The 144,179-nt window shown below is 37.9% G+C and overlaps 4 protein-coding genes across 7 annotated transcripts; all 4 read left to right on the forward strand.

Moving 5' to 3' along the window:
• The first annotated feature begins 2,020 nt into the window (after positions 1 to 2,020).
• Positions 2,021 to 63,327, forward strand: lingo2b (leucine rich repeat and Ig domain containing 2b). 4 transcript variants are annotated; one of them, XM_022684923.2, is made up of 11 exons: positions 2,022 to 2,620; positions 46,914 to 47,003; positions 47,776 to 48,047; positions 51,461 to 51,508; positions 51,626 to 51,673; positions 51,958 to 52,118; positions 52,479 to 52,575; positions 52,863 to 53,219; positions 54,163 to 54,307; positions 54,731 to 54,855; positions 57,296 to 60,305. In XM_022684923.2, the coding sequence occupies exons 3-11, from the start codon at positions 47,784 to 47,786 to the stop codon at positions 57,620 to 57,622; spliced, it is 1,572 nt and encodes a 523-aa protein (XP_022540644.2). In that variant the 5' UTR covers positions 2,022 to 2,620; positions 46,914 to 47,003; positions 47,776 to 47,783; the 3' UTR covers positions 57,623 to 60,305. The 4 variants fall into 4 exon arrangements, with proteins under 4 accessions (XP_007238050.3, XP_049337555.1, XP_022540644.2 ...); XM_007237988.4 differs by lacking the exon at positions 46,914 to 47,003 and having other exon boundaries at positions 2,021 to 2,620; XM_049481598.1 differs by lacking the exons at positions 46,914 to 47,003; positions 51,626 to 51,673 and having other exon boundaries at positions 2,021 to 2,620.
• A 10,528-nt stretch (positions 63,328 to 73,855) lies between these two features.
• On the forward strand, positions 73,856 to 86,964 carry c9orf72 (C9orf72-SMCR8 complex subunit). The gene is made up of 10 exons (XM_007237987.4): positions 73,856 to 74,171; positions 75,592 to 76,159; positions 79,484 to 79,579; positions 79,685 to 79,749; positions 79,936 to 80,008; positions 80,128 to 80,244; positions 81,227 to 81,462; positions 83,851 to 83,908; positions 84,086 to 84,195; positions 86,602 to 86,964. Exons 2-10 carry the CDS (start codon positions 75,713 to 75,715, stop codon positions 86,786 to 86,788), a joined length of 1,389 nt encoding a protein of 462 aa, XP_007238049.3. The 5' UTR covers positions 73,856 to 74,171; positions 75,592 to 75,712; the 3' UTR covers positions 86,789 to 86,964.
• A 1,246-nt stretch (positions 86,965 to 88,210) lies between these two features.
• LOC103041526 (phospholipase A and acyltransferase 4-like) lies at positions 88,211 to 92,996 on the forward strand. The gene is made up of 4 exons (XM_007237985.4): positions 88,211 to 88,287; positions 91,193 to 91,292; positions 92,274 to 92,542; positions 92,880 to 92,996. The coding sequence occupies exons 1-4, from the start codon at positions 88,273 to 88,275 to the stop codon at positions 92,994 to 92,996; spliced, it is 501 nt and encodes a 166-aa protein (XP_007238047.3). The 5' UTR covers positions 88,211 to 88,272.
• Positions 92,997 to 96,028: 3,032 nt separating this feature from the next.
• Positions 96,029 to 99,532, forward strand: LOC103047652 (phospholipase A and acyltransferase 4). The gene is made up of 4 exons (XM_022684990.2): positions 96,029 to 96,043; positions 98,188 to 98,287; positions 98,698 to 98,966; positions 99,325 to 99,532. Exons 1-4 carry the CDS (start codon positions 96,029 to 96,031, stop codon positions 99,445 to 99,447), a joined length of 507 nt encoding a protein of 168 aa, XP_022540711.1. The 3' UTR covers positions 99,448 to 99,532.
• Positions 99,533 to 144,179: the final 44,647 nt, after the last annotated feature.

A 144,179-nucleotide genomic window follows, 5' to 3' on the forward strand; every position in this document is an offset into this window, starting at 1 on the left:
TTTAACACGGCCTTATTGCTCCTGATAGGTCCTTTCTGTTAGTGTCGCAGCACTGGGGCTTGAAAGTGTTGGAGTGCATGTTGCGTCAGGGCTGGAGATGGTGTTGTAGTCCTTGTAATCTGAGAGAAGGAGGCAGCTTTAGGGCGTTTGGCTGCAGCTATTTTAATCTTAAGGCTGGAGCATTAAGTCAGTGCACTGAGGCAAACGCTGGAGCCGTGGAGAGGCATTCCCTCAGGGCTGCCCAAAAACACTAATAACACTGAAGAAAAAAGAGCACAACATGTGAATTACACACAGAGGGAAATTGTGTGTTAGTTTGTGTGTGTGTGTATGTCTGTGTGACAGAAAGAGAGAGGATTCCTGTTTGAATGTTGTTGTCTGTGCCTGTCTGTGTGTTTGAGTGAGTGCGTGCATTTAAGGGCCTCATTTAACTCTATTCTCCCAAGGTAACTGACAGTATTCACTGCATTGTGTGTGTGTGTGTGTGTGTGTGTGGTGGGGGGAATTCACATTTGTATTCACATTTGCATTCAGTTTTTCTTATTCTGTCTGTGCAAGAGTGTGTGTGTTTATGCATATGGGCTCCATTTGTCTGTAGAACCATATATATGTATATACATATATATATATATATATATATATATATATATATATATGTATATATATATATATATATATATATATATACATATATATATATATATATATATATATATGTGTGTGTATGCGTGTGTGTGTGTGTGCAAGTGTTATTAGAGCTTTCCTGTTAGTCTCCCCTTTCTGTCATTCACCCTACTTTCCTTCATGGCTGAATATCTCCATGACGACCCAGTCTCTTTCTCTCTCTCTCTCTCTCTCTCTCTTTCTGACCATCTCTCTCTCCCCACTCTCTCTGTCTCATCTTTATGTCTCTCTCACACTCATGCTCATCTTTCTCTCTCTCCTCTCACCATCTTTCTCTCTCTCTGTAATGTCTTTTTTCTCTCACTCTTTTTTGTCTTAAACTCTTATATCTCTGTATCTGTTTTTTTCTTTTTTCTTTCTCCTATCCATTTTCCTGTCTTCCTCTTACTCTCTTATCTCTCTCTCTTATCCCACGTCTCACACTTCTTTCCTCTCTCTGTCTTATACTCTCTCTCACCTTCTCTCTCTCACTCTTTCCTTCTTTCTCCTTTTTTTTCTTTGTCTCTGTTTCTTATCTTTCTTTCTATTGTCTGTCCTTATCATGATCTTTCTCTTTTAATGCCTCTCTCTCTCTCTCAATCTCTCAATTTTATATTGTTTTTTATCTCTCCTCACTGTTTCTCTCTCAATTTGTTTCTCTCTATATCTCTTTCTCTTTTTATGTCTCCTCACCATCTTTCTCTTTCTTTCTCTCTTATTCTCTTTCTCTTTTATCTCTAAAATATTTTAACACAATTTGGTTATAATAAAGTGTTGTTAAAAGTCAAAAGTCTTTTATCTTTTAACATCTCTCTCTCTCTCTCTTTCCCTTTTTCTCTCTCAATGTCTTTGTTTTTTTTCTCTTCACCATCTTTCTCTCTCAATCTCATTTATCTTTCCTCACATCTCTCACTTGTTCTCTCTCTTCATCTCTCTCTGTCTCTCCCTATTTTATATTGTTTTTTATCTCTCCTCACTGTCTCTCTTTCAATTTCTTTCTCTCTCTATGTCTTTCCTATTTTATCTCTCCTTACCATCTCTTTCTCCCTTTTTCTCTCAATATCTTTCTCTTTTTTATTTCTCCTCACTCTCACTTTCTCAGTTTCTTTCTCTCTCTATCTCTTTCCTTTTTATCTCTCCTTATCATCTCTTTCTCCCTCTTTCTCTCTCAATCTCTTTTTCTTTTTATCTCTCCTCACCATCTCTCTCCCCCTTTTTCACTCTAAATCTTTCTTTATTACTCCTCACCATCTCTTTTTTGCTCTCTCTCTCTCTCTCTCTGTCTCTTTCTCTCTCTCTTGCAAGTGTGCGTCATATACAGGAAAAGTGTCTTATTCCCCTGTGGAACTCAATCTACCCCCTACACCCCCCCACACACACTCACCTGCAGAATCATAGCTCCTCTCTGCTCATCACCCTCTGTGTTTGGCAAAACGTCCGACACTCTCTCTCGCTCACACACACACACACACACAAGAGCACGTCACACTTTCTGAGTAAGTGTGCGCTTCAGAGCAACGGGCAGAGAGAAAGAGAGAGAGATACAGAGGGAGGGGGAACTAGAGAGACAGAGAAACAGAGAAAAAGCTACAGAGGGAGACAGAAAGAAAGATATAGAGAAAGAGATAGAAAGAGAGACTTACAGAAAGAGAGGAGGATAGGGAAAGAGAGAGAGATATAGAAGTAGAGCAAGAAAGAGAGAGATACAGAGGACGATACATATATAGATAGATAGAAAAAGAGTCAGTGAGTAAGAGAGAGAGAGAGAGAGTGAGGGAGGGGATAAAGTCTTATTGTTCTCGAGCAGCGTGTATTGGAGGTGTGGCATCTTCCGGGCGTTGTCGTGGAGACGGAAGGCTGCCCGGGCACTGTTCTCTCGCTCTCTCTCTCTCTGAGCTGATCACCAAGACACTGATCGTGGGGAGGCTGATCCTTATGGCAAGATCCGCAGCCACAGGTAACCAGCACACACACACACACTCTCACACACACACACAGACAAGACACACACCTTATCGAAACACCACATCATGTTCAGATTGAGCAGACAGCAGTGTGATCAGTGTTTTTAAGTGATTTGGTGCGGAGTGAAAAAGATGCAGAAAGTGTATGTCTCTGTGCTTTTGTCTGTGTGTGTGTGTGTGTGTGTGTGTGTGTGTGTGTGTGATAAAGATAGTGGGTGCACTAAAGCGACTGTATGTGTGTGGCAGGTACAGGAGCAGATCAGAGGTGTGTGTGTGTGTGTGTGTTGTGAGTCATAAAGGGGGATGTGGTGATGTATTCTGCCTGTGGCTTCAGAGAGAGAGAGATGCAGCAGATTCCCACAGCGCACCCAGTCCTCTCCTGCTGCGCTCTGAGAAATAGCAAAGTAGGAAGAGTGTGTCCGTCGGTGTGTGTGTTTGTGTGTTTGTGTGTGTGTGTGTGTTTCAGCATGTATTTTGATGTATACATATGAGAGCATAAAGAGAACAAGAGAATTACAGTCTTGAAAGTGTAGATATTGTTGTATTATAAGGCAATGTAAACTCTCTGTGACTCTTTGAGTGTGTGTGTGCGGAGGGGGGGGGGGGGGGTCTGATATATAGTAATATATGTAAAAGAATTAAAGAATTGACAAAATGAAAATATGAATGATGGTTCACTAGGCAGATGTATCTGTGTGTGTCCAGTATCTTTCACTCTCTTTCTCTCGGTCTTTCACTGCTATATGGCTTTTTTCACGCATTTTATATTTCGAATATATACAGTATATGATCACATATATGTAGTTTATATTTCATATAGATTACATAAATATATTGATTTTCTAAGTTTGAAAAAGTGAATACTTTCTTTATAGAAAACTCACATTGTTGCACATGCCAGATGCTACAGCTGCTAAACAGTAATTATGTATATATGTATAAGTGTATTAAAATTTAAAATTATACATTTTTATACTTAGAAAATCACAAATAAATGTAATTTTACATATATTCAAAATATAAAAATTCACAAAAATACATGCATTTATATGTGTATATTTATATACAGTTACACATATAATACGTTTTACATAGAATCACATCCTCTATAGAAATATATTTTGATTGTGTCAAAAATATATTTTGATTTTAGCGCCGAGTGGTCCAGCGGTCTAAAGCGCTGCCACTATGAGCAGGAGGTCGCCGGTTCGAACCCCAGCTCATGCAGCTTTGCCATCAAGCTGCCGGCGTTAGAGGGAGCAAAATTGGCCCTGCTCCCTCTGGGTGGGTAGATGGCGCTCTTTCCCCACATCACTCCTATGGTGATGTCTGCAGCACAGGGCGTCTGTGAGCTGATGTACCGGAGCCGAGCCGCTGTGCTTTCCTCCAAGCGCGCTGGCTGCTCTGCAATGCTGCATCGGCAGCAGCTCGAAAAGAAGCGGTGGCTGACTTCACATGTATCGGAGGAAGCATGTGTTAGTCTTCACCCTCCTGGTGTGTTGAGGTATCACTAGTGATAGGGGGAGTCCTAATGAATGGGTTGGGTAATTGGCCGTGTAAATTGGGGAGAAAATGGGAAAAATTAGAAATAAAATTAAAAAAAAATATATATATATATTTTGATTTTCACTGTTTTTTATTTTATTTTATTTGTATTTTGTTTCTTATTTTATAATATCAATTGTATTCATATAAATGCACCACATTAAATAATGAATTGATTAATAGAAACACTCCTATATTATGTGGAATAAAATATTTTTATATTAACTTTCAATATAATAATATGTCCATTTTTTTAAATGGTAGCTTTTATAATTTGATCAAAGCAGCCTTTTTACATTTTGTGAATATGCTGATAAAAATGACCATTGAATATCCTACAGAATCGCTTGACACTTATACTGTTTTCCATACATGGAATTTTTTCATAGCTAAGCATTAACATTCTTTTTTACATTTTTGACATTCGTTTTTTCCCTGAAAGACTGTGGCATCATCGAGGGATCAAACATGATGTGGCCAGCAGTTAGACTGTTGCTCCACCTGTGGTCTAAAATAAGCTTTAATTGTCTAAATATTCTGAAGATGAGCATGTAAACTAACCTGTCAGACTCAAACTTCTCAAACACATACACAGTCAGCAACTAAACATACTGTAATAATGCATAATTGTGTGCTATTTCAGACTATATGTCATTGGCTATATTCAATATTCAACAATTGAATTGAGTTAGACCCAGGCCAGCTTCACAGGAGAAGAACAAAAACCTTCCAGTGGTCATTTTCAAGTAATCTTACAGCTTTTCTGTTTGTCTGTTCATCACGACATTCTGACACGTTGTAAGAAATAACTGCCAGGTTGACGTTAAATCAAAGAGTGAAAAACGACACAAGGGTTTTTCATGACAGATACTCTGTATATATGTGCGCATGTGTGAAAGAGTGTGTCTAAGTGTGTCACCAGCAAGTGTGTCATGGACTGACCTGATAGTTCCTTCACCTGCCGCGTGCGACAGTTAGATGTCAGTGTTGATATGGCTATTTTGGCCGGCTCGCTCTCAGCGTGAGCGATAGAGGCAGCACAAGCCGTCTCCTCTGAAGCTCAACCTTCCTCTCTCTCACTGGTGGACCAGAGGTGGCGGGACAGTGATGGATGCTGTTCCTCTGTAAAGAGCAAAAAGTCAGCTTTTCAGGAGGATGAGGGGGACAGCTCTGCTCTGTCAGAGAGGAGAGGAGATAAAGTGCGTGAAGAAGCCCCTGTGACTCCGCGGGCTCAGTCAGAAACGGAGGCTGGAGACTGAATGAGTAAATGCATTAGAGAATGAATGAGTGTGTAAGCATATTATTCACCCCAGCTCAATTCCTGGTAATGAAGGTGTGTGGGCCGACCTCGCTTATTCGTTTTAAACCTTTATAGGGTGAGTTATGAGCACAGCAGTTCGCCCAGATGTAAGAGAGATAGAGAGAGAGAGAGAGAGAGAGAGAGAGAAGAGAAGGAAAAGGGCAGAAAGGGGCAGAGAGACTGACAGGAGAAGAAGATGGGAATGTAGATATATAGATTTTAGATATATGTGAGTTATTATGGTAAGTCAAGCTGGGTAATGTTTCCCACAGCATAGTATTAAAGTCAGGTCGAGGTCAAGTAATTGGACAGTGACATAATTCTGCCTCTGCAAACCACAACTACAGATTTGAAATAAATTAATTAGGAATTAGAGCATTTTTTTCATAATCGCTCCATTCTTACAGACTAAAAAAGGAATTGGATGAACTAGCAGTTATAAATACAAGCATTATTGCTAATTATTGGGTGCAGATTATATGCAGTGATTGGCAGCTTGAATTCTGGAACTATTGAGTTTACACTATTGAGCTGTATTGCCATCCATTTAATGCAGCCACTTTCTGTTACTGCCTGTTTTTCTGCCCCTTTCTGTCTTCTTTCTTCAGTTCTGTCTTCAGGAAGCTAAAAAAAATGCCTTGGGTTGCTTTTGTTGTACATTTTGGATCATTATCCGTTTTCCCTACGATGCACTATTCACCCTTCTACTTCTATCAGCAATCACCTCATCAATAAACCCCAGTGACCCAGTTCTGTTGGCAGCAATACATTCTAATTCCATTCCACATTCTAACACTCCCTCCACCATGTTTGATAGATGAGATGGTGTGCTTCAGATTATGAGCTCTTCCTTCCCAATCATTCTGGTACAAATTAATTTTTGTTAATATCTGTCTGGTTACGCAGGTTACGCAGGCTTGCTTTATTTTTATTTTGTAGCATTGCCATGTTTTTTTTTTTTTGATTGGTTGTTGCTGATACCCATGTGTCAAAACGTGACTCTTATTTTATTTTCAGCCTTAATGTGACACAAATCTGATTTTTTTTTATTTTCAGGGCTTGGATATGGACGTCACATTCTTTCATATCACATTTGAACCGATTTTGACATGTGGTCCTTGATCGGATACAAATTAGACTTGTGGGCATGTGTCATGATTGTAAACAGTTAGATCAAGTTTTCTGCCTTTTTGTCTATACACATGTTTGTAATTAGTGCTGTTGTCATTAATAATCACCAGTGTAACACCTAACAGATTACACATTACAAATCCTGTTGTTTCTGTTTAATATTGTTACGATTTCTTTCATATCAAACAACAGAACATTATTTAAGGGGAGTTGGATTTTGGTGGGAAGTCAGTATTTGACACAACACCAGCAGATTGTCAAACAACAGAGGCTAGATGCATTAACATATTAATGTACTGTTTCAGAGACAGATTTGTTCAGATTTGTTATGAATGTGAACCTCATGATTTAACAAATCTGATTTTAAAATTAATTTTAAAAGAATCCAAATGAATAAATGGAGCACTTGAGTAGGACCAAAATACAGAACCACACATTTTGTGAGGCATAGCCTTGTTACCTCCAAGTTACATGAATCTGGCAGTTTGTGTCAGGCCACAAGAACACAGCATGTCTTCAACACATCATTTAATTAGAACTTTTTTCATTTTAACGCTGCATGTGCTAAATAAGATAACACCTCGGCTGTGTTAAAAGTATCACAGAATGTGTTGTTCCTTAACTAGACGCACGAAGGTGTTAAAAATAAAAGAATAAATTAACTCTATAGGTTTTATGGTTAATACTGGCCATCTTTGCTGTAGTTCATGTTGATTATGATTTTATACTGTAGGCCCCAATTGTAGCCATAAAATGTGTCATTACGTTACAATGGCTTGAGAACATTTTATACACAAATCTGTACGACTATAATGTGTTTTGAATATTGTGGGGCATTAATCATTATGTGCTATCATGCATCTTTATGTGTCATTTAGCAGAAACACATATGGTATCATACATATGATTAGTGATGGAACAAAACCCTGTATCTGCATAAGGAGAAGTAGAAAACATCCCTTACTCCTTATTTAAGTTAGATTTAATTATGTAATCTTTTTTTTCTGTTGAAATAAAAAATTTATTAGGCCTGTCAGGATCACCATTTTTTTCTGGATGATATATTGTCCCAGTATAATATATATATAATATATAATATGCCCCTTTTTGTTCGTCGTTTTCAGACCATTTAATTTCCGTGATATTATGATCATATATTTTCAATATATTCAGACACCGGAATTAGAATATACTGTATTGATGTTTAAATATCTAAAATAAATAAACATAAATTTAATAAAACCACTGTTTTAAACAAGGTTGACATAATGTTGACATTCACATTATTAAATGCTTCATGTTAAATAAACACAATGACCAATATTGAGGTCAACAAAACTTATTGAGTTTTTGTACATATCGTAGCTGTCTATCTCCAGAATTGCAGTAGAAGCAAAATGTTAACTTTTAATAGAAGTTGACGTATAACAAGAGTTTATTTCAAGTTATTATAAAGCATTTCTGTTTGGTCTATTCTTCCAAATTTATTTGCATAGTCTGCAAAGCACCTATAGGAAACATACAATGAAGAAAACTAAAAACAGACAAAAATAGAGATGCATGTTTTTCATGGGTCAGCGACGATGTATCGTTTTTGCTTGTGATTATTATCGATATGTTGTGTCAAATATCAATATTTTTTTATTTAAATAGGTGCTCTAAACTTCCTTTAGACTCGTCTCCACCCCCCAAATTTGACTCGTTAAACTTCTTGCTTCATTACGCCACATAGAGGGCGCTAATCGAATGAATAGGGTTAATCTTCACTAATAAATTGACACCAATAAATACATCATTTAGGAGTATTTTATCCTGTTCAGGAACACAGGTGCCGAGAAGTATCATAGAGAAGTATCTTGAGATATATTGAGTATTGCAGAATCACAGTATTATGAGACCATCATTTTTTGTGGACAACCTAATATATTGTACAATAAGTTAATGACATACGGTAATTATTGTAATAATTGTATCTTCAAAAGGAGAAGGAGGAAAAACATTCATGATTTGAAATCTAAGTGAATGTAACATGATTATCTGTTTGTCACATGCTGTGCATTTGTCCGTTTGTCAGTACTGTAGGGCAGTGGTTGGTGATGTAAGATTGGTTTAAGTCTTCTGGACGGTTCAGATCTTCTGAAAAGATTCATCTTGGATTTCTTGGATTTGCTTCTGATGAGAAAAGCTGTGTACGTGTTGAGAGAGTGGGACATAAAAGCGCTACATGTGAGCACACATGGATGTGTGAAAGTGTGAGACAGCCCGTGAAAGAGAAGTCATTGTTCCTTGTTTAGAAAAAAAAAAGCGTGTTTTCAAGAAGGCTCTCTTCTAAAGCTCTCATCAACACAGCTCACTCTTAGAGGCTCAGTCTGTTTGAGAAGGTCTTGGATCTGAGAGGTAAGCTCATTGGTGTATCAATCAAATCTGAGCTTCACTAAGACCAGTCTGCTGGCAGCTAATGTGGCTTTAATGTTTATGGCCAAAGCGCTTTAATGGATAATCAATCAATAATGTCATGTAGGCGGTAACAGCATTGCCAATCATTTCTTCAGCGCTATTATAGTGTCTTATCACTGAGGAGATGAAGAGGTGCACTCTCTATTCTCTAATCAGCACATTTTTAGCTCTGGGTACAGAGATTTTTTTTAGCTGTAAAATACTTTGAATCTTTTTACTTGCCGAGTATTATGTTCTGGATATTGGAGAGTACTCAGCATGGTTGCTGTATTAAAGAAAGCCCAGTCCTTTGATACAACTTTAAAAGAGTGGAAAAAAAATAAAATAAAAAGTCTACCCTGCTCAAGACCAGCTTTTATATCCATGTTTGGTTGATGGTCAATGTGGTTGAAAAGCTAAAATAGACTAAAGCAACTCCTGTTAGTAACCTTCTGATTGATCAGCTCTTGACCAGCATTGTGTATGTTTCTTTTGATGGCAGTGTTTTGCCATAAAAATTCAGCACCCCTGCCAGAAAAAGCATGCCCTCTTGAGAGCGTGCACACACGTCTTCTTGGCTTTATCTTTACTTAGAAAAGGCAAATACCCAAGATACTGTTCTAAACTTCACTGACTCGTTAGAAATTATGAAAAAGGAACATATCACCTGCAGCCTCTTCTGAGAGGGGGTGATTTTCCTGGCGGGGGTGCTGAATTTTGCACCATAGTGGTGCTGAAATTTGCACCCCCGCTGTAAAAACCACCCTCTCAGCAGTGCATACGTCTTCTTGAAAAAAAAAAAACCGCAGAGATAATTGCTTTAACTTTACTTAGAAGTATGCTGTTGAGAGAGGCGTGCATTTCCTTTCAGGGGCACAGCACGTGTTATTCCGCTTGGTGAATACTGTTGATTATGCTCTTTGAACAAATTGGTTTTGCGGTTAACCAACTTGGTTTTGCTGGACATGTGCTTTGATCAGCCTGGTCAAGCAAGCTTGGTCATACTGGTTGTTTATGCAGAGTCAGGTTGAGCATTATCCAATCTGGTTAATAGCTAAGCTGATCAACCAGCTGATTAACCATATTAACTAGCCAGGCTGGGGGGTTTCCAGCAGGGTTGCTATCAGCTAGCTGCCTCAAAATGCTAAATGTTTGCTGCAGATACAGTTTTGGATGACTGTTGACTCCGGAAAAGATGCTATTATCTTACAGGGCTAAGTGTGGTCCAAAATGATGTCCATCATGGGCTTAATTTGGACCAAAAGAGACAGACCAAACACAGCCCAATGTTTAACAACTCTTTTTGAGCTAAATAAAGTCCGTGACGGGTCTACCAAATTTAGACGTCTGGTGCTTGGGGTTTAATAGCTATTTTCAAGGGCGTATCCATTTTTGTTATGTGTCTTGTGTCTGGTAGCTAGCAAAAAACAGGTAGCTTATCTGACTATTGATTTGGATTTGCTGATCATGTTGTCCTGTTTCCAGTGCCAGACTGCACGGTTCTCTTCTATTTTTGTGTCTGTGTGTGTTCTGGTACTGAAAGGCCAGTGTTTGTATAGCACAGTTGGGTAGTTCCAGCTCAAAGACACTTTTTAAACCTTGGAACTGTCAGAAAAGTTTAGCAGGACACAACAGGACACCACCCCTTCGGAACAAAGAGTTTTGAAGAACCGTGTTGTGTATCGTTATTTAGGGGTTGCATGATTCATATTTTTTACAAGTCGTCTATATTCAAAAAAGCAGTCAACTAAGTGCCTAGTCACTTTCTGTAGCTGTCTGTATCAGATTCAAAACCCTGACTCTGGCCTGCAGTGCCAGAAACAAACAACACCCTTTATACTTGAGTTTTTATGCTGTAAAATACTTTAAATCTTTTTACTTGCCAAGTATTAAGTGGTATCAAAGGCACAGGAGAGCTCTGGATATTGAAGAGTACTCAGCATGGTTGCTGTATTACAGAAAGCCCAGTCCTTTCATACAACTTTGAAAGAGTGGAAAAAATAAAATAATAGTCTACCCTGCTCAAGACGAAAGAAAGCTTTTAAATCCATGCTTGGTAGGTGGTTAATGTAGTTGACCCTGACTCTGGCCTACAATGCCAAGATGGACCAGTCCTTTTATACTTGATGGCAATGATCAAAGCCAGATCCTTACCAGGAACTCTTTGAGCTTCTGGAACAGCTCAGCTTGACCCGCCATCATCCAGACTGTTCTCTATCCTGCACCAAGGTAGTGGAACAAACTTCCACTGGGTGACTGAACAGAAAAGTCACTTGCTCTCTCTTTAAACGTCAACTAAACTCCCAAATTAAAGACCCAAATTAGCACTTTCCTGCTAAGTATCCATACAGTACTTAGCAGTATCAAGCTTAATGTATCTAATAATTCTAACCTCTACAAACTAGCAAAGGATATAGCAAAGCACTTTTGTAAGTCGCTCTGGATAAGAGCATCTGCTCAATGCCTTAAATGTAAAATGTAGTCATAACTTCCATACAAATCCTGCAGCGAAATAAACCTTGAGAGGTCGCAATTCTTAGCTCTTTTCTTGTTAGTGCCGTTTAATGCTGATTGACAACAGCAACGAATGTGTCAAATCGCATTTCAAGTAACAGCTAAACACGGGCCCTAAATTAAACTTCCACATTCAGTGCTTCTTCGGCTATGAGGAAAATAAATAAATCAGCAAAGTAGTTCTGCCCAGGACCTTATCTCTCACAGCAGATATTTAAACATGGAACAAAAGTGATTGGAATGTCGTCAAATTCCATTCAATTATCTTCGTTCTGCAGTGAACAAAAATACAACTTTCAGTTTACTTTACAGCATCATCACTGCTCTGTAGTGCACAATGTTCATATATCAGTAGTAGGGGTGTCACGATTCTCTAAATCCTCGAATCGATTTCATTTTCGATTTGAGGGTCACGATTCGATTCGATTCTCGATTTTCTTGTTTTTTTTTCTTGTTATTATTTTATGCCTCATAAAATTTAAATAATATATTTATTATTATTATTATTATAAATATTATTATTATTATTTATTAAGATATATATGGTAATGCCATCTAGTGACTTTTTTTGGTAGCAACAGTGTGCACTATTAAAACAAGCAGTTTATCAGAGCTGTGTGTGGATGGCTGGTGAAACTGCTCACTTACATGAAGCTGCAGTTCTTCATCCAACCACTAGTCGGAGCTGCAGCAGCACAAGCCCCGCTCTCTTCACTCAGTCACTACTTCAGTACAGCCCAGCCACGGGCTACAGGGCTCAGCCAGTCCGTTTTTACTGTTTCTGTAAACAAATAAAGGTTTTAACCCCACTAACCGGATAATACAGCTCACTACAGTTCATCTTTCAGCCCAAGCAGCTAACAGCAGCAGGTTAGAACAGCCGACACGGAGTCACTGCTCGGATTACATTATAAACAGGTCAGTTAGCGCGCTGCTAACCTCAGGATGTTTATAACTACGGAGTTTAGTGGACACACCACGGCCGCCAGGTAAGTCTTTTAAAGGCTACTGAAGACTTACTGTGTTTACTTTATCTGAGAGAAAGATGTTTTTTTAATTCAATGGAAAGCAACAGGTGTAGTCAATTATAAGTTTAAGATTTTTAATCCACCTCACTGTGATCTATAGTCAGTGTTCTCAAGTCACACTGACACACGCTCTCACCTGCGCGCACCCACCCCTCCGTTAGATACAGATACAAAACCTGCGCGCCCAACCCCCGCCCCCCCTCCCCCGTTGGACAGATAAAAAACAGTGATCACACTCCCGCCGACACTCAAAACTTGAGAGCCCTGTCTATATTTCTATAAATCCGTTTTCAGTTTCTCCTCCGTGGTTGAAAGGCAGCTGTCTCTCACACAGCAGAACTGAGGGCGGGGCTGCGCTCATGCAGCGGCTCTCTATTTAAATGAATAGGATGCGCTGTGTTGGTGCCGCGCCATTTGCGTAGCGCGCTGCGCTATTTGCGTAGCGCGCGCGGGAGGGATCGTCGATCCTCTTTTTGACTTCGATACTCGAGACCATGACCTCATTTCGATTCGATTTCGATAAAATATCGAGATTGTGACACCCCTAATCAGTAGTGAGTGAGACTTTATGAGTTTTTATCTCTGTGGAAATACTTGTAACGCAGGGTGATAGTAGTCTTGGGGAGGTTGGCTCAAAAACTGAATTGATGCTGTTTTTATTTCTTCTGAGTAATCGATTAGTTTATAAGAAAGATGTCAAAAGTATTTACATTCATTGCTCAGGTAGAAGAATAGATACTAAGCTGAAGTATCAGAAGTGTAAAAGTACTGGTTTCAAAACTACTTAAAGTGTAAAAGTAAAAGTAATGTAAGGAAAAAAATGGCATTGAGAACAAAAGCTTAGGCCACATCATAGAAGCCTATAGTGCACTAAAACACATTTTTCTAAAAGTCATAACGACTATAATGTTAAAATTGCACTAGGCTCCCTGGTTCTCCTGCATATATGCCCACGGAAAATGAATGTTTTTTAGTATAATTTAAATATATTAAAGAAGCTTAGTTGGACATTTCGAGAGCTCATTTTCTTGAGTCTCGGCTACAGATAACCTTCATTCTAGACTACATACGTCTGCTATGTTCTTGCTGGAGTGTGGGGGGTGTGACGTGTGCAGGTGTGTTGGTTCGCGTATAAACCAATAGGGTGTCAGAATGATATATGTTTATACTTCTCTACATCCAACCACAATCAAATTCACTCTGGATCTGGATGGAGAAATTTATCTGGATATCTTTTTTTGAATAATGAAATGAAAGCCGAAATGAAATAGGAGTAGAAAGTACAGAAAATTGTATGAAAATGTAAAAAGTAGAAGTAAAAGTCGTTAAAAAAATAAGTGAAGACCACATTTGTGCAAGACAAGTGCCACTGCAGCCCCTTCAACTCCCCACTAGGGGTGGGTGATATAGCCCTAAATTAATATCACGATATTTTATGGAATTTTCGCAATAACGATATCCTTGGCGATATGATAAAACACTGAATAAAAAAAAAAACACTTTCAAGAATGCACTACTGCAACAAAATGAAAATTTTAGTTGTATTATTGCATATGATATATATGGAACACCCCTAACTGAGATATTAAAATTACAAGAATTTAATCAGATTTGTAACAGAGATCAATGATCCAGAATGTCATGATAATAATAATGCACTCCAAATATCTCTATATATCCAGGATTTAAGTAAAATAAATGATAATGGACAGATATAATCTGTCTCTAGTAGCTATATAATGGGAAATGAGAACAGTGTGAATTTTTATTTTGATAAAAACAGTAAAAAAGTAGCACCCTGGTGATAATTACATGGGGGGTGATATGGAACGATATTTCAGAGTAAAATATTGTTCACCATATTTAAAAATGTAGGCGATATTATTGCGTACAATACGATATGGCACAACTCTACTCCCCACCCTACCTGGGATAAAAAAAAAAAGACTGCATGCTTTGCAATGTTTGTTTATGATTTTATTTAATCAGGCACCACTTTCTTAGATATGGCCAAATAATAGATCATGATAATTAGATATAAATGAAGATTATATATAGAAGAAATATAACCTAAACTATTTCCCTGTGCTCCCCAGCATCCTATTGATCCCCCCAGTTTGAGAACCGCTGGTCTATGCAACCCCTATCATTAACATAATAAAACAGAGACTGCTTTTTAAAATTTCCTCAAGTACATCAAAATCCTTGGCCTAATTTATTAGCACAATCCAGTATCAAATCAAAGCATCAAAATACAAATGAACGGCAGTGCAGACTTGTTGTTGAACCCAATCAAAGAAAAAACAAAGAAATTGGTATTCGCTCTTTGCTATTCACCTTTTTAGTTAATTGTGTCCTAGTCCATATATCAATGAAACGGCGGCCACAAACACAGAGTAATGACCCTGGAGGGTTTATTAAGTACCAGCCTGAGCTCCTTCAGCCAAGCTAATAAGTCTGACGGTGGAACTGATTGGCATTTGATAGCAGAAATACAGCTATAAGTCTAGGCTATTCTCCAAATTACACGCAGCGCCGGCAGACATGGGATTGTACCTGTCAGCGTGCTTTCAGGGGCTTGTGTTTGGCATGAGCAGGGGAAGCTAGGTGAAAGGTTTTAAACACGATGCCTCTGCCTAACTCTAGTCAGCTGTCAAATTAAACAGCTCAAATAAAAATGCTGCTCGGGGGTTAGGACAACTTTGTTGTGAACGTTCAGAGATATTCAAATATTTATCTGTGTAAAAAATGACCTTTACAAAACAGAGCCTAACTATAAGCTATGTGACTCTGGAGACACCACGTTTTTCTCCTTAACACAGAGTACTGCACATGTACGTGTACGTGTTCTTATTAAAATACTTGGATACCTTCTATCCTATGTCAAGCCACCAGCAGAAACCTGCAAGTGACCTCAAATTTGATAAGTTTGTCATATCTTTTTTATAATCAAAAACATATTTTCTTATCTGTGAATTATACACAAGATTAAGCCATTAGTGTTGGCCAATGACCTGGAAAAGGAGATTCATGAATTGGACTGTTCTAACTCTTTGCTTTTGATGCCAGTCAGCCTTCACCATGACACGAAAATAAGCATGCCTATACTTGCTTTTAGCTCAACTCAACTAAAAAAAAGTTTTTTAAGCACTAATTAAAGCTGCCTTCCACTTGCATTGGAAAAAAAAAAAACATACGTTTACTAGAACAATCCCCCCCCATTTGTGATCAAGTGTGTGCCATCATCATTGACATTTAGGACCAAATTTAAAGCAACAGTCTATAAGTTTCATGGATTTGGGGATTTAGAGATCTCTCTGGTAAGAATTTGCAATTGCATGTAGAAGCAAGTGAATATGGAAGAGTACTTTCAATGGATGGGTTAAATCCATTAAACCTATCCATTTCTATATGCAATAATCAGTGTTAGAAACAATTAAATTTGAATTATTGCTGCCAACCCCTTAAAAATAATAAATGTATTAAACACAACAATATTCTGTGACTGAATCATGAAACAAATCATGATTAAATTTTTTTTAAATGTTGATACCTAACTGTATTTTTAGAGGGGGACAGTAATAGTGGTGTAGTGTGATTTATACCTTGTAGACTAAATCCTTTTTATTTTTTTACGTCATTATAATATACTCAGGGTAGTTTTGGTGCCTTTTTTTCTAAAATAGAATATTGCAATGTGCTGATGAGTTACTGAGTTTAACTAAAAAAGTTTTAATGGAGAAAATAAATGGTAGTGTAGCTCCATATTCCACTCTCAACAGCCTGAAAAGAGGAAACGTGCCATCAGCCATGTTTGTTTGTGTGTGCTTGTCCATGTGAGAGACAAGTAAGTGAGAGACAGAAAAAGAGAGAGAGCATAAACTTCGGCATAGATAAAAAAGTAATCTACCTTCTGTACTCAACAGTAAGCAGTGCTGTGTTATATCACTAAATAAAGCTGCCAATGCATCACAAGGCTATCAATTTTTGTATTGGTTAACAAGCTAATGTTAATGTTAATGACAGCCCTAATTAATATATTATAAACAGCTCTGGAAAAAAATAAGAGACCAATTCAGTTTTTTGCAGTTTCTCTGATTTGCTGTTTATAGGTATATGTTTGAGTAAAATGAGCATTGTTCTTTTATTCTATAAACCACGGACAAAATACTGTCATTTAGAGCATTTATTAGCAGAAAATGAGAAATGGCTGAAATAACAAAAAAAGATACAAAGCTTTCAGACCTCAAATAATGCAAAAAAAAGTTCATATTTATAAAGTTCAGAAATCAATATTTAGTGGAATAACCCTGGTTTTTAATCACAGTTTTCATGCATCTTGGCATGTTCTTCTCCACCAGTCTTACACACTGCTTTTGGATAACTTTATGCCACTCCTGGTGCAAACATTCAAGCAGTTCAGCTTGGTTTGATGGTCTGTGATCATCCATCTTGATTATATTCCAGTGGGGTTCAATTTGGTAAAATCAATGAAACTCATAATTTTTAAGTGGCTTTTGTTTTTTTTTCAGATATGTAAATATATGTATTTAGGTTGTTTTGTTAGATTACTTAATTTGACCTAATTGTACTACTTCTGTCACTTTGACAAAGCAGATAACATTCCCCGTTCTCGAGCGCCGCTCTTCTCTGTCACATGGCATCACGGCTGGGTAAGAAGGCGAAACCTTTAGAGTGTGATCTGACTGAGCATGTGTTGCTGCCTTTTTAATTAGACTCCTTTTCAAAGTACAGACGGCACGCGTCCAGCTCTGCTGGCCCCGGTGGCGCCCAGGAGCTTCCTGGCTGTCCTCAGGGGGGAGGGCTTGAGCAGCAGCAGGCCTTTTAACAAAATTTATTCGCAGGTTCAGCACTATGATTCATCTTTTTAATGGCTAGTTTCAAGACTCTTTATTACTTTCTGATATTTCCCCTCTGAAACTTCTTCTTCTTCTTTTTCTTTTTTTCTTTTTTTACCCACGGCTGTCCGTGCCAGCGCCCCTGTGGTCACGAATAAAATGAATGGGGCTCTATGAATGGGCCTCCATGGTTCAGCAGGCCCAGTAACCTTATTTCTGCATGCAGTGCACACTTCCTCGCTGCCTCAGAGCACGCGAGGAGTTGAGTGTAATCATTAGTGTATTTGTTACGGTGACCGCTGCTTCTTTGCACGGCTCTGCGCAGGCGTACGAGTGCAGGTATTTGTTATTCCTGCTGCCTTGTTAGTTTGTTTGGGAACAAACCGCTCTCCGAAGAGTCGAGGCCCGATAACTGTCCCACTCGCAATCTGCATTGTGAGCATGAATTAGCATACATCAGCCGAGCCGACTGAATATGTATGTGCGGATGTGTGCGGGTCTGTCTGTCTATCAGGGCCGATGTGTGTGTGTGTACGCATAAGCGTGTGAATTTGTGGCTCTAGCCGTTCGGGATCCATTTGCTCGAGCTTCTATTAAACTACTTAGCGGTGGCTCAGCCAAAGCACTTACACCGTGTGCCAGAAACGTCTCCCAGCATTTAAAAGCTTTATTTATTTAGCTTGGACAGGAAAGCTCCAGTGCGAAATTTCACTGAACATTCTCTGAACTATTGGTCCTGAAATGCTGAAGCATTATAAACCAAATTCCTCCCTCTTTTCTTCTTCTTTTTTTGTTCATTATACAGCCTTTTTGCTGATTTTTAATATTTTAATTCCACTGCTTTAATGTTAGCTATTACTTATTCATGCAGCCATTAAGTAACATGAAATTTTGATATTAGTTAGTACTGGTGTAGAATTGGTCATATTAGCATTTCTTTCACTTGCTTATTATACTTTTTTTTTATCAACATTATATAGTTTTAGTGCCCTTTTCCTACATGCAAATGCCTTTATATTTATATGTTTCATATAATGTTTCATATGTTTCATATAATGTTTATATTCATGTTTATGAATCTTTCCAGAGTAAAAATTCTGATCTAGGATCGGTTTATACAGTATCAGGGATTTGACAAAAGTCTGGCACCTTGATTTAGCCAATCAGATCAGGAAGTCTCCACCCCACCATGCAATGTGAAAACAATTACAGTTTCACACTGTTATATAACATATTCTATTCTTGTTCCTCCTTTAGGTCCATTAAGCACTGACACAATCTCTCTCACAGTCATTTCTGTATGCAACTTTTTATCACTGAAAATCAAACACCCGAAATGTATTCCCCATTATAATAGCATTTATTAAATTTTTGAGCTAAACCAGTTATAAAGTGTAAAAAAAAATACATGTTATGCCTACCTGTTTTCTGTGTCATATTTTGCTCTTTAAAGACTGAACCATCACATAAATGCCAGAAATAAAACTATGAATCATTACAAATGGACTAATTTGGCCTGATCTGGCTATATATAAAAAAAGAAAAAGCAACACTTTGCAAGTTTTGTATCCCCAACCAGACAACAAGAGAAGGAAAAACCTTCAATTGCATTAAGTCAATGTAAAAACGTTTTATTCCAAGTCATTTTGAAGCATTTTTATTGATCCATTCATCATGAACTATTTATGATGTAAAGAACAACTGCCAGATTCACATTTAGTCAAAAGGTAAAAAAAAAATGTAAAAACAGAGATACAGAGTTTTTTTTGTTTGACAGTAATGATATATGACTTTTATTATATTTCAAATTGCACACATCCTGATTTTATGGCTCTCTGCAGGGTTTTTATTTACCCCTTATGCTCAGTGACTTTTATCATACCCTAAGAATGACTACTGGGTAAATACGTGCAAAGCAAAGCACACTGGTTATGCTGCTCCTTTATTATAATAGTGATAACAGTTGTTTCGAGGATTTTAAGATGTTAAGTTAATGCAACTAAAATATTCACTATGCACAATTGTTAAAAGCCTTAAATTAAAGTATTGTTTTTTTAATTATATCAAAAACAAGATAAAAAGCTGCTTTCAACCAACCATTTGGATGATTGCAACACTCACTCTTTAGCAAAAAATACTTTTTATCCTTATTTAAATAAACATGATGTTTCCACCCGTTTTTAAATCCCTGATAAGATGTTTAATTCCTAACTATAGAAATATGTCTGTATTTTTTTTTTTTTTTGGTACATGAATAATCCATTAGGGGGCTGAAAACCTGTATCTGATTGCTTGATTGGTTGGTTGGTTGATTGCTTGATTTAAAGAATGATTGATAGGTTATTGTATTTATTATGCATAGTTGTTATTGTTTATATATAATTTAATCTAATTATCTAAGCACATTATTTTATTATCAGTCTAAATGTGTAAAAGTCTCAAAAAGTCAAATGGATATTAAATATTATAAACTTGGCTTTAAAGTGTGATATCATTTTTGTTCAAGTAGAAACATTGCTTTGTATTTTTCAAATAATAAGGTTTTGGCCATTTTTGCTCTTTTTTTGATCAAACAGATAAGATTTGACATGAGATAAGAATCCTTACACTTAATAAATATGGTCTCAGATTCATAATAATAAAAGAAAAATCAGATCATTTCATGGTCACACAAGCTAAAAGTAGAAGTGTTTGTGTGAGACTGAGCTAAACTAATGTTTGGCTTCTGGAGTGTGAACATATTTATGTTTTTTATTTTAATAACACTTTATAAAAAATGTTGAGGCAACACTTCAAAAGCCTCTCTAGCCTTTTCTAATATGGAAAAATATGGAGATTGTCTCATTTACTTTAACAGTACAACAACCAGCCGTCGCACACACACTTCCACAGCGCTAGCACACATGTATAATTCTTTAGTTAATATGATTATTAGCTGCAGGGCTGCAGCAGGTGTGTGTTTTATCTGTGTGTGATGTGTCGCACATGTACAGTGTCACTGAGCTTCCTTCATCAGGAGTTTCAAAGGCGAATTTCGCTGGTGTCTGGAGCCTGTGCCAAAGCCACTTTAGGCCCATAATAGTAATGCACTGTGTGGCAGCCAATCCCAACTGCCCTTAACAGCACGGCCTCGCTCAAAGGCTGCTGTCATCTTAAGTTAATGCCCTCAATATGCCGAATAGGGGGAAAGGGAATGCCTCGCCAGGAGGCCTGTGTTATTGCTCTGTGTGAAAGAAGAAAAACAATGAGCAGAAACAGGAAAACAGCAGCGACTGGTGTGAACATGTGATCCATTACAGCACGACATACATCTGTTTCATAGATCTTGTTGTTTATTACTAGTATTAGAGGCAAATAAAGTCAAATCCATTGAAATGTAATGTGTATACCATGAGTATAGATACCATAAGTATGTATCATAAGGTACCCTGGCACTTTGCAAAGCCATAATTGTTATTTTACATAAAAAAGACATCATATAGCATTATTAGTAGGAATGCGCTGTATATTTGGCAATCACGAATATTTGGCAACCATCAATGACGAGAAATAGCATTTGTGAGTTCAGCCAAGTGATTGAAAAGACCAAATAACTCATAACAAACAATGATTTTATGTCCTTTTTCAGTATTTCAATGTAGATTTTTTTAAGTACCAGCAACAGCAATTCTGCTAAGCTAAGCTTTTTTGAGCTAACTTAACTTTAGCATCTGCTTCTTTAACAAAAGTCTGGCTAATTTTTTATGATAAGAATAGCAGTATTTTTCACACTATAAGGTGCACTATCAATAAAAGTCTATTTTCTATTTTCATACATAAGGCGCGTTTCATGGTGTTGGAATGTTTCCTTCTTATTCAATAATTGGGGTAAGTAAAGCACTTCTGTTTATTTATAGTAAGCTTAGATTTCCAGATTTCCACTAAAGCTGGAGCGTTAGCATTAGCAGCAAACTGCTAGCGGTAATGCTAACACTTCTCCAGCTGTGCTAGTCGGGGTAAGCAGCAGGCTACAGGCCGATAATACTCACCTAGGGAAAATTAAAGGATTTTAAGTATGCCTTATAGTGCAAAAAATATGGTTAATTTATTACTAGAATATTAGTACTAAAATAAATTCATTATTAGAACAGCACAGATAAGGTAAATATATTGTGATTTGGGGTTTGTCTGCTGGGATATTAACAAGTATAAATAATCAATAAATATTTCTAAATGGTTGTTTTGTAATTCATTTTACTTTGATTAAAACATATTTAGGCTTTTTCATGTATTAATGGTGAAAAAAGTGGCAAAATATATGAAAAACCTGTGAAGAAAAGTGTTCAGTATTGTTTTTTTTTTGTCCTGTTTTGGTTTTGGCTTTAAAAAAAAAAACATTTTGGTACGTCCCTAATTATAACAGGAACATTATTTTTTTATTTTGAAAAAAGTATTTTTTTTAGGTCTCTTGAAATCAAATTGTGGTTTCAGATTTCCTCAGCCATGGCCTTTTTTAATTACATTTCATCACCCTCAAATTGCATCATGCACAGCTCATCTGGTTTGTCCAGATATATGTAGAGCTAGCATTCCGCTCTTCTGTTAAAAGGGTTTTGTATTTTAATATAATTCGACAGTTTGGTTTGGAGGTCTAGGATGCGAGGGAGAGGGAAAGCTTATGAGAACAGTGAAGATGGGAAGTAAATTAGTAGGAAAAAGTCTGAGGTGTATGACAGATCTGTACAGAGATCGTACTCAACAATGAAAGGCACTGAAGTTCATAAAGGAGGCACTACAGCCTTTGAACTCACAATCTGAACAGCTTCCATCAGCTGGATGATATAGAGTGATATAAGAGAGCTAGAGCTATAAGAAACTATAGGAGATACTAATTTTTTACTAATGAAGTGGACAATTTTGTGGGAATATGTGTTGTTGTTAGGTGTATATCATGTGTGAAGTGTGTTTTTCATGTGTAGGTGTTTGCACGTCGTAGGTGTTATAATGCCATAAGTGATCAAAGATGAATTTCCACATTGTGCAGAATAACCTTTATTCTATACTCTATTCTATTCTATTGCATTGCATTCTATTATATTCTTTAAAGTAGCATTACGTAACAAATAGAAACAAATACAAATAGACACCAACACACCTAAAATATTATTAATAACATAATTATTGTTATTTTCTTCTCTGTCCTAAGAAATCTTAGGGGTGTGATCATAATATTATGCCTTGCAAACTGTAAACTCATAATCATTTTTTACCTAACATTAAACACAACATCAAAAATTACAAATACTTAGTTTAATGTACGATCTTCCAAAAATTCATCCAAAACATTGTGCTAATTATTGTATCGTAATAAATTGATAACTGATAAAGTGATATGTATCTTATTAAATTTCTTGTCAATAGACCGTTTTCTTTTCCCTGATTTTTACATCAAGCAGCTGCTCTTTAAGTTATGTAAATATTCAGTGACTCATGGACTAAAAATGTAAATATTCAGGGACTAGATGTGTACCAAAACTACCGTATTTTTCGGGCTATAAGGCGCACTTAAAATACTTATTTTTTCCCAAAAATCGTCATTGCGCCTTATAATGCAGTGCGCCTTGTGTATGGATTTTGCTTGTGTTTACTGACCTCGATTTTTATGTGGTACACGGCGCTCTGTTGTGCAGAATTCCTCACCCACGCCAGAAAAAGATCCCCCTCTTGGGCTAGCGCGCGGCTACCTTTGACTGCCGTACTGCCTCTCGGCTGTGGCTCAGGGTAGCTAGTTTCCACTGTAGCTCCGTGGCCAGAACAAGGTGCCGGTAAACTTTCCTTTCCACCCGTTCTGGGGTAATAGCACAAACTGTTTCTTTTTAGCGCCCACTTCTAAGTAAAGTTAACCTCTTAACACGCGCTGGCCCACCGGCGGGCCAGAAATATTTAATATTTCATAACTGGCTGTGTTTCTGAATAGTTATGAACAGTTACAGGTTCAATATAGACATCCAATATACCATTTTAAAGCTTAGAATCTCTGCTTTTGAGCTATTTAGCCTATTTAGCGGAATATCCTTTCAGAAAATAAACATTTAGGGCGAAATATGCCTTGGTTATGATTTTAATAATTCATAACTCATATTTGCGTTTATCGTTCGTCCATATTTCATCGAATGCGGTCATGTCATACACCATTCGAACCGTCTGGCTCTCCGGATTCCAGAACTGTGCTTTTACTGTAGGATGTATGTTTCATGAATTAGAGCTGCGTCAGAGCGCATGTTTCCAGTAATAAAAGGCTCTCCTTTTGTCCTGGGGTTAACCTCCGGTCACTGCCGCCACCCCCCGAACACACACCCGCGCTCAGCCACAGGTCCTACCTTCAAAACGCGTCCAGACTAAAGAGAATCCATCAATCCAGTCTCCTGTAATCCACAGTTATATCCAAACAGCGCTGGAAATCACTTCATCCAGAAATGAAACTTATCCAATCTTTATCTCTGTTTTAAAACCGTTTTATTCACCGAATTCGGCACAACACGCTATTATAGTCAGAAGCCTCGCGGAGTAATGCGGTACTTGCTGTGCTTCAACATAATATTATGGTCTGTCGGAGCGTTGCGGCTACCGTTGTCAGGAGCGTCGCGGAGTAATACGTACTTGCTGTGCTTCAACATAATATTATGGTCTGTCGGAGCGTTGCGGCTACCGTTGTCAGGAGCGTCGCGGAGTAATACGTACTTGCTGTGCTTCAACATAATATTATGGTCTGTCGGAGCGTTGCGGCTACCGTTGTCAGGAGCGTCGCGGAGTAATACGTACTTGCTGTGCTTCAACATAATATTATGGTCTGTCGGAGTGTTGAGGCTACCGTTGTCAGGAGCGTCGCGGAGTAATACTTACTTGCTGTGCTTGTTGATTTATTGCTCAGAGATCTTGTTATTTTTCACAGATATTGTGAAGGATTTATTGCTCAGAGTTATTGTTACTGATATAAATAAAGTTTCATTTAGTGCGCCTTATAATCCAGTGCGCCTTGTGTATGGACTAACACTAAAAATAGACCGTTCACTCATCGTGCGCCTTATAATACGGTGCGCCTTATAGTCCGAAAAATACGGTACATAGAATGAAATCTGTTTACTCAAACTTTAAAAGTTAAACTCTGAGGAACCACCAGTGGTTTCTGTTTTCCCCCCACTGGTAAAACTTAGGGAACAACTCATACTGTTTGCATTGCTTTGCATGTAGTTACTGAATAGTAATACATAGTCTGTAATAGTCAGGGAGCATAAGGGGTTAAATCACTAACATACAAAACAGGTTCTTTAAGTACACTTTCTCCAAAACCTTTCCTCAGTTATCAAAAATAAATATGTGTTTTAATTTTTTTTGGTATGCACAGATTGCAAATCTGCCAAAAATTCCTTACATTGCACAGTTAGCCTTATGCTGCCATTCTGACAACATTGCTATTCAACACACACAGCTCCTGCCACTGTAGTGAAGTACAGAGATTTACACACTAACAGGTTCAATCAATCACACATAGTACTGGAGGTGCTGTCAATCAGTGACAAAACCGCAATAAGTCTGAATAGAATGGAACATGTTGATTATTCTGGTGAGAAATGAAACAGAGAAATCCGGAGAAGTGCAGGTCACAGGTGCAGAAGCGAAGACATAGGTCAAGAAAAGAAAGAAAAATAGTAAGAAGAAAATAAAAAAGCAAGAGCAGTGAGTTTAAAGATGAGGTACATACTAGGACTGTGTGTTAACAAGAAACTGGCTATACGATACGTATTATGATATAGCAGGTACAATAAAATATATTGTTAATAAAATAATATATTGAGATTTTTTGGGGGGGTTGGGGGGTCTGTAAAAACACATCATTTATATAAAATCTGAATAAAAGAAAAGTTCAAAACTGTCTGATAACGATCTCGAGTGGTTTTAGGGGGGGAGCCACTGTACACCTGTCCAAAATCCACAAAAACACAAAAATCAGAGCAAAGACTGCAAAATACCTGCAAAAATTTACCATTATCAGCCGGTTATGCACTGTAACTGAAGCTCTCCATGTATTACTCTGCCACATAAGGTAACCCAGCAATGATACAGCGCTTACCTGCCAAACAGCAGGTAATCATAAACAGCAGATCATATTTTCTCATCCTCTTTAACTCAAAATCTTTTAAAAACAGCAATAATCTAACTGTTGTATAGTTGTAATAATACACTCGAGGTTCATGCTATAATGTGTAATATTGGCACTGTTGTGCTGCGGTCATAGACACAAGGCCGCAGGCCAAATTCCGTAGATCAGCACAGCAATGCCAATATTACATGTTATAGCATGAACCTCGAGTGTCAAGGCTTAGACAGTACTCAGACATGTGCAGATGCAGAAAACTGTGATTTATTTTACAGCATAGAAACAATGGGTAGTCAAAATACAGAAAATGTTCAACAGGGGCGAACAGCAGCCAGAGAGATAACACGTACCAAAAAACGAGAGACAGTTCTGAGCTCATACATGGCAAGGCAATAGTGAAGAGCAGGCAAAAATCAGCAACGGTATAAACAGTCGAGGTAATACACAAAAATCCAAAATCACAGGTTAGGAAAAAATCAGAGTCGTGAATAAACAATCCAGGGGTCATACACAAAAGGAAACACAGGCAATAATAGAAGCGCTTTGTAAAGTGGTAACCCAAACAATAGGTGTGCGTGTGAACGGGCTATTTATACTGTGAAAAAATAGTATTCCGGACTTCCAGGGGGTGTACTGAGATCAGGTGGATGTGTGATGTCAGCGTGTGGTGCTTTCTGGGTAGTGTAGTTCGGAGACTGGAGATCGCAGGGGGCTGCCATGGAAACCAGGATGATCAGAAAGAAAAACAATTCAAATTCACCTTATTTGTTTAACATTTTTCACAACGGGTGTCAGTAAGCAGCTTTACAGCAGGGCCAAGTCTCTTTTGAGCATGCCAATGGCAACCACAACAAAATTCTATTAGAGCCAGAGGAACTCGAATTTTCAGAAGGAAAAGCCATCTGCCTAAGATAGTGGGAACTGGCACCCAGGTTTTTTACTCACCTGTACACTTGTACTCTTGTAATGTGGCAATAAATCTGATGTGATTTGAATAAACAATGGATGACAGTAAATACAAGAAAATAAATTTTACTATGAGACAGAAGTAAAGTAATATGTAAAAAAATGGTGAATTGAAATAACATAAGATCTAATGTGATTAAAGTGACAGAATGAGAATGGAAGTGCAGGACATATTCTCATTACACTACATATACTCATACTCATAATGCAACCTCTGTATCTATTTTTGTAAAACTGACAGAACTAGTGCATAGATAATTACATATGATGGAAAATGTTCCACATGATCAGGAGACTGACACGGTTGTCATGGTTTGACTGAAACTGATGAAGTCACTTGACCTACCATTTCTTCAGGCTGAACAGGGTTTTGGTACTTTTTATCCCAAAAACAAATTAGAAATAATTTCAGAAATAGGAATGAGCCAAACATACAGTAAAGCATGTTGGGTCTGATTGTGTTGCTGTGTTCCAGTCCGAGCACTGGAACCCTGGAAGAGAGGAGAAAAAGAGACGAAAAACCTTTTTTCACCAATGTGGAACTAGTTCCGTTATGGATCACACACCTGATTTTGACCCATTCTGCACATTTCTAACAAACAAAATAGATACTGGAAGCCAAAATGTTTGTTGCCATTTGGAACCAAGGAATAGCTGTTTTTTCATCATGAACTGTTGTGGACCTTAGAATAGAGCAATGGAAGAGCCAAAAGTTGATCTATTCTTACAGGTAATCTATTTACTCCACCATCTTCTCACTTCCGTTTTCTGTGGTTGGGCAACGTCTGAGATGTTCCACCTCGATTCCACTAAAACTTGTGCAAATTCAGGCTTGTTCCCTAAAAAACACCAAAGTTCTTATATGCCTGAATGGAATCAATTCCAGAACCAGAGTTCTTTTGGTTGAAAAGAGAGAACTAATAGAGAACTATGTATGGTGGATGTTGATGATGAGGGGGAGACTGGCATTGTTGTCAAAGTTCGGATTGGGTAAATGGTGTCATCTGACCCCCTCTATCCACAGGCTGAACTGTGCCTCACACTCATGGGCAGTTTGGACAGTTCTCAAATGTGGGAAAGCTACTAGCTCTTTTGAAAACAACTTGTTTGAAAGGTATGAAAAGTTGTTAAACCTAGAAATTAAAAAATATATTTTTTGACTTCAGAGATTTTCTATTACATAATATATTGGTTTGCAGAGCACAGTAAAGCACCACACCAGTGAGTACACTCAGAAGGTACACACAGTGATGCAGTGAGAACATGTGCGCAGGGCCCCGGGGAGCAGTGAGGTTTAAGGGCCTTGCTCAATGGCCCAACATAGGTGGCCTGTCAAAGCTGAGAATCGGCCCAACGACCTTGTAGTATTGTGTTAGCTGAGGAATCGAAAAGTGCTTGAAGTCATGAAGAGTCTGTGTACGTCATCGCAGGATGCGAGTTGTCCATGTTTCTGTTTTAAACAATGCTTTTAAATGTATTCTAGTTTAATTTGCCTTTTCTTTTCTTTCCTCTCCCTGTCTTCTTTATTTCTCCTTCTTGTATGTGTGTACAGATAGGAAGGCTGGATTGGGCATTATTATACATCTTCACTCCCTGTTGTACACAAATATGTTTTATTTATTGTAACAAAACAATTGTCCGTCTATCATGAATGGATGTCAGGGGTAGCTGCAATTAAAAAAAATCTTGTAAATTACCAAAAATTTGAATTGTATATACCACTGGATATACAGCTCTGAAAAAAAATAAGAGACCACCATTTTGCTATTTATAGGTATATTTTGAGTAAAATGGACATTGTGGTTTTATTTTATAACATTTCTTCCAAATTCCAAATATTTTTTTTTTTATGTGGACTCTTATTTCTTTTCAGAGCTGTATTTGGATGTATACTGTTCACTCATAACATTAAAACCATTGGCAGGTATGTGATTAACATTGATTATCTTGTTACAGTGACACCTGTCACGGGGTCGGATCTATATATTTGGCAGCAAGTAAACAGTCAGGTATTTAACTTGATGTGTTGAAAGGTGGAAAAAGCAATCCTAAGATCTACGCCACTTTGACACAAGCCATATTGTGATGGTTATTCATTGAGGCAAGCACATCCATGGCATCAGGCAGGCATTGTAGACAGTACCTACCACAAATGCTCCACCCAAGGACAACCGCTGAACCAGCAACAGGGTCATGAATGCCCAAGGCTCACTGATGTTCACAGTCTGATCTGATTGCACAGACACTAGTGCTGGCTGTGTCTTATGGACTCCATGCCTTGATGGGTCAGTGTGGATATAGTGTCACAAGGGGGGCTAGGCAGACATAGGCAGGTGGTTTGAATGTTGTGGCTGTGTGTGGGAGTGGGAGTGGACGGATGTGTGTGTTGAAAGTGTCTGGATGAGGTGAGGGTTACTGCCGGTCTGTCGAGTTTCGCCTGCAGGGTTAATTAGCATTGCAGAGTTGCTGTCTGGAGGCAGCCGTCGGCTCATCAAATCCTGCCTTTGTGTCTCTGTCTATGTCTCTCTGTCCTCTCAGTCTCGCTCCGTCTTTCTCTGTATGTGAGCACTGTTTGACTGGAGGCATAGTCTGTGCGTGCAGCGCAGAAAACAACAAGAAAGCACAAATCTGAACAGGAGAGACCCCCTCCCCACCCTCCCACCCACTCCCACTGGTGTACGACGAAAGGGAAGAGCAAACCTGTTGGCCAAACATCAGTGTGTGACTGCACACACATTAGTGTTATTAGCTGATGGAGCAGGCAGGTGGAGAGATGACTGGATCAGAGAGTCTGATTTTTGGACTTTTGTTCGCTGTCTAATTTTAGAAGAATTCAAGACACATTTATTTTTTTCTCTTTCTCCTTTGTTCTGTTTCTTATGTTAATATCTTTGAGTGTCTTAAATAATTCACCTTCTGCCTCCACTTCTGCCTTCTACTACCCACCCTGAGCACTTTATTAGAATGACACTACTAATAATAGGGCCCTTTTTTGCTCTTAAAACAGCTTTTTATCTCAGAGATTCTGGAAACGCTGAATTTTCTGGTTCATGCTGACATGATTGCATCACTCATTTCCTGCAGATTTTTCATGAGCACGTTCATGCTGTGAATCTCCTGTTCTACAACATCCCAAATGTATTCTACTGGTTTCAGACCTGGCAACAGGGAATATCACTGGATAACACTGAACTTATTATCATGTTCATGAAACCAGTTGGAGCAGATGTTCACTGTCCAACATGGTGCATGAAGATGGTGGAATTTGCTGTTTAAAGATGAGTAAATTGAGATCATGGTTGGTTACATACATTCAGTGGCGATTTTAGGGTCTAATGGAAAAACCAGTGCCTAAACCAGCATTCATCACCACAAATTTATAAATGTGACACAAGCAGTTATTACATAACAAATTTACAGCTTTCTGTATCATTAAACCACCAGGCCCATTTTCATCCTCTATCATTTTATCTGCTCCACTCAGCAATCTCTTGTATTTTTCTTATCTAACTCTTCTTCTTTCCTATTTTTTCCACTTGATTGATTTTCACTACTTATCCCTCTGTTTTCCTCTGTTGGCAAGATGGCGGCACAAGCGACCAAAGAAACTCACATATTTAAGAATTTTTCCTTGTGTAGTTTCAATGTTTTATGGCCATTTTGTTCATAACCAGCATAAAATAAATTTGCTAGAGTTCGTCTCAGTAGCTAGTGAGCTAGCTTACTTTTCCGTTCCACCCTAAATAGTGCAACAGACAGCAGAGGCTGCATCATTTAAGGTGCAACAGATTCAGTTAAATAAAAGCAAATAAAAGCTGAAAAAAATCCCCATCACAGATTAATTAAAAAATAGATAAAAATAATTCAATCTGCCCAAAGACATACAATGACCTAAAGCTAACTAGTTAAGCAGCAGCTAGGTTGCTGAACTTTCTTCACTGCTGTGGCTATATCTTTATCAGGTGCATAAAGGGTACCTTTACACAAAACAATTGAAAACAAGAAGTAAAGGGGAGCAAAAGAGAAATGGGATTGAGCCCGAGCTCCTCCCTACTGTCATTACAAACTTTGCACATTTCCATTTCCACACATCACGTTTGGCATTCAGGCAATGATTGATGGGTTTTAACAGCCCCAAATTGAGCCCACAAAACAATCTTTACATTAAGACAAAAATTGCTTAAATAAGGAGGATCTTCACTTTTATTAGAGGTCCCTTATCTAGTGCTCAGTGAGTGTATATCTATCTCCCTGCCTTTTTATTTTTCAGTAATATTTTAAAACATCCCACCTGCTTTACATGTTGTTAGCTTAGGCTGCCGGCATTTGCTCAGCCTAATGAATGATGAATGGTTGACTTATTAAAGCCCAAGGATGTCCTTTAGGTCTAAATTACAGGGGAAATAATCAAAGTCAACACAGACAACCTACACCCACCAATATAAAGTAAGCCTACGAATGAAGCTGCGCTGCTGGATTAGTAATGAACGCGTCAGAAAGAAGTAGAGAATGAGTAAGGCAGAGAGATGCTGCCGCTGCCGCTACTAATCTGTAATGACAAATGTGAAAATTGCTAGCGAGCCCACAGCAACTTCCAGAAGCCAAAAAATGTAGCGCTAGGCTGCTCAAAAAAATCGTGAAGTCATCCTGACTGAGGATTTAAGTTCCTTCTGTGCAAACTGATGCATGTTTATATATGTATGTAAGTTTTGGATTTTATGTCAGTGTGTGTCAGTGTGTGTGTCTGCATGTGATTGTTAGTGTTTTTAATCCTTGTGATATGAAGAGCAGATGCTGACAGTCTGAACAAGCAGCACACTGAATTTAGGCATTAGCAGCTGAGCCCTGATTCCCAACTAAAGCTCATTAAAACGCTACCAAGTCTTATTAAGCCATTATCAAGCACTGCCAGAGACACACACTTACATACACACTAAAATACATGAATTACCATCACAACATTAACACCCAGAACTCCCAGAGGAAACAATGCACACTGTCTGCCTGTATCACTTTCCTCCATCTGTCCATTCGTCAATCTATATTTCTGTCTATATATTTTTTTTCCAAGAAGGATTAGCTTGTATTTAAATCAACACTGTTAGTGTTAAAGTGATAATTAAACAGTAAGAGCTTTGATTTAACACTGGCAGATTTACTGTATATATATATTATTTTCAGTCTGTTATGTGTGAATGGCATTAGAAGCCCCCTGTCCCCAGTCCCCAGAGGCTCTGTCTCAAATCACTCCCTCTTCTCTATGTAGTGCACTTTGTGTGTCATAAAATAGCAGCACATCTACCTAAACAGTGCATGATATATCTAACCAAGAGCCATTTCTTTTTAACAATAGGTTAGATAATTCTATATTTATTATTTAATTGCTTAAAGTTGTGCACTATGTAGGGAACATGGAGCGATTAGCAACAATGCTAATAGTCTTTCTGCAAAAGAGTTAACACTGCAGGTTAGTCTTAGCAATAAGCTAAAAGCTCTTTTTATTTTTCTGTCTTTTTATCTGTCTTTCTCCCTACGAATATGCATATAATGTACATGCATATATATATATATATATATCCTACATTTTTTTGTACGTTTTATTTATTTACCTTTTTAACCATTAAAAGTATTATATTTTCTGATATAACTCATAACATTATCAGGATGCTGATTTAAAGCAATAGCAATAATCAGTAGAGATCCAGACAGTTTTTTTTTTTTTTTAACTGTGTGGTACGTCACGTCCTCTGAATATGCCCACTGCCATTTCCTCAGTCCCAGCACGCAAACAATGTACTGCAGCCATGGAAACTAGCAAGCTGGCTATTTTTCTGCTGAACAGGTAATCACTGAGCTTCTGTAAGGTTGCTAATTAAAGCTGGTTTTGATATGTATCTGATAAGCTGCAGAGTAAAACTTGTCGTTGCTTGTCAGTCTTGCAAACCGCGTGAGTTTCATGTCTAGGGAGGAGTAGGAGGGGCAGAAAACTCTAACCACTGTTTGTAAATTGGGACTCTGGTAGCCATTTCACACATTTGCTTGCACTTTTAACTGATTTATTTGAAAACCTTGCTTTAATCTTTGTTACTGTCCTTTTTTAATATTATACATGTAAATGATGTCAGTCTGGATTGGCTGCTCGTTACCATAGCTCATTAAAAAAGAAGGCCGGGCTGAAACAATCTGTATAACATCACTCACTTTCTTTCACTCTCTCGTTCCCTCTTTCTCTGTCTTTTTCTCTCTTTCTAAGGAGACTGAGTCATTAGAGCAGACACCCTCGTTTTCTCCTTTTGTAGAATAGGAGGCCTGATAGCCGACACCCACACACATTCAGTATTGCTAAAGCTTTCAATAACATCACAGAGAACACAACGTTTTATTATTAGACCATTCACAGGACGGCTCACCTGATCTCTGGGGATGTACGGAACGTACAGAGACAGAGGGCTTGACTGACAGGTGGGTGGTTGCCATGGGTACGCAGCACCACAGGGTTTCTGTCTGGTGTGTGTATAGGAGAGTGTGTATTTGTGTGTGTGTGTGTGTGTGTGGTGAGGGACGCACGAGGTAGGAAGTGAATGTGTAATAACACAGAGATCAATAGCCAGAGTCAATAGCGCTCCAGTGGGCTGGATCAGGCTCCCATAGAGATCCTACAGCAGCCTGTCAGAAAGCATTACAGCCCGAGCACATGGGGCTCCAGCGTGCCAGCGCAACTTTGGGACGTCTGTACCAAATGATCACCAAATGTAGTTCAGGATGTATCTCTGAATTAAACATGATGTGCAAAGACCCGGCAGGATCAAGGTCACGCCTGTGTGTGTGTACCCGTCACGCTCGCACTCTCAATAAACACACACCCGGCATACGTTATTAATGTATATGCACGCTCTCGACTCTCGCGCTCTTTGCTCGTACTTTCTGTGCTCTAACTGCACACAAAGACACGGGTGCGCACGCATACCGACACATGCGCGCACATTACACCCTGTGGGAGACGGGTGTTTGGCTCTCTGCGACTGTGGTGGTTTCACTCAATGAAAAATGGATGAGCCTAAAATTAGATCAACTAAAATTAGACAAAGTAAGAAAAACCACAAGCTTCAAAAAACCCAGCTCTTAGTAAGCGAGACTCTCTGTCACAGAGAGCAGCAATAAACACAGAGATAGAGATAGAGAGCATAGGGAGAGGTATCTCAACACCCATCTGCAGCGAGATGAAGAAAAAACCTCCAATTTACCTTCTAAAGCTCGGCACGGAACACAGAGACACTTTAGATTGACACTTCTGTCTGTGTTTGACATCTCTGTTGGGAAGATCTTAAGACAGAGATAGTAGGAGTGCTGGAATAGGTACATTCACGCAGTGCTGTGCACAATGTTCAATTGTACAATTGGTAGGCAAGGGTTTTATACCTGTCTTTTAACCCCTTGAACTGAAATATATCAATCTATCTATTTGTATAACCCATACAATTACATAACTACCTTCTAGTCTTACCAGTTTGTTTCATAATAACTGAACAATCAAAAAAGATAAGACAGTGTGCAAACAGCTATTAAAATACATCACAGTGTTTGTCACTTTTACATTTACATTTGCTTTAATTTTTCTTTCATCGCAGACAGAACAAACTCGATATATTTTATGTTTCTAGACAACATCATTTCATTTGTTATGATAGATTAATTCCTGCGTTTCAGTCCTGCAATACATTCCAATGCAAGTTGATATGAGTGCAATCCAGGGCAAGTAAAGGAGAAAGCAAAACAGCTAAATAAAAATAAGATTTAAAACAAGCCACTATAATCATGATTTGGTTCAAAAGGATTATCCACAAAACATGCTGGGCCCAATCTAACACCCTGCACAAAGTGCGTCCTGATGCTCATTGCTATCTTACACCCTGTGAACAGTCTATTTTCACGCTTTTCGCTTGTGCCGTTTACATAGCAACAGAGTGGCCTGGAATTTCTGGTGTGTTTCTATCTTGCCAGCAGAAAACACAGGTGCACCACTTATAGATTTAAACCCTGGCAGTAGTCAACAGCCAGATGTTCATTGCTATCTTGGCAGCGCAGGTGCGCCGTGGGTATTCACTGTGCGAACACGGCTCGCCTGTAGATCGCTTAAATAGGTCCCACTCTCTTATTTGAGGAGCAAAGAGGAGCAGAGCATTTCCAGTTTGTTAACAAATGCATGAAAAACATATTAAACTGTTGACAGTCCTTTTTATGTTATGAGTTATGGAATTGTTGTGTCATTTACAGTATGGGATTTTATTATGTAAATATCCACAGTCATCTACAGTTCTCTTTTTATTACAATTATAACAGAAAAAGCATGAATGAGCTGTTAATTAATTTAATAGATGTAATGATAGACACTAATAACAATATACAGAACTGGGTCTGGGCTCTTATGGGTTAGGGAAATACATGGTATATGTATATCATCGACTTGTGGCATTAGGTACTCAGATAGGATTGTGGCGAAAAGCTAGATTGGGACATATTCTCCCCATAAAAATGAAGATTTTTTTGAATGGAAATCAAATAAGTGAAGAGCAGCTGTGATCTGACCTTTACACAGTTGTGTAAATTTACTTGGCCTAAAAATAATGGGTGCATATCACTCCATCTGTCCTCTATTAAGGAACTTCCAGTGAGATGAAGAAAAGCCCTAAGAGTTTGCTCTTTAAAACTCCAGCAGGGCACAGAGAGGAGCTTTGGATTGACACCTCTGTCAGTGTTTGACGACTCTGTGGAGAGCTATTGATAGTGGGGTATAGGAGATTTTCGGAGCTGTGGAATATGTGAAAATGGGTTTGTGTGTGTGTGTGTGTGTATGAGAGAGATAAAACGAGAGAGGACCTAGGTATTCTTGATATAATGGAGCTGATTTCAGCTCGGTCTGAGTGTGCCATGTATGATGATTTATTGATCACCTTCAGCGTCTAAAACGCCTCTTCTTGATCCAGTCGACTTTGAGCTGAATTACATCACTGCTCATTCGCTCTCCAGCTGAGGCTACTGTCGTCAGAGCGGCCTTAAGCTTCCAGTGGATTGAATTGAATTATTAACTCATTAAAACTTAATAAACTCCTCCGGTGAGGAGGGCCCATCTCATCCCTCCACCCCTCCACCCCCCCTAACTTCAGACATGCTCTCTCAGTCTTCGTTTTGACACAGGCTCTGGCAGGCGGGTTTTAGACGCGCAGCAGGCGAAGCTGAACTGTGTGAAGCCTAACCAATGCTATTCTCTCTCTGTCTCTCACAAACTCACACGCATTCGCTCACACACACATTCACAAGGCCAATCTCACTCTCCCTGAGAAGCCGATACGGTGACAAATGCCGAGGCATCCGCTGATATTGATTTGAAAGGAAAGCCCACTACTGCGCTTACTAATCGCTCCGAGTTGTCGAATGGAGCGACCTGGAGAGCTAGCCAAGTTCACGTCGGAGCACATTGTCTACTCTCTGGATTTAAGATGTGAAACAGCCTCCACAGGCCGTGCTGGCTGTCTGAACATCTCTCCGTCGTAAAAGGCCCATTTTAAATGGACTGCTGGTATCTATTACCTGTACTGGGTTAATGCACATAGTGCCCCCTACCAGAAGAACTGCGCACACAGCCCACACCTACTTATTCATTGGCACATTTAATTTTTATAGCCCAGACAGATGAAACGTAGCACTTATAACAGGCCAAGGTCTGTTAGTGACCCACTTTAGATCCCCACTTTTATAACTACATGACTTACATATTAGTTGCATATGTAAGCATATGGGGTTCCAGTTGGTTCAGTGGACTAAGGCACTGCCACTATGATCGGGAGATCGCTGGTTTGAATCACGGTCATGCTGCTTGCTATCAGCTGCCGGAGCCCCGAGAGAGCACAATTGGTCTTGCTTTTTCTGGGTGGGTAGATGGATTGGTGAATGGGTGATCGTTACCTACATTACTCCGAAGGGTGATGTTGCTCAGCACAAGGTGTCTGTGAGCTGATGTATCGGAACCGAGTCTCTTTGCTTTTCTCCAAGCGCCTTGGCTACTTGGCAATAAGCAATCAGCAGCAGTTCGAAAAGAGGTGGAGATTGGCTTTACACATGTAGGAGATGTAGTACTATAGATGTACTAGTCTGCATGCTCCCTGTGTTGTGGCATCACTAGTGATGGGGATATATAGCTGGCTAGCAACTGAATGGGTGGGACAATTGGTCAGATAAATTGGGTATTTTGTTGAAATAAGATTTAGTTTTATTGGTGATTTATTATTTCTTTTTACTGACATTCCACATTTGCTATTCCTCTTAAAAGCTGTGGGTCTCACACCTAGCAGTGAAGGTGTTTCTATTTCTCCTACACCTGTGTCTACTGATGATCTCCCAGGTCCGGACTCCATAGCCCAGAATGCATCACACACTGCCATCACTTCCCAGAACACACCTCACACCTCAGTCACCTGAATATTGATTTCACCTGTTCACTTTACTATGTATACTCACCGCAGAGTATTAGACTGGTTCCGTTCGCCCTTACAAAGAGGTTGCTTGCTGTTTTTTTTTTTTTTGGCCATTTTTATATACTGCCCTCCTATGTTATTGACCTATACTGTCTCCCCATTCTTGGTATGTTGTTTGCCCTTTGAATTTGTTTTCTGGTTTTGGGCTTTCCTGTTTGTGACTGATTTTGGATTGCCAATGTTTCATAAAGCCTTTTTATTGTATCCAAGCTTTTATTGTATCAAATGTGGATCCGATTTCTACCAAAGTTGCTTGTCTGTTTGCATGGACACTTTTAGCTAGACAGCATTGGTCACGATATTTCTTCTTACAGTGCATTGTGTTGGACTGTTGCTGTGATCCATCCCTGATTATGTAACAGAAAGGACTAATCTCAAATTAATGATAATTTAAATTACTCCAACCTCAGAAACAAAGTACTATTAATAATTAAATGACACTCATACATCCATGCCATAACATTAAAAGCATTAACTAATGAGAAATTAGCATGTTTATTGTAGTTGATGTTAGCAGTAGGTAAATAAGAATGTGTAAGAACTTGAGTGACTTTGCCTATAGTCAGCATGTCATGGCAAAACAACAAAACAGCTTGTCATTATTTCTGGAATGCTGTAGTCAGTACCTACAAAAAGTTTCTTCAAAAAAGGACAGCTGGTAAACCAGTGTCATGAACAGGGTCATGAGCACTCAAGGCTCACAGATACACCTGCACAGAAAACTTGCCAGTGTTAAATCAACACTGATGGTGTCAGATTAACTTTGTGAGTGTTAAACTATAACATGTAAGGTGTTAGTTTAGCACTAACAGTGGGGGGTGGGGGGAGTAAAGGAGTAGCTCTTTCTCCTCCATTGACATTCACAGCTGAAGTGCCCTTGAGCAGGGTACCTAACCCACAATTGCTCCCCAGGCGCTTAGGTGGCTGGCAACTGCTTTAGGTGAGTTTTCTCACTGCCCCAATTTACTAAAGTCTGTGTGTGTGTGAGGGTGTGTTCACTGTAGGGCTGACGGCAAATAATCGATTAATCGTTGGTCGACCAAAAAAATAACTAGTCGACCAAATTCCATTGGTCGATTGGTCGCAGGAAAAAAAGCTGCTCTTGTCAAAGCACTTCTGGGACTTTTAATTTCAACGGCGTGACAAAGGAAGACGTGACACGAATTTGCCGTTGGTGATTTGTTTGACAAGGACAGAAGGCATTCTGGCCATGTCTGGAAGGAGCTCTAAAATATGGGATCACTACATAACTGACAAAATAGCTGACACTGGACATGCGACCTGTGAATATCGTCAGTGGTGAGGGATTTAAAAATCTAATTTAATGCCTCGAGCCCGGATACAGCCTGCCAGGACGTGAAACAGTGATGCTTGCTTTTAAGAGCAAATACAGCACAACAAAACAAACACTTCAGGACGAGATCGAAAACTGTAAAGCACTCAGCTCCACAACGGATATATGGATATCTAACCAGATGGAAAGTTACATGACTGTCACCGCGCATTTTATTTCTGATAACTGGTGACTGCATTCATTCGTGCTGGAAACTAAAGAGTTGGGAGTGAGCCACACAGCTGCTAACATAGCAGAGCGACTCAGTAATGGCAGTTTAGAATCCCCGCTGAAAAAAGGGTCGCTCTCGTACACGGCAATGCCGCGAACATGGTGCTGTGCGCCGATCAGTTATCTCGTAACCCGTCCTGGGGTAAGTTCGTTGCAGGGCACACATTAGATTGTTGTTTTTGTCCATTCTTTTGTTTTGTTTATATATAATTTTTTCCTTTCAATTTGGTTTGTTTAATTTAATCCCCAAACGCGTGTTTGTTTTTCCGTTTTTTTCAGTATTACAAGTCTTAGTCATTTTCTTTGGTTGTGTGGTGAATTTCGTTTTTTTTTTTTTTTTTATTCGTTAGATTATATTTTTGTCAACATTTTGGGTTTATTTTCGTTTGTTATTTTTCTAATAATAATAGTAAATACATAATTGATTTTCTTTTGTTATTTTTTTACGGGGCGAATAACAAAATGTAATGCAATAGTTACTTTTACTGCTAATAGTTATAGTGGAGTAACTCCGTTAGTAAGTTATGGACTTTTTTGGAGGAGTAACTAGTAACTATAACAAATCACTTTTTTAAAGTAAGGTGCCCAACACTGGTGGTAAATTAGCATAGACGCGGCAACCAGGCATTAAAGATAAAACTTCACAGATGTGTATCCCGGTCAAAATATATATTTTTTATTTTTTTATGGGGGGGTTGTGGGGGGATAGTGTTGGGGGTCGATTAGTCGATTAGTTGGAGTAAATGACGGCCACTGGTCGACCAACAAAATCCTTGGTCGTGGACAGCCTTAGTTCACTGTCACAGATTAAATTCAGAGGTTGTGAAATAAGTGTGAATAGTAACACAGTGTCCCATGACTTTTGCCATCTCCCATAAAAGCTAATGGATGCTGCTCTGACCAGCAGGATGCATGTGGATCCTGCTGAATTGTTTGTGGATCTGTTCTAACGGACAGTTCTATTAGGACACTGCACTGTCCACGATGAGTGGTAATGTCTTTTATGACTCAATTAATCTGGCACCCACTATCAAGCCACGTTCGATCTCTGACAATTCAGTTTGTCTGCCATGTTTAACCATACTCACAAGATAATACCTCACAACTTAGACTTAAGTTTGTACATTCTGAAGTAATATCTCACAATTAGTTTACATACCTTATTTTTAGCACTATAAGGCACACTTTAAATACTTTAATTTTTCCAAAAATTGTCAGTGCGACTTATAATCCAGTGCGCCCAAAAGTGCAGCATTAAACAGGAGTTTCAGTTTAGTTCTTTAGGAGTATTAGCATTATCTGCTAAGCGCTAGCTTTTTGGCCAATTAGATGTAAGTATTATTGGCCAGTGATCTGTGCGTTTACCATGAACCGCTAGCTAATATCTCTTGGGTTTACCGGAACACGCAGGCTTCCTTGATGTAGCTCTGTCGGGCTGATAACATTTATAACAACAAGTTGTCTTTCACTATGAGCAGAAAGGATGGTTCTACATACTACTTAAAAAGTACCTTTTTAGACTAGACTCCACTAGCAATACTAACAGCAGTAGTGTAACCCTTTTTTACGATTATCTGTAAATATTTAAAAAATATTTTTCATGTGAAAAACAATCTAAAGAAATATTTAAGCATTAGGATTGTTGTTTTTGTGGCCATGGTTCTACTGTATATTGAATTATGACTCTCGAAGAATTTAAGATTTTTTAATGCATTGCCACAAGCATGCTGGCCAGTGTTCAGCCTCACTCACAAGATAGCACCTCACAACTTATACAGGTGTGGCCATTTCCAAGTTGCCCCCTGAGGTAAAACTTCAATTGGTATACAACTATCCTCTGATTTTGGCCTGTGCACAGTATGTACTAGTGTTGTTGTGACCAATACTGATCCTTTGGTTTCAGTGGTACCTGTTGTAGGGTGTTGAGGGGTATATTGAATTATTAATTTCATTCACTCTCAAAGTTTTTTAAGTAGTTACTCAAAAGTCATAAGTCTAGACATTTACCCGCCTGAAGAAATCTACAGAGAAAAATCACATAGCCACAGTTAGTGAGATTCTTTCAGTCAGCAGTTCAGTTCATTTAGCTAGCGTTAGCTCTCCACATTGCTTAGCTGAGGGTCAAGATAGTCCTTAATTAAACTGACATCTTGTATCCCTTAAGTTACGAGTGTCACATTAAGTTAACATGTCAAGAGCACTTCAAACACAATAATTAATGTAGCTCACTGGACAAAAAAGTTGCATGTGTCATTTTTTTCTTTATAATTCTTCCGCTTGCCCTAAAAACGGCGCCATTCCTGCCAGGTTTAAGGATTACACTGGTCTCTTGAGAGAGTCCCTGTTCATTTTAGCCCACTCTTCTGCTAACTGGGAGCACATAAGTGGAGGAGCAGGCTAAAATGGACAGATTCTCAGGAGACTGGTGAAATCCTTATTCCTGACAGGACTGAAGCAGGTTTTTAAGGCAAGGCTGATGCATTACCAAGTAATAATGAAGAAATGATGTATGGGTCTATTTTTGTCCGGGCAGCTCATGCACATTGTTATCTGATTTACACTGACATGTGAAAAGTCATGGAATAGCAGTATGTAAAATGATCATGAATTGTAACCTTAGGGGACTGCTTGGGAATATCCATACCTGTATAATGTGTGAGGCATTATCTTGTAAATGAGGTTAAACACTGTGTCTAACGTGCTCATGACAAGGTGACATGAATTAGCATAGTTTGAATGAGCTCTATAAGTGGTAGCCAGAAGAAAGGACGATTCCTTTTTTAAAGCTGCAGAAGTGCATATGTTTAGCATTCCTCGATCCACAGAGTCATGTGTGTAAAATAAATATTTTATAGAAGATGTTATGATCGTGACCAGCACATCCACATTTAATACAAGAGGCCCCACATGCATACAGCTCTGGAAAAAATTAAGAAACCACTTCAGTTTCTGAATCAGTTTTTCTAAATTGGCTGTTAATAGGTACATGTTTAAGTACAATGAATATTGTTGTTTTATTCTATAAACTACGAACAACATTTCTCCCAAATTCCAAATAAAAGTATTGTCATTTAAAGCATTTATTTGCAGAAAATGAGAAATGGCTAAAATAACAAAAAAGATGCAGAGCTTTTAGACCTCAAAATGTCACATATTAGCCTGTGTCTGTCCTGTGTTTTTCCCTCTTTTGGTTTTCTGTGCTCCTGCCCTGTTTTCCTGTCTTGTGTTTCCAGCCATGTGCTTTTTTGAGCACATGGCATTGTTTTGTTATTGTTCTGTCTCCGCCCTAGCCCCGCCCTAGCCCTGCCCAAGCCATTAGTGTTGTCACCTTGTGTCTCATTTGTAACTCTGCCCCCTCATTACTTCCACAGGTGTCCCTAGTGTGTGCCTGTGTATAAATACCTCATGTGATCCATTGTTCTCTGTCGCACTTTTTGTTTGACCGTGTCCTGTTAATCTTTCCAGATCGTGTTTTAATGTTTTGTTTAGCCTCAGACCTGTTCTGTTTTTTTGTCTTCAGTTTTCCAGGTTTGCTTTATGTAGTTAGTTTCTTTGTTATTTTGGCCTGTTTATTTCAGTCTTTTAGTTTATCTTCTGGTGTATAGTGTTTGTTTCAGTAACCTTTTTCTTTATAGTTCTTTCTTAGTGTTTTGTTAGTTTATTTTGTAAATATGGAGAATAAACTTGACTTGCGCTTACATCCTGCCTCCTCCATGTTACACAAATAATGCAAAGAAAACAAGTTCATATTTACGAAGTTTTAAGAGTTCAGAAATCAGTATTTGGTGGAATAACCCTGGTTTTTAATCACAGTTTTCATGCATCTTGGCATGTTCTCCTCCACCAGTCTTACACGCTGCTTTTGGATAACTTTTTGTTTTTGGATAACTTTTTGTTGGTAACTATTTTAATAACGCAGGCACAAGTCATGAAAATCATCAGGGTTGATAGGGTGTAAGATAGAGATAAGCATCACAACGTGCCTTGAAAAGGATATAAGGTCCCTCTAAGGGACCTCTGTATGTTGTGTTCTTTTTTATTTTGATCAGATCAGCTTATATTTTGTGTGTTATATATCTGCTTTTGCATGAGCACTCACTAGAAAAGTGATCAGCAATGTGTCCTTGGAAGTAAAAATATGCTTGGCTAAAAATGATTCTGATTGTGATTCAAAGGGTTTTACGGACCAATGGATTCTTACAGTTTACAGAGTCTCACACTCGTCTTAATGTATAATAAAGTGTATATTACTCCATTTATCACTGATTAAATGGTGCGGAGTGAATAGCCTATAATGCATTCAATACCATTCCAGAGCGCGGGGGCTGATAAATTATACTAATATTGCAAAACTGATACAATATGCTGAGATAGGCTTCGGCCTACTGTGTTGGTTGGCCTGTATTTCAGCCCTAGATCCTCCTCATAGATTTTTGCAGCCTTACACAATGGCGCTGGATTGCACTCACTCACAGATAAGTGCCTCATTCTTTAATCACTGTTATGATCACTGAGGTCTGCCGTTCCTCTTTATGGCCATTCAGAAGCAATAAAGCGAGTGTAACGCTGCTCAAGTCCTCCAAGCGAATGCAGCGCTCAGCAAAACGGGTCTATTTTTGAGGCGTTAAACATTAGCTGTCACACTGAAATTTCCTGTGGCATGCCCGAATTGGCTCACGCTGGGACTGCGCTGGGAAGAAATTTCAAAAGTCGTAACCGATCATACAGGAGGCGTGTTTCTTTCAGCCTGTAATTAAAGAGAGACGTGAAGAAAAACACTTGGAATCTTTGGGTGTTATTGGGGCTTACTGAGTGTAAAAAAAAAATGGGGAGGTGATTAAGAGCAGCATTGATGTAGGAATTACCCCCTAAGATAGGAATAGAGTGAGAGGCAAGTGAATAGCGCCCTTCAGAAATGGCAAGGCTGTGTGTGTGCGCATGTGTGATGCTGTGTGCATGTGTGTGTCTGTGTGTGTGTGTGTGTGTGTGTGTGTGTGTGTGTGTGTGTGTGTGTGTGTGTGTGCGTGTGAAGATGCTAGGAGAGGGTGAGGCTGAGAGGTGAGAGATTCCATGCTCCTCACCAGGGAGCTTCAGAGCCTGCCGTGAGGCTTTTGATATGGGGGGAAAGTCATACATTTTTAATGGCATTAATGAACGACCCTGTAGTTTCAGCTTCAGTGGATCCAAGCGCATGATCTGAAGAGCCGGCGGAAAAAACACTTAGCCTTTTCCTTTCATTTCTACTGGAAGATGAATTGATCATCATAAGTACACTACACCACAGGGTTGCTGCTGTCAACGAGGCCAGTTTAAATGGGTGCCATCAGTGGCAGAATGCATGTCTGAGTGTGTGTGTGTGTGTGTTTGTGGGGCGAATCGTAGGGACCTGTGGAATGCCTGCGCATCACTTTTATTGGACGCACTCCGATCAGCAAAGCAGGACTAGTGCCGAGGGAGCGTGGGGTTTCCATGGTAATCACATGTTTGAAGAGGTTGGCCTGAAAGGAGGGCTTGCGTGGGTGTGAATGTGTGTGTTTGTGTCTGTGTGTCTGTGTGTGTGTGTTACAATCAATACAGCAAAGGGTTCATCTTTGTCAAGAGCAGGAGATATCTTGGTTAAGATGTATAGGGTGATGGATGAGTGTGTGTGTGTGTGTGCGTGTGTGTGTGTGTGGGTTAAGGAATGTGTCTATTCCTGAGTGGATTTATGTGATGCTGTTTTTTCACACATTAAAATGCTGTACTAAACGCTTTATTTGTGGTATTATTAGATTTTTTGAACCAGTTTACCAGACCCAGAGTCTTAGTCTAGAATCCACTTCCAATGGATTCTTAAACTAAATTCCAGCTTTGCAATTTAGTTTAAGATTACGAGTAATCCATATCTAGATAACTGAGCCTTAATGTTCTGTTTTGCTAAATGTACTAAAACAAGGGGTAAAGCTATGGAATGAATAATATCATAATAATATCAGAGCATCATGTTCTAGGTATATTATGGCCCAGATCCACTGCAGACCACACTGGTGGTGCTATTGGCAAGTCATTAAAGTGCTCTTGAATCTGAAGTAGGGTGGTTGGCCTTAGGCCAGAAGCACACCCCCATTCAAGTAGACAAATGTAAATGACCACACCTGAAATTGGCACTTAGCCTTCTCTAATTGCATATGGTTGGCATTTAGCATTCTCCTCAAAGTGCGGCTCCTCCCATTTTGGCAGCATCATATGTGATAAGGAGAACTGGGCTACATGGAGGGGCAAAAATAATTTATATTAGAATGTATATTTGTACTTTATATATTTTTTTCCTTAACCCAGTTTTCTCCCTAAGACAATTAAATCATCCACTCAGTAGAACTCACCTATCAGCTACAATGCTTTTGACACTGAAAGGATAAGAACAAGCACATGCCTCCTCAAATACATATGAAGTAATTACCTTTTTTTCAAACCGCCGCTACTGCAGCATCCATACCTAGTCAGCGTACATAACCCAGATGAGACCCACGTTTAACCCTTTCTCCTGGTTCCATCGATGACCCTGATGTTGTCTTTCACTTTCAACAGCCATATGTGAGGCCCATGGAACATGCAGTCCATGGACAAAACATTCTGGTTCCTAGTTGGGCTGCACCTTCAGGCCCCACATGAAAATGTTATCTGGGTAGGCAGCCAACACAGTCAGAGGCACGTGCCGGATCCACAGCTCTAAAACCTCAGCCAACAGATGCCTGTGCCAGCCAGCGTCACAATGGAAGTGATGAGCATGGCTCACTCAGGCTCCAGCTGCTGGATACCATGCAGCATGATCTGTGATTTGAAGTTGCGATCCACGGACCACAGTGTCAGCATCTTAGGTTGTTTTCCCACCAGCACTATTTAGTCCGATTAAAACAGACCCTGGTTAGCTTGCACCGTTGGTGTGGTTCAGTACAGGCAGGTGTAAATAAAATGTCTCTATCTGGACATTAAGTAAATTTGGAGAGGTTTGTTTGTGGTGAGAACATGATCCAACCTTGATCTGACCAAACTATTAAATATACTTCTCATGTTTGAGCTAAACAGCTGTTCAGGTGCAGTTTATTCTGATTTATTATTCAGATTATTCAGATAATCACTACAGCTATGAACTAATGATGTCTCTGCTGCTATTCCATACTAAGCATAACACTAAAGTGTAAAAGCAACTTCACATTGGGACACATGACCCTCTTACTCAGAGGTTTGTGGTTTACTGGGGCGCAGTGTGTTTATTTTTTTGCCTGTGTGAAAATAAAACAAGGGAGAAAATGCATTAACTCCAATTTATTAACTGATTCAGACCAGAGAAACAAACTATAGATGTAAAAGAAATCTTAGTCCATTGAACTGCTGGGTGACTATCAAGAGGTACCAAGAAAGGGATTAGGCCTAGTCCTAGACTATATTTTCCTTTCAACTGAAAATATCCATTGAAAATGTTGTGTAGTCTAGGACTAGGCTTAATCCCTGTCTTTGAACCTGCCCCAATATGTGTCTATGAGCTTGCTTTGATATTCTTGTAATAGCAACGGTAGTAACAAACATTATTATATTTAATTATGTGTGTTAAGCACACATTATTAAACTGTGTGTTGTTTGCATTTTGCTTTTGTGTACCAGTGTAGGTTTTGTTTCTGGCCTAACCTAAGCCGTGTTCACACCTGGCAGAAACATTGGTCTTGAATTTAAAAAGAGTTTGTTCCTTTGTGAATTCTTAACCTGTGTTCTAGGTAGACCAGGAACTGCTACATTAGAGTAATCAAGAGTAAACAATTCTGTAAATGTAGGCATAGATTGATATCACTAATTAAGGCTATACCACATATATCACATAGTCTTCCAAAAGTATTCCCTCATAATATATTCACTGAATATGTTTTATGCGGTGGCTCATACTAGGTTGCTCAATACTTCTAACATTTTACCACATTTTTTTGTCCTAGAGGTGAATTTGATTAAGTTGACTTTTACTAAGCTCTGATGCATCCAGATCCCATTCAGTTTCAATGACAGTCAGACACTGACTGGCACAGCATAGCAACCACTGCCACTGTAATGTGGGTGATTACTTGTGGGCAATGCAGATTACTTGTAATATGTTTAGACAGGGTTGTAAACAAAGCGAGACTGTGAAAGGTAATCCTGCTAGGGATTTCTAGTCATTTGGAGCATGGATTAAAAAAAAAAACACACACACTGAGACTCTGTTGTTTTTATTTCAACATGCCTATAAAATATTTCTGTTTCATACAGTCACGCGTGATACCCCCTACCTTTGGTTTGGATCTCCCACCAACAACCAATAGAAGAATCGTAATTTATAGCCTACCTGTGGGCCTACACGTAAGCTACTATATCTACATTATTTACCCTACACATCACTATACTTTTATTCTGGTGGTTTAGATTTGTTTTGTCAGTGACCCATATTTATCTTTTAAGTGTGAAAGCATAACTGCTCTAAGAGGACCTTCGCTTTCCAAATCGATAATCCTGCCAGAGGTGAAAATGTGTTTTACACTTAAGAGTGGTTTTCAATTCTGTCTTTCTTTCCACTTCTGTTTTTTCCCCTCCTTTTAGTCACTACTGTTAAAAAACAGGTAGATAATGTGTTGTTATATTTATTAGTATTTTTTTTATTTGACACATATGTAGGGCATAGGTAACTACAGTAGTGCTCCTACTACTCTTTAGTTAGATGACTGATAATCTCACAGCTAACAATGTCAAGATAACAAAGCACTTCCTAGCCTGCAAGTCTCTCAAAAAAGGCCTGATTTTTATATTATTGTTGGCAATGATGTCACTACACTAGCTCAACTACATAAACACTGTTGCCTCAGGTAGCTAGTGAACAGAATCAGGCTAGTGAGAAATAAAGTATATTACAACAATTGGTTTTAAGGTGGAACATTGTGTGACTACACCATCTTAAAAAGGTAAAGCTAGCTAACTAGCAAATGTTAGCTAAGGAGTTAATTCCAATAGGAAGTGTCAGCTAGACAGCACAGTTAACACAGGGTATCTAACACTGAAACATATTCACACATTCGAGGCTAGCATTAGCTTCCATTCACCTAATAGCAGATGATGCTCTCTATTTGCTTTCTTACAGCTTTTCAAATGGAAGAAGCCCCCAAAATACTGGTGACCCTGCTACTAGATGGCAGGGAGATATGCAAGAAGATACATCATCTCAACAGTGCTGCAGAAATAATCGATGGCTGCAAGCACTTATTACCTTGTACTGCCGAATTTCATAGAATTCTAAAATTCAATCCTGATTTTAACGAATATATCGACACAGACCTTAACGACAGTGTCCAAAGCTTTGACAAGTTTCAAGTTTTGTTCAACTCAATCACGCCAAGTGGAACACTGCAGTGGGTATGTATGATTTAGTTCCTTAGTGTTGTTTTGATCAATGAGGACTGTACATTCACAAAAGAGGTGCATGCATCTATAAGCATAAGAAATATGGAGCAGCAGTGATAGCAAAACACCTTAACCTAGAGATCCCTGTATGGGCAGGATGTTTTAAAAAACTGGCATAAAGATTTCTTAATGTAAGCAGATATCTTAATATAATATATGCGCGCATCATATCAAGCAATACATATTTCTATTTTGTTTGCTAGTTAGTCCTTTCACATTTTTTTGTGAATGTGAGCTCCTCATTAGAGAACATGAGCTCCATTAGTTTACATATGCATGTGCTCCACCTTTTTTATACTACAAACTCTTTAAACTTAATAGGCTCATCCTTAATCGATTATGTTAATATTCTCAAGATCATGAAATACCTATGGTTTGTTATACAATTATTTATGACAAATTGGTCATAGTTTTATTTGGCTGAAGCCAGTGGTGTAATTTGGCTTTATTTATTTCGTTTAATTTAATTGGCTTATTAGTTTCTCTTTTCTTTTTTTTTTTGTATGTTTGTTTCAATATCCTCCTAAAACATCCTGTTAAAATGTATTATTTCTACTTGTACTCATAAATGTAAATTCTTAATTAAATCATTGACCACTCTTCTTGACTGCTGCTCAGTAACAGCGGGTGTAAAATGTCTGCATTTCTTATCTTTTGTTTACACCAAAAAACCCGGTAACATTAATCATAAAATCCTGGACATGTGCCAGCTGTACATGTCCCTAAATGGTTAATGCTGGAGCTTCTCAATTTCCTTTGTTGCCTTTTTTCATCTGATTACCACAGCATTAGCACAAGGCTAATTTCCTGTAGCACTCATATAGGATTACCTAGATCAGTGGTTCTCAATCTGATCCTTGGGGACTCCCAGACAGTTCAGATGTTTGCTGCAACCTAACTTGTAAAACATTGGGACTCAGCAAAAATGTGGGCCACCAAGGGGGGTCCCCAAGGACTGGTTTGACAACCAGTGGCCTATATAATGGTAGCCCCATTTCATGATATTTATTCTAAGCTCTAGCGTGGACTTTAACACGAACATACTAAAACTTGTGCCATGCAGGAAACATATTCGTTCATTAATATGTATATGTACGAGAACTTATAACAAGCAGAGTGACTAGTAACCAGTCTTTGGCTGAAATACAGTAACAGGACGCACCTTTTTATTTATTGTCTTTGAAGTTAATACTGAAATCATCCAGACAATGAGGGAAACATTACAAATCATGTAGTGACATTAAAAGTGTTAAACAAACCAAAATACTTTTGGTAAAACATTTAGGTGGCTCTTATCTGGAAAGCTGTTAACCTGTCGTCTCTGTGCAGCAGGGGTAACTCTTGGTCTTCCTTTCCTGAGGTGACCCTGATAAGGGCCAGTTTCATCATAATGTTTTTGATGGTCTTGGTGACTGCGCTTAAGGATAAGTTTTAGATTTTTTTGTTTTTCAGATCGACTTACCTTCATTTTTTTAAGTATTTTCTTTCTTTACTTAGTTGAGTGGTTCTTGCCATAATATGGATTAGAACATTACTCTAATAATAGAGCTATGCACTGTAAACAAATTCTGCCTCTTAACAACTTTACAACTGATGTTCTCAAACACATTAAGAGACAAGAAATTCAAGTAAGTTCAGCACAGCTATAAGGAGAAAGCCATTCCTGGTGACTCTACCTTATAAATCTGACTAAAGAAATCTAAGCTAAGCAATAGGAGCCTACTTTGAAGAATCTAAATTATGAACTATTAAACATATTCTGGTTTGTTTAACACTTTTTTTTGTTTAGTTACAAAATTAATATTTTTTTTCTTCATAGTTTGGATTATTTTAGTAGTAATCTACTGTGTAGAACAGGTTTAAATAAAGAAAAACACTGAATGTAAGGTGTGTCCAAACTTTTGACTGGTAATGTATGAGTTAGAGTTCTAGCATATTGATATGTTTTATTATTACGGACATGCTTGCTGGTTATGCTGTAAGTGGAGGATGGTCTACAGTATTGCAGTGCTTGTTGGGAAGCCACTTTTTTGCATTATTAAGCCAAATAATAGAACTAAATCTTTATTTAAATGATTTTTTTTATTTAAAATATGTTTTTAAAACATATTCAAAAGCAATGTGACCTTTAGTTTTGAGCATTTTGGCCTTTTCTTATTCATAGCGAGCAGAATGAGGGCTTGGAATAATGTCTGGAAATAACTACACAGTTATTAAAACGCCTGAGCAAATCTAATAATAATAATAATCATCATTTTAACACTAAAAACACAGAACAGCATAAATAATTAACACCATGTCAGATTTTTGACTGCTGTGAAAGTTCAGTTATGCTTTCAAACACAGTCAACAGACAACCGCCAGTGAATGATTCAGCTCACAGCAGGTTAGCACTCGCTAGCCAGAATGCTAGCATCTCCCTGCTCTGAACTGGTTTGCTGTGTAAAAACGTCGATACACTGCTGAGTTTTCATGGATTTTTGTAATGTAACATATTCTTCTCCTTTACAAACATAAAGACAAATCCTCCCTCACAGACCAGGAAAATTATTTATTAGCGCTTTTAGCCGATTAGCCTCATTCACTCCATTCAGTAAAGAGGCCACTCGGGAGTGCTCTGTATTGTTTGTATTCATTTCTTGGTAGAAGGTCAGGCTTCTTATAAACTGACCCTGCTGTTGACTAATGAGAGCAGAATAAATACATTCCAGTAAAAGAGGAGATTAGGTGTATACCAGTAACAGAAAGCTTACTGACAGCGTCTTGTCTGTCTCACATTATTTTTAAAAAGCTCCTTTGGAAGTCAGCATTCCAAAATACTTAAGGGACGTAATTAAGCAACAGAAAACACCAGCGCTGAAGTGCGTTACCTCGTATATGATTGTGTCTCTGATTTCGCAGCAGTGAGTGGAGCAGGTCTCATAGAGCTGATGGATTAGAAACTAGTCCACTGTGCAAGAAAATGAAGGAGGTTGAAATAAAACTGTAATGAGAAACATTACAATCATCAAGGGATTTACACAGAACTCATTATGTACTTACAATCTTGTTTGTTATTATTAGCATTTGTCACTCATGTTCTACTACTTGTTTTTCCTACATGTAGAGTCCTGCCTTACATAAATCTGCTTATATGGGCTTGTAAAAGTTTAATCCTCTATGGCAAATAACGCCACTGGCTAAAGCTTTTATCTTTTTGCACTAATTAAACTTAACAATAAGAAATCAATGTTACATGAATATTACATAGATTTTTTATTATTTCCCAAATTAAAGTGTTTGATAAGGTTCTCCCATTTAGAACAGCAGTGCAGTATAATGATTATTGTGTATTGTGTATGTACTGATATTATTTTCTTTTCAAGGCTGGGCAGCTTAATACAGATGCCGCTGGTCCGAGTAACCAAATAAAGGTATTTGATATTATTTGATATTAGTTTAATTAGTGTAATTGATAGGCATTACAGTAGACATCACAATCAACAGTTCTCACTTTTAATGACAATGAATGACATTGTTTTCTCATAAAGGTTGGGCCACTCAATAGAGATGTAGCTGGTTCAAATAATCAACAGCAGGTATGTTTTTAGAAGATGTGCTGGTATTAAATTGAATTGGTAAATTTAATAGAATCATTTTTGTATCAGAATCAGTCAAACAAAACATTTAATTTCCTGTAGTATATAACGGAACATTTCTAATTTAAAAGCACAGAAGAGAAAATAACACTGCAATATAAATCTTGATAAACATGTTTTCTTTGTTCTGCTTAAGACCTAAGAATATATTCACTTTGACATAAGGAGAAAAGGCTTTTGATGGTTTAATACATGTGCGTGTTGTGTATTTATTGGTTCCTCAGCATGGTCAAGGTCCAGTTAATGCAGACAGACTGAGAGCGCTCATTCAGATCAAAGGACCGAGCATACTGGCTGATTATGAAGCTTCAGGAACGCTGTCTGAGACATCACGAAAACTTCTGGTGAAGATTGGTGTCGGTGACCTGGTGGAGCAGAGAGGATTGTGAGTTGCTGTGTTTTTCCATTTATAACTAGATCCATTTTCACAGCTTCAGTCGTTTATATGATAAAAATGTCTTGTATAAAAAAATGACACCAGTGAAACAATAATCATAATAGTCACAATATCAAATATAGCAATATGGAAAAATATTCTGACTAGATGTATTACCAGGATAAAATATCCTTAGTTTTAATCCTTAATTTTGACTAGTCATATGTTCCATACTCTCCATATCTTTTTACTTATATTTTTTACTAGTTACAGATATTTATAATTACTTTTTAATGAACTGTAGTTGTACAAATTTGTAGTAATACATTTCTACTGCATGAGGACTAAACCCTTTAATTTTGCTTTCAGTTACCCGTCAAATGAGGAAAAACTGATGTTAGCAAAGAATGTAGTAACATTGTTCCCATCACTGAAGATTAAGATGGGAGAAGAGAATGAAGGATTTGTAAGTAGCATTTATTTTACATTCAACAAGATTTTAATTTCAACTGACTATATTATTAAATAGTTTCTCATAGCTAAAGCTGGCTAACATGCCTTTTTTGAGGGGAGCTTATTGCATCTGTTCATAAATATATAAACGAACAGAACTGCCAATCTGCAGGAAAGGTCATTGTGTCATTTAGAGGCCACCCATCAATTCCCATTGCTGCTCATAGCTTCATGATTCATAATGGCAGTTGGAAAAAAAAACTACAATTACAATAACGCTGGTGTTTCCCCCTGATTCAGGAGCACTTCTTCGACCCAGTTTCCCACAGTGGATTTATTGAAATTAAACTGAGAAATCTACGAAGAAGCCTTCACGATAGTCAGCGACGCTACCGCCGCAAGCGGACCGTGCCCAGCAATACATCGTTCCATCCAGTTTCCACCCCCCTGCAAACACCTGCAGAAGAGGAAGAGGAGTCCACGGTGGAGTGGATGACAGCAATGAAAAGGATGAAGCCATCTCACGAGAACTTCTCAACCATCAAACTGGGCATGGAGAAAACATTTGACAGCCGCAGGTTCTGGATTGTAAACAGCTCGCCGACAGCGGAAGAGATTTTTCAGCAATACCCTCATTTTATAGACATGCCATACTTGGTAAGTACATACATGATCATGACTGCCTGTAGCAAAACTGACTGTGTTTAGTTAAGTGCAATTTTGTATGGGGGTGGTCAATATAAAACAATATCTAACATTGTATAGTATTTTTGCTATAAACAATGCAATAACAATATTTTGTGTATATGGCAAAACACTGAAAAATGTTTGATTCATTTTAAGAATAAACTATTGCAACAACTAACATTCAGTAGAAACAAAAAAATCTGTACACTCTAGGGGTGGGAGAAATTAGAGCTATAATTTATCTGCTCTCGCTGTACGCTTTGTTTGACAGATACTGTGAGGGTGGTCACACTTGTACTATGCACAATTCTGTATATGGATGACTTCCAGTATATGGATGTTTCTTTTAAAACAATGCACTGCACATCATTTGTAGAAACATAATAAAGTAATGTGTATATATAGCTATTGTCAATTAAAGCTATGATCTGTGCTATTATTTTTTGAGTTAACCTGAGAACCCCTGAGAAAAGTTCTATCTATTGTCTATCTATAGAAAATCTGTACACTCTAGGGGTGGGAGAAATTTTCAGTTCTGAAACAACACTCGTTCGTAGATCCCAAAAATGAATAATACTCTTAAAGCATCACAGTATATAGACTATAGTTTTCACACTATGGATTTTTTTATTGATTAAAAAATTAGTTATTAGATTTGTTATCATGTACTGTATGACATGGTACACCCCAAGTTCTGTATAATCATAAATGTTCCTTATTGTGCCTTGCGAACAAAAACAGTAATGCAAACAATGCCCATTAATATTCAGTGTAAATAACAAAACAAACAGCAAACCAATATTTTTACAAAATGGACTTTTTTTTATTTATAACAATATTATCATGTATGATACAATTTGGCACACCCATAGTAAAATCATAATGCACTTCTCTGTTTTGCTTGTTTTCTTAGCTTGACATTGAATTTGAGAAAATGTATCCGGGGAAGGCTGATCTGTTCCTTCAAAAATGGGAAGGAAGTATTGTTCCAAAATTACTGAAGATGGCCACAATGAAAGACAATCCCACTTTCCTGCCCTCCACCGCTGAGAGTGATGGTAGGCTATATTTCATTAGCATAACACACAGCAATCTTTCACGTCTCTATTTATTTTGGTTGTAATCTGTGTTGTGGTAAATTTTATAACATTACACAACTTTTCATATAATTGATGACCGTATATGTGATGTGGGGGTGTGTTTCTGGGGGGTTGTTTCTGTGAGGCAGTTAAATGACTAGAGAAAGCACTGTAATGAATTTCTGTGTAGCACTCTGTTGCTCTTTTAGACCTCATATGCTGTGGGTCTCTGTGGGTCTGAAGGTCTGATATGCTGTAAAGCAGTGGTTCTCAGTTTTGCTTCTGGAGTGTAACTGCCCTGTCTGCTGTAATGCTATCCCCACTCTAACACACCCAGTTAACCTCAGGATGAGCTGGTTAATTAGTTCATAAAAGCCATTTATTTTTGTGTTTGTTTTACAGGGCCATGCTTCAGAGCTCTTCAGATGCTCACGTATCTTTTGCCTCCTACTGCGTCTGGAAGGGGAAAAGGCTGGACTAAATGCAGTGTGAAATCAGCCATATCTTATATCTTGGACATTAAGCCGGTAGGGAGGTTTTTAGTGTCTATTATGTGTGTGTGTGTGTGTGTGTGTGTGTGTGCGTGTCCATGTGTGTGTGTGCATTTCTGTGTGTGTGTGTGTGTGTGTGTGTGTGTGTGTGTGTGTGTGGAGTTCAATTACATAGTAGTGTATTAGTTTTTGCTTTGGGGGCTCTAAGCAAAATGCACTGATCAACCCCATATTAAATCACCCCAAAACCATATTATCAAAAGTTGCAGTAACTACCAGACAGGGAGCTAACATAAATATTACCCAAATATTTTGTTGCTAGCATACCTGTTACTAATCAACACTATTTGTACAAGAAACATTCTTTTTTTCCAATGTAAATCATCACATTTCTCTCCTTTCTTTTCTGGCTTCATAATTGCTGAAGTTTTATATTTTACCAACTGCAGGAATCACTAACCTGGCTAGTGGGAGGAGCCTCCTTGAGGGGGATTCTGATAACAGTGTCTTTGCACTTTTCTGCACTGACTTTCCCAGAATTAAAGGGGGCTTACACAGTTTGACATTGCATTCAATTCATAACCAGTCATTGTTTTTGGGGCCCCAGGCCTGCTTGGGGCCCTAAGCAATTAATAGGTTTGCTGGCCTTGTTGCAACAGGCCTGCCAAAACAACACAATCTCAGCACAAAATATACATTAACATAGTTTTCTCTTTGGTGAGCCCTTAAGCCAAACACTTACTGCATAATTTGTCAACTCACGCTAAAAGATTAAATTGTTCATCATGTGCCGCCAAAAGCTATAATTTATCTGCTCGAGCTGTACGATTGTTTGACAGATACTGTGAGGGTGGTCACAATTCTGCACAATTCTGTATTTGGATGATTTCCAATAAAGCTGTTTCTTTCAAAACAGTGCACTGCACATGGAACATTATAAAGTGATGTGTATGTATAGCTATTGCCAGTTAATGATATGACCTGAGAATCACTGTGAAAAGTTCTGTCTATTGTCTGTCTATAAAAGAGTTCAGTAACACTGAGATAAATAACTAAAAAGAACATCAATTTATCAGTCTACTCATGCTTTAGTCAAGCTCAGTAACACTAAGCTAAATAAGATTTTGTCATTTTTATTCAGTGTGTAAGTATTTAAAAAATGTATTTAAAAAATGTAAAAAGTAACTGTACTCAGGAAAGAACATGTTTTACATGTAACATTGACTGAATACAAAGTCTTGTATTTCCATTACATCCCCATCTTATCTAGTTCTCTTCTGATACTAAGCCACATAGTAGGATAACAGTATCTGTAGGTATGGGGAAATTTAATATAAACGTTTTTTATACCAATCAGAGACAGAATTGAAACCTTTTTACAATAAAAAAAATTGGCAAAACGTTTTGCACAAACAAAAATGGAACTATTCACAGATTGAAATAGGGTCCAATCTAAGATACATTTACAATTCTCTTTGCTTACAATATTATTCCTGCTTGCTAAAAACAAGTAATGAATATACCTGAAATTAGTGCCCATCGGATTTATAATAATGCTGCTGGTTCCACTTCATTCAGTCTGTCTATAAAACAATAATCTATCTTGTATATCATCGCTGTCCAATGAAAAACACTTGTCTCCAAAACAAAAGCAACTTTACAGGAGACCTTGTAAACTTTCAATAGAAGTCAATGTAAACAGAGTTTATTTCAGATCATTTTGAAGAGTTTCTATTGGTCTATTCATCAAGAAATTTTGGGACAGTGTAAGGGACATTTTGTCTGTTCAAATTATGTAGTAAACTAAAAATCGACAAAAATGTCCTATGAAAAAAGTGTTTTTCATAGGACACCGAAGATATTACATTTGGAAATTGCGAAATGCAAGGTGTGACAGGAACAGCAAAATTTTATATGTATTTTGTGAAATTGTTAAGACCTTTAAGAAATTGATTTAAGGCATTCTTTTTAGACTTCTTAATAATAATCGGACACCCCTAAACTTAAGTTATTGAATACAACTCTTTGAAACAATTTACCTACATGTTAATGTCCGTCCCACAATATGATGGACCACTGAGCAATATTACATACTATAAACTACCCTCAGATACACTCATACAAACACCAGCATCAAAAAGCAAACATCTTTCTACCTTAAAACACATAAAACGCATCATAAGACAGATCTCAGGGAGGACAACTTAAAAACAGGCACGGCTTGTTGGAGAAGAGCCAGAACAGAAAAAAAAGAGGCGCTCTTTGGAGTTTGGATTGATTTTTTTTTTTACCTTTTTCATAATAGATTATGAGGTTCCTGCCTCCCTTAAGATTCAAATTCTCCAAGGGAGTTAAGTATTTCTCTGGCTCCTTCATAATCTGAAACTTTAAACCCACTTTAAAAACCTATAATCCATCTCCGAAATGCAATTTGATGTGAATTTATATTGGGTTTTTTTGTTGTTGTTTTTTTCAGCCTGGATCAAGCGGTTCCAGACACCTGGATCCTGACAGAGCGGTGAAAAATCAGCAACCTCACCTCCTGTGTTTAGGCGACCCCAGCACTACAGCTCAGTACATCATCGTGGCAGAGAACAACAAAGTTGCCATTCCTCTTGAAGATAATAGTTTGACGTGCGCCATTGACAAACTGTTTAAAATGTATTGTGTTTGTAACCTGGCGTATCCTGCACAACTCACATCAGTCTTTAATTTCTTTGAGCATATTTATGATATGCCTATCTCTGGTGGGAAGAGATGCAAAGTGGTGGAGCTTATTGCAAGGATCCAAGCTATGCTATGAGACATACTGCTACATTTCAAAAGTATTGAAGCAAGGGTTTGTTATGACAGAACCTGTCATGCTTAGTCATCCTACGTAGGTTAGGTTATACTTTATTGATCTGCATTCAGGGGAAGTGGGGCAGTCATTTTGTTGTCGTACTGTGCCCAGCATAGAAGCAGCACAGCATGGCCAGGTTAGGTTTCTTGACTAAGGGCGTGACTTAATAAATATACCCAGAGAGTATTTGGTATTTTTAAACCCATGACTGGTGTATTTTGCTTACGACTAGGCTAAATGCCATTCTTTACTTAGTGTTATTGAGGATTTATGTCTTAACTCTGTGCACAACATCTGAAACATGGTTCAATTTAAATGCGTTTTATCTGTGAAGAAATATCTCACTCTAGTGCACTTTAATAAATGGTAACAGAATGGTATGCTTTTCCTCCGGTACAGTCAGTTTGGATCTCTTTGTTCAAGTATTGTTGATTTTCTAAGTGAAAATAGCCTTTTCTCTGCATCATAGAGCACAATCACCTAGATATGCACTGAAGTAAACATTTTTTTACATTTTTGGTAGAAACCCAAACCAAACTAAATGAAAATAAATACCGAACACACAACTTTTCTACACCTTTTTGTCATGACTGAATGATTAAAATCCCAATGTATTTTGTCTTTCTTTTTAACGAAAAAACAAACCAACAAAGCTTAATACCTTAGCAGTGTAATTTTCATCCAGAATTTATTTGAGAAGTGCAATTCCAGCAATAAATGTACCTCAGCAGTGCTATTCGAGTCACATGTGTCTTGTTACAAAGGAATGCAGCCAGTTTTTTTGTAAACAAACAAATGCTATGGCTAAGTTACCTCGGTTAGTGTTACTATCCTAGCCCTGTACAGCTGTTATCTTTCATCTGAAAAAACAGCCAGTTTGTATAAGGGTACAAAACTATTTATTACACTTTTTTTTACCTTGTATTTATGTAAATAACGCTCAACAGTTAACTTGCCTGGCAAATATTTTCAGTTGCCAAATATTCTGTGCTTCCCTGCATTTTCAATTTATTTGCTGAAATAAACAGAATTGCTTTAAGTATATAAAAGTAAGCAAACAAGCAATAATTTCTGCAGCAACTTGTCAATTTTAATGAATTAAAAGAAAGACGGATATAAAGTTTATCCCAGGTAAATGGAAACATATGCAAAAATGTTCTGACTGATTTTTACTTACAAAATCAACAAAAACACACAAAAAACACTGACCAGGGGTGCCCAAATGTTTGCATTTGTTTGTATAGTACCTGGAGAATCAGCAACAATCTAAATCCGAGTGTCTCAATAAAGTAAATGTACAGTGTATTGTGTTGCCTTTTTGCCTTTCCTCTTTGGAAATTCCTTAATAAAACAGTGGAGAGGAGCACTGGAGATGTTGCTCTTCTCCTAGGTGAAAGATGTACAATATTATTTGCCACAAATTCACTACCAGTATAGTCTACTGTAGTTACAGCTACACTATATGTGCAAACGTTTGTGGACACCCCTAATAATAAATGCATTCAGCCACTGTAAATACACCCAGTGCTGCCACACACACATTGTGGAGTCCCTGTAAGAAATACTTCCAATAGATTAGGACTCTCTGGAACAATTATAATGGATCCTTTTGGCACAATGCCTAGTGAGAGGCATAGGCCAGAGGGTACACATCCTCCCAGTATTTAGCTGTGGAGCAGTGGAACTGTATTCAGTGAAAATGATGGAGATCTGTCCAGTTCTTTTGGGATGAGTTGGAGATAAGGTGATACGTGGTGTTGGTGATAATTGTTCAACATCCTTGACCTCGCTAACACTCTTGTGGCTGAATCAGGCAATCAGAACCTCACAGTAATGCTCCAGTCTAGTAAAAGAGCTGATCCAGGCCAGTAGACACAGTTACTCCAACAAAAGCAGAATAAAATCCTTCTAATACCCTTGATTTCAGAAGAAGCACTGAGCAGCTGTCCCAATACATTTGTCCATATGGTGTAGGTAAATAACTGCAAGATTATAAACATACTCAAGATTATTTAAATAGATACGCCTCTGATCCAAAACTTCATTTACTGACTTGTGTACAGTGTTCAAAATTAAATAAGGACAAGCTGGTGTGTATTATATTAATTTTTCTCAGAATAGATTAGCCTAATCAAATCAAATTCAGAGCATGTTCACTTGGAAATGAGGTAATCTACTGCAAACATAATTATCCTGTATTTTCCATTTGGCTGGGTCTTGAAAAATGCTATCTGTTAGTTAAAAATATGAATGTATTTGGCTGTGATACTGGCACTATAAATGTGGCTCATCTAGTTGGTTTTAGTGAAATTATAAGAAATATTTTATACACAGCGCTATGGATGTGACACTTTCTTACAGTATTTGGCTTAAAATATATTGCTTTAAACCATGACTTTATGTTAAGAAGTCCATTTTTTTCTATGAATCTATTTAAGTATTTAAATTGTTATTTTGTTTGTAGTAGAACAGATATCAGACCACTTGTTTACAGAACTGTTCAACTATTAATGAATAAATTATGAATATTGATGTTTGTATTTTGTAATGTCACTTTTGCAAAAAACAATGAAGTGAACTTGTAATAATAAACTGAAATTGTTTACACAAATTTTTCGAGTGTGCCTGTTTTTTAAATGATGCTGCTATGTTGCCTCTACATCACCGGAATTTAGCATATATCTCACACAGCCTGAATAATTAGAGCATCGCTATGTGTTAACAATCTAATCACATGGTCTGTTTAAAATAACACATCGATGGTGTTAAAAGTAATACAAAATGTGTTATCTTCAACTGGACGCGCCGGCGTGTCAGAAATAACACATTATGTGTTGCTTTTAACACAACTGTGTCGAGAGTGTTGGCACGACTAATTATGTCTTCATTTCTGTTTTTCTCCTTCCATCTCTACACCCCTCCCCTCTTGCAGGTGGTCATGCTGTTCTCTTTGTTCTCCTGCGCCGTGGGGTTGTCCCTCCTGCCGCTAGTGCTGTTTCCGTGCCCCGCCCAGGCCTGCCCCGCCCGCTGTGAGTGCTCTGTGCCAACGCGCTCTGTCTTGTGCCACCGTAAACGTCTGGCTCAAGTACCCGAGGGTATCCCTATTGAGACAAGGCTGCTGGACCTGAGCAAGAATCGTCTTCGTATCGTTACTCCACAGAACTTCTCCTCCTTGCTTATGCTGGAAGAGCTGGACTTGAGTAACAACCTACTGTCATCTGTAGAACCTGGCAGCTTCAGGGCACAGCCCCGTCTCCGCACACTGCGTCTGCGTGCCAACCAACTGACCTTGCTGCCCCGGGGTGCCCTGGCCGGCCTGGGTGAGCTGACCCTTCTAGACGTGAGCCAGAACCGGCTAGTCATCCTGCTTGACTACGGCTTTGAGGAACAGCGGCGGCTGCGAGTGTTGGAACTAGCCGATAATGAGTTGGTGTTCATCGCACCACGGGCCTTTAGTGGCCTGCCAGCCCTGCGTTCACTCACTCTGCAGCGCTGTAATTTGAGTGCTGTGCCTGGCCATGCCCTAGCCCACCTGCATGGCTTGACCAACCTGCGTCTAAGAGAGTTGGACATTGCTGAGTTGCCTCCACATGCCTTCAAAGGCCTGGGGCGTCTGCGCAACCTGGAAATAGATAGATGGCCAGCGCTGGAAGGGGTGCCTGGACCAGCCTTGCAAGGGCTGAACCTCAGCTCACTCTATATCACTCATACAAACCTGTCAGTGGCACCGGCACTGAGCCACCTACCCTACTTGACCCACCTGAACCTGTCATACAGCCGTCTGAGGGTGCTACCGTCCGGGTGGCTACGTGGAATGGATCGGCTGGAGGTGGTGCGTGTGCGCCAGGCACAGCTAGAGAGGGTGGAGCCTCAGGCATTACAAGGTGCCCTTTCATTGCGCCTACTCGATCTCTGTCAAAACCGCTTGAAAACTCTGGAACGATCTGTCCTACCCACCTCATTGGTTGTGCAAAGCCTCCTGATTGGTCAGAACCCTTTGGTGTGCGACTGTCGCCTACACTGGTTGCTACAAAGGACTCCACCCCTTCTCTATGGTGAGGTAGAGCCTCAGTGCAGTGCCCCCACAACACTGGCTGGCAAATCCTTCAGTGAGGTAGTGAAGCCACGCTTCTTTCAATATGTTGTTTGCACCAAACCCAGGGTTATCTCCATGTCTACATACCCAGCCCAGGCTGAGGAGGGCCAGAGAGCCTGGCTGTACTGTAGCTCAGACGGAACTCCTCGCCCATCTATCTCCTGGCTAACGCCTCACAGGCGCTACATTACCACCAAGAGCACCGGCCGGGTGGTCGTACATGTCAACGGCTCACTGGAGTTCAAGATGGCTGAGCCCCAGGACAGCGGCATTTATATTTGTGTGGCATCCAACCCTGCAGGCAATGCTACGCTATCAATATCAATGGCTGTCAAAAGCCTGGGCATCAGGGATGGAGCGCTCTATGCCAACCGCAGCTTCCTCTTTGACCCAGATTATAACAGCTCACAGATCAATGGCACGGAGCGCTACACCATCCGGATGGTGCTGGACTTCACCACCATCCTTGTCTCTACAGCGATGGGCTGCCTCAGCTTTTTAGGTGTAGTTCTCTTCTGCTTCTTGCTGTTGTTCGCCTGGAGTCGAGGAAAAGGCAAGCACAGAGGCAGTGTAGATATCCAGTATGTTCCTCGCAAGAGGAAAGGAGCCAACAGCGAGCTGACTGAGACCAGCGGCCCCAGAAGGGTCAACATGAAGATGATCTAAGAGCTAGCAGGTTCTAAAAAAAAATAAAAAAAAATAGAAGGCTGGAGAAAGTTACCAATGACAATGATCTGTTGATTGTCAAACAACAAAAGTGTGAGCGCAAGAGAGAAAGAGAGAGAGAGAGACTTGTGACAGTGATACTGTAGCTAGTAGAGGTTGGGAAGTTGAGCAGCACAACATTTTGGTTGGAGTTGTGTGCTTCAGTGTGAATGTGCGTATGCGTGTATGTATAGAACTATACCATATGAGTTCATGGGGCATGTATGTGTGCCTGTATTAAAGGATGTATTCAATTGTGAGAGTTTACAGATGCTATCCCAACAGAATCACGTATCCAAAAAACGTATTTGTGCGTCTTCTGCGATGCTTTGTCTGTGGACAGCATTACTTGGACAGTGCAGACGTGTGCAGGGGTCAAGTCCTTGTATAAAGCTCATATTTGTGAGGGGATAAAAGAGTGTTCTATTTATATACCTACATATATTTTAAGTTCCATTATTATTATAATTAACCTTCAAATCGCTGCAAAAACTCAAGTTGTCTTCCCCAACAAGCAAAGTATCTACTGGAAAAAGCCTCAGCAGTGCTGTGTTGTGAAGTGTTTGGTTTTCGCTCGAATCGCTGTTCTCTCCTGGGAGATCCTCTAGTTAACAGAGCCTCTGGGGGGAAGCAGAGAGTCGTCTGCCATTTCGTCGTGAAGATGTGAAAAATGTGAGGGTCTATTTGACATGGTGGGTACCGGGGGCTGTGTTTGTGACTCAGTGGAAATCTGTGAAAATGTTTTTTTTTTTTTTTGGGAGTTATTTTTTTTTTGATGTTCTGTCAAATGCTGCTCAAATGTTTTTACATAATAAATATCTTGGTATATTTTCCAAAGAAAATAAATATAAACCATAGAGCTTGATTGTTGTCAACATTACATTGCAGAATCTGATTCTTGTCATTGGTGTTTAATAGTCTAGTCTAATTCAAACCACTAAGATCAGACTAACTCTGATAAACCTTCAGATATAAATTGAGGTACAGGTTTAAGAAAGAAAGATAAAACCTTGTTACTTTTTTAACGGAAGTAAACATAAAAAAAATATTTTAAGCATGGAGCTTTGGAGCATTTCTATTGGTCTGTTCATCAGTATAATGAAGAGTAAAAAAAGTTGCTTTGTTTAAATTATGTACTAAACTAAAAATAGACAAAAATGGAGATACATACTTGTTTTACTTTGCACAATGACGCTATGCTGCATTCCATTTACCTGTAATGGTGGAACTGGAAATGACATCACGCCCAAATTATCTGCATTGCAATTGAACATTAACATTATTTTACTTAAATTTTACTGCCACACTTTTCTAAAAACAGTTATTTAAAGACTTTGGGGTTTACCACAACTAGTTCAACAGTTATTTCCCAGTGTTTTATAGCAAATCCATTCAAAATATGCCCTGCTCTTTGTATTCCAGGTTTACATTTGTTTGCATTGTCCCAGGTTTGCATTGTTAGGTAAAAAATGATTATGGGGCATTTTGCAAATGCAAACACCATGAAAACATGTTCACATATAGACAAACCAAACTCATGTGTATATGTCTGATTTGATGCACCACAAATAGACAGAAATGCAAATAAAACCAGAAAATTCTACTACTTTTGCTACTGTTGATGTGTAGTGCAGCCATCATGGATTCCAGACTCAGGGTTGAAAGGCTAGTTCTAATTTAAAATATTCTACCTGGAAATAGGAAATTCAAACATTTGAGATCAAATGGAATGCAGTATTACCTCGTACCTGTGCTAATGGTCTATATTATCCTTATCTTTAACACTTCAAAGACTACCATCAGGCCACTGTTGACCTGGCAAGTATTTGAGTTATGGACCACGCTAACCGCAGCACACAGTGGCATGTTGGGCTGAAATGAGTATATAGCAGGCTTTTTTTGAGTTTTTACACACCTCAAATGTTACTGCTGAGTTAAAAACCAAAAAATATCCAGCCAGCAGTGGTCCTGCTGTCAGAAACTGACCCCCAAGGAAGGGCTAGATGATGACTAATGTGCATGGAAAATGTCACGACTGGCTCAACGCCATACCAAATAAAAGAGAGCACACAGTGAGTTGTCTATTGAATCTTCTTTAATAAATGAGTCAAATGACGCAAACATGAATAAGTCATTAAGGTGGGCTAGACAAGTTTAAAAAAAGAAAACACACAGGCTGAGAAGGGCAGCATGTCATCAAGATATATTTCTTTCAGAATAAGAGTAGGAAAGGGAGGATTGGTTGGGTTTTTCATGGGTGATTTCATGAACTGAAATGTCTACTAAACCTGGCAGGTAAGGATAGAGATATAAGTACTTGCTGTTTGTTTGGGCAAGTGTTCGTGTAGACAACCGGCCGCACATACAGGTAGTCTTTCTTCAACACTTTACATTACATTGATGCTACTAAGGCTATGTTCACATTACCAGGCTGAAGTGACTCAAATTAGAATTTTTGGTCAATGTGGATTAGATCCCATTTTTTCATGGCTGTGTGAACATGCCAAATCAGATTTTTTTCAAACCAGATTTGAATCACTTTCGTGGTCCTAAATCGCATAGATATCCAATCCATGGACATGCGACATGTGAACAGTCAAATCAGAATTCATGTTTTAATCCATAGTATGGCAAGAACTACTCAACAAAGTAAGGAAAATACTTGATATATAAAAATAATTGAAGGTCAGTCAATACGCAAAAATTTCAAGAACTTTGAAAGCATCCTCAAGTGCAGTCACAAGAACCATCAAGAACATTATGATGGAACTGGCTCTGCCCCAGGAAAGGAAGACCAATATTTGCCTTTGTTGCACAGTATGAGTTAATCAGAGTTACCACCCTAAATGCTTTACAGAATATTTTGGTTTGTTTGACACTTTTAACAGTTTATTAGATTATTGTGTTCCTTTTATAGTCTGGATGATTTTAGTATTAATTTTCAATGTATGAAGGTTTTATCTACAACCCCTAAAGTGTACAAGCCACATGTTGTGTAGTTTACACCCCTGCCCTTCAAACAGCCTGAGACTGAGCAAACTTGGTTTGCATAGCATAATGGTTTGCTATGAATAGATCCAATAAATACCACAGTTTTGTAACAAGTGAATAAATTACTGAACAAACAACAACAATTAACAATGACTGCAACAAAATGTTCCATCCAATACTGATTCTGGGCCCTATTTTATCAATCCATAGGTGAGCTGGAGTTTCAGTGTGTAAACATCAGAGGATAAATCAGTCAGGGCGCACCTGTGTTTTCTGTTGCCAAGAAATTTACCTGAACACACCTTTACATCCAGAGCACCACACCCATCGTCATAGATATATTCACAAGCAATGTTGCTTTTCAAACGAAGCAGGTGAAAGGCGTGAAAATAGACTGCTGGTAGCACTGAGCAATGTGACATCATGACTGAAGGAGATGTTCAAACCCAAGTTCATTACAGTTTGTTGCTAATGCAATGCTTCTGTAGTGCAGAGGTGAGCTTGGTTTCAGATCCCGGGGGTGCCATACGCTGTCCTTGGCCAGGTGTCCATGTGAGTACAACTGGCCCTCCTCTCCTCGGAGCAAAGGATGACAGGGGTCTCTCTCCCTTTTGATGTAGGCAGTGTACATATGGCATATGCTTCACCACACAGACAAAGTCAGACAGGTCCCTGTCCTCCTACAAGCTCACTGATGGTCAGTGATTCGAAAAGCTGCACAGAGCAAAGTAATGAGGCAACAGTGACTGAAGAAGGAGAAGTCACTGTGTGCAAAAAAGAGTGAAAAGCGGCTGAAATAATTCACAGAAATTGACAGAATTATAAAGATTGCAAAGAGTAAGCAGTTTATACAACCAGCAGAGTTTTTCTTGCTCACAGTAATTTTAGCCCTTTCACTGCTGTGACTCCTGAGTACTGGGTACTGTACTGTACGTGTGTGTAGGTGTATCACTTGGATGCGTCATCCACACAACAATGTATGTGGTGCCTGGAGTGTCCGCAGTGTGACCTTGCTGCGTTCTGTCAGTATGAGTTGAGGGCGAAAGCCCGAGCGGGCGTAGCTTTTTCTGTGTGAATGAGTCTCCCTCAGAGACACAGCGCGGCATGAACTGATGCATGAGCTTAGCCTTCAGCTGGACCCGAGGAACCGCCTGCCGACAGAGAAACGCAGACAGACAGACAGAGAGACAGAGAGACAGATATGGTCTGAGGGGAGCTAACAAATAGCTCTAATGAGAGGGCTTGATGAACAATCTTGAGAGGGAAGCATGAAGCAATCAAGCGGTTATTTATAAAGCCATGTGATACATGGCTCGGTACGTGTCATCTAGGGTGAAGAGCTCATCATTCACCAAGGTTACAAGACAGACCCTCCAACTCAGCTGGTGTAAACCTGCTGCACTTCAGAGGATACACACTTACCCCATGCTTTATTAGAAACACCTACCCTGTACTTCTAATAACTGACCATTTTATGAGGTTCACTTACCTTATAGGTCATTATGTAGGTGTCCAGACTGTAGCCCATCTGTTGTCATGCACCGTTTGTCAGCTATCCTCAGCCTCATTCATCACTGGCCAGTTTTTCAACAGATGAGTAGCTCTGACCAGGTATTTTTTCAGGGATGTACAATGTTTTGACCATATCCAGTGACACTGCTAGTGTTGTTATTGTGGGTGTATTTCAGTGGTTTAGTACATACACACAAAACACATTTCCTGATATATCAGAAATTAAGAGTGGCTAAAAACATGTCTTATGTTAATATATAATATTGGAGGTCTTAAATTCATGCTTCAGATGTGTGAAAATAAACAAAAAAACATTCAGTTCAAAAGTAACATACCTGAATTTTTGGACTATTAGGCACACCTAAAATTGTTTCATTTTCCTGAAAATTGTCAATGCGCCTCATAATCCAGTGCGCCTTTTGTAAAAGTTCTACCTGTCTGGTTGTAAGGAGCAGTAAAGCTACTCTGATTAATTACTGGGTAGTACTATGCTGCTACCAGGGCCTGGGTAGTTCTGCTAACTGCAGCTGGCTAGCACTGCTAACCAGTGTTGGGTAGCGCTGCTAACCAGGGTTGGCTAACACTGCTACCCACAGCTGGCTTTGGTTATGTCACTTTTGGACAAAATACTGGAAACCTAAGCTTACTGTAAATAAACAGACGTACTTTACTCACCCAAATAAACTGTTTTCAGCTTCCCCATTAGAAAAGAAACATGGCAACACCCTCGCTCACATCGATGTAGGCGTCCTTACTAGTCTAAAAAAATACGGGAAATAAAAAAAACTACAATACAAACATTGTCAAAATATACATAGACACCAATAAATGTAGGAAAAGCACAGCTAACTATGTCATAACTACAGCTTAACCCTGCCCCCTGTCCATCTGGATGTATTCAAAGTAAAATAGGTTTTTTCTCTCCAGCTCCTTTTCTGAACATTTTTTCATCCACACAGCAAATTTGGCTCTAAAATTGTTTTTATTTATTATATTGTGAACATGCTAGCCTAGCATGGGGAGCTAATGCCTCATAAAGTTGATCATAAGCAAAAAAAAAAAAAAAACATGCCAGTTGCTTCCAGAAGCATCAAGATGCCTCTCCAAACATGAGTCATATTTTCATAACATTTCAGTGTCACACAGACAATAAAAGCCTTTTTTTTTGTTTAGTAAAAATGTAAGCAGGACTGGTATGTTTCACAACTTCCAAGGAAGTTCCACATTTCAGCTATTAATGAAATAATATGGTTTCAGGTTTAGAGTCTCCTTAAGCTCAGACTCTCCAAGTGCTTCAGTCTCTGTAAGTGACTTTTTTTTTCCTAAAGCAGTTGTCAATTCAGTACACACACACAACGACACAACCCCTGAAACACCATTAATCTTTTTACAGTGGCATTCATATCTGTGGCTTTTGACTGGCTTCATTTATTTAATAGATTAGCCCTGATCTGATGCTAATTAGATAGAGCATTTGCTTTGCTAAAGCCAGATACGAAGCAAAATGTGTGTGAGCATGAATGCTCCAAAATAATAAAAAATATGAGAGCGGAACTCTTGACGAAAAGGATTTCTGAGATAATGTGATTATTTTTATGTCACAACAATTTACATCAGCTAGCCCACCAGTTAGTCCCTCTAGCCAAGATGCACAGTTAGCATCAGACTGTCCGCTAGAGTGACCATAAGTCTGGATATGTCCTTTTTTTGTACTTTAATAAATGCGTCCGGTCAGGATTTGGGATATAGTACTGATTTAATGTCAAGAGGTGGAAGAAACATTCCTAACTTTAAATGAAAGTCAGTGTAAAAAGATTTTATTCCAAGTCATTATGCTTTCAAAACTAGTTAAAGTATAAAAGTTGAAGTAATGTAATGGTAAAAAAAATGACAAAAGCTTAGGCCGCACCACAGGAGTCTATAATGCACTAACCCTCCCTCCCCAAAATATATTTTTCTAAAAGCCATAATGACTATAATGTTCTATTAAAATTGTAAATGTTAATGTTAATAGGAGTAACAAGCGTATATTTAAAATATAAGGAGTAGAAAGAACAGATAATTGTGTGAAAATGTAAGGCGTAGAAATAAAAAGAAATAAAAGAAAAAGAAATAAAAATTATTTAACTGAAGTATAGGTAACCAAATTGTCTGCTTAAGTAAAGTAACAGTAAGTATTTTAGCATTGTTACTCGACACATCAGCAGATAAACAATCATAATATTCAGTATACAATTACACTTGTACAATACTTTACATGTACAATATTAATATGTACAGTATTGACATGTATTTACAGTAATTGAATACATTTTTAAACAAATTTGCCACATTTGACAACAGCTAAATAATTTCCATAACACTGATTTTGAGTGATTTCAAACTAAAAGTTAATAAGTGCAATGTTAAGAAGTTAGCTAATGTGAAAAGGTCAAAATGCTCAATGTCAGAGTTAATCTTAAACTGCTATCACATTCTGGATTTATTAAAAAGTAACACAGATACAGATACAGTACAGTATAGATATAGTACAGATTGATAGACCACTCTGAACACTGTTTTTGTGTTGTTCGTGGATGTGTATAATACGGTGGCCGAGAAAGCCCAACGCAGTGCAAATTGAAAAGCGCTGCAAAAGCACAAAACACATCCATCAAAATTACAACACAGGCGCAGCAAATAGAAAAACGCGCTGCAAATAGAAAAACGCACTGCAAATAGAAAAACGCGCTGCAAATAGAACCACAACACAACGGAAGTGAGTCACAACACAACGGAATTTTCCCGGGGGACCTTAAAAGATACTGTACCAGCTAAGCTGCGTCTTCAGTAACGTCTCGGACTTCACTATGTGTACAAAGGACAATAAGTGGCAAACAAGGCGTTTTGTGAAGCAGAACTTTTAATAATATGCACACAACCGTGGTAATCACAGGTAATAAACATAACTTACTTTTCAGAAGCTTGCCACTTACTGTCCTTTGTATACAGTGGGTACAGCATCTTTTAAGGTCCCCCGGGAAAATTCCGTTGTGTTGTGACTCACTTCCGTTGTGTTGTGGTTCTATTTGCAGCGCGTTTTTCTATTTGCAGCGCGTTTTTCTATTTGCAGCGCGTTTTTCTATTTGCAGCGCGTTTTTCTATTTGCAGCGCCTGTGTTGTAATTTTGATGGATGTGTTTTGTGCTTTTGCAGCGCTTTTCAATTTGCACTGCACTGGGCTTTCTCGGCCACCGTAGTATAATGCCCTTTGAAGAGGAGATTTAGCTGTTCTTTTGCTCTACAGTAGTTGTATGGATTTCAAGACACAGAGGACTTACAACCACCTGTTGTCCAGGGGCCAACAAGCAGAATGAATTGCCACTGTATTGTTTCAGGCCTTTCTGTCGCTATGCTGTAAGAGATCCAAAGCCTAAATATTGGCAAACACAAGCTGTTATTAAGACCAACCACTGGTTGAAATATTATTTGTCACTTCAGGGATAAAGTCATGCTCTTCAATTAAAAGAGTCAATCATCTTGCTGGTTATGCTGTGAGTTGAGGAGGGTCAGTTTGCAAGTGTTGGATCCCCCCTGCTCAAGCGCAGTCGCTACACAAAGTCAAAGTTTTAATGTGTTTGTGTTTTTCGTCAGATATATATATATATATTTTAATATGTAGTTTATTTGATAATTAGACCTACGGTTTACAGAATTTTGTCCTTTCGAGTTTAAAGAAATGGAAGGGTGTTCTTTAATGACCGGATATTACTGCCCAGTGGCACTGCAAAGATGGCTGCTGAGTAAACTGACTTGCCTATTAAGACTTTATGAAGGCCAACAGCATGTACTCAAATTGCATATTGCCACAGATGGGCTACACCCAGGTGGACCTACAAGGAAATATTTCTAATACATTAAAACAGACAGTAATAAACTGTCTCTAACCAGCCCTATGGGAATCATCCTGATGTTCTAAGAGAAAGCTTTCCACCCCCTTCAGCATTCTGACATTTCGGCAGGCTTATGCTAATTACTGAGGTGTGGTTCAGCACTTGACTCTCTTTCGTCTGAGATCACTGTGTACCGAGAACAAAGGAAGTTCGGTTTCAGCCTGACACCCAGCGTTCGCCAGCGCTGCCCATCAGCCTGCCAAATAAGAAAAGGAGGAACAAAGAGTGCTGGAGGATCAACATGTCACCAGCTGAACCCCAGTCATAAATCTCACAGCTTTTCTCATATCTTCTAAAGCCATCTGATACATAGTCAGTCTCTATGCAGTCCCAGACTACAGACGGCTTGCGTCGCTCTCTGCTGCAGATCTGCTCACCAGGTTTGCGCTGGGATGCCTGTGCTTGTGTCCCAGGCTGACTTTGTTGAAATGAATGCATTGCTTTTAGCCTTGGTGAACTAATGCGCTAGTCACGTTGTATATGTGGTGTAAACAGGCCGTCGGCATCAGGCATTAGGAGGGCCGATACAGAAATAATAGCCCCCTCGTTCCCCTGTGAGAAAGGGTGGTAGGGGCGCATGCATCTCCACTCTTCCACACCAGCGAATGCTAAAAGGATGAGAAGGGTGGAGGGAAATCACTCAGGCAGACATAATGGCTCTCAGTAAACATGACAACGGCTAATCAGTGCAATGAGTCCTGATCAAGGAGGGCATGTATGTGAGGGAATGTATAGCCACAAGACATCAATCCATCTCAATAAGGTTTAGTGGAGACAACTCTATAAGTGAAGGAGGCTCTAGTACCCTGTGCAAAGTCTACTAAAGGGGTGAAGAGTTTACCTAATTCACAGCTCTGTAATTCTCAAAAATATTGAATGGAGTAACGTGATTGCATAGAACAAAGTTCCACTGCCCCACAAATCAATGCTAGGGGCTGTATTGCCCTCTAACATATGTCTGGTATTAGATATAAGTTTTTATTTATCTGCTCCAGAGAGTCCTATGTGCATTTTCACATGTGTGTTAACTTACAGTTCATAGATTGGTTAGACGAGGGGTCCACAAACATTTGGACATACAGCTAGTAACACACACACACACACACACACACAACAGCCAGGCTGAACATTTTTACAGTAAAGATCACCCAACTCTTGGGTGCTGTTGCAGTGTATTTTTGTGTGTTTCTCACACACACACTGAGATTAAGCAATCTGAAGGGAACGCCCATTAAAACAGACAACCAATAGAGCGGGATGCTTCTATGTGGTGCTGTCTAGTAACCTGGCCATTAGATACATGGAAACGGTTGCTAGGCGCTGCCTAAAAGTGTTGCTAACGGTGCTGCACACTATTGTTACCATGACAACTCGAATGCATCTACCTCTTTCTCTGTCAGCCTGTTAAGAGTCACGAAGGAGGAAATCGTCTGAGCAGTGAAGACCCACATCACACAAAATGACCTGTCACACACCAACTCAAACACGCTGGATCAGGCAATTTAGATTTAACATAATCAGCAGTCACCTGAGCTGCCGTGACCATCATCTAAAATCCCATAGGCAGTTTTGTGTGATAGAGTAAGAGGCTAAGACATCTTCAATAAATTACACCATCAGGGTCACTTTTTTAAATAATGTACGCAGTTACATTTACTCATCGGGATACTTAGCATGCAACATTACTTGGTTAGCTTGGGCATAGAGTACTAAACAATATCAGAGACAGAAAAGACTACAACATCCATGAAAATTCTGTCTTAAAAAGAAAGGTTAGCTTACTGATAGAGACCCTTATTCACCCTCCACACTAATACCAGTAGGGTGAGGTGCACTCCACCAGTGGTAGTGCCAGAAATAAACTAAAATAAACACAAATATAAACATAAACACATACAGTAATCCCTTATAGCAGCTGAGCTTACTGGGAGCTCCCTGACCACCCGATCCCTAAGCCCTCCCCATTAAGCTTAGCACTACCACAATATTTAATGCTATTACATTAAATTATTGCATGATTCTTCTAACTTAGCTTGCCATATTCTGATGATGTTAATTTGCTGTTAACACAGCATTCAAAGAAGTAAACTGCACTAACATGTTAAATCACAGATTTTTTTTGTTTAGTTAAGTTTACTGGATGTCCTTAGAACATTTTTAGTTTAATGTTATTAAACATTCTGGCAAATGTTTGGATGTTACTATTAGTATTAGTCTTCATCTAGCTTGGGATGTTATGTGAGAAATTATTATGAATATTATCAAACCATTTTAAAAACGTTTGTGGAACATTATTTCTATATCATTATTACAGGCAAATCTGGAACCTTCCTGGAACCTTTTTCCAGAGTGTTCTCTGATAGTTGGGCAAGATTTGTATTGTCTCTGTCTAAAACAGAGAAAATATCTGGAATTAGCATTTGTACGAGTACAATATCTGAAAATTAAGTTTTTTGCTAGTAAAATGTTACTATACCTATTTAGAAAATCCTCTAAGTTTCCACTTATCTTAGTTTTTCTAGTTCATTTTTTTAGTATTATTCTCTTGAATTTCTTGTATATAAAGATTTAATTCTTTAATCTTATAAATAATGTGTACATTTTCCTGATACTTCTGCTCTGCCCTCTGTGCTGCTGTAACATTGCAAATGTTGGATTAATAAAGGCTTATCTTTTCTGACCTTAACTGTAGATATTAAACATTTCACAGCTGTTCTCCTAAATGAGAGTTTCTACTAGTAAAAACTGCAGTACAGAGATTCTAAATATGAATTTGACTGCTAAGGACTGTAAGTCTGGTGTAATTTTGGACTAAAACAGCTTCAGGCATATGTTTCTGCTGTGAGCTGAATGGGAATCAAAATAAGAAAACAGCCCCATCTAGTGCCAAACCGAATCACCTACAGCCCCATCCACCCTCAGCTACAGACTCCGAGTACTGTGAACGACTGACTGTACAGATGGGCAGGCCTGCGTATGACACATGTACAGCCCCACACATAGAGCTGTACAATCAGTTCACAGTATTTAGCTATGGATTCGTGCTGAAAGTTAAGTTTATTTGCTTCACACCTCACTTCTAACCTAAAAGAAAAAACAGATATAAAAACAGACATGCCTGAAGAGGGCAGTGTCTTACCAACCGCCCACTTCAACAACACACTCAACAACAACAGCAGCTCTTCTTCTCAGCTGTACACAGAGACAGAAATCACAGCAGGAACAGCAGCAGCAGGTCGAGATGACTTATTCCTGTATAGATCGCTTATTAACCGGTAAGACGCTCATATTAAGAATATGTGACACTACAGTAATATGCATAACTTCTGTTTATTGTGACCAGGAGCTAAATAGTTTAACAGTAGCTAACAGAACCCGGTAACTGTTAAGTGTGAAGGCGAGCGGAGGAACCGGTTACATGAACGTTAAAGCTATTGTTGTAGTTCATGAAGTCCATGAACAAGTTTCACGGGATTTTTTTTAGCGTGTGTAATAATATTAGTAAGCTGGACCTCTTTTTAATAATGTTTAGCTCTTGCCTTTCCCTCGACTCTGCGCTAAACTGAGCTGTCAGTCTGTCAGAACGTTGTAAACGAAGAGCTAACCTAGGCTAGGCTAGCTAACGCGAGTTAGCTAACAAGGGTAGTAACTGTATGTAACGCTATTTAGCTACCGTTAATTATAACGCTACCGTGTTTGTTTTGATGTTTATTAGCTAAGCTAACGCTAAATATAGTTTTTTTGCCATTGACATTTTACATAACAGTGCCCAGTTCTGACAGGAGGCAAAGCAGCACTAGCTATCTGTAAAGGGGAATTCCACCTGTTTCTCAAAATGTCTGGAAAAAGGTTTACATAGCTGGAGGAAAAGAGGAAAACAGCAATTATGAGTAGGAGTGAAGCAAATACCAGTACCTTCTTTCAGTGCTGAAAAGGTGAAGTGAAACATTAAGTACAATAAAATACCGGATACTGAGATGAGTATCTGAAAGTAGGCCATTATACTATATACTAATTTTTCTAACATTAACACCCCACAAGAAGAAACACACACCTAATACCAGCACAGTCTGGAACAATCTAAATCCTGTTTTTACTGCTTGGTATAAGGGCTGTAACTTATGAGTATTTTATTCGACTAATCTGCCAATTATATGCTTGATTATTCGATTAGTCATTTTTATAATTCATTTTTTTGTCACGCCCCTCATTTGTACCACCTACTCATGAGGAAAGCTAAACATTTAGGCCCCAAGACCAATTATGCACTACATTTTGAAACATCATTGGCCAACTAAGCATGAGAAGAGGCCAATCAGGATGCTTAGGATTTGTCACTTTGTTTATATGTTTCTTCCTCTATCACACTTTTTTTTCTGTCACACATTAACAACATGTCGGCAATGAAATTCCATGTCAACAATTTTTTTTTAGAATCGATGTTGTCGATTATGCCGACTAATTGTTGCAGCCCTTGATGCCACCAGATATATCATGCCTCATGCAATTATGGCTTTGTAATTGCATGATTTTTGATGTGTTTTAAACTAACTGTCCTATTAAGGCTTAATGGATGCCATTGTCATGATATTTTAGGTTGAAGTTCATACAACATTGTATAAAAATGGTTGTACTATATTGTACTCATCATCTGTGTGATAGTGAACTGTTTAATATCTAATTTAATTCACACAGGTTTCTTTATGGGCAGCTAAACGACACGACCACGTAGATCTTATGATTACCTCAGGACTGGATCTGACACCTGCGCTGTAAAAGAGAGCTGCTGGAAAGTGAACAGAGCATCTGAGACACCATGTCTGCTGCCTGCCCGCCTCAGTCTCCAGCCGTGGCTAAAACAGAGGTGGCGATGGAGGGATGGTGCCCTCTGCTTGCAGCCACCTTTGCCTACTGGGACAACATCCTGGGGCCTCGTGTCCGGCACATCTGGGCTCCCAAAGGTCAGGGGTCAATGTTGCTTAGTGATGGTGAGGTGACTTTCCTGGCCAACCACACGCTAAATGGCGAGATCCTGCGGAGTGCAGAGAGCGGTGCTGTGGATGTTAAGTTCTTTGTCTTGGCAGAGAAGGGAGTGATCATCGTATCGCTGATCTTCGACGGAGAACTGAAAGGTGACAAAAACACCTGCGCCCTGTCCATCATTCTGCCCCAGTCCGAGCTGAACTTCTACCTGCCCCTGCACAGCGTGTGTGTGGAGAGGCTGAAGCACATTGTTCGCAAAGGACGCATCTGCATGCAGAAGGTTTGTAGTCTCATCCATTCCCAACTTTCATACTTAAGCCCAGAGAATGGCCTTACCTCTCCCCTCATCACACAGCATAATTCTGGCTAACACAGACACCTGGAGGGTAGTTCTTCATGTGTAATCAGCTGTCCAGTGCACTCCTCATTTATTTTTTGGTCGGTACAAATACACAATAAACTCTGTGTTAAACTGGATCATAGTTGCTTTGGTTAATCTTAGCAGCAAACATAGCGGAGCTCTTACAGGTACTGTAATTTGTCTCATTCCATAATTTTTTAATAATTGTTGTGGCCTCCAGTATAAATGAATGCCATGTGAGACGTTTTTTTTGTCAGAGATTAAGCCTTAGTTATAAAGATATAGCACTATAGTGCTAGGTAAAGTTATCCCTCAAACTTAAGGTCAGACTCTTAGCGTCGCTCAGCCGTGGGTTGAGCAGCTTTGCTGGCCTGCAGTGGTCATCCAAACTATGAAGAAAAACATGGAATTATTTAGTAAACAAAAAAGTCTTTAACAAATAAAAATATGGGGGCTTTTTTGGGGACTTTTTCAGCTTTATGAGGTAGAGTCACTTGGAATGGCTTTCAGTTAATAACTGTGCTCAAAAGTAAATTACTTGAATTTATTGTCTTCTTAATGTTTTTGAGAGCTGTGTTGTGTTGTGAAAAGGTAGAGTTGGTATACAGTGAATAACCCTTTTTTGAGTAATATTCAAACCTATATTATGGTAAAAAACTACTAAAACTTTGAAAGCATTTTCAAGTGCAGTCACAAAGACCATCATAAACATTGATGATGAAATGATGAAACTGGCAGAGGAGTTACCTCTGTTGTACAGGATAAGTTCATCAGATAGATATGAGCCACCTAAAAGTTCCACAGAGAGTTTTTTTTTTTTTTTTACACTTTTAACACTTTAATATTACTACATGATTCCTTGTGTGTTCTTAATAGTCTGGATGACTTCAGTATTAATTTCACATTGAATGAGAACTTGTGTCCAAACTTTTGACTGTTGCAGTACATGATCCACACTTTTACTGTTTTAAACTTATTGGACAAACTGTGTATCCATTGGGAGAATTTGTTTTTCTTTAGATTTCAAAAAGAGTATTTTAAGTGTGAAAACCTCTAAATAATCTTGTATTTGCATAGTTGCTGAACTCAGTACACTATTCCCCTGTAATTGTCTCTGTATTTTACTCTCACACTTCTCTAGAACATTCTGGATGCTCATATCAGAATCACTGACAATTCCTCATGGGAATGATGCAACGATTGATTTCCTACAGGGGATTATTTCTGAAGTTCCTGTCACCATTTTCACTGCTCATGCGTTTTCATTTTGTGCAATATAATTGGATTATGTGTTACGAAATTACATGCATAATGTCAGGCACACAGTGATGGAATTTCATCAGGTTTTATTTTCCCCCATAGCCAGGCACTTTAATTAGTTAGCCGTTTTAGAAACTGCCACATGAATTCTCTCTTCTATATACACTGCCTGGCCAAAAAAAAAGTTGCCACCTGGATTTAACCAAACAAATGATCTGGCGTTGCTGCAGTTGTCAGGTCTAGGTTCAGCAACAGTATGTGCTGAATGAATGTGGTCAGCTGACTACATGAATATACTGAATATAGACCAGGTTATTCCATCAATGGATTTTTTCTTCCCTGATGGCACGGCCATATTCCAAGATGACAGTGTCAGGATTCATGGGGCTGGATAGTGAAAGAGTGATCCAGGAAGCATGAGTTCATCATTTTCACACATGGATTATTCACCACAGAGTTCAGACTTTTAGAATCTTTGGGATGTGCTGGAAAAGGCTTTGCAACGGTCAGATTCTACCGTAATCAATGCAAGATCTTGGTGAAAAATTAATGCAACACTAGATTGAACTGAAATTGAACTTTTTTTTGGCCAGTCAGTGTAGGTTGTTATATTTTATTAACAATCAGGAAGTATGGGCCTTATTTAATGGGGCTGCACAATACATTGTTTAAAAATTGCATTATGTACGTATGCATCTTATTTTTATGCTAAATGTCATGCCATTTTTTTTGTTCAACGAGCGAAGCACTTTGTAATTCTGTAATTACAGACTGTAGTTCTTCTGTTTCTCTGCATATTTTAATTCTTCAATGGTCAGGACCCCATTGGGTCACCACAAAGCAGGCACTATATGGGTAGTGCGTCATTTTCAACACTGTAGTGACACTGGCAGGGTGGTGGTGTTTGAGGTGTTAGTGTGTGTTGTGCTGGTATGAGTCGATCAGACACAGCAGTGCTGCTGGAGTTTTTAAACACTGTGTTCACTCTATTAGACACTTCTTCCAAGCTGAACCACCTTGTAGCTGTAAAGTCAAAGACATAAGCTTATCTGTTGCAGTAGTTTGTGTTTGTTATTCTCTAGTCCTTTATCAGTGACCGCAGGATTAAATACAATATTTCAGAGGAAAATTGTGCTAAGAAATTTCTTCAATCCTAATTTCAGATTTGTGTTTTTTTTATGCTCCTATAATAATTAAGGCTTTTGTGCTTAGCAGGGCTGGGTATCTTTGAAATATTTCTATACCTTTTTCAAATTGTGACCAAAAAATACGATAAAAAGTGATAATTATTTTCATACAACATATTTCTTTAACAGACAACATGAAGGATCTCATTCTCATACTGTCACTATGAGAGGCTACCATCTTTTTAGATCTTGTTGGAACAAACAAACCATGAGCATTTTGTTTGTGGTGCTTCTCTATTAAGAACTAAAACAGCAGCCTTACTCAAGTGCAGTGCTTCGACCATAAATGTTTCCCCTAAGCATATTGCTGGATGCATTTTAGTTTTTAAGAGATGCATTTCGTTTTAAGAAACATAAGCATTAGATTGGCAAAATTAAAATATATTTATATTAGTAATGTCATTCACTTCAATGTTAATTATAACCATGATTTAATTTTTAAGGCTGCTGTTTCCCTGTATTTCTGGAAGAGGGACAGTAATAATAGTGTAGTGTCATTTACATCTGGCAGACTATCACTTTTTTTTTTACTATATTTTAATATCTCAGGAGAGAGAGAAAGAGAGGGAGCAAGTGAGCGAAAGACAATAAGAAAAAAAGGAAACTGTGAGAATCATAATTAGATACCGTGTAGATGGGTTTTTAGAATACATTTCCTCTAAAGAATGGTAAGTGATTAAGGCCCATTGTCTACAGTGTTTTAAAAATGCATTATAGTGTCTTTTGAAGTTAAGTACAGACCTCTTAGAATTCTAATTTGGCTTCTTTATTGTATATGTGTATATTTGTATTGCAGGGTTACAGCATTATCGCTATGTTAACATCTGAGATTGTGCCCATCATGGAGCTTTTGTCATCTATGAAGACACATAGTGTTCCAGAAGAAGTTGATGTGAGTCTTTCTTCTGTAATAAACTCTGTTTTTCCCCATTTCTTTTTTTATTTTTATTTTGACAAAACAATCATTTTTTTCCTATGTATTCTTCTTTTACGACAGATCAAAGACACATTGTTGAATGATGATGACATTGGAGACAGCTGTCATGAGGACTTCCTGCACAAGTAAGTGCTGAGAGCTATGATACTATGAGATGTAAAGATAACATACGAAAGTGCAGGGCTATGTCCAACGGCTTTATTTCAGTGTGTGTGTGTGTGTGTGTGTGTGTGTGTGTGTGTGTGTGTGTGTGTGTAAGATGCACTGTAAATAGAACTGGCCTCCAGCTGTTTTTTTGTTCTATGTTTCAGAGCCATCAGCTCTCATCTGCAGACCTGCGGCTGCTCCATTGTTGTTGGCAGCAACCCAGAGAAAGTCAACAAGGTCCACACACACACACACACATATGCTCAGAATGATCATCATCCCACAGTTACTGTATGTTTACATGTTAATAGGTTTACAAACAGTAGGTTCATAAGTGGAATTGCTTTGTGTTGTAGATTGTCCTCACGCTGAGTCTGTTCCTCACTCCCACTGAGAGGAAGTGCTCTCGACTGTGCCGAGCGGATGGCTCCTTCAAGTACGACACTGGCCTCTTTGTTCAGGGGCTGCTTAAGGTACATTACCAAATTCACAGCAGCACCTTAAAATATCATAACGCATGGACACACTGTAAATCAATATTAGCAGGTTCAACCTAGAAACTTAAGTTCACCTACTGCTTTACTGTTTACTTTAATTCATGATTCAATGTCTAGTTTTGCTTTGAACTCCTCTACAAGTTGAATTGACTTAACAATACATGTTGATTTACCTCAAGTTCTTTACATTCTATTTATTGAATACCGTTATTTGCTTTATCATAGTTATTTAAGACAATAAAAAGTTAATTGCTCTTTAAAAGGTTATCATTGCTAGTTCAAATCCCAGTCATGCAGCTTGACATCAGCTGCCAGAGCCCTGAGAGAGCACAATTGGCCTTGCTCTCTCTGGATGGGTAGATGGCGCTCTTTCCGCTCATCGCTCCTAGGGTAATGTTAATCAGTGCAAGGCGTCTGTGAGCTGATGTATCGGAACCGAGTAACTGCGCTTTCTTACGAGTGCGCTGTTATGCTACTCGGTAATGCTGAATCAGCAGCAGTTTGAAAGGAGGCATGTGCTAGTCTTCACCCTTCTTGTGTTGTGGCATCACTAATGATGGGGGATATACAGTTGAGTAACAGCTGAATAGGTGAAACAATCAGCCTAGCAAAATTGAGAAAATAATTAGGAGAAATAAATCTTTAAAAAATTGCATTTGTAGTCTATTACATTATTGGCATACCAGTGGTATAAAATTGTCTTAAAATGACAATCATTTTGATGCATTTAATTCTGCAACAATATGTTATCCAAACAAAAACTATTAACCTGATATGATGCCCACAGAGCTGTAATGTGTGCAGTTTGTTCGAATGCAAATTTTCACAGGTGAGAAGCAGCAGCAGCAGTGAGCTGACTAGAGGCGATCATCCATCAACCTTAGTTGGTGCTAGTTTGTCCTTTTCAGTTTGGTGTGTCTGAGCCCTGAGAGGATCTGTGTGCTCTTTTATCACACAGGACTCCACAGGAAGCTTCGTTCTGCCCTACCGGCAGGTGCTTTACTCCCCATATCCAACTACTCACATAGACGTGGACATTAACACAGTGAAGCAGATGCCGCCGTGCCACGAGCACATGTACCACCAGCGCCGCTACATGAGGTCTGAGCTCAGCGCGCTGTGGAAAGCCGCCAGCGAGGACAACATTAGCCCTGACAACCTCATCAACTCCCAAGACTCCTTCACCCCTGACCTGTAAGACCTGTGATCACCTCCTTCTGCCATCATCCACACATAATCAGACAATTCTTTGCCCATCGAATTTTTGCCCAGCTGTTATGAGGTCAAATAGTAGCGGCCCAAATATTTTTTTGGGCTCTAATGCCTTATGAAAGTTGTATTAATGAAGAGCAGCAAGAGAAATAAATTCGTCAGTACAGCCTCCAGCCAAGCTGTTGCATTCTTTAATAAGGATAAAAGCAACTGGCCCACTGCCAGGGAAAATGATAATTACATGCAAAAATGTTCTTTGGTTTCAATCAATGCAGACTGCTGTTGCTTTGTAAGCATTATAAAGAGATATAATACTGATATACACCCACATACCACATACTACGTTTTTCAAACCCTTTCAGAGGCTTACCAGAGCTGCTCTTTAGTCTCCTACTGTATGACTAATTCTGTGGCTTAAAATCTTAAAGTTGCTAAGCTACTCATTTACCATGGCCTACATATAATAGTCACATTCACCCACAATGACTCACCTGTTCACTGTGAAAGTAATGCACAGGCAACTTCTGTTCATAAAAAGTTGGGACAGTATGACAAATGCAAATTCTAAAAAAGAACTCATTACATTTACATTGCCTTTTATTTTACTGCAGACAGTATGAACCCAAGAAGTTTAATTTAATCTGATCAGCTTCAATTCATTTGTTAAAATACATAAATTCCTGTAATTCAGGCCTGCATTATTCCTCCTATTCCAGAATAAAAAAAATACTTTGCATTGTTGCTATTCCTTCTCAGAACCCGTATAGCATGTTCTTCATTTAAACACATAAATGTACTGTGTGACGTTATTGTCACTTTCTTTTTTTTCCCAAGAATGTTCCACATATACTCTATTAGAGACAAGTTTGGTTTGCAGACAAGCCAGCAGTCCAGTCCCTGTATCCACTTCTTCCACAGTCATACCTTTGGAATGTGTGCAGCATGTGGATTTGCATTGTATTATTGAAAAATGCATATGCACAATTTAAGATATTTTGAGGACAGAATGTTTCTCTATGATCTCAGTATACTTTTCTGTATTAATGCTACCATCACAGAAATGTCCTTTTCATTTTTGGCACAGAGCATATGGTGCCAACGATCTGAAATATTGATTTGTCTGACCACAGTACACATTTTTACTGTATGATGTGAGTCCAAAGAAATCGATACTGCTTCTGGACATGGTAACATAAGGCTTCTGTTTTGCACTGTAAAGTTTTAAGTGGAATTTGTAAATATGCCTCTGTATTGTTTTGCTTGAAAAAACACATTGAAATTATCAATAACTAATTTGTTGAATAGAGAATAACTTAATTAAGTTATGCACTGAAGAGGTGGAAATATGCAGTTCCATACCCCTAGTTCCTTAAATAACATTGTTTTTAAAAATAGATTTCTGACATTTTATGTGTTGCCAATATCCTCTGTCTAAATTAAACCCTCATTCTTTAAACCCTCATTGCTAACAAAATTTTCCCCACTCCAGTTTTTTGCAGTGTGTTGCAGGTCTGAAATATAGTACAAATGAAAATGTTTAAGTAAAGTAAAGTTGACCAGACAAAACATAAAATATATTGGGTTTATGCTGTCAATTAAACCCAATTCAAGTATGTACAAAACACATAACGTTGTTTGCATTTTTCTTTTTTTCTGTTTTTTTTTATTGTCATTCACCATCATGCAAGTATTATTACAAAACATATTTTAGACACCCACGTCCAAAACATGCAATTTGTTAGACATTTCTGTAAGTCACAAAACTTACTTTTTTCTTGTGTTTCTTTTCGTCTTCACTGATTATTTGTATTTTTCAAGTCTTTCTGACGCAATAGTTTTCCTGGAAAAATAGAGATTTCGTTATACAGCCTGTGACATCATGTGACTGGCAGATTTGATAGTTTTTCTGCAAAAACATAGATTTTTGTAGTTATACAATCTGTGACTTTGTGTGACTTTTTTTTTTCATAAATTGAATAAATTCCAAATAGGAAAATATTTTCTTTCTTAAAACAATCAATGAAAAAGCCCATCATTGTTTTTTGGTGCACCTACATACACTGGCCTTTCCATTAACACATCCCAACACATAGACCACCCTTGTGGTCAGTGCTGTCCACCTCTCAAATAATAATAATGATCTAGCCAGATGCAGTAATGTTTTTTTATTGATGAATGTGGTACAGTGGGGAATGACAAACTGCATCAGTAATAAATACAGACAGTAATTGTATTCCTGCATTATACAGCCACTGAGTGCAGATAAAAGGCAAGTCAAACTAATAAACTGCCATTTCAGTGTACAGTTTCCACAATTCCACAAACACATTTCTGTCAAAATACAGTAAAGTTTCCCCTTTCTGTTTTCAGGAATATTTTTCAGGATGTGATGCACAAAGACACACTGGTGAAGTCTTTTATATATGAGGTAAGAGTTTTCCTGTCTTTAGCTCTTCTCTACAGTACTTTGGCATGGCTTTAGAAATAATAATGTGGAGCAGTGAAGTGGCACTTTCATATAAGCTGCCGCTCACAGGGAAGATCATACAAGAGTTTCATATGCACTGGTACTGTACATCTCGTGTGTGTTTGTGTGTGTGTGTAGGTTTTTCTCTTGAAGCCCAGCCTGTCTTTGAGAAGTGTGTACTTGTCCCATTTTCTTCTGCTGCTGCACAGGAAGGCTCTTACACTGCTCCGATATATTGAGGATGAGACGTATGTATTACAGATCACTTTCTATCATGTGTCAAATTTAAACAGTAACATTTTTCATTAGTATTAGGTACAGTTTCATTGTGTATCATAGCTGTCATGAAATAATCTGTGTCTTTAAAATGGCTTCTTAAACCTTGGTGATGTTCAATGAGTCAAATCATTTCAAAACTATTGTATTCAATGAGTCATTTAGGAGCATTTATTGTGGTCCATTCATCATGATATTTTGACACAATAAAGAAAAGCAGCCGGATTCGGATTGTGATAAAGGATTGTTGCATGGCAGCAATGTTTTATTAATAAAAATTGTGTAAACCAGCCCATTGTCATCCTCTTACAGAAGTGCATACACAGATAGGCAGTGCTGTAGTTCTTAAACTGAATTACTCTTAGACTGAGTTGTCTCATGTTATGACTTTGTTGTGTCTTTAATTAGAGAGAAGGTAGATCACTTAGCAGAGTGTTGGTAGAACAGCTGGGACCCCAGTCACATCTGGCATTAACATTAATGCAAGTATAATACAAGTGTGAACGGGGTCCAGTGTGTTTCGAGGATGTGTTGTAATCCGATCTCTCAAACCACATTCTGAGGAGACACTTATGACCACATAATTATTGTGTAGTTTGATTACCATAGTGTCTTGATGTGTTCCTGAAAGCAAAGCACGGACGAGGCTCGCCATGATATATTGTTGAAAAAATTATTGCGATTGTAACTGTATGACCATTTAATGGCATTGATAAAATTCTAATTTAATAGAACAACACCTTAATTAGATCATTAAAAGAGCAGTTTCATTTTAAAGAATATTCAGACACTGGAATTAGTATAATTTTCGGAAAAATAAAGTAAAAATAGATAGATAAATAAATAAATGCCGAATCCCATTTTACCCCTTGGCCCTACCACTCTTAGCCCTACCCCTATAAAAATAGTGTAAAAATAGTGCTGTATATCTGTATCAGGTGCATTAAGGTTTGTCCCATTTCTCAGAAAGAGGATTTTATCCCCCTTGTAACTCAAAAACAAGGAGTAGGGATACAAAAGAGAAATGGGATTAGGCCAAAACCTTAATAAAGAAAAATCTTAAAAATAAAATCTACATACTGACTCCTGTTAATGGGCTCTCCTATTAGGCCAAGAAAAGCATAATGGTCGGTCTATTTTTATGTATTGTTCGATAAGTCACCAACATAATTATTGTCAGTGGCCTAGCAACGCCCACATTAACCACTGCACTGTCAAAACACACATAATACCAGCGAGACCACACTGCCACCTGTCTGCATGTTAGCTAAGAACCCTACAATAACAATCTTTGAATAAATGCTATATTTGTGGCTGGTGCACAAATGAAATCTTGATTTGGGCTCATTTTTTTTTCTGTAATCACCTTCACCTCTAGCGATGAACTTATTACAATTAGAGATGCATTTAGGGGCATTTTCACACTTACCCCGAATAAATGAGACAATTTCTGTGTTCATTTGGGCTCAGCACTTTTATTTTACATTATTTTACATGTTTTATTGTATCCAATAAAAATAAAAAACAACATTTGAGTATTGAGGAACCGTGCTTTTGGGATGCTCTGCATTTTACCATGAAGGAGTTTCTCCAAAACAGCAATAGAATCTGACAAGATTTGTATCCATGCAGGCCAGCACCGTGCTGTCAGTAAACACACTCTCTCCACAAGGTGAGCTTAACTAACACCATAAGCAATCACCTTCCAAATTGAAACAACCCCACATATGGACACAGGCACAGATAGCTTCTGAAACTAGAGCAGTCCACACCAGACTCCATTACAGAGATAAGTCACTAATGTAATTATCGTGACCAGCCCAATACTGTCCACATTAACCACGGCACTGCCGAAACATACATAATACCTGAGCAAGCACACCTCGTCCAGAAAAAATGGCTGGTTTGAAAACACTGTAAGATGTCAGGTGCGTATGGCTTTGATTTTGGAAGTCTTTTGTGATCGGATCACCAAAAACGCATGTTAATATAAGGTGTTAATAGGGCCTGGGTTAACACTGGGTGCTGTCATGACAAACTGAGATTTGGCTCCTCACTCAGGACAGCACAACACATTCTGAGTTCCTGGATCTTGGCACTACATTTGCTAATCAGGAAACCTCTGTGACATGATTAAATCAACAAAAAGGAGCATTTATTCAGGGTGGAGGTCAGTCAAAGGAGAATGGCGTAAAATAATTGGACTAGAAAATAATTAAGATCCTCCTGAAAATCATTATATTTTAAAAGCCTTCCTCTGTTGTTAGGATTGATTGTGGTGATGGTATAGACTCGAGGCTGAATGGTGTGGGAGATCTTTACTGACTCTGGTGGCGTATTGATCACACTTGTTTTGATGATAATGTTATATTGTTTAGTCAGAAGGGGAAGAAGCCGTTCCGGTCCCTGCGCAATCTAAAGACTGACCTGGACTTGACCGTGGAGGGTGACCTGAACATCGTCATGGCGATGGCGGAGAAGCTGCGGGCAGGTCTTCACTACTTCGTGTTTGGGAAGCCATTCTTCACCAGTGTGCAGGAGCGTGACCTACTCATGAGCTTCTGAACTTCTGTGCTCTACACTCACATTGGCACTGTGCCAAAGACTGCAATCCAAAAGACTGTCCAGATTGATGCTGATTCATGTGCTAAATAAACAAGCCAGTGTTCGGTGTATGCTGCTGCTTACATATAGTTAACATATTTCTGATAATACCTGCTGAGCTTGTGTGACCTGTAAGTGTACTTGTTTGTAGTTTGTAGTACTTGTTTGTACTAATGTTTTTTTTTTCTTTTAATGATTGAAAACTTATTCAGATGGATGCTGCACAATAAAGTCTTCATTGTGTTTTAAAGCTGTCAACAAACTTTACATGTATTAATCAATATACATCCAAAAATAGTAGGATATCCAAGACTGTCAGAATAGGTAAAAAGATAATTACAAACACAACCATTTGCAGTAAAACCAAAACCATTCTTTTAGGACTGATTATTGCAATATTACTGTTAAGCATTATTAAGACTATATAAAATCGCTGGAATTTTAATTGGTGTGTGGAATGAAAATGAAGAATGAAAGCCTTTGTATTTTGTTTACTTATATCAACACATTTAGAATCATGTCTTAACAGACAAATACAAAACAAACAAATGGATCTAAAATGTTTATGTTGGTGTCTGTGTGTATTAAATATATTATCCAGAAATGCAGAACATTTCAACCGTAAAAAAATCTATCGGTCATCATCAGTCAATTCTGTAATCATTGAACAATTTAAACCAGTAATAGAATAGATATTTTTTCAATATCAAAATTTTCAGATTTGATCAATAATTAATATACTGTTCCCACCAGAGCAAGTGACATTACATTAGTATGGGTTAGTGTTATTCTAAAACGTAAAAAACAATCATAACTTGCCCTCAAAACAGCTCGTCGCTTAGGTTATTTATCTCCCCAGTAACATTAGTGTTAGTTCTCACTAGTTTTCTTTCTAGATGTCTGGAAAAAATTAGTTGTGGTCCCTGAGGTCTCTGTTATCGAAATGTGGCAGAATTTAAATTCTGCGTAATGTTTCGGTGAAAAAGATCACATTCAACTTAACATCGGACTACTCAAGATAAAAAGCGTTCATTGATTAGGTACTGGACGAAAGTGGGACTAGCTTGTTTTTTTGCTGTTTGCCAATGTGTGAAGATTTTAAACATGCAGAAAAATGACTAATTTGGCCTGTTTGAATGATTGTTGATGTTCAGTAACGATAGAAAAAAGGTTTAGTTTCTAATGAACTTCACCTCAGACAGAGGACTTGACCGGTCTTGTCTACAGTCTTCGAGTTCACCTCACCCTGAGAAAAAATGTCCGGATTGTTATCAGCACATGTTCAAATAAAAGAAGAGGCGTGTTGTTGTTATGTGCAACCTCAGAGCTGCTTGGGATTGTCACCTAACAGGTATAATGCTTCTTTTTTTTTTTTTTTTTGTTTATAATGCTTCTGCTGTAATATCTGAACCATCATTTTGCTGCTGCCCTTCAAATCTTCTATCATGTCCTGGAATCAGGTACAGTCATTTTTATTGTATGTATAAATATTTTATTAATAGTTTGGCAAAAACTGTTAAATATTTACTCATATAGTGTGACGGCGCCTACATTACATACAAAGTAAACAAACTAATCAACCAGAATTGGCACCTTGCGCCAAAGACATTGTCAGAGAGTGTCGCAGCCTGGTACAATGCAGAGTAGAGTTGTCTGATAGATTTACTTCTGCCACAGGCTTCCAGGCGACAACAAGAACAAAAGAAAACTATTTTTCCAGGGAATAAATCACTATAAAAAGCACTATATTTAGTAACAGTTGAGATGTGCCCTTGGTCAATTCCTTCTGTGGTAAGTAAATGTAGGTTTGTACCAAGGACTGCTATTATACAGTTATGGGCTGGTATTACCTATAAAGCGACTCAGATGGAAGCGTAAAATAACCAGCTTAGGTCATCCCTACATAAAATTTGTTAGGGCGATTTTCCTGTTAAAATATAATTTAAACTGTCTCCTATTTTATTAATTAATTAATGGAATTAATAAACCTTAATGTGGGTAGAAAGCAATTTGCGATAAGAGTGTCTCACTTTTGTCCTGTTCCTTGTCCTTTCTGGTCTGTTTTTTCTGGTCTGGATGTTTTTCCATGGTTCTGTTTTGTTTCTGTCTTGTCTCCTCCCTTGTCTCCACCCTAGTTAGTAATGTTTCCACCTGGCTTTTTTTGTTGCCCTGTCCCCATGTTACCTACCCCAGGGGTTCCCAGCCCCTGTGTGTGTTTATAGCCCCTTTCTTTCAGAGTTCCCTTGTCTGGTCTTGTGCATGTTTTACATCTGTAGGATTGTAACCTCCTTGTTTCCTGTAATAGTTCATTTCTTATTTTGTTAGCAAAGACCTGTCAATTAGTTAATCTTGTTTTGTGTATACTTTTCTTTACTTGTATTTTGTTTTCTTGTTAAATAAAATTGCTTTCATTTACGTCCACCATCCTTATCCTTGCTGCATCCCAGACAGAAGACCAGACCGAAAACTTACACAAGTAATCCTTGGACCAGGTGTGCCATTCAACAGACTCCCCTTCCTAATGGCACACCTGTGGGACAGCATGCTCAGGACTCTCCCTTAGGTGCAGGGAAAAAAATTGGGGAGGGGGGGGGGGTTGAAGGTTGGTGCCAATGTCCCATGAACAAGAATACTCATGACATGCATTATTGACTTCCTCATGCTTACACCCATTGAACCCCATTTTAGCACCAACACTGGATTCCAGGGTATCCGTTACTGTTCCAACAGTGGCATCTGCCTGAGCTTCAGTACCAGCTCCAGTGATTCCTGCCGTCCCTGCTCCAGTGTCAGCGTTGGCCGCCGCTCCTGTTTCAGTGCCAGTGGTGCCTGCCGTTCCTGTTCCAGTGCCAGCTGCTCCTGTTCCAGTGCCAGCGGTGCCCGCTGCTCCTGTTCCAGTTCCAGCGGTGCCCGCTACTCCTGTATCAGTGCAGGGGTGCCCGCTGCTCCTGTTTCAGTGCCAGCGGTGCCTGCTGCTCCTGTTCCAGTGCTAACGGTGCCTGCCCCTCATGTTCCTGTACCCGCTGCTCCCTGTTCCACTGTTTCAGAACCCGCTCCCAGAACTATTTATACTGCCTGGTCCCATGTTCCTAGGCCCAAGAACTGTGCCCAGGCTGGCCCCACACTCTATCACAGAATTTGGTCATTCCTTGGCCCTAATCAGTGTTTCTATTTGTACCAGTGTTTTTTCCTGTTTCTGTCTTCATCCCTGTACCAGTGTCTAGTGTTCCAGTTCCCATTCCTGTCACTGTGTTTGTTTCAGTCCCCGTCAATGTTTTTTTTTTTTCTAATTTTTCCCATTTTCTTCCCAATTTACAAGGCCAATTACCCAACCCACTCATTAGCACTCCCCCTATCACTAGTGATGCCCCAAGCCAGGAGGCTGAAGACTAGCACATGCTTCTCCGATAAATGTGAAGTCAGCCACCGCTTCTTTTCGAGCTGCTGCTGATTCAGCATTGCCGAGCAGCCAGCGCGCTTGGAGGAAAGCGCAGATGCTCAGTTCCGATACATCAGCTCACAGACGCCCTGTGCTACAGACATCACCCTAGGAGTGATGTGGGATGAGAGCGCCATCTACCCACCCGGAGGGAGCAGGGCCAATTTTGCTCCCTCTGAGTGCCAGCAGCTTGATGGCAAAGCTGCATGAGCGGGGGTTCGAACCTGCAACCTCCCGCACATCTTTTGTCTAGTCCCCTGTCCAGTCTTTGTTCCCGTCCACTGTCCAGTCTCCGTTCTTGTCTAATCCTTTTTTGTCCCAGTCATGTCATATCTTCTGTTAGTGCCTTGTGGCACATTTCTCCAGTTTTTCTGGTTCCTCTTCTTTACCGGCTCCAAAGGTTTTGTTGTGCCCCGGGAGTTTAGGAGGCAACTTTTGTCATGCTTTTGCCCTGTTCCTAGTCCATTCTGGTCTGTCTCTTCATTTTTCTGGTCTGCTTGATTTCCTATATTTTCTTTCTTGTCTTCCCCCTTGTTTTCACCCTAGGCAGTAGTGTTTCTACCTGTCTCATTTGTTACCCTGCCCCCTCATTACTTTTCCCCAGGTGTTCTTAGCCCTCACTGTTTGTATATATAGCCCCTGGTGTTCAGTGTCCCCTTGTCTGGTCTTATACTTGTTTCACATCTGTATGATTACTCCATCCTTAGTTCCTGTAATAGTTCTGTTAGCAAAGTCCTGTTTTTTTTTTTTTTTGGTTTGTATTATTTATTAATGTGTTAAAATACATTACTTGCATTTATATCCCGTTTTTCCTTGCTGCAACCCTAACACATAAACACAATGGAGGGGAGTTATTTATCAGAATTAAATTATAAGTGACAGTTTTAAAAATGACTCATGTTTAATCAGCTGTGTTTTTCCACAAGGAACCAAAAGTTGGGGATCTCATAGAAATCTTTCGTCCTGTGTATCAACACTGGGCCATGTATGTAGGAAATGGCTATGTCATTCACCTTGCACCACAATGTGAGTACACTATTACACAAGAACTTTGCTTGTGTGTGTCAAATTATTACAAATTCAGCTGGTTTATAACAGTAGGCAAACAAATTGTGTCACAATTTTAACACACATATACATTATGCTGAACTTTATAGGGTAATTATAATTTCTCAGCATGTACTTTTTACTCAAGCGCTCAACCATCCAATAACTCAATAGAAACAGTGAGTTCTGGGTTGCATACTAAAATAAAGAAGAGTGCAACTGAATTTATGACCATTATCTCAATTTGTCTAAGCCTCTAAATATCAGATACATCATTAATAAGGGTGGATTGAATCATAGATTGGCAGACATGCAACAAAATTATCCAGGAGGCAACAGTGATTTGCAATCCTCCTCCTGTTGGAGACCTTTGTTGTCCCAGTTTTCACAACATTAAAATAAGGCTTATATTTGTACTAATACATGATTGTACACAGACATGCTTCTCAGAATTAGGTTCACTTATTAAAACACACACTGATTCTACATTATAATTGACAACAATATCATGTCAACACAATATTATATATTCATTTCTGTTCAGTTTTTGTTGTTGTGTCATAAACCTGACAATTTCATAAGGCAATCCCTGATGAACCTTCTGCATTACTGTATTACCTAAAATACTTAGCGGTAAATGTTGTTGTAGACTTCATGACCAGACTGTGCTCAGAATTTCTTTGTCTGATGCAAGGGCTTAAGAGGTACACTACTAGAACCCAATGTTGATTTATTTGACACATTTTCACCTACAGTTTTTAATTTGGTCAAAAAAGGCTATGTGTGACCTTTGGTCAATATTCTCTCTTCAGAAAATAATATACCATTAAGAATCAAGAGAAATAAGGTTTTGGAAATATAGAAATTCTTTCCTCCCTTATCCTCCCTACTGTGCTTTTGCTACTAATTGAACGCAGAAAAGTATGAACATGCGTAACAGTTCTTTCTGTTTTCTCTTAGCTGAGGTGGCGGGTGCTGGCTCCAGCAGTGTGATGTCAGTGATGAATAATTTGGCACTTGTAAAGAAGGAGAGACTCTCAGACGTGGTGGGAAAGGATGCTTACAAAGTCAACAACCTCTTGGATAATGAGTATAAACCCAGACATATCAATCTGATTCTCAAAGAAGCTCACAGTCTCGTAGGCCAAACGCTGCCTTACAGCATTTTCAGCAGCAACTGTGAGCACTTTGTCACAGATTTAAGATATGGGAAGCCGACGTCGCGCCAGGTGGGTCACGGTCACATGTGTCCGATATTTATACTACAATCTATTAAATTACTATAGGACTCTAAAAGCACATCTAAAGTTAATCATTTAAAGTGGATTTAAGGACTTTTGGTGTACTGTGTACTGCTTTACCTGTTTAAAAAAAAACCTGATTAAACTCACCTTTTAGAAGGTCTGTTGCCACAGGGAAACCAGCAAACTGTGCTGGCCTACCCCTATTTAATATACAGTATGTATATTAGATCTATACTGCATATCAGTCCCAATCAGTCCAAACTATACTTCCGTATGCATCATGCACTACTTTCAACATAATGTTTTCTTTATTGCACTCTAGGTACAACAGGCCATTATTGGAGCAGCTGGAGGTGCAGCTATTGTTGGAGCAGCTGTTCTGGCAGGACTCGGATTTGGAAAAGAGAAGGATAATGAACATAAATCCTACCGTCGCTGAAACAAAGCAATGTAAAATAAAATGATTAGTCACTGTTTCATACAATTTATTTGGTCTAATTACAGCTGCCAACCCTAGTTATATTTAACACATATTTTATATTAATGCAGTTTAATAATAAACAAATGCACTAAAAACTGTGAGATGAAGAGATCTGAAGTGTCTGCTCACGACTCTTTGCTTTTAAGAGAGTCTGATTATAATGCAACAGTGGGTCTCAAGAAAGTTTGGGCAAAGGATTTGAACATGCTATCAAATTATTAAAACTGTGGCATAGGGTTTTCCAGAATTTATAGAAAAAATGTTAAGTTAGACTTAGCATGTGTGCAGCATTATACATACTATTATACATACTATTACAGACAAACCAAGTCTCCCTGAAGCTGCGGGAGTCTCCCGCATTTCGGCAGTGGCTCCCGGAAGCCCGTGAGTCACATATATTCTCCCGGAATTCAGAACGAGCGCCCCAAACGCGCACTGCACGCAAACGCGCACACAGGCGACAGGCTTTTTTCTCTCTAATCGCGTGTGGGAAGGAGAGACAAAACAGAGAGGGTTCTGATTGGCCTGTTCTCTGCAAAGAGTCTGCGAGACAGCCAATCAGTTTTTAGTGTGGGCGGGCCTCCCTGAAATCAACTTTTGCAACTTGGGATGTCTGCTATTATACACATTGGAAAACTCAATACAAGTCATAAAAAAATATGTGAGCTGCAAAACTCTTAGAACTGTTAGAGTAACACAGATTCGCAGAATCTCAGGGAAGTGACATCACTAACACCACAGCAGAAGAAGAATCAACAACAAATGGGACTCGTGAAGTGGAACGAAATTGTTGGATATTTTAAACAAGTGGGACGTGCATTCGCCCCCCTTGCGTTAATACATTGTTGCGCCACCTTTTGCTGCGATTACAGCTGCAAGGCGCTTGGGATATGTCTCTATCAGTTTTGCACATTCTTTCTTGCAACCCTTTCCACAGATTCTCGATTGGGTTCAGGTCTGGACTTTGACTTGGCCATTCTAACAAATCCAACAGTATCTCGGACCTGCCTCGTGTGTTCCTTGGTCTTCATGATCCCCTCTGTGCTTTAAACAGAACTCTGAGACTATCTCAGAGCAGGTGCATTTATATAGGTACTTGATTACACACAGGTGGATTCTATTTATCATCATCAGTCATTTAGTTCAAGATTGGATCATTCAGAGATCCTCACTAAACTTCTGGATATGTACATATGTACAAGATATGTACATATATATTGTGGCGTGGAAGAGGAAGGAAGACCCGTGAGACTCATGCTGAATGCTCAACAGCTCCTTTATTGAACCAGCTTGCCACTCACTTACAGCCTTAAACAAGACTAGAAGAGTTAAAACCATCCCCACAGAGCTAAATAGCCCAAAGGCCACCAACCCAGCTGTGTGTCTCTCAGATGGCAGATCCAGAGTGGTGCCCACCCTCTCTGCATAACCCCTCCCAAGGGAGATGCCCCACCCCTGTCATCCTCGCACACAGGAGAACAGAAACATGCCTGCAGGCAGCCACACACACAACCCAGAGCCGCCACAATATATATATATATATATATATATATATATATATATGTATATATACACACACACATACACATATATATATATATATATAGAGCTTGCTAAACAAACAGCTAACTAGGTAGTATCTTTTCTGTCATTATTCACTACGTTTAGCTAAGTTACTATCTCAGGTTTCACAGTAGTAATTAGCTTCCACACAGTTAGCCTGTATTTATTATTTATTTATCTAGCGTTAGTGTTTAAAGTTCTTTCTTAAATTAGTAAAGACGAGATTTATTACTTAGTTAGGTTAGCATGATCTATCTGATATCTACACTAATGGTAATCTTTCAATGGCAGTTCACAAACAACAGAGCAAATCCATGATTAAAGTTATGATTTCTAGACCATTTTGGCTATATAATATTACCCACAGTTTTTAGCTGAAAGTTTGAAAATAATTTTGAAAATAATGTTTTATGCTTACCTGCTGCAGAGCGGAGGAAAAAAAATTGAAAAACCTATTGGCGTTTTTTTGCTTTTCAATTTGGTTGCATTGAAAAACAAGTGAAAATGATATATTGAAAAAGTTTAACTTAAAGGCAAAAAATCAAATGCTATAATCCAAAGCAAAATAATTTAGTGCTACTAATTTAAATCTGGTGAACTATCTATATATTAAAATAATTACAAAAGTACTAAAATATAATAATTTTGGCCTATAGCCCCCATGCAGTACCTCTGTCCACAGATAAAAAAAAAAACACTGTTGTATATTATTAGCAAATTCCTCCACTTCCTCCAAATAGGTATCTAATCAGCGTTTCTCTGCCTGAATAATTAAGATTAATGAATAATACGCCTTTATGCTAACCTAGCCATGATAACACTGCAGCTGAGCTAACAGAAAACTGGAGCTTTCCAAACCAAAGAGAATGCTGTCAACCTTTTTACTTTCGACTGAATTCTAACTATATCAACTACAAAGACTGTTTTTTTGTTTCTCTTACCTTGTATTAAACCCACACCTTTAAACAGTTTCACTTAAGCAAGAAGTAAACAAAGGTCATTGCCAAGTCTATAGCTATAAATAGAAAATGAGGTTTGTGGGCAGGGTGCTGCTCCACACAGACCTCCGTCAATCAAAGATCACTTTCACCGACCCTGAATCAGGACAACAGCAGAAAGTGAGTATTTATTCTAGGTGGAGGTAAAATAGGTAAAAAAAACATTCTTGCAGGGTTACTATAGATCTTTTGAAACTGTGAAACTAATTATTTGATGTTGAAGGAGTAAATATTGTAATATTGTAACGTATGTATGTGCAGGGCAGAAACGTTGTTATTCATTATCCCAGCCTGTATAATTATGTAGGAGGTCCTTGTTTAATGTAATGAAAATAAGAGTTGTGTCATTCTTAGGTTGTTCCTTATAAAGTGCAATCAGGCCATACCAGCTGCCAGGTGAAGTTTGGGGTGCCTGTCAGACCTTCACTCATGCCACGAAAGAAGGTAAAGCCATCAAACAAAGTCAACGACCATGGTTTATTATAGGCTCCTTTTTTGTATTATGTGGTATTAGTAGGATATATATACTGGTGACACCTGTTTAGACTGCAGTGATCTAAACTTTATGAAGATTATTTAGTATAATTTGCATTTTTTTTCTAAAAGCCGTATTTTACTCTGTCAGGCCCTGGTTTCTCAAGAGAACTTTGTATAGGTGTTTTTTTATTTATTTAAATCCTAAAAAAAAACGTACTCTATACTGGTAGGCAAAGGTTTAAAAAAAAAATCACATCCATTATACTAGGGTTTAAAATACTTCTGTAGATGTTGAAGTATCTACTGAAGCTTTTTACTCAAGTATAAGTTTAAAAGTACTGCTTTCAAAACTCCTTAAATTAACATTAAGACATTAAGAACAAAAGCTTAGACCAGACCACAGGATCCTATAGTGCGATATTGCGATTAACGACGAGTCATTTTAAAGTGGCACTATAAAAAAATAAATTCCTGCTTCTGGGCTCCCAAAGGAGCTTAATGACAGTGTGCCAAAGTCATGATATACTAGCATAATAATACCATTACACCATCTTACAGTGAAACTAATTTTTATTAGTAAGAACAGGCATTGGGCTTAAAAAATATATAAAATATAAAAATAAAAATATATAAAAATATTTTAATTTCCTAAATAACTAATACAAATACAGTACAACCACCTTGTGGGTTCTGAGAAATATTACACAACAAAAAGTAACAACATATAGATTAAAGTAACATTAATTCAACTTTTCTTTAACAATGGACACAAAGACACTTGCAGATTCCTTTTTCTGATCATATATGTATATGCTATAAAACACACATTAGCTCAAAAACACAAGTGTTTATATGATCAAAGACACAGATGGCTCAACAGGCCACACAGCTCTTGCTATAAATTATTTTTTTTTATTGTAACAAATTCTGAGCAAGGAACACCAACATGTTTACTGTGTGGGGCTTAAGGCAGGGTCTCTCTGGGGTAACAATATTCATATTCAATATTCAGCTCGGAAAATAGGGCTGGATGGTTGTGCTTTAAATCAGATCTCAGCTTTGTTTCCACTGTTTTGAAACAAAGTCAACAAACCGGTGTTCTGTCGAACTGTCCTACCCATCGATACATGCTTCCCAAAGGTACTGCGCATGCCCTGACCTACACAATTTAATTATTTCTCTTTTTTTTTATTTACAATTAATCTGTTTGAGGGGGACTTATGTGCATTAAACCACCTGGATGCACTGTCATTGCACAAAAGTGTACATGGAAACAAATAATTACTATTACTATCATAAATAAATACAAAAGCAGTTTGTAATGAGCTATATTTGCCATAACTTTGCCATGATACAATGATTTATGCAATCCAAATCTAATAACGTACATCTACTGGAATTTCACTGGGTACATGACCTAAAATAGTGCTTCTTTTGTATTTTTACAGTTAAATATACATTAGGGCAGCACGGTTTGACAAGGTAGGACAATTCGACATTCGACAACAGATGTTGCTGTCTGACAGATTCGTCGTGAGCACGTCAGCACAGCGCGACCTGCTCTCTTATGTAAACAAACCGACGCGGAAATCCAATGGCTTTTATTGACATCGGCAAAAATGATCATGGTTAAAAATGTACTGACAATAAGTACATAGTTATAGACGCAACAGGCCTACATTACATTTTATCTACTGGTGAACATTTTCATTAAAGGAGCACCTAACTAGGCACTTAATGTCGCAAAACAGTACACCATCCCATTTTCTCTTATGGACCTTTATGACACCCTTTAGGATAATGCAGAGTAGGTGTGGCAGAGACGACACTTCATGACAACACCCTTTTCCAAAGGAAGGGCAGAATTGGCATTTTAAGGCATTTTAAGACATTTTATCAAAATTCCTTGATTTCTGAATTAATTGTAGGTAATATACTCAATCCCTTACATACATTTCAGCAAAAAGGCCAGCTAATAGCACACTTTGTCTCTTAAACCAATTGAACCAATTTCAGTCAAGTAAATGAGAAAGCAGCTTATGTCCACAAAAGCAAAGTCAGCCTGACTTTTTTTAATATAGTTGTTTAATTAGGTCTGTCATTTCCTCTAGAAACAAAAAGTTGGAGATCTCATAGAAGTCTTCCGCCCAGGATATCAGCACTGGGCCATATATGTTGGAGATGGCTATGTCATTCACCTTGCACCCCCATGTAAGTAAACAGGAGACAGAAAAATGCTGCTTCTGTGTGTGAAATATATATGTAAGTTGTCTGGTGTTATCTTTTTTGTGAGATGGATGGATTAGATGTTCCATTCCTAATGTCGTGCAGGAATATAACATTCCTCTACCCCCATTGTCATGTGTGTACCAGGAATACGTCATAGAAGGCATTACCACTCACAGTGGACAGCACAGTGGGTGGTAATGGTCGTGACTGGCAGTGTCTGGCTACAACTGTCCATGTAAACAGACATGTAATTCCGGTAGAAGTCACATGCACAACCCACAGGACATACAGTATGTGCCCTTTTTTTAGATTTCATGGGTATGTCAATTCCTGACAATAACCATAGCAACTTTATATAGTAATGCAATAAGGTCCTTTCTGTTTTCTCTTAGCTGAGACGGCGGGTGCTGGCTCCAGCAGTTTGATGTCAGTGCTGTATGATTCGGCACTTGTAAAGAAGGAGAGACTCTCAGATGTGGTGGGGAATGATGTCTACAGAGTCAACAACCTCTTGGATGATGAGTATGAGCCAAGAGACACCAATCTGCTTCTCAAAAAAGCTCACAGTCTTGTAGGCCAAACGCTGCCTTTCAGCGTTTTCAGCAGGAACTGTGAGCACTTTGTCACAGACTTGAGATATGGGAAGTCAACGTCAAGCCAGGTTGGTTATACAATATTCCACATGTGATCGATATTTATATTACAATCTTTTAAATCCTTTTAAGCTTCTTGACTGACCATCTCAGGTTTGGTTGTAGGGAGCAGTATATTCTACTTTGTGCCAAGTTGGAAATTTAAAATGCAAACTACATTTGATGGAGTTATGCTTCCGTTATTAAACTATAACATACAGAAGTCTGAAGTTTTAATGTTTTAGTATTTTTCAAATTAATCTATAAACTGTATACACTTTAGAACATTGTAGTTTATATTGATTCAACCCTAGGATATACATGACATAGATATACAAATGAATAAGTATGAACATTAGTTCATTTGTGACTTTTGTTTTATTTTAGGTAACAACAGCGGTTATTGGTGGCCTAGCTGTTCTTGGAGTTGGTTTGCTGGCCCTAACAACAGGACTGTTTTCTAAATCTGAAAAAAGAAGCAAAACAAATTCTGTTCATTTCTTTGACTGATTAAATGTGCTGTAAAACATTTTATATGCCCATGAATGAATGAATAAATACAGTCCAACAGAAATGAAGGGCTATGTGAAATAAATTAAGCAGTAGAAACATCAATAGCAGTAATAACATGAACAACAGTCTTGGAAAGATGGTAATCAGTATATGTTAACAAGAATGCAATGATTGACCAAGGACATAGTTGTATGTGTTCATGAAAATGTGGACCAAAGTAAGCATTACAGTAGCCTAAATGTAAACGGTAAGATCCACTGGTGTGTGGTCATCAGTGTTGGGCACGTTACTTTGAAAAAGTAATTAGTTATAGTTACTTGTTACTTCTCCAACAAAGTAACTGAGTTACTCCAATATAAAAGTAACTAGTTACCAGTAAAAGTAACTATTGCCCCCCCACCCTCCGGCCCCCACCTTCTCAGAGCTTGTTTCATAAGCCAGGTGAATAGAGTGCACGACAGCCAATAAGACAATAATCATTGCTTAGGAGGTTATCTCATCCTCCCCTTCCTTGTGACTCACACTTGCACCTTTGTCTGTATGCGCAAAGTAAAAAAAAAAGTTAATTTAGCGTCTAAAGTACCGTGCAGTAACGGGGTGTCGGAAATGGTAACGGTGTTATAGTGACAGTCAGAGTAATTAGAATACTCGTTACTGAAAAAAGTAACAGCGTTAGTAACGTTGTTTATTTCAATGCCATTATTCCCATCACTGGTGGTCATCCTGCAGCCTATCCAGTGGATATAAATTTGGTCAAGCAGCGAGGCGCCACTGTGGCTGCTCCCTCCCCTACCTGGCATACCTGCCCAATATCTACTATTCTACTGTCCCTATCAGCCATGGTAAAAAGCCATTTACTTATCCAAGACCCATAATGGTAAGGAAATACTATGCTCACTGGGACCCCTGTTGGTTGGGCTGGAACTTGATGTACCTAAGGAAGTGTGTGTTTTAGCCCAAACTTCAGTATCTCAGTAAATTTTAATAAAATTTAAGACCACTTGAGACTTTTGGCAGTGTCCACATCTCCATAAAGGTGGTTAGCAGATGGAAGCCTGAAGTGCTGGAATATCTCCTGGTAGAAGCTGCACTGACTTTGGACTTGATGTAACACAGTGGATCAACACCAGCAGATGACATGGCTCTACAAACCATCACTGAACATTAGTAAATTTTACATTTTACTTGGAAATCAAGAGACCAGAGTCAGGAGGAAGAGTGGAGAAACACACAGTCCAAGCTGCTTGAGGTCTAGGTCTACATTTTTGATTTTCAATGGCTGTAAGCCATAATCATTAACAATAAACTTTATTGTTAATTATCTACTTAAATAAAAATAGTTTTACATTTTTAACTGAAATGAACTGAAATAAAGTAACTTGTCAACGATATTCTATTTTTTTTTTATGCACCTGCACATTTAAAACACCAACTTCATCCAAACTATGTAGAACAACATATGGAATTATTAACTAAACAAAAAAGTGTAACAAAACAAAATGTGTTTTAGATTTGAGTTTTTTTTTTTTTTTAGCCACCTCTTGCTTAGATAACAATTTTTCACATCTTGGCATTTTCTCAGTCAGCTTTATGAGTTGGAATGGCTTTAAGTTAACAGCTGTGCTGAACTTGTAGAGAGTTATTTACTTGAATGTATTGCTCTCTTAATGTGTTTGAGAGCATCAGTGGTGTTGTAAGAAGGTAGAGTTGGTATACATTGAATAGCTCTATTTGAGTTCTAATACATATGTTTTTTACTATGTTAACCCTTTTAGACCTTGCAACCATTACAATCAACCTTTTTAAATGTTTTGTTGCACACAATAATAATTAAATAGACCATAAACCAGCCAATAGAAAAGTGCACAACGCCCACTGCATTGGAGTAAAATCAACACTCAACTCAGACTCATTATGGCATGGCAGCAATAGGGCCAATGGCCAACGGGGCAAAGAAAGAGTTTTTTTTTTACTAATTTTATAGACTGTTTCAATGAGGAAAACAATAACAAAGCTACTGCACATGTCTGTTCCTTCGATGCTTCCGGTGATGCTATTTTCAAGTATACAGCTGTCAAAATGAGAGCGCATATTTCACAAGTCTCCCGAAAACAGAGCAAACATACGGTCAGAAATTAGTAAAAAGTGATCAAACCTCTTTTCCTGATCCTTTTGATAAGGATTTAAGAGGGAAGTTTTTCCTCTGATTTAAAACGCTTCCCAGAGGTGACCACTGATACCCAGATGTGTATCACTATCTTGTTGAAAAGTGTGTTTACACCAGAGAGGCAGTGAAAGCTTGCCGCAGTTTGGATGCATATAATTAATGTCTCAGTGGAAAAGTTGGGAATATTTGTTCCTGTAGTAGAGAAGGCATCACTGTAGTGTATGGTGAGGTTGGAGCAAGTCAAACGCTATCCAACACATACTCTGCATGGTTTATAGATAAGAAGGAGGGAGAAGTTGTGAGCGGACACTGTAACTGCAGGGCAGGTTAGCAGTGTGAAAAACGAAAGCAGGCGTGTTTACTATGGAGGACCAAAAATGACATAAGTATAAATAAATAAATGTTAAAATTAAATAAATAAATAAATAAATAAATGTTGACATAAATAAATGCACATATAAATGAATAAATAAATATATAATTAATATAATTAATTTATTTACCTATACAATTATTTCTGCACGTATTTATTTATTTATTTATTTATTTATGTGTGCATTTATTTATATATTTATTAATTTCAACATTAATTCATTTATTAATTTATTTATTTATACATTTCTATGTGTATTTATTTATACTTATGTAATTTTTGGTCCTCCATAGTTTACTTGTTTAAAGAACAATTTGACCTGATTTTCAATGTTTGTGACTCTCAGATTAGGTGAAGTTTGCATTCATGTTAAGTTAAAAAAGTTACGTCCACTGTTTTGAACACTGTTTACCGCTAAACGGAAGTGTCCTAGGAACAGCTACGTCACTTCCTACGCTCATGAATATTCCTCTGAAACGGTCTATATTATTTGGAACATATTTTATCATGATTAGAGGTTGTTTTTTTTAAGAAAAAGGTATATCAATATCAAATAAAAAAATGTTAAAACACATCCAATGGATTTGATTAGATTTTTTTAACATGCAGTTTTTATAAGGATATTAAGCATCTTCTTTTTTAAGCCAGGCGGACACTGTGCGATTTTTTTAATCGGATGCGTTCACAATCACATGTTTTCCATGAGCTCTTTAGTGAGGTAGTTTGGTTCTTTTGTGGCACGGCTTTGTATTTACTGTGTACTTAATATATAAAATAGGAACACACATTGACCCACACAGTGTCATGTGATAATGTGACATAGAGCTTTCCCATGATGCATTGGGGTGCAGTTGAATTTTTAAATTTGATTAATAATTAAGGAATTATGTATGGAGGATTTTTTTCTGAGGTATTGGGGTGTTAGTTTGTGGTGAAATAGATGTTTTAGGGTTGTTGTTTTGCGATTTTTGGTGTTTTTGGGTAATTCTGAGCAGTCACCATGAAGAAGTAAAGCGAGGGGGGACCATGCTTTAAAAGACCCCCCGTCTCCCAGACTCTAATGTATTGGCTCTGTAGTCAGTACTGAACACTGGGAAACTGGTACTTGTCTAAAGTATGTGAAATCAAAAACACAAGGGAAAACTAATGGGAAAAACTGGGTATTCAGGGAAATAAGTGGAATTTATTATTATTTTTTTTTGTTCACTTTTTCATCTCTTTTACCAAAGTTTACTTATTTTACAATATACATCCTACTTACAATCACATGTTTTCCATGAGCTCTTTAGTGAGGTAGTTTGGTTCTTTTGTGGCACGGGTTTATATTTACTGTGTACTTTTTAATATATAAAATAGGAACACACACTGACCCACACAGTGTCATGTGATACTGTGACATAGAGCTTTCCCATGATGCATTGGGGTGCAGTTGAATTTTTAAATTTGATTAATAATTAAGGAATTATGTATGGAGGATTTTTTCTGAGGTATTGGGGTGTTAGTTTGTGGTGAAATAGATGTTTTAGGGTTGTTGTTTTGCGTTTTTTGGTGTTTTTGGGTAATTCTGAGCAGTCACCATGAAGAAGTAAAGCGTGGGGGGGGACCATGCTTTAAAAGACCCCCGTCTCCCAGGCTTTAATGTATTGGCTGTGTAGTCAGTACTGAGCACTGGGAAACTGGTACTTGTCTAAAGTATGTGAAATCAAAAACACAAGGGAAATCTAATGGGAAAAACTGGGTATTCAGGGAAATAAGTGGAATTTATTATTATTTTTTTTTTCTGTTCACTTTTTAATCTCTTTTACCAAAGTTTACTTATTTTACAATATACATTCTACTTACAATCACATGTTTTCCAGGAGCTCTTTAGTGAGGTAGTTTGGTTCTTTTGTGGCACGGCTTTATATTTACTGTGTACTTTTTAATATATAAAATAGGAACACACACTGACCCACACAGTGTCATGTGATACTGTGACATAGAGCTTTCCCATGATGCATTGGGGTGCAGTTGAATTTTTAAATTTGATTAATAATTAAGGAATTATGTATGGAGGATTTTTTCTGAGTTATTGGGGTGTTAGTTTGTGGTGAAATAGATGTTTTAGGGTTGTTGTTTTGCGTTTTTTGGTGTTTTTGGGTAATTCTGAGCAGTCACCATGAAGAAGTAAAGCGTGGGGGGGACCATGCTTTAAAAGACCCCCGTCTCCCAGGCTTTAATGTATTGGCTGTGTAGTCAGTACTGAGCACTGGGAAACTGGTACTTGTCTAAAGTATGTGAAATCAAAAACACAAGGGAAATCTAATGGGAAAAACTGGGTATTCAGGGAAATAAGTGGAATTTATTATTTTTTTTTTTCTGTTCACTTTTTAATCTCTTTTACCAAAGTTTACTTATTTTACAATATACATCCTACTTACAATCACATGTTTTCCATGAGCTCTTTAGTGAGGTAGTTTGGTTCTTTTGTGGCACGGCTTTATATTTACTGTGTACTTTTTAATATATAAAATAGGAACACACACTGACCCACACAGTGTCATGTGATACTGTGACATAGAGCTTTCCCATGATGCATTGGGGTGCAGTTGAATTTTTAAATTTGATTAATAATTAAGGAATTATGTATGGAGGATTTTTTCTGAGCTATTGGGGTGTTAGTTTGTGGTGAAATAGATGTTTTAGGGTTGTTGTTTTGCGTTTTTTGGTGTTTTTGGGTAATTCTGAGCAGTCACCATGAAGAAGTAAAGCGTGGGGGGGACCATGCTTTAAAAGACCCCCCGTCTCCCAGGCTTTAATGTATTGGCTGTGTAGTCAGTACTGAACACTGGGAAACTGGTACTTGTCTAAAGTATGTGAAATCAAAAACACAAGGGAAATCTAATGGGAAAAACTGGGTATTCAGGGAAATAAGTGGAATTTATTATTATTTTTTTTTTCTGTTCACTTTTTAATCTCTTTTACCAAAGTTTACTTATTTTACAATATACATTCTACTTACAATCACATGTTTTCCAGGAGCTCTTTAGTGAGGTAGTTTGGTTCTTTTGTGGCACGGCTTTATATTTACTGTGTACTTTTTAATATATAAAATAGGAACACACACTGACCCACACAGTGTCATGTGATACTGTGACATAGAGCTTTCCCATGATGCATTGGGGTGCAGTTGAATTTTTAAATTTGATTAATAATTAAGGAATTATGTATGGAGGATTTTTTCTGAGTTATTGGGGTGTTAGTTTGTGGTGAAATAGATGTTTTAGGGTTGTTGTTTTGCGTTTTTTGGTGTTTTTGGGTAATTCTGAGCAGTCACCATGAAGAAGTAAAGCGTGGGGGGGACCATGCTTTAAAAGACCCCCGTCTCCCAGGCTTTAATGTATTGGCTGTGTAGTCAGTACTGAGCACTGGGAAACTGGTACTTGTCTAAAGTATGTGAAATCAAAAACACAAGGGAAATCTAATGGGAAAAACTGGGTATTCAGGGAAATAAGTGGAATTTATTATTTTTTTTTTTTCTGTTCACTTTTTAATCTCTTTTACCAAAGTTTACTTATTTTACAATATACATCCTACTTACAATCACATGTTTTCCATGAGCTCTTTAGTGAGGTAGTTTGGTTCTTTTGTGGCACGGCTTTATATTTACTGTGTACTTTTTAATATATAAAATAGGAACACACACTGACCCACACAGTGTCATGTGATACTGTGACATAGAGCTTTCCCATGATGCATTGGGGTGCAGTTGAATTTTTAAATTTGATTAATAATTAAGGAATTATGTATGGAGGATTTTTTCTGAGCTATTGGGGTGTTAGTTTGTGGTGAAATAGATGTTTTAGGGTTGTTGTTTTGCGTTTTTTGGTGTTTTTGGGTAATTCTGAGCAGTCACCATGAAGAAGTAAAGCGTGGGGGGGACCATGCTTTAAAAGACCCCCCGTCTCCCAGGCTTTAATGTATTGGCTGTGTAGTCAGTACTGAACACTGGGAAACTGGTACTTGTCTAAAGTATGTGAAATCAAAAACACAAGGGAAATGTAATGGGAAAAACTGGGTATTCAGGGAAATAAGTGGAATTTATTATTATTTTTTTTTTCTGTTCACTTTTTAATCTCTTTTACCAAAGTTTACTTATTTTACAATATACATCCTACTTACAATCACATGTTTTCCATGAGCTCTTTAGTGAGTTTGGTTCTTTTGTGGCACGGCTTTATATTTACTGTTGTTACGACCCTATAGGTCATAATTGCTGATTATTGTTTTAGCAAATTAGTCAATGGGGCAGCAACACTTGCAAAGTTTTTACAAAACCCACGGTAGTAACCCGCCATACCTAAAAAACGTCTAAGGTCACGTTTTGTTTTTGGCACAGGAACATCAATAATAGCCTGAACTTTCGCCTCAAGAGGGCGCACTTCACCTTGACCAACCTCTTTTCCCAAATATACTACTCTTGCTTTACCAAACTCACATTTAGCAAGATTAAGTGTCAGATTTTTGTCTTGTAATCGGTCAAAAACATTGCGGAGATTTGCCATATGTTCATCCCAATGTTGTGCATACAAAATAACATCGTCCAAATATGTCTCACAGTTATCTACATTTGCAAAGATTTTCCACATTAATCTTTGAAATGTAGCAGGAGCATTCCGTAACCCAAATGCCATGACTGAGTACTGTAAAAAGTTGTCTGGAGTCACAAAAGCTGAAATTTCAGCAGCAGCAGGGGTTAAAGGTACTTGCCAATATCCCTTCAATAGGTCTAGCTTAGTCACAAACTTAGCATTCCCAACCCTATCTATGCAATCTTCCATTCTAGGCAAAGGGAAAGAGTCTGGCTTAGTAACGGAGTTGTCTTTTCTATAGTCAGTACAAAATCTACTGGAGCCATCAGGCTTGGGAACCAACAGGGAAGGAGAACTCCAGGAGCTCTTACTAGGTGTGGCTAAACCATTTTCTAACAGATACTGAACCTCTTTTTGCATTTGCTGACGTTTAGTGGGATTTACACGATACGCATGTTGCTTGATAGGTTGGTGTCCCTGAACATCAATGTCATGACTTAGCACGTTCGTTTGAGTTGGAACATCAGAAAACAAAGAAGGATAGTCACAGATTAATTCAATTACATCTTTTTGCTTTTCGTTAGAAAGATGCATTAGATGGGCATTTAAATCACTTAAAATCACAGAATTTTGAAGCCTAGGACTAACAAGAAGACCATCACGAAAAGTTATGTCATCAGCACTCGGATTTTCTGCATCCTGCACAACAGCAGTTGCAACTACTGGTTTCAGATCAGGACTAATGGGAGAAAGTTGTTCTCTTGGCACATACGGTTTCAACATGTTGATGTGGCAGACACGGCTTTTCCTACGCCGATCTGGGGTTTGAATGGCATAATCTGTGGCACTTAGCTTACGCTCTACAATGTACGGTCCTGAAAATTTTGCACATAGTGCTGAACCAGGCAAAGGTAGCAAAACGAGAACTTGGTCACCACTTTTAAATTCTCGTTGCACTGCTTGAGTGTCAAATCTTGCTTTCATTTTGGACTGAGAATTAGCTAGAGCAGTTTTTGCAAATTCATTTGCTTGGTACAATCTCTCACGAACCGAACTAACATACTCCAACACACTTTTTTCCTCACTGCTCTCTGAAACTAGCTGTTCCCTAAGCAATTTTAGTGGCCCACGGACTGAATGACCAAAAACCAATTCGGAAGGACTAAGGCCAAGAGACTCTTGCACTGTTTCGCGAATAGCAAACAGTAAAAAGGGGATTCCCTCATCCCATTCCTTTCCGGAATCCAAACAGTAAGTGCGAAGCATTGCCTTGAGAGTTTGGTGAAATCTCTCGAGTGCCCCCTGAGACTCTGGGTGATATGCACTGGACATGCAATGCTTAATTTGCAATAGCTTCATAACTTGGGCAAACAAACGAGAGGTAAAATTTGATCCCTGATCAGTCTGAATATGCTTGGGCAGACCAAAAGTAGAAAAGAATTTAACAAGTGCCTTTACAATGCCCTTTGCTTTTAAATTGCGAAGTGGGATGGCCTCAGGATACCGAGTAGCTGCACACATTAGAGTTAGCAAGTGCACGTTACCCGACTTGGACTTTGGAAGAGGACCTACACAGTCTATAATGAGATGCTCAAATGGGGCTCCTAACACAGGAATTGGGTGAAGTGGGGCTAAAGGAATAGCTTGATTAGGTTTACCAGTGACTTGGCATGCATGACACGAGTGACAGTATTTGACTACATCCCGCTTAAGACCTGGCCAAAAGAAATAGCGCAGAATTCTGTGGTAAGTTTTACGAATTCCTAAATGGCCGGACAGTACGTGATCATGGGCTAAAGTAAGAATTTGTTGCCGATAGTTAGTAGGAACAACGAGTTGATAAACAACACTCCAATCCATTTTTTCTAAACGTGTGGGAGTCCATTTTCTCATTAGTACACCATTTTGGTAGAAATACGCTACAGCGCTATCAGGCACTTCCTTGTCAGTAACTGTATTCGCTCTACAACTAGAAAGAGAGGGGTCTTTACTCTGCTCCTCAATTAAGAAGTCCTTCCCAAATTTTGTTCCAGAGACAGGATTGCACTCCAACTCATCCTGATTCTGAGACAAGATCTCAAAAGGCAAAATTTCACAACTTATTGGCACTGCGGATTCGGAATTCATGAACGTGTCAGAAAGATCAATTTGGTCTGCAAATTTACGTGCTTGTGCACGAGTCACTGCACATGCAGGGAACACATTGTCAACTACAGGAGGAACTGGCTCATCTACAACCTCAGGCAAAGGATTCACCTTTCCACCTGCCAGATCATTGCCCAAAATAAAATGAATGCCTTTCATGGGAAATTGTGAGCGAATTCCTACTTTTACATTACCAGTTACAAGCTTAGACTGGAGATGTACTGTGTGCAAAGGGACTCTACATACCCCTAACTCTATTCCTTGTACAAGTACATCTGAACCACAAGCAGAAAACTCAGAAAAAGGTAAAATTGAGTCTAAAATGAAAGACTGTGCCGCTCCAGTGTCTCTCAACATTTTAACTGGAATCTGAACTGCACTATCCCCAGTAAGTGAGACCAGACCTTCTAAGATAAAAGGTGTGTAGACTGAATCAGTTAAAATCTCATCAGCCAAGACATTTTGAGCATGAATAAAACCAACTGTTTTGGGTGTTTTTACAAATGTCTTAGGCTGAGAGTGTGGTGGCTTAGCTTCCAACAGAGGACAGGCAGCAATCAAGTGATCAGTTTCTCGACAATAAAAACAAGCACGTGGGCTATTCGAAACGGGTCGAGCCAAATTTGGGTTTTTGCCAGAATTTTGAGAGTTTCTAAAAGAGAATCGTTTTTGTGAATTAGAGTCTTGTCGAGGCGGAGAACAGAACACATTTTTGTGCGTCAACACAAACTCATCTGCAAGCACTGCAGCTTGGGAAACGGTACGCACCTTTTGCTCATTAAGATAAACTACAAGACGTTCAGACAAGCCATTTTTAAACTCCTCCAACAAAATCAGCTCTTTTAGTTGAGCAAAATTCTCAACTTTACAAGCGACACACCATTTGTCAAAAAGAACGGCCTTCTCTCTAGCAAATTCGACAAAGGTGTGATTGGCAGTTTTCACATGACTTCTAAATCTTTGACGGTATGCTTCAGGAACCAATTCATATGCACGCAAAACAGTAGCTTTAACTGTAGCATAATCTAGACTTTGTTCAATTGACAATGCGGCACAAACTTCCTGGGCTTTACCAACCAGCTTGCACTGTAAAAGCAAAGCCCAGACTTCTTTTGGCCAGAGTAAGGCCGTAGCTATACGCTCAAAAGCAGCAAAATAAGAATCTACTTCTGTTTCTCTAAATGTAGGAACAATGTTAATATACTTACTTACGTCAAACCCAGGTGAGACAGCAGGGGCAGGACCAGAAGTAGGGACTGAACCAGAAGTGGAGGGACGCGCAGCAGCAACTGCACCATGGTGTGGAAAAGGAGCCACAGTTGGTTGTCCAGTAGCACGCAAGCGAAGAAGTTCAGTCTCATGCTCTTGACGCTTAACTTCCAACCTTAGCTCCTCAAGCCGAATACTCAACTGCAACCTCTCAATAGGATCCAAAGTACTGGAATCCTGTACTGGAGCAGGAGCAGGAGTAGAAGCAGTAGGTGCAAACTGTGCTATACGTTGAGCAGGACTCTCAGGATCTATGCCAGGAGAGGTTGGAGAAGCCATTTCCACCTCAACTAAACCCTCTTCCTCTAAAGCAACACCTGGAGAAACTGACTCAGGCAAAGCAGGCAACACTCCATCATCCACTAACTTCTGTAACACTGCTTCCCTAATCACACTCTTACGGGCAGAACGTGATACACTAACATTGTAAAAACCAGCCAAATGCAGTAAGTCATCCTTCCGACACTGCTCAAACACATGCATAGAAGGAGCACAAACAAACTTTTCTAGTTCAAAAGCCATCACTAAAAGAATTAAGCTACTGCATACCACCACACGCAAAAGAAAACTGCCAATAGACCCCAAAACATGAGCAGGACGAGCCCCCAAATTATGTTACGACCTGGTCTAGGTCAGCCCGTAACATAGAATAACGAGGCCCCCATGCCCTCCTGGTTCCCCAACCACACATACTCCTGTTAGTCAAAAGGTTTAGTTTATTTAACAAATTGTAAAGAATACAAGGCTTAAATCAAAGGGGAGATAACAGTAAGGGATGAAAGAGAAAATAATAAACAAAACAAAACTAACTTCAAGATTAAGAGAACTAACTTAACTAACAAAGAAAAGAAAATGAAATACAAATCACTAACCTAACTCCCTAATTAAACAAACCAAGAGAAAACATAGAAAAAAATAAACTCTTTCTCCCACTGAGAGAACTTGTTAGAATAGGCTTATTTTCTCCCCACTGAGAGACCAGAAACAACAGTGTTCACACCAAATAACATGATTTTACCATCAGCTTAGTTCTAACACTTTAACAGCTACAAACTTTAGACAGACCATGTGGCAGGGAACCAGGAACACACAGGAGCCATGTTGGAAGCCAAGCACCACCCCCGCACTTCCTGTTCCTGTTCCCTTTTATGGTTGGTTCCCCCTGGTGGTGACCAATCAGTTTAGGTTTGCATCACGCAGTAACCTGCAGTAGGAAGACACACTTAAACAGAAAGAAAAAAAAACAATAATCAGCAATTATGACCTATAGGGTCGTAACACTGTGTACTTTTTAATATATAAAATAGGAACACACACTGACCCACACAGTGTCATGTGATACTGTGACATAGAGCTTTCCCATGATGCATTGGGGTGCAGTTGAATTGTTAAATTTGATTAATAATTAAGGAATTATGTATGGAGGATTTTTTCTGAGGTATTGGGGTGTTAGTTTGTGGTGAAATAGATGTTTTAGGGTTGTTGTTTTGCGTTTTTTGGTGTTTTTTGGTAATTCTGAGCAGTCACCATGAAGAAGTAAAGCGTGGGGGCGACCATGCTTTAAAAGACCCCCGTCTCCCAGGCTTTAATGTATTGGCTGTGTAGTCAGTACTGAACACTGGGAAACTGGTACTTGTCTAAAGTATGTGAAATCAAAAACACAAGGGAAATCTAATGGGAAAAACTGGGTATTCAGGGAAATAAGTGGAATTTATTATTTTTTTTTTTTCTGTTCACTTTTTAATCTCTTTTACCAAAGTTTACTTATTTTACAATATACATTCTACTTACAATCACATGTTTTCCATGAGCTCTTTAGTGAGGTAGTTTGGTTCTTTTGTGGCACGGCTTTATATTTACTGTGTACTTTTTAATATATAAAATAGGAACACACACTGACCCACACAGTGTCATGTGATACTGTGACATAGAGCTTTCCCATGATGCATTGGGGTGCAGTTGAATTGTTAAATTTGATTAATAATTAAGGAATTATGTATGGAGGATTTTTTCTGAGGTATTGGGGTGTTAGTTTGTGGTGAAATAGATGTTTTAGGGTTGTTGTTTTGCGTTTTTTGGTAATTCTGAGCAGTCACCATGAAAAAGTAAAGCGTGGGGGGGGACCATGCTTTAAAAGACCCCCGTCTCCCAGGCTTTAATGTATTGGCTGTGTAGTCAGTACTGAACACTGGGAAACTGGTACTTGTCTAAAGTATGTGAAATCAAAAACACAAGGGAAATCTAATGGGAAAAACTGGGTATTCAGGGAAATAATTGGAATTTATTATTATTTTTTTTTTCTGTTCACTTTTTAATCTCTTTTACCAAAGTTTACTTATTTTACAATATACATTCTACTTACAATCACATGTTTTCCATGAGCTCTTTAGTGAGGTAGTTTGGTTCTTTTGTGGCACGGCTTTATATTTACTGTGTACTTTTTAATATATAAAATAGGAACACACACTGACCCACACAGTGTCATGTGATACTGTGACATAGAGCTTTCCCATGATGCATTGGGGTGCAGTTGAATTTTTAAATTTGATTAATAATTAAGGAATTATGTATGGAGGATTTTTTCTGAGGTATTGGGGTGTTAGTTTGTGGTGAAATAGATGTTTTAGGGTTGTTGTTTTGCGTTTTTTGGTGTTTTTTGGTAATTCTGAGCAGTCACCATGAAGAAGTAAAGCGTGGGGGGGACCATGCTTTAAAAGACCCCCGTCTCCCAGGCTTTAATGTATTGGCTGTGTAGTCAGTACTGAACACTGGGAAACTGGTACTTGTCTAAAGTATATGAAATCAAAAACACAAGGGAAATCTAATGGGAAAAACTGGGTATTCAGGGAAATAAGTGGAATTTATTATTATTTTTTTTTTTCTGTTCACTTTTTAATCTCTTTTACCAAAGTTTACTTATTTTACAATATACATTCTACTTACAATCACATGTTTTCCATGAGCTCTTTAGTGAGGTAGTTTGGTTCTTTTGTGGCACGGCTTTATATTTACTGTGTACTTTTTAATATATAAAATAGGAACACACACTGACCCACACAGTGTCATGTGATACTGTGACATAGAGCTTTCCCATGATGCATTGGGGTGCAGTTGAATTTTTAAATTTGATTAATAATTAAGGAATTATGTATGGAGGATTTTTTCTGAGGTATTGGGGTGTTAGTTTGTGGTGAAATAGATGTTTTAGGGTTGTTGTTTTGCGTTTTTTGGTGTTTTTTGGTAATTCTGAGCAGTCACCATGAAGAAGTAAAGCGTGGGGGGGGGGGGGGGCCATGCTTTAAAAGACCCCCGTCTCCCAGGCTTTAATGTATTGGCTGTGTAGTCAGTACTGAACACTGGGAAACTGGTACTTGTCTAAAGTATGTGAAATCAAAAACACAAGGGAAATCTAATGGGAAAAACTGGGTATTCAGGGAAATAAGTGGAATTTATTATTTTTTTTTTTTCTGTTCACTTTTTAATCTCTTTTACCAAAGTTTACTTATTTTACAATATACATTCTACTTACAATCACATGTTTTCCATGAGCTCTTTAGTGAGGTAGTTTGGTTCTTTTGTGGCACGGCTTTATATTTACTGTGTACTTTTTAATATATAAAATAGGAACACACACTGACCCACACAGTGTCATGTGATACTGTGACATAGAGCTTTCCCATGATGCATTGGGGTGCAGTTGAATTGTTAAATTTGATTAATAATTAAGGAATTATGTATGGAGGATTTTTTCTGAGGTATTGGGGTGTTAGTTTGTGGTGAAATAGATGTTTTAGGGTTGTTGTTTTGCGTTTTTTGGTGTTTTTTGGTAATTCTGAGCAGTCACCATGAAGAAGTAAAGCGTGGGGGGGGGGGGGGACCATGCTTTAAAAGACCCCCGTCTCCCAGGCTTTAATGTATTGGCTGTGTAGTCAGTACTGAACACTGGGAAACTGGTACTTGTCTAAAGTATGTGAAATCAAAAACACAAGGGAAATCTAATGGGAAAAACTGGGTATTCAGGGAAATAAGTGGAATTTATTATTTTTTTTTTTTTCTGTTCACTTTTTAATCTCTTTTACCAAAGTTTACTTATTTTACAATATACATTCTACTTACAATCACATGTTTTCCATGAGCTCTTTAGTGAGGTCGTTTGGTTCTTTTGTGGCACGGCTTTATATTTACTGTGTACTTTTTAATATATAAAATAGGAACACACACTGACCCACACAGTGTCATGTGATACTGTGACATAGAGCTTTCCCATGATGCATTGGGGTGCAGTTGAATTGTTAAATTTGATTAATAATTAAGGAATTATGTATGGAGGATTTTTTCTGAGGTATTGGGGTGTTAGTTTGTGGTGAAATAGATGTTTTAGGGTTGTTGTTTTGCGTTTTTTGGTGTTTTTTGGTAATTCTGAGCAGTCACCATGAAGAAGTAAAGCGTGGGGGGGGGGGGGGGGGCATGCTTTAAAAGACCCCCGTCTCCCAGGCTTTAATGTATTGGCTGTGTAGTCAGTACTGAACACTGGGAAACTGGTACTTGTCTAAAGTATGTGAAATCAAAAACACAAGGGAAATCTAATGGGAAAAACTGGGTATTCAGGGAAATAAGTGGAATTTATTATTATTTTTTTTTTCTGTTCACTTTTTAATCTCTTTTACCAAAGTTTACTTATTTTACAATATACATTCTACTTACAATCACATGTTTTCCATGAGCTCTTTAGTGAGGTAGTTTGGTTCTTTTGTGGCACGGCTTTATATTTACTGTGTACTTTTTAATATATAAAATAGGAACACACACTGACCCACACAGTGTCATGTGATACTGTGACATAGAGCTTTCCCATGATGCATTGGGGTGCAGTTGAATTTTTAAATTTGATTAATAATTAAGGAATTATGTATGGAGGATTTTTTCTGAGGTATTGGGGTGTTAGTTTGTGGTGAAATAGATGTTTTAGGGTTGTTGTTTTGCGTTTTTTGGTGTTTTTTGGTAATTCTGAGCAGTCACCATGAAGAAGTAAAGCGTGGGGGGGGGGGGGGACCATGCTTTAAAAGACCCCCGTCTCCCAGGCTTTAATGTATTGGCTGTGTAGTCAGTACTGAACACTGGGAAACTGGTACTTGTCTAAAGTATGTGAAATCAAAAACACAAGGGAAATCTAATGGGAAAAACTGGGTATTCAGGGAAATAAGTGGAATTTATTATTTTTTTTTTTTTCTGTTCACTTTTTAATCTCTTTTACCAAAGTTTACTTATTTTACAATATACATTCTACTTACAATCACATGTTTTCCATGAGCTCTTTAGTGAGGTCGTTTGGTTCTTTTGTGGCACGGCTTTATATTTACTGTGTACTTTTTAATATATAAAATAGGAACACACACTGACCCACACAGTGTCATGTGATACTGTGACATAGAGCTTTCCCATGATGCATTGGGGTGCAGTTGAATTGTTAAATTTGATTAATAATTAAGGAATTATGTATGGAGGATTTTTTCTGAGGTATTGGGGTGTTAGTTTGTGGTGAAATAGATGTTTTAGGGTTGTTGTTTTGCGTTTTTTGGTGTTTTTTGGTAATTCTGAGCAGTCACCATGAAGAAGTAAAGCGTGGGGGGGGGGGGGGGGGGCATGCTTTAAAAGACCCCCGTCTCCCAGGCTTTAATGTATTGGCTGTGTAGTCAGTACTGAACACTGGGAAACTGGTACTTGTCTAAAGTATGTGAAATCAAAAACACAAGGGAAATCTAATGGGAAAAACTGGGTATTCAGGGAAATAAGTGGAATTTATTATTATTTTTTTTTTCTGTTCACTTTTTAATCTCTTTTACCAAAGTTTACTTATTTTACAATATACATTCTACTTACAATCACATGTTTTCCATGAGCTCTTTAGTGAGGTAGTTTGGTTCTTTTGTGGCACGGCTTTATATTTACTGTGTACTTTTTAATATATAAAATAGGAACACACACTGACCCACACAGTGTCATGTGATACTGTGACATAGAGCTTTCCCATGATGCATTGGGGTGCAGTTGAATTTTTAAATTTGATTAATAATTAAGGAATTATGTATGGAGGATTTTTTCTGAGGTATTGGGGTGTTAGTTTGTGGTGAAATAGATGTTTTAGGGTTGTTGTTTTGCGTTTTTTGGTGTTTTTTGGTAATTCTGAGCAGTCACCATGAAGAAGTAAAGCGTGGGGGGGGGGGGGGGCCATGCTTTAAAAGACCCCCGTCTCCCAGGCTTTAATGTATTGGCTGTGTAGTCAGTACTGAACACTGGGAAACTGGTACTTGTCTAAAGTATGTGAAATCAAAAACACAAGGGAAATCTAATGGGAAAAACTGGGTATTCAGGGAAATAAGTGGAATTTATTATTTTTTTTTTTTCTGTTCACTTTTTAATCTCTTTTACCAAAGTTTACTTATTTTACAATATACATTCTACTTACAATCACATGTTTTCCATGAGCTCTTTAGTGAGGTAGTTTGGTTCTTTTGTGGCACGGCTTTATATTTACTGTGTACTTTTTAATATATAAAATAGGAACACACACTGACCCACACAGTGTCATGTGATACTGTGACATAGAGCTTTCCCATGATGCATTGGGGTGCAGTTGAATTGTTAAATTTGATTAATAATTAAGGAATTATGTATGGAGGATTTTTTCTGAGGTATTGGGGTGTTAGTTTGTGGTGAAATAGATGTTTTAGGGTTGTTGTTTTGCGTTTTTTGGTGTTTTTTGGTAATTCTGAGCAGTCACCATGAAGAAGTAAAGCGTGGGGGGGGGGGGGGACCATGCTTTAAAAGACCCCCGTCTCCCAGGCTTTAATGTATTGGCTGTGTAGTCAGTACTGAACACTGGGAAACTGGTACTTGTCTAAAGTATGTGAAATCAAAAACACAAGGGAAATCTAATGGGAAAAACTGGGTATTCAGGGAAATAAGTGGAATTTATTATTTTTTTTTTTTTCTGTTCACTTTTTAATCTCTTTTACCAAAGTTTACTTATTTTACAATATACATTCTACTTACAATCACATGTTTTCCATGAGCTCTTTAGTGAGGTCGTTTGGTTCTTTTGTGGCACGGCTTTATATTTACTGTGTACTTTTTAATATATAAAATAGGAACACACACTGACCCACACAGTGTCATGTGATACTGTGACATAGAGCTTTCCCATGATGCATTGGGGTGCAGTTGAATTGTTAAATTTGATTAATAATTAAGGAATTATGTATGGAGGATTTTTTCTGAGGTATTGGGGTGTTAGTTTGTGGTGAAATAGATGTTTTAGGGTTGTTGTTTTGCGTTTTTTGGTGTTTTTTGGTAATTCTGAGCAGTCACCATGAAGAAGTAAAGCGTGGGGGGGGGGGGGGGGGCATGCTTTAAAAGACCCCCGTCTCCCAGGCTTTAATGTATTGGCTGTGTAGTCAGTACTGAACACTGGGAAACTGGTACTTGTCTAAAGTATGTGAAATCAAAAACACAAGGGAAATCTAATGGGAAAAACTGGGTATTCAGGGAAATAAGTGGAATTTATTATTATTTTTTTTTCTGTTCACTTTTTAATCTCTTTTACCAAAGTTTACTTATTTTACAATATACATTCTACTTACAATCACATGTTTTCCATGAGCTCTTTAGTGAGGTAGTTTGGTTCTTTTGTGGCACGGCTTTATATTTACTGTGTACTTTTTAATATATAAAATAGGAACACACACTGACCCACACAGTGTCATGTGATACTGTGACATAGAGCTTTCCCATGATGCATTGGGGTGCAGTTGAATTTTTAAATTTGATTAATAATTAAGGAATTATGTATGGAGGATTTTTTCTGAGGTATTGGGGTGTTAGTTTGTGGTGAAATAGATGTTTTAGGGTTGTTGTTTTGCGTTTTTTGGTGTTTTTGGGTAATTCTGAGCAGTCACCATGAAGAAGTAAAGCGTGGGGGGGACCATGCTTTAAAAGACCCCCGTCTCCCAGGCTTTAATGTATTGGCTGTGTAGTCAGTACTGAACACTGGGAAACTGGTACTTGTCTAAAGTATGTGAAATCAAAAACACAAGGGAAATCTAATGGGAAAAACTGGGTATTCAGGGAAATAAGTGGAATTTATTATTATTTTTTTTTCTGTTCACTTTTTAATCTCTTTTACCAAAGTTTACTTATTTTACAATATACATCCTACTTACAATCACATGTTTTCCATGAGCTCTTTAGTGAGGTAGTTTGGTTCTTTTGTGGCACGGCTTTATATTTACTGTGTACTTTTTAATATATAAAATAGGAACACACACTGACCCACACAGTGTCATGTGATACTGTGACATAGAGCTTTCCCATGATGCATTGGGGTGCAGTTGAATTGTTAAATTTGATTAATAATTAAGGAATTATGTATGGAGGATTTTTTCTGAGGTATTGGGGTGTTAGTTTGTGGTGAAATAGATGTTTTAGGGTTGTTGTTTTGCGTTTTTTGGTGTTTTTGGGTAATTCTGAGCAGTCACCATGAAGAAGTAAAGCGTGGGGGGGGAACCATGCTTTAAAAGACCCCCGTCTCCCAGGCTTTAATGTATTGGCTGTGTAGTCAGTACTGAACACTGGGAAACTGGTACTTGTCTAAAGTATATGAAATCAAAAACACAAGGGAAATCTAATAGGAAAAACTGGGTATTCAGGGAAATAAGTGGAATTTATTATTTTTTTTTTTTTCTGTTCACTTTTTAATCTCTTTTACCAAAGTTTACTTATTTTACAATATACATTCTACTTACAATCACATGTTTTCCATGAGCTCTTTAATGAGGTAGTTTGGTTCTTTTGTGGCACGGCTTTATATTTACTGTGTACTTTTTAATATATAAAATAGGAACACACACTGACCCACACAGTGTCATGTGATACTGTGACATAGAGCTTTCCCATGATGCATTGGGGTGCAGTTGAATTTTTAAATTTGATTAATAATTAAGGAATTATGTATGGAGGATTTTTTCTGAGGTATTGGGGTGTTAGTTTGTGGTGAAATAGATGTTTTAGGGTTGTTGTTTTGCGTTTTTTGGTGTTTTTTGGTAATTCTGAGCAGTCACCATGAAGAAGTAAAGCGTGGGGGGGGGGGGGGCCATGCTTTAAAAGACCCCCGTCTCCCAGGCTTTAATGTATTGGCTGTGTAGTCAGTACTGAACACTGGGAAACTGGTACTTGTCTAAAGTATGTGAAATCAAAAACACAAGGGAAATCTAATGGGAAAAACTGGGTATTCAGGGAAATAAGTGGAATTTATTGTTTTTTTTTTTTGCTGTTCACTTTTTAATCTCTTTTACCAAAGTTTACTTATTTTACAATATACATTCTACTTACAATCACATGTTTTCCATGAGCTCTTTAGTGAGGTAGTTTGGTTCTTTTGTGGCACGGCTTTATATTTACTGTGTACTTTTTAATATATAAAATAGGAACACACACTGACCCACACAGTGTCATGTGATACTGTGACATAGAGCTTTCCCATGATGCATTGGGGTGCAGTTGAATTTTTAAATTTGATTAATAATTAAGGAATTATGTATGGAGGATTTTTTCTGAGGTATTGGGGTGTTAGTTTGTGGTGAAATAGATGTTTTAGGGTTGTTGTTTTGCGTTTTTTGGTGTTTTTGGGTAATTCTGAGCAGTCACCATGAAGAAGTAAAGCGTGGGGGGGACCATGCTTTAAAAGACCCCCGTCTCCCAGGCTTTAATGTATTGGCTGTGTAGTCAGTACTGAACACTGGGAAACTGGTACTTGTCTAAAGTATGTGAAATCAAAAACACAAGGGAAATCTAATGGGAAAAACTGGGTATTCAGGGAAATAAGTGGAATTTATTATTATTTTTTTTTCTGTTCACTTTTTAATCTCTTTTACCAAAGTTTACTTATTTTACAATATACATCCTACTTACAATCACATGTTTTCCATGAGCTCTTTAGTGAGGTAGTTTGGTTCTTTTGTGGCACGGCTTTATATTTACTGTGTACTTTTTAATATATAAAATAGGAACACACACTGACCCACACAGTGTCATGTGATACTGTGACATAGAGCTTTCCCATGATGCATTGGGGTGCAGTTGAATTGCTAAATTTGATTAATAATTAAGGAATTATGTATGGAGGATTTTTTCTGAGGTATTGGGGTGTTAGTTTGTGGTGAAATAGATGTTTTAGGGTTGTTGTTTTGCGTTTTTTGGTGTTTTTGGGTAATTCTGAGCAGTCACCATGAAGAAGTAAAGCGTGGGGGGGGACCATGCTTTAAAAGACCCCCGTCTCCCAGGCTTTAATGTATTGGCTGTGTAGTCAGTACTGAACACTGGGAAACTGGTACTTGTCTAAAGTATGTGAAATCAAAAACACAAGGGAAATCTAATGGGAAAAACTGGGTATTCAGGGAAATAAGTGGAATTTATTATTTTTTTTTTTTCTGTTCACTTTTTAATCTCTTTTACCAAAGTTTACTTATTTTACAATATACATCCTACTTACAATCACATGTTTTCCATGAGCTCTTTAGTGAGGTAGTTTGGTTCTTTTGTGGCACGGCTTTATATTTACTGTGTACTTTTTAATATATAAAATAGGAACACACACTGACCCACACAGTGTCATGTGATACTGTGACATAGAGCTTTCCCATGATGCATTGGGGTGCAGTTGAATTGTTAAATTTGATTAATAATTAAGGAATTATGTATGGAGGATTTTTTCTGAGGTATTGGGGTGTTAGTTTGTGGTGAAATAGATGTTTTAGGGTTGTTGTTTTGCGTTTTTTGGTGTTTTTGGGTAATTCTGAGCAGTCACCATGAAGAAGTAAAGCGTGGGGGGGGACCATGCTTTAAAAGACCCCCGTCTCCCAGGCTTTAATGTATTGGCTGTGTAGTCAGTACTGAACACTGGGAAACTGGTACTTGTCTAAAGTATGTGAAATCAAAAACACAAGGGAAATCTAATGGGAAAAACTGGGTATTCAGGGAAATAAGTGGAATTTATTATTATTTTTTTTTTTCTGTTCACTTTTTAATCTCTTTTACCAAAGTTTACTTATTTTACAATATACATTCTACTTACAATCACATGTTTTCCATGAGCTCTTTAGTGAGGTAGTTTGGTTCTTTTGTGGCACGGCTTTATATTTACTGTGTACTTTTTAATATATAAAATAGGAACACACACTGACCCACACAGTGTCATGTGATACTGTGACATAGAGCTTTCCCATGATGCATTGGGGTGCAGTTGAATTTTTAAATTTGATTAATAATTAAGGAATTATGTATGGAGGATTTTTTCTGAGGTATTGGGGTGTTAGTTTGTGGTGAAATAGATGTTTTAGGGTTGTTGTTTTGCGTTTTTTGGTGTTTTTGGGTAATTCTGAGCAGTCACCATGAAGAAGTAAAGCGTGGGGGGGGACCATGCTTTAAAAGACCCCCGTCTCCCAGGCTTTAATGTATTGGCTGTGTAGTCAGTACTGAACACTGGGAAACTGGTACTTGTCTAAAGTATGTGAAATCAAAAACACAAGGGAAATCTAATGGGAAAAACTGGGTATTCAGGGAAATAAGTGGAATTTATTATTTTTTTTTTTCTGTTCACTTTTTAATCTCTTTTACCAAAGTTTACTTATTTTACAATATACATCCTACTTACAATCACATGTTTTCCATGAGCTCTTTAGTGAGGTAGTTTGGTTCTTTTGTGGCACGGCTTTATATTTACTGTGTACTTTTTAATATATAAAATAGGAACACACACTGACCCACACAGTGTCATGTGATACTGTGACATAGAGCTTTCCCATGATGCATTGGGGTGCAGTTGAATTGTTAAATTTGATTAATAATTAAGGAATTATGTATGGAGGATTTTTTCTGAGGTATTGGGGTGTTAGTTTGTGGTGAAATAGATGTTTTAGGGTTGTTGTTTTGCGTTTTTTGGTAATTCTGAGCAGTCACCATGAAGAAGTAAAGCGTGGGGGGGACCATGCTTTAAAAGACCCCCGTCTCCCAGGCTTTAATGTATTGGCTGTGTAGTCAGTACTGAACACTGGGAAACTGGTACTTGTCTAAAGTATGTGAAATCAAAAACACAAGGGAAATCTAATGGGAAAAACTGGGTATTCAGGGAAATAAGTGGAATTTATTTATTTTTTTTTTTCTGTTCACTTTTTAATCTCTTTTACCAAAGTTTACTTATTTTACAATATACATTCTACTTACAATCACATGTTTTCCATGAGCTCTTTAGTGAGGTAGTTTGGTTCTTTTGTGGCACGGCTTTATATTTACTGTGTACTTTTTAATATATAAAATAGGAACACACACTGACCCACACAGTGTCATGTGATACTGTGACATAGAGCTTTCCCATGATGCATTGGGGTGCAGTTGAATTTTTAAATTTGATTAATAATTAAGGAATTATGTATGGAGGATTTTTTCTGAGGTATTGGGGTGTTAGTTTGTGGTGAAATAGATGTTTTAGGGTTGTTGTTTTGCGTTTTTTGGTGTTTTTTGGTAATTCTGAGCAGTCACCATGAAGAAGTAAAGCGTGGGGGGGACCATGCTTTAAAAGACCCCCGTCTCCCAGGCTTTAATGTATTGGCTGTGTAGTCAGTACTGAACACTGGGAAACTGGTACTTGTCTAAAGTATGTGAAATCAAAAACACAAGGGAAATCTAATGGGAAAAACTGGGTATTCAGGGAAATAAGTGGAATTTATTATTATTTTTTTTTCTGTTCACTTTTTAATCTCTTTTACCAAAGTTTACTTATTTTACAATATACATCCTACTTACAATCACATGTTTTCCATGAGCTCTTTAGTGAGGTAGTTTGGTTCTTTTGTGGCACGGCTTTATATTTACTGTGTACTTTTTAATATATAAAATAGGAACACACACTGACCCACACAGTGTCATGTGATACTGTGACATAGAGCTTTCCCATGATGCATTGGGGTGCAGTTGAATTGCTAAATTTGATTAATAATTAAGGAATTATGTATGGAGGATTTTTTCTGAGGTATTGGGGTGTTAGTTTGTGGTGAAATAGATGTTTTAGGGTTGTTGTTTTGCGTTTTTTGGTGTTTTTGGGTAATTCTGAGCAGTCACCATGAAGAAGTAAAGCGTGGGGGGGGACCATGCTTTAAAAGACCCCCGTCTCCCAGGCTTTAATGTATTGGCTGTGTAGTCAGTACTGAACACTGGGAAACTGGTACTTGTCTAAAGTATGTGAAATCAAAAACACAAGGGAAATCTAATGGGAAAAACTGGGTATTCAGGGAAATAAGTGGAATTTATTATTTTTTTTTTTTCTGTTCACTTTTTAATCTCTTTTACCAAAGTTTACTTATTTTACAATATACATCCTACTTACAATCACATGTTTTCCATGAGCTCTTTAGTGAGGTAGTTTGGTTCTTTTGTGGCACGGCTTTATATTTACTGTGTACTTTTTAATATATAAAATAGGAACACACACTGACCCACACAGTGTCATGTGATACTGTGACATAGAGCTTTCCCATGATGCATTGGGGTGCAGTTGAATTGTTAAATTTGATTAATAATTAAGGAATTATGTATGGAGGATTTTTTCTGAGGTATTGGGGTGTTAGTTTGTGGTGAAATAGATGTTTTAGGGTTGTTGTTTTGCGTTTTTTGGTGTTTTTGGGTAATTCTGAGCAGTCACCATGAAGAAGTAAAGCGTGGGGGGGGACCATGCTTTAAAAGACCCCCGTCTCCCAGGCTTTAATGTATTGGCTGTGTAGTCAGTACTGAACACTGGGAAACTGGTACTTGTCTAAAGTATGTGAAATCAAAAACACAAGGGAAATCTAATGGGAAAAACTGGGTATTCAGGGAAATAAGTGGAATTTATTATTATTTTTTTTTTTCTGTTCACTTTTTAATCTCTTTTACCAAAGTTTACTTATTTTACAATATACATTCTACTTACAATCACATGTTTTCCATGAGCTCTTTAGTGAGGTAGTTTGGTTCTTTTGTGGCACGGCTTTATATTTACTGTGTACTTTTTAATATATAAAATAGGAACACACACTGACCCACACAGTGTCATGTGATACTGTGACATAGAGCTTTCCCATGATGCATTGGGGTGCAGTTGAATTTTTAAATTTGATTAATAATTAAGGAATTATGTATGGAGGATTTTTTCTGAGGTATTGGGGTGTTAGTTTGTGGTGAAATAGATGTTTTAGGGTTGTTGTTTTGCGTTTTTTGGTGTTTTTGGGTAATTCTGAGCAGTCACCATGAAGAAGTAAAGCGTGGGGGGGGACCATGCTTTAAAAGACCCCCGTCTCCCAGGCTTTAATGTATTGGCTGTGTAGTCAGTACTGAACACTGGGAAACTGGTACTTGTCTAAAGTATGTGAAATCAAAAACACAAGGGAAATCTAATGGGAAAAACTGGGTATTCAGGGAAATAAGTGGAATTTATTATTTTTTTTTTTCTGTTCACTTTTTAATCTCTTTTACCAAAGTTTACTTATTTTACAATATACATCCTACTTACAATCACATGTTTTCCATGAGCTCTTTAGTGAGGTAGTTTGGTTCTTTTGTGGCACGGCTTTATATTTACTGTGTACTTTTTAATATATAAAATAGGAACACACACTGACCCACACAGTGTCATGTGATACTGTGACATAGAGCTTTCCCATGATGCATTGGGGTGCAGTTGAATTGTTAAATTTGATTAATAATTAAGGAATTATGTATGGAGGATTTTTTCTGAGGTATTGGGGTGTTAGTTTGTGGTGAAATAGATGTTTTAGGGTTGTTGTTTTGCGTTTTTTGGTAATTCTGAGCAGTCACCATGAAGAAGTAAAGCGTGGGGGGGGAACCATGCTTTAAAAGACCCCCGTCTCCCAGGCTTTAATGTATTGGCTGTGTAGTCAGTACTGAACACTGGGAAACTGGTACTTGTCTAAAGTATGTGAAATCAAAAACACAAGGGAAATCTAATGGGAAAAACTGGGTATTCAGGGAAATAAGTGGAATTTATTATTTTTTTTTTTTTCTGTTCACTTTTTAATCTCTTTTACCAAAGTTTACTTATTTTACAATATACATTCTACTTACAATCACATGTTTTCCATGAGCTCTTTAATGAGGTAGTTTGGTTCTTTTGTGGCACGGCTTTATATTTACTGTGTACTTTTTAATATATAAAATAGGAACACACACTGACCCACACAGTGTCATGTGATACTGTGACATAGAGCTTTCCCATGATGCATTGGGGTGCAGTTGAATTTTTAAATTTGATTAATAATTAAGGAATTATGTATGGAGGATTTTTTCTGAGGTATTGGGGTGTTAGTTTGTGGTGAAATAGATGTTTTAGGGTTGTTGTTTTGCGTTTTTTGGTGTTTTTTGGTAATTCTGAGCAGTCACCATGAAGAAGTAAAGCGTGGGGGGGGGGGGGGGGGGGGCCATGCTTTAAAAGACCCCCGTCTCCCAGGCTTTAATGTATTGGCTGTGTAGTCAGTACTGAACACTGGGAAACTGGTACTTGTCTAAAGTATGTGAAATCAAAAACACAAGGGAAATCTAATGGGAAAAACTGGGTATTCAGGGAAATAAGTGGAATTTATTATTTTTTTTTTTCTGTTCACTTTTTAATCTCTTTTACCAAAGTTTACTTATTTTACAATATACATCCTACTTACAATCACATGTTTTCCATGAGCTCTTTAGTGAGGTAGTTTGGTTCTTTTGTGGCACGGCTTTATATTTACTGTGTACTTTTTAATATATAAAATAGGAACACACACTGACCCACACAGTGTCATGTGATACTGTGACATAGAGCTTTCCCATGATGCATTGGGGTGCAGTTGAATTGTTAAATTTGATTAATAATTAAGGAATTATGTATGGAGGATTTTTTCTGAGGTATTGGGGTGTTAGTTTGTGGTGAAATAGATGTTTTAGGGTTGTTGTTTTGCGTTTTTTGGTGTTTTTGGGTAATTCTGAGCAGTCACCATGAAGAAGTAAAGCGTGGGGGGGGGACCATGCTTTAAAAGACCCCCGTCTCCCAGGCTTTAATGTATTGGCTGTGTAGTCAGTACTGAACACTGGGAAACTGGTACTTGTCTAAAGTATGTGAAATCAAAAACACAAGGGAAATCTAATGGGAAAAACTGGGTATTCAGGGAAATAAGTGGAATTTATTATTATTTTTTTTTTCTGTTCACTTTTTAATCTCTTTTACCAAAGTTTACTTATTTTACAATATACATCCTACTTACAATCACATGTTTTCCATGAGCTCTTTAGTGAGGTAGTTTGGTTCTTTTGTGGCACGGCTTTATATTTACTGTGTACTTTTTAATATATAAAATAGGAACACACACTGACCCACACAGTGTCATGTGATACTGTGACATAGAGCTTTCCCATGATGCATTGGGGTGCAGTTGAATTGCTAAATTTGATTAATAATTAAGGAATTATGTATGGAGGATTTTTTCTGAGGTATTGGGGTGTTAGTTTGTGGTGAAATAGATGTTTTAGGGTTGTTGTTTTGCGTTTTTTGGTGTTTTTGGGTAATTCTGAGCAGTCACCATGAAGAAGTAAAGCGTGGGGGGGGACCATGCTTTAAAAGACCCCCGTCTCCCAGGCTTTAATGTATTGGCTGTGTAGTCAGTACTGAACACTGGGAAACTGGTACTTGTCTAAAGTATGTGAAATCAAAAACACAAGGGAAATCTAATGGGAAAAACTGGGTATTCAGGGAAATAAGTGGAATTTATTATTTTTTTTTTTCTGTTCACTTTTTAATCTCTTTTACCAAAGTTTACTTATTTTACAATATACATCCTACTTACAATCACATGTTTTCCATGAGCTCTTTAGTGAGGTAGTTTGGTTCTTTTGTGGCACGGCTTTATATTTACTGTGTACTTTTTAATATATAAAATAGGAACACACACTGACCCACACAGTGTCATGTGATACTGTGACATAGAGCTTTCCCATGATGCATTGGGTGCAGTTGAATTGTTAAATTTGATTAATAATTAAGGAATTATGTATGGAGGATTTTTTCTGAGGTATTGGGGTGTTAGTTTGTGGTGAAATAGATGTTTTAGGGTTGTTGTTTTGCGTTTTTTGGTGTTTTTGGGTAATTCTGAGCAGTCACCATGAAGAAGTAAAGCGTGGGGGGGGGGCCATGCTTTAAAAGACCCCCGTCTCCCAGGCTTTAATGTATTGGCTGTGTAGTCAGTACTGAACACTGGGAAACTGGTACTTGTCTAAAGTATGTGAAATCAAAAACACAAGGGAAATCTAATGGGAAAAACTGGGTATTCAGGGAAATAAGTGGAATTTATTTATTTTTTTTTTTCTGTTCACTTTTTAATCTCTTTTACCAAAGTTTACTTATTTTCCAATATACATCCTACTTACAATCACATGTTTTCCATGAGCTCTTTAGTGAGGTAGTTTGGTTCTTTTGTGGCACGGCTTTATATTTACTGTGTACTTTTTAATATATAAAATAGGAACACACACTGACCCACACAGTGTCATGTGATACTGTGACATAGAGCTTTCCCATGATGCATTGGGGTGCAGTTGAATTGTTAAATTTGATTAATAATTAAGGAATTATGTATGGAGGATTTTTTCTGAGGTATTGGGGTGTTAGTTCGTGGTGAAATAGATGTTTTAGGGTTGTTGTTTTGCGTTTTTTGGTGTTTTTGGGTAATTCTGAGCAGTCACCATGAAGAAGTAAAGCGTGGGGGGGGGACCATGCTTTAAAAGACCCCCGTCTCCCAGGCTTTAATGTATTGGCTGTGTAGTCAGTACTGAACACTGGGAAACTGGTACTTGTCTAAAGTATGTGAAATCAAAAACACAAGGGAAATCTAATGGGAAAAACTGGGTATTCAGGGAAATAAGTGGAATTTATTATTTTTTTTTTTTTCTGTTCACTTTTTAATCTCTTTTACCAAAGTTTACTTATTTTACAATATACATTCTACTTACAATCACATGTTTTCCATGAGCTCTTTAGTGAGGTAGTTTGGTTCTTTTGTGGCACGGCTTTATATTTACTGTGTACTTTTTAATATATAAAATAGGAACACACACTGACCCACACAGTGTCATGTGATACTGTGACATAGAGCTTTCCCATGATGCATTGGGGTGCAGTTGAATTTTTAAATTTGATTAATAATTAAGGAATTATGTATGGAGGATTTTTTCTGAGGTATTGGGGTGTTAGTTTGTGGTGAAATAGATGTTTTAGGGTTGTTGTTTTGCGTTTTTTGGTGTTTTTGGGTAATTCTGAGCAGTCACCATGAAGAAGTAAAGCGTGGGGGGGGACCATGCTTTAAAAGACCCCCGTCTCCCAGGCTTTAATGTATTGGCTGTGTAGTCAGTACTGAACACTGGGAAACTGGTACTTGTCTAAAGTATGTGAAATCAAAAACACAAGGGAAATCTAATGGGAAAAACTGGGTATTCAGGGAAATAAGTGGAATTTATTATTTTTTTTTTTCTGTTCACTTTTTAATCTCTTTTACCAAAGTTTACTTATTTTCCAATATACATCCTACTTACAATCACATGTTTTCCATGAGCTCTTTAGTGAGGTAGTTTGGTTCTTTTGTGGCACGGCTTTATATTTACTGTGTACTTTTTAATATATAAAATAGGAACACACACTGACCCACACAGTGTCATGTGATACTGTGACATAGAGCTTTCCCATGATGCATTGGGGTGCAGTTGAATTGTTAAATTTGATTAATAATTAAGGAATTATGTATGGAGGATTTTTTCTGAGGTATTGGGGTGTTAGTTTGTGGTGAAATAGATGTTTTAGGGTTGTTGTTTTGCGTTTTTTGGTAATTCTGAGCAGTCACCATGAAGAAGTAAAGCGTGGGGGGGACCATGCTTTAAAAGACCCCCGTCTCCCATGCTTTAATGTATTGGCTGTGTAGTCAGTACTGAACACTGGGAAACTGGTACTTGTCTAAAGTATGTGAAATCAAAAACACAAGGGAAATCTAATGGGAAAAACTGGGTATTCAGGGAAATAAGTGGAACTTATTATTATTTTTTTTTTCTGTTTACTTTTTAATCTCTTTTACCAAAGTTTACTTATTTTACAATATACATTCTACTTACAATCACATGTTTTCCATGAGCTCTTTAGTGAGGTAGTTTGGTTCTTTTGTGGCACGGCTTTATATTTACTGTGTACTTTTTAATATATAAAATAGGAACACACACTGACCCACACAGTGTCATGTGATACTGTGACATAGAGCTTTCCCATGATGCATTGGGGTGCAGTTGAATTTTTAAATTTGATTAATAATTAAGGAATTATGTATGAAGGATTTTTTCTGAGGTATTGGGGTGTTAGTTTGTGGTGAAATAGATGTTTTAGGGTTGTTGTTTTGCGTTTTTTGGTGTTTTTGGGAAATTCTGAGCAGTCACCATGAAGAAGTAAAGCGTGGGGGGGGGGGCCATGCTTTAAAAGACCCCCGTCTCCCAGGCTTTAATGTATTGGCTGTGTAGTCAGTACTGAACACTGGGAAACTGGTACTTGTCTAAAGTATGTGAAATCAAAAACACAAGGGAAATCTAATGGGAAAAACTGGGTATTCAGGGAAATAAGTGGAATTTATTATTATTTTTTTTTTCTGTTCACTTTTTAATCTCTTTTACCAAAGTTTACTTATTTTACAATATACATTCTACTTACAATCACATGTTTTCCATGAGCTCTTTAGTGAGGTAGTTTGGTTCTTTTGTGGCACGGCTTTATATTTACTGTGTACTTTTTAATATATAAAATAGGAACACACACTGACCCACACAGTGTCATGTGATACTGTGACATAGAGCTTTCCCATGATGCATTGGGGTGCAGTTGAATTGTTAAATTTGATTAATAATTAAGGAATTATGTATGGAGGATTTTTTCTGAGGTATTGGGGTGTTAGTTTGTGGTGAAATAGATGTTTTAGGGTTGTTGTTTTGCGTTTTTTGGTAATTCTGAGCAGTCACCATGAAGAAGTAAAGCGTGGGGGGGACCATGCTTTAAAAGACCCCCGTCTCCCATGCTTTAATGTATTGGCTGTGTAGTCAGTACTGAACACTGGGAAACTGGTACTTGTCTAAAGTATGTGAAATCAAAAACACAAGGGAAATCTAATGGGAAAAACTGGGTATTCAGGGAAATAAGTGGAACTTATTATTATTTTTTTTTTCTGTTTACTTTTTAATCTCTTTTACCAAAGTTTACTTATTTTACAATATACATTCTACTTACAATCACATGTTTTCCATGAGCTCTTTAGTGAGGTAGTTTGGTTCTTTTGTGGCACGGCTTTATATTTACTGTGTACTTTTTAATATATAAAATAGGAACACACACTGACCCACACAGTGTCATGTGATACTGTGACATAGAGCTTTCCCATGATGCATTGGGGTGCAGTTGAATTTTTAAATTTGATTAATAATTAAGGAATTATGTATGAAGGATTTTTTCTGAGGTATTGGGGTGTTAGTTTGTGGTGAAATAGATGTTTTAGGGTTGTTGTTTTGCGTTTTTTGGTGTTTTTGGGAAATTCTGAGCAGTCACCATGAAGAAGTAAAGCGTGGGGGGGGGGGCCATGCTTTAAAAGACCCCCGTCTCCCAGGCTTTAATGTATTGGCTGTGTAGTCAGTACTGAACACTGGGAAACTGGTACTTGTCTAAAGTATGTGAAATCAAAAACACAAGGGAAATCTAATGGGAAAAACTGGGTATTCAGGGAAATAAGTGGAATTTATTTATTTTTTTTTTTCTGTTCACTTTTTAATCTCTTTTACCAAAGTTTACTTATTTTCCAATATACATCCTACTTACAATCACATGTTTTCCATGAGCTCTTTAGTGAGGTAGTTTGGTTCTTTTGTGGCACGGCTTTATATTTACTGTGTACTTTTTAATATATAAAATAGGAACACACACTGACCCACACAGTGTCATGTGATACTGTGACATAGAGCTTTCCCATGATGCATTGGGGTGCAGTTGAATTGTTAAATTTGATTAATAATTAAGGAATTATGTATGGAGGATTTTTTCTGAGGTATTGGGGTGTTAGTTCGTGGTGAAATAGATGTTTTAGGGTTGTTGTTTTGCGTTTTTTGGTGTTTTTCGGTAATTCTGAGCAGTCACCATGAAGAAGTAAAGCGTGGGGGGGACCATGCTTTAAAAGACCCCCGTCTCCCAGGCTTTAATGTATTGGCTGTGTAGTCAGTACTGAACACTGGGAAACTGGTACTTGTCTAAAGTATGTGAAATCAAAAACACAAGGGAAATCTAATGGGAAAAACTGGGTATTCAGGGAAATAAGTGGAATTTATTTATTTATTTTTTTTCTGTTCACTTTTTAATCTCTTTTATCAAAGTTTACTTATTTTACAATATACATTCTACTTACAATCACATGTTTTCCATGAGCTCTTTAGTGAGGTAGTTTGGTTCTTTTGTGGCACGGCTTTATATTTACTGTGTACTTTTTAATATATAAAATAGGAACACACACTGACCCACACAGTGTCATGTGATACTGTGACATAGAGCTTTCCCATGATGCATTGGGGTGCAGTTGAATTTTTAAATTTGATTAATAATTAAGGAATTATGTATGGAGGATTTTTTCTGAGGTATTGGGGTGTTAGTTTGTGGTGAAATAGATGTTTTAGGGTTGTTGTTTTGCGTTTTTTGGTGTTTTTGGGTAATTCTGAGCAGTCACCATGAAGAAGTAAAGCGTGGGGGGGGACCATGCTTTAAAAGACCCCCGTCTCCCAGGCTTTAATGTATTGGCTGTGTAGTCAGTACTGAACACTGGGAAACTGGTACTTGTCTAAAGTATGTGAAATCAAAAACACAAGGGAAATCTAATGGGAAAAACTGGGTATTCAGGGAAATAAGTGGAATTTATTATTTTTTTTTTTCTGTTCACTTTTTAATCTCTTTTACCAAAGTTTACTTATTTTCCAATATACATCCTACTTACAATCACATGTTTTCCATGAGCTCTTTAGTGAGGTAGTTTGGTTCTTTTGTGGCACGGCTTTATATTTACTGTGTACTTTTTAATATATAAAATAGGAACACACACTGACCCACACAGTGTCATGTGATACTGTGACATAGAGCTTTCCCATGATGCATTGGGGTGCAGTTGAATTGTTAAATTTGATTAATAATTAAGGAATTATGTATGGAGGATTTTTTCTGAGGTATTGGGGTGTTAGTTTGTGGTGAAATAGATGTTTTAGGGTTGTTGTTTTGCGTTTTTTGGTAATTCTGAGCAGTCACCATGAAGAAGTAAAGCGTGGGGGGGACCATGCTTTAAAAGACCCCCGTCTCCCATGCTTTAATGTATTGGCTGTGTAGTCAGTACTGAACACTGGGAAACTGGTACTTGTCTAAAGTATGTGAAATCAAAAACACAAGGGAAATCTAATGGGAAAAACTGGGTATTCAGGGAAATAAGTGGAACTTATTATTATTATTTTTTTCTGTTTACTTTTTAATCTCTTTTACCAAAGTTTACTTATTTTACAATATACATTCTACTTACAATCACATGTTTTCCATGAGCTCTTTAGTGAGGTAGTTTGGTTCTTTTGTGGCACGGCTTTATATTTACTGTGTACTTTTTAATATATAAAATAGGAACACACACTGACCCACACAGTGTCATGTGATACTGTGACATAGAGCTTTCCCATGATGCATTGGGGTGCAGTTGAATTTTTAAATTTGATTAATAATTAAGGAATTATGTATGAAGGATTTTTTCTGAGGTATTGGGGTGTTAGTTTGTGGTGAAATAGATGTTTTAGGGTTGTTGTTTTGCGTTTTTTGGTGTTTTTGGGAAATTCTGAGCAGTCACCATGAAGAAGTAAAGCGTGGGGGGGACCATGCTTTAAAAGACCCCCCCGTCTCCCAGGCTTTAATGTATTGGCTGTGTAGTCAGTACTGAACACTGGGAAACTGGTACTTGTCTAAAGTATGTGAAATCAAAAACACAAGGGAAATCTAATGGGAAAAACTGGGTATTCAGGGAAATAAGTGGAATTTATTATTATTTTTTTTTTTCTGTTCACTTTTTAATCTCTTTTACCAAAGTTTACTTATTTTACAATATACATTCTACTTACAATCACATGTTTTCCATGAGCTCTTTAGTGAGGTAGTTTGGTTCTTTTGTGGCACGGCTTTATATTTACTGTGTACTTTTTAATATATAAAATAGGAACACACACTGACCCACACAGTGTCATGTGATACTGTGACATAGAGCTTTCCCATGATGCATTGGGGTGCAGTTGAATTTTTAAATTTGATTAATAATTAAGGAATTATGTATGGAGGATTTTTTCTGAGGTATTGGGGTGTTAGTTTGTGGTGAAATAGATGTTTTAGGGTTGTTGTTTTGCGTTTTTTGGTGTTTTTTGGTAATTCTGAGCAGTCACCATGAAGAAGTAAAGCGTGGGGGGGGGGGGCCATGCTTTAAAAGACCCCCGTCTCCCAGGCTTTAATGTATTGGCTGTGTAGTCAGTACTGAACACTGGGAAACTGGTACTTGTCTAAAGTATGTGAAATCAAAAACACAAGGGAAATCTAATGGGAAAAACTGGGTATTCAGGGAAATAAGTGGAATTTATTATTATTTTTTTTTTCTGTTCACTTTTTAATCTCTTTTACCAAAGTTTACTTATTTTACAATATACATTCTACTTACAATCACATGTTTTCCATGAGCTCTTTAGTGAGGTAGTTTGGTTCTTTTGTGGCACGGCTTTATATTTACTGTGTACTTTTTAATATATAAAATAGGAACACACACTGACCCACACAGTGTCATGTGATACTGTGACATAGAGCTTTCCCATGATGCATTGGGGTGCAGTTGAATTGTTAAATTTGATTAATAATTAAGGAATTATGTATGGAGGATTTTTTCTGAGGTATTGGGGTGTTAGTTTGTGGTGAAATAGATGTTTTAGGGTTGTTGTTTTGCGTTTTTTGGTGTTTTTGGGTAATTCTGAGCAGTCACCATGAAGAAGTAAAGCGTGGGGGGGACCATGCTTTAAAAGACCCCCGTCTCCCAGGCTTTAATGTATTGGCTGTGTTGTCAGTACTGAACACTGGGAAACTGGTACTTGTCTAAAGTATGTGAAATCAAAAACACAAGGGAAATCTAATGGGAAAAACTGGGTATTCAGGGAAATAAGTGGAATTTATTTATTTTTTTTTTTCTGTTCACTTTTTAATCTCTTTTACCAAAGTTTACTTATTTTCCAATATACATCCTACTTACAATCACATGTTTTCCATGAGCTCTTTAGTGAGGTAGTTTGGTTCTTTTGTGGCACGGCTTTATATTTACTGTGTACTTTTTAATATATAAAATAGGAACACACACTGACCCACACAGTGTCATGTGATACTGTGACATAGAGCTTTCCCATGATGCATTGGGGTGCAGTTGAATTGTTAAATTTGATTAATAATTAAGGAATTATGTATGGAGGATTTTTTCTGAGGTATTGGGGTGTTAGTTCGTGGTGAAATAGATGTTTTAGGGTTGTTGTTTTGCGTTTTTTGGTGTTTTTGGGTAATTCTGAGCAGTCACCATGAAGAAGTAAAGCGTGGGGGGGGACCATGCTTTAAAAGACCCCCGTCTCCCAGGCTTTAATGTATTGGCTGTGTAGTCAGTACTGAACACTGGGAAACTGGTACTTGTCTAAAGTATGTGAAATCAAAAACACAAGGGAAATCTAATGGGAAAAACTGGGTATTCAGGGAAATAAGTGGAATTTTTTTATTTATTTTTTTTCTGTTCACTTTTTAATCTCTTTTATCAAAGTTTACTTATTTTACAATATACATTCTACTTACAATCACATGTTTTCCATGAGCTCTTTAGTGAGGTAGTTTGGTTCTTTTGTGGCACGGCTTTATATTTACTGTGTACTTTTTAATATATAAAATAGGAACACACACTGACCCACACAGTGTCATGTGATACTGTGACATAGAGCTTTCCCATGATGCATTGGGGTGCAGTTGAATTTTTAAATTTGATTAATAATTAAGGAATTATGTATGGAGGATTTTTTCTGAGGTATTGGGGTGTTAGTTTGTGGTGAAATAGATGTTTTAGGGTTGTTGTTTTGCGTTTTTTGGTGTTTTTGGGTAATTCTGAGCAGTCACCATGAAGAAGTAAAGCGTGGGGGGGGACCATGCTTTAAAAGACCCCCGTCTCCCAGGCTTTAATGTATTGGCTGTGTAGTCAGTACTGAACACTGGGAAACTGGTACTTGTCTAAAGTATGTGAAATCAAAAACACAAGGGAAATCTAATGGGAAAAACTGGGTATTCAGGGAAATAAGTGGAATTTATTATTATTTTTTTTTTCTGTTCACTTTTTAATCTCTTTTACCAAAGTTTACTTATTTTACAATATACATTCTACTTACAATCACATGTTTTCCATGAGCTCTTTAGTGAGGTAGTTTGGTTCTTTTGTGGCACGGCTTTATATTTACTGTGTACTTTTTAATATATAAAATAGGAACACACACTGACCCACACAGTGTCATGTGATACTGTGACATAGAGCTTTCCCATGATGCATTGGGGTGCAGTTGAATTGTTAAATTTGATTAATAATTAAGGAATTATGTATGGAGGATTTTTTCTGAGGTATTGGGGTGTTAGTTTGTGGTGAAATAGATGTTTTAGGGTTGTTGTTTTGCGTTTTTTGGTGTTTTTGGGTAATTCTGAGCAGTCACCATGAAGAAGTAAAGCGTGGGGGGGACCATGCTTTAAAAGACCCCCGTCTCCCAGGCTTTAATGTATTGGCTGTGTTGTCAGTACTGAACACTGGGAAACTGGTACTTGTCTAAAGTATGTGAAATCAAAAACACAAGGGAAATCTAATGGGAAAAACTGGGTATTCAGGGAAATAAGTGGAATTTATTTATTTTTTTTTTTCTGTTCACTTTTTAATCTCTTTTACCAAAGTTTACTTATTTTCCAATATACATCCTACTTACAATCACATGTTTTCCATGAGCTCTTTAGTGAGGTAGTTTGGTTCTTTTGTGGCACGGCTTTATATTTACTGTGTACTTTTTAATATATAAAATAGGAACACACACTGACCCACACAGTGTCATGTGATACTGTGACATAGAGCTTTCCCATGATGCATTGGGGTGCAGTTGAATTGTTAAATTTGATTAATAATTAAGGAATTATGTATGGAGGATTTTTTCTGAGGTATTGGGGTGTTAGTTCGTGGTGAAATAGATGTTTTAGGGTTGTTGTTTTGCGTTTTTTGGTGTTTTTGGGTAATTCTGAGCAGTCACCATGAAGAAGTAAAGCGTGGGGGGGGACCATGCTTTAAAAGACCCCCGTCTCCCAGGCTTTAATGTATTGGCTGTGTAGTCAGTACTGAACACTGGGAAACTGGTACTTGTCTAAAGTATGTGAAATCAAAAACACAAGGGAAATCTAATGGGAAAAACTGGGTATTCAGGGAAATAAGTGGAATTTATTTATTTATTTTTTTTCTGTTCACTTTTTAATCTCTTTTATCAAAGTTTACTTATTTTACAATATACATTCTACTTACAATCACATGTTTTCCATGAGCTCTTTAGTGAGGTAGTTTGGTTCTTTTGTGGCACGGCTTTATATTTACTGTGTACTTTTTAATATATAAAATAGGAACACACACTGACCCACACAGTGTCATGTGATACTGTGACATAGAGCTTTCCCATGATGCATTGGGGTGCAGTTGAATTTTTAAATTTGATTAATAATTAAGGAATTATGTATGGAGGATTTTTTCTGAGGTATTGGGGTGTTAGTTTGTGGTGAAATAGATGTTTTAGGGTTGTTGTTTTGCGTTTTTTGGTGTTTTTGGGTAATTCTGAGCAGTCACCATGAAGAAGTAAAGCGTGGGGGGGGACCATGCTTTAAAAGACCCCCGTCTCCCAGGCTTTAATGTATTGGCTGTGTAGTCAGTACTGAACACTGGGAAACTGCTACTTGTCTAAAGTATGTGAAATCAAAAACACAAGGGAAATCTAATGGGAAAAACTGGGTATTCAGGGAAATAAGTGGAATTTATTTATTTTTTTTTTTCTGTTCACTTTTTAATCTCTTTTACCAAAGTTTACTTATTTTACAATATACATCCTACTTACAATCACATGTTTTCCATGAGCTCTTTAGTGAGGTAGTTTGGTTCTTTTGTGGCACGGCTTTATATTTACTGTGTACTTTTTAATATATAAAATAGGAACACACACTGACCCACACAGTGTCATGTGATACTGTGACATAGAGCTTTCCCATGATGCATTGGGGTGCAGTTGAATTTTTAAATTTGATTAATAATTAAGGATTTATGTATGGAGGATTTTTTCTGAGGTATTGGGGTGTTAGTTTGTGGTGAAATAGATGTTTTAGGGTTGTTGTTTTGCGTTTTTTGGTGTTTTTGGGTAATTCTGAGCAGTCACCATGAAGAAGTAAAGCGTGGGGGGGGACCATGCTTTAAAAGACCCCCGTCTCCCAGGCTTTAATGTATTGGCTGTGTAGTCAGTACTGAACACTGGGAAACTGGTACTTGTCTAAAGTATGTGAAATCAAAAACACAAGGGAAATCTAATGGGAAAAACTGGGTATTCAGGGAAATAAGTGGAACTTATTATTATTTTTTTTTTCTGTTCACTTTTTAATCTCTTTTACCAAAGTTTACTTATTTTACAATATACATTCTACTTACAATCACATGTTTTCCATGAGCTCTTTAGTGAGGTAGTTTGGTTCTTTTGTGGCACGGCTTTATATTTACTGTGTACTTTTTAATATATAAAATAGGAACACACACTGACCCACACAGTGTCATGTGATACTGTGACATAGAGCTTTCCCATGATGCATTGGGGTGCAGTTGAATTTTTAAATTTGATTAATAATTAAGGAATTATGTATGAAGGATTTTTTCTGAGGTATTGGGGTGTTAGTTTGTGGTGAAATAGATGTTTTAGGGTTGTTGTTTTGCGTTTTTTGGTGTTTTTGGGAAATTCTGAGCAGTCACCATGAAGAAGTAAAGCGTGGGGGGGACCATGCTTTAAAAGACCCCCCCGTCTCCCAGGCTTTAATGTATTGGCTGTGTAGTCAGTACTGAACACTGGGAAACTGGTACTTGTCTAAAGTATGTGAAATCAAAAACACAAGGGAAATCTAATGGGAAAAACTGGGTATTCAGGGAAATAAGTGGAATTCATTATTATTTTTTTTTTCTGTTCACTTTTTAATCTCTTTTACCAAAGTTTACTTATTTTACAATATACATCCTACTTACAATCACATGTTTTCCATGAGCTCTTTAGTGAGGTAGTTTGGTTCTTTTGTGGCACGGCTTTATATTTACTGTGTACTTTTTAATATATAAAATAGGAACACACACTGACCCACACAGTGTCATGTGATACTGTGACATAGAGCTTTCCCATGATGCATTGGGGTGCAGTTGAATTTTTAAATTTGATTAATAATTAAGGAATTATGTATGGAGGATTTTTTCTGAGGTATTGGGGTGTTAGTTTGTGGTGAAATAGATGTTTTAGGGTTGTTGTTTTGCGTTTTTTGGTGTTTTTTTGGTAATTCTGAGCAGTCACCATGAAGAAGTAAAGCGTGGGGGGGGGGCCATGCTTTAAAAGACCCCCGTCTCCCAGGCTTTAATGTATTGGCTGTGTAGTCAGTACTGAACACTGGGAAACTGGTACTTGTCTAAAGTATGTGAAATCAAAAACACAAGGGAAATCTAATGGGAAAAACTGGGTATTCAGGGAAATAAGTGGAATTTATTATTATTTTTTTTTTCTTTTCACTTTTTAATCTCTTTTACCAAAGTTTACTTATTTTACAATATACATTCTACTTACAATCACATGTTTTCCATGAGCTCTTTAGTGAGGTAGTTTGGTTCTTTTGTGGCACGGCTTTATATTTACTGTGTACTTTTTAATATATAAAATAGGAACACACACTGACCCACACAGTGTCATGTGATACTGTGACATAGAGCTTTCCCATGATGCATTGGGGTGCAGTTGAATTTTTAAATTTGATTAATAATTAAGGAATTATGTATGGAGGATTTTTTCTGAGGTATTGGGGTGTTAGTTTGTGGTGAAATAGATGTTTTAGGGTTGTTGTTTTGCGTTTTTTGGTGTTTTTGGGTAATTCTGAGCAGTCACCATGAAGAAGTAAAGCGTGGGGGGGGACCATGCTTTAAAAGACCCCCGTCTCCCAGGCTTTAATGTATTGGCTGTGTAGTCAGTACTGAACACTGGGAAACTGGTACTTGTCTAAAGTATGTGAAATCAAAAACACAAGGGAAATCTAATGGGAAAAACTGGGTATTCAGGGAAATAAGTGGAATTTATTTATTTTTTTTTTTCTGTTCACTTTTTAATCTCTTTTACCAAAGTTTACTTATTTTACAATATACATCCTACTTACAATCACATGTTTTCCATGAGCTCTTTAGTGAGGTAGTTTGGTTCTTTTGTGGCACGGCTTTATATTTACTGTGTACTTTTTAATATATAAAATAGGAACACACACTGACCCACACAGTGTCATGTGATACTGTGACATAGAGCTTTCCCATGATGCATTGGGGTGCAGTTGAATTTTTAAATTTGATTAATAATTAAGGATTTATGTATGGAGGATTTTTTCTGAGGTATTGGGGTGTTAGTTTGTGGTGAAATAGATGTTTTAGGGTTGTTGTTTTGCGTTTTTTGGTGTTTTTGGGTAATTCTGAGCAGTCACCATGAAGAAGTAAAGCGTGGGGGGGGACCATGCTTTAAAAGACCCCCGTCTCCCAGGCTTTAATGTATTGGCTGTGTAGTCAGTACTGAACACTGGGAAACTGGTACTTGTCTAAAGTATGTGAAATCAAAAACACAAGGGAAATCTAATGGGAAAAACTGGGTATTCAGGGAAATAAGTGGAATTTATTATTATTTTTTTTTTCTGTTCACTTTTTAATCTCTTTTACCAAAGTTTACTTATTTTAAAATATACATTCTACTTACAATCACATGTTTTCCATGAGCTCTTTAGTGAGGTAGTTTGGTTCTTTTGTGGCACGGCTTTATATTTACTGTGTACTTTTTAATATATAAAATAGGAACACACACTGACCCACACAGTGTCATGTGATACTGTGACATAGAGCTTTCCCATGATGCATTGGGGTGCAGTTGAATTGTTAAATTTGATTAATAATTAAGGAATTATGTATGGAGGATTTTTTCTGAGGTATTGGGGTGTTAGTTTGTGGTGAAATAGATGTTTTAGGGTTGTTGTTTTGCGTTTTTTGGTGTTTTTGGGAAATTCTGAGCAGTCACCATGAAGAAGTAAAGCGTGGGGGGGACCATGCTTTAAAAGACCCCCCCGTCTCCCAGGCTTTAATGTATTGGCTGTGTAGTCAGTACTGAACACTGGGAAACTGGTACTTGTCTAAAGTATGTGAAATCAAAAACACAAGGGAAATCTAATGGGAAAAACTGGGTATTCAGGGAAATAAGTGGAACTTATTATTATTTTTTTTTTCTGTTCACTTTTTAATCTCTTTTACCAAAGTTTACTTATTTTACAATATACATTCTACTTACAATCACATGTTTTCCATGAGCTCTTTAGTGAGGTAGTTTGGTTCTTTTGTGGCACGGCTTTATATTTACTGTGTACTTTTTAATATATAAAATAGGAACACACACTGACCCACACAGTGTCATGTGATACTGTGACATAGAGCTTTCCCATGATGCATTGGGGTGCAGTTGAATTTTTAAATTTGATTAATAATTAAGGAATTATGTATGAAGGATTTTTTCTGAGGTATTGGGGTGTTAGTTTGTGGTGAAATAGATGTTTTAGGGTTGTTGTTTTGCGTTTTTTGGTGTTTTTGGGAAATTCTGAGCAGTCACCATGAAGAAGTAAAGCGTGGGGGGGACCATGCTTTAAAAGACCCCCCCGTCTCCCAGGCTTTAATGTATTGGCTGTGTAGTCAGTACTGAACACTGGGAAACTGGTACTTGTCTAAAGTATGTGAAATCAAAAACACAAGGGAAATCTAATGGGAAAAACTGGGTATTCAGGGAAATAAGTGGAATTCATTATTATTTTTTTTTTTCTGTTCACTTTTTAATCTCTTTTACCAAAGTTTACTTATTTTACAATATACATTCTACTTACAATCACATGTTTTCCATGAGCTCTTTAGTGAGGTAGTTTGGTTCTTTTGTGGCACGGCTTTATATTTACTGTGTACTTTTTAATATATAAAATAGGAACACACACTGACCCACACAGTGTCATGTGATACTGTGACATAGAGCTTTCCCATGATGCATTGGGGTGCAGTTGAATTTTTAAATTTGATTAATAATTAAGGAATTATGTATGGAGGATTTTTTCTGAGGTATTGGGGTGTTAGTTTGTGGTGAAATAGATGTTTTAGGGTTGTTGTTTTGCGTTTTTTGGTGTTTTTTTGGTAATTCTGAGCAGTCACCATGAAGAAGTAAAGCGTGGGGGGGGGGCCATGCTTTAAAAGACCCCCGTCTCCCAGGCTTTAATGTATTGGCTGTGTAGTCAGTACTGAACACTGGGAAACTGGTACTTGTCTAAAGTATGTGAAATCAAAAACACAAGGGAAATCTAATGGGAAAAACTGGGTATTCAGGGAAATAAGTGGAATTTATTATTTTTTTTTTTTTTCTTTTCACTTTTTAATCTCTTTTACCAAAGTTTACTTATTTTACAATATACATTCTACTTACAATCACATGTTTTCCATGAGCTCTTTAGTGAGGTAGTTTGGTTCTTTTGTGGCACGGCTTTATATTTACTGTGTACTTTTTAATATATAAAATAGGAACACACACTGACCCACACAGTGTCATGTGATACTGTGACATAGAGCTTTCCCATGATGCATTGGGGTGCAGTTGAATTTTTAAATTTGATTAATAATTAAGGAATTATGTATGGAGGATTTTTTCTGAGGTATTGGGGTGTTAGTTTGTGGTGAAATAGATGTTTTAGGGTTGTTGTTTTGCGTTTTTTGGTGTTTTTGGGTAATTCTGAGCAGTCACCATGAAGAAGTAAAGCGTGGGGGGGACCATGCTTTAAAAGACCCCCGTCTCCCAGGCTTTAATGTATTGGCTGTGTAGTCAGTACTGAACACTGGGAAACTGGTACTTGTCTAAAGTATGTGAAATCAAAAACACAAGGGAAATCTAATGGGAAAAACTGGGTATTCAGGGAAATAAGTGGAATTTATTTATTTTTTTTTTTCTGTTCACTTTTTAATCTCTTTTACCAAAGTTTACTTATTTTACAATATACATCCTACTTACAATCACATGTTTTCCATGAGCTCTTTAGTGAGGTAGTTTGGTTCTTTTGTGGCACGGCTTTATATTTACTGTGTACTTTTTAATATATAAAATAGGAACACACACTGACCCACACAGTGTCATGTGATACTGTGACATAGAGCTTTCCCATGATGCATTGGGGTGCAGTTGAATTTTTAAATTTGATTAATAATTAAGGAATTATGTATGGAGGATTTTTTCTGAGGTATTGGGGTGTTAGTTTGTGGTGAAATAGATGTTTTAGGGTTGTTGTTTTGCGTTTTTTGGTGTTTTTGGGTAATTCTGAGCAGTCACCATGAAGAAGTAAAGCGTGGGGGGGACCATGCTTTAAAAGACCCCCGTCTCCCAGGCTTTAATGTATTGGCTGTGTTGTCAGTACTGAACACTGGGAAACTGGTACTTGTCTAAAGTATGTGAAATCAAAAACACAAGGGAAATCTAATGGGAAAAACTGGGTATTCAGGGAAATAAGTGGAATTTATTTATTTTTTTTTTTCTGTTCACTTTTTAATCTCTTTTACCAAAGTTTACTTATTTTCCAATATACATCCTACTTACAATCACATGTTTTCCATGAGCTCTTTAGTGAGGTAGTTTGGTTCTTTTGTGGCACGGCTTTATATTTACTGTGTACTTTTTAATATATAAAATAGGAACACACACTGACCCACACAGTGTCATGTGATACTGTGACATAGAGCTTTCCCATGATGCATTGGGGTGCAGTTGAATTGTTAAATTTGATTAATAATTAAGGAATTATGTATGGAGGATTTTTTCTGAGGTATTGGGGTGTTAGTTCGTGGTGAAATAGATGTTTTAGGGTTGTTGTTTTGCGTTTTTTGGTGTTTTTGGGTAATTCTGAGCAGTCACCATGAAGAAGTAAAGCGTGGGGGGGGACCATGCTTTAAAAGACCCCCGTCTCCCAGGCTTTAATGTATTGGCTGTGTAGTCAGTACTGAACACTGGGAAACTGGTACTTGTCTAAAGTATGTGAAATCAAAAACACAAGGGAAATCTAATGGGAAAAACTGGGTATTCAGGGAAATAAGTGGAATTTATTATTATTATTTTTTTTCTGTTCACTTTTTAATCTCTTTTACCAAAGTTTACTTATTTTACAATATACATTCTACTTACAATCACATGTTTTCCATGAGCTCTTTAGTGAGGTAGTTTGGTTCTTTTGTGGCACGGCTTTATATTTACTGTGTACTTTTTAATATATAAAATAGGAACACACACTGACCCACACAGTGTCATGTGATACTGTGACATAGAGCTTTCCCATGATGCATTGGGGTGCAGTTGAATTTTTAAATTTGATTAATAATTAAGGAATTATGTATGGAGGATTTTTTCTGAGGTATTGGGGTGTTAGTTTGTGGTGAAATAGATGTTTTAGGGTTGTTGTTTTGCGTTTTTTGGTGTTTTTTGGTAATTCTGAGCAGTCACCATGAAGAAGTAAAGCGTGGGGGGGGGGGGGGCCATGCTTTAAAAGACCCCCGTGTCCCAGGCTTTAATGTATTGGCTGTGTAGTCAGTACTGAACACTGGGAAACTGGTACTTGTCTAAAGTATGTGAAATCAAAAACACAAGGGAAATC

The sequence above is a fragment of the Astyanax mexicanus genome, chromosome 7 (genome assembly GCF_023375975.1).
Source record: "Astyanax mexicanus isolate ESR-SI-001 chromosome 7, AstMex3_surface, whole genome shotgun sequence".
Classification (NCBI taxonomy): Eukaryota; Metazoa; Chordata; class Actinopteri; order Characiformes; family Acestrorhamphidae; genus Astyanax; species Astyanax mexicanus.

Bases quoted from the DNA above. Each gene is read 5' to 3' on its own strand.
- LOC103047652 (XM_022684990.2), top strand. The intron at 98,288-98,697 runs GTAAGTAAACAG...GTTTTCTCTTAG, and splicing joins CATTCACCTTGCACCCCCAT to CTGAGACGGCGGGTGCTGGC. The intron at 98,967-99,324 runs GTTGGTTATACA...GTTTTATTTTAG, and splicing joins GGAAGTCAACGTCAAGCCAG to GTAACAACAGCGGTTATTGG.
- c9orf72 (XM_007237987.4), top strand. From the start codon at position 75,713: ATGTCTGCTGCCTGCCCGCCTCAGTCTCCAGCCGTGGCTAAAACAGAG. The intron at 76,160-79,483 runs GTTTGTAGTCTC...TTTGTATTGCAG, and splicing joins GACGCATCTGCATGCAGAAG to GGTTACAGCATTATCGCTAT. The intron at 80,009-80,127 runs GTCCACACACAC...TTTGTGTTGTAG, and splicing joins ACCCAGAGAAAGTCAACAAG to ATTGTCCTCACGCTGAGTCT.
- LOC103041526 (XM_007237985.4), top strand. The intron at 91,293-92,273 runs GTGAGTACACTA...GTTTTCTCTTAG, and splicing joins CATTCACCTTGCACCACAAT to CTGAGGTGGCGGGTGCTGGC. The intron at 92,543-92,879 runs GTGGGTCACGGT...ATTGCACTCTAG, and splicing joins GGAAGCCGACGTCGCGCCAG to GTACAACAGGCCATTATTGG.
- lingo2b (XM_007237989.4), top strand. From the start codon at position 60,600: ATGCTGTTCTCTTTGTTCTCCTGCGCCGTGGGGTTGTCCCTCCTGCCG.